The sequence below is a fragment of the Lactuca virosa genome, chromosome 1 (assembly GCF_052849685.1).
Source record: "Lactuca virosa cultivar CGN04683 chromosome 1, Lactuca_virosa_CGN04683_v6, whole genome shotgun sequence".
NCBI lineage: Eukaryota > Viridiplantae > Streptophyta > Magnoliopsida > Asterales > Asteraceae > Lactuca > Lactuca virosa.
In genome coordinates, this window is record NC_136426.1 from 183,564,836 (window position 1) to 183,709,014 (window position 144,179).

Consider the following 144,179-nt stretch of genomic DNA (forward strand, 5'->3'; position numbering starts at 1 on the left):
TCTGCTAGTTCTTCAACTCACCAAATCAAACATACCAATGAAACCACCAAAACCCCACTTAACAAACCAAAAGTTTTTGAAAACAAACCAAAGAAACCAGTTCAACCTTACCTCATACCTCAAAAACAGGTTTCCAAACAAAAACCAAAACCTTTTCAAAAACCTTTTGAAAACCGCTTTCAAGAGATCACCTTTAACCATTCAAGGAACTTTCAAAAAATGACCAAATCAGAAAGTTTCAAAACATCATCTTCAAAAAGCCTTTCATAACCGCCAATCACATCCCAGATATGAAGAGAACTTTTCAAAAAAAAATTCACATCTAGGATATCATTCACCAAATCACAGATTTTATCAACCAACGAATTTTCATAAACAAATCACTTTTTGGGAAAATTTGATAAATAAAATCAAACCTCAACCATTCCATCCTTATAAACCAAACTCTTATAGCAATATGAAGTCAAATGCTACAAGAAGTTCGGTAAACAAAAAACCCAAAATAAAAACAACTAACAAACCAGGACCCATTCAGATTTGGGTACCTAAATCTTCTGTCTAAATTGCAGGTATCTAATGTTGGAGAACCCAAGGATGATACATGGTATATTGATAGTGGCTGCTCCAAGCATATGACAGGAAACCGAAACTACCTTCGTGACTTCAAACCAACCCAAGCCAATCAAGACGTTACCTTCGGCAACAACATGACGGCAAAAATCAAGGGTTATGGAAACATAACAAATGGTAACTTCACCATAAAGAAAGTTGCCTATGTCGATGACCTGAAACACAACCTCATCAGTGTTTCTCAACTGTGTGATAACAATCTTGAAGTCCTATTCACCAAACAAAGAAGCTTGATCATGGACGCCAAAACCAAAGAAATCATTGTTGATTCTTACCGTGCCGGAAATATGTATCCACTTGACATGGATCTTATCTATGGTAAACCCGATATATGTCTGCTATCAAAAGCCCCATCAGATAGCAGTTGGTTATGGCACCACCGCCTTTCCCATCTAAACTTTGGGTACATCAACAAACTGATCGGCGATGATCTTGTTAGAGGACTGCCACTTCTGAAGCTTGATAATGAAACTCTGTGTGCTGCATGTGAAAAGGGAAAACTTTCCAAATCCACTCACAAAAGCATCTCAGAATCTAGTGTATCCGAACCACTAGAATTGCTGCACATAGACCTTTGTGGCCCTGCCAAAACCCAAACCATACAAGGGAAGAAGTATATTCTTGTTGTCGTTGATGGTTTCTCGCGCTTTACTTGGGTCTTTTTCTTAAGACTAAAATCAGAAGCACCTGAAGAGATGATCAACTTCATCAAACAAGTCGAACTGAAGCTCAAACGACCTGTTCGAAGAATCCGAAGAGATAATGGTTTAGAGTTCAAAAACAAGACTCTAGATTCATTTCTCAAAGACAAAGGAATTGAACATAACTTCTCAGCCCCATACACTCCACAATAGAACGGCGTTGTCGAAAGAAGGAACAGAACTCTATGTGAAGCTGCAAGATCAATGCTTATCTTCGATGATCTGCCACAATACTTCTGGGCAGAAGCAATAGCCACAGCTTGCTACACTCAAAATCGTTCCTTAATCCATAAACATCTTCATAAAACACCATATGAAGTCATTAACAACCGAAAACCAAACATCAAATTTTTCCATATTTTTGGTTGTCGATGCTTCATAAAGAACAATAAAGATCACCTTTCAAAATTTGAATCAAGGTCGGACGAAGGAATTTTCCTTGGTTACTCATTTTCTTCAGCTGCTTATCGAGTACTGAACAAACGTACCAGAGTAATTGAAGAAAGTACCGATGTTCATTTCGATGAATTTTGTGTCAGGAAATTGGATCGTGAACATTTTGGTTCAAAAATGATCGATAATATTTTTCAAAATCCAATTCAACAAACACCTTCTCCTGACAGAGATATTGAAATCGATCTTGATTTACTTTTTGAACAACCCAAAACTGCTTACAATTCTGAACTTCTAACTACTTCTATTGATTCTAAAGGAACAACCACTGAAGGAACTCCACAAACAAACCGAAATGATGCAGATCAATTCGAGGGGGAACCACCTACACATACTTCTTCATTGGAACAAACACCAAATCCTCCTTTAAATACCCCATCCCCAAATATCCAAAACAATCCCGATGCATCATTTATGAGGAAACCTTCAAACCTATTCCAAGATGAAACTCCCAGAGAAGAACAATGGGATACTGAAATTCCAATTATTATAGCGGAAGAGAATCGCTTAATAAAATGGACCAGAAACCACCCAACTGACCAAATCATCGGAGATCCAAACTCAGGCATCCAAACTAGAGCCGCAACTTCTAATGATTGTTTATTTGGAGCCTTCTTATCCATGACTGAACCCAAAACCATACATTCTGCTCTCAAAGATCCAGACTGGGTAAAAGCTATGCAAGAAGAGCTAGAAGAATTTGAAAGAGATGACGTATGGAATCTTGTCCCTACCCCACCCGATGTTTCTGTTATAGGTTCAAGATGGGTATTCAGAAACAAAACTGACGATCAAGGAATCGTTTGTCGAAACAAGGCACGTCTCGTAGTCAAAGGATATTCACAACAAGAAGGAATCGACTACGATGAAACATATGCTCCAGTTGCTAGAATTGAAGCAATTCGCATCTTTCTTGCATATGCTGCACATAAGAACTTCAAAGTATTCCAAATGGATGTTAAATGTGCATTCCTACATGGAGAGTTAGATCGCGATGTATACATCCAACAACCACCAGGTTTCGAAGATCCCAAATTTCCTGATCACAGCTTCAAATTGCAGAAAGCTGTCTATGGCTTGAAACAAGCACCCCGAGCCTGGTATGCCCCATTGACAACCTTTCTCGAAGAATCAGGTTTTAAAAGAGGTTCAATCGATCAAACCCTCTTTCGTAAAATCTATAATAAACATCTTTTAATCGTACAAATATATGTTGATGACATTATTTTCGGTTCTACTGATGAATCTTTGAGTATTAAGTTTGCAGATCTAATGAAGAGCAAATTTGAAATGAGCATGATTGGGGAGATGACTACTTTTCTCGGACTTCAAATCAAACAGTCAATTGATGGCATTTTCATCAACCAAGAAAATTATGTCAAAAACCTACTCACTCGCTTTTCAATGGCTTTTGGATACAAAATCGATGCAGACTTAAATGGCAAACCTGTTGATCAGAAAAGATATCGTGGAATGATCGGATCACTCTTATACCTCACTGCCAGCAGACCTGACATCATGTTTTCTACATGTGTCTGTGCCAGATACCAAGCAAATCCTATGGAATCCCATGTAGTCGCTGTGAAACGCATCTTCAAATACCTAAAAGGCACTCCCAAACTTGGCCTTTGGTATCCAGCTAAATCTGATTTTCAGCTGAACGCTTTCACCGACTCAGACTATGGAGGATGCAAGTTAGATAGAAAGAGTACATCTGGTAGCTGTCAATTCCTAGGAGGTAGACTAGTGAGTTGGACTTCAAAGAAACAGACTTGTGTATCCACATCAACAGCAGAAGCTGAATACGTCGCTGCCGCCAGCTGTTGTTCGCAAGTCATATGGATGCAAACTCAACTGCGAGACTATGGCTTCAAAATTTCACAAATTCCCATATTTTGTGACTCAACTAGTGCAATTGCCATTTCTCACAATCCCGTTCACCATTCCATGACAAAGCACATCGAAATTCGATATCATTTCATCAAAGACAACATTCAAAAGGGTCATATCGAATTGTACTTCATCAACACCGAAGATCAAATTGCCGATGTCTTCACTAAGGCTCTCGATGAAACAAAGTTTCAATACTTCCTAGGCCGTCTAGGAATGTTAAATCCAGATAACATCTATCCTTAAACTTTTACTTTTTGTTTGTACAAAAGTGTGTTTACTTTCATTCAAAAGGAAAATTCAAAAACAATTGAAAACTGCTTTCCTTTCAAAAATACCAAAAACATTCAAATAACCAATATTTCCAAAAACATTCAGAAAAACAAATCTTCAAAAAAAAATTTAATAAAAGACTTGCCATAATAATCTTTTATAGAACCTTGTGATTAATCTTCTCTTGACTTAATTTTCAGATGCTTATGCTCGATGAAGATTTTAAGTCATATTGATTCTCAATTGGAGTGAAGGTTCAAATATCCTACTTTTCATAATGTATATAACTTTATTTCCTTCGATTTTATTTCATTATTGACGATTTTAAACAATCAAGGGACATAAGGTTAGGAGGTTCAGATGAAAACAAAAACCCATGTGAGAATTTGTGCCTCGTCGATCTAAATCATTGTGGAAATCATTTCTTGTGAGCTTAGGTGTGTCACTATTGCTTATAAGGTATACCCAATTATACCTTGTCACGGTCTCATTTTTGCTTAGATATCAAAATGACCAGGGACGATACATTCATTTCTTACATACTAGACAAACTGTCTTTTATGCTACCTATCCCTACCTAGATAAAAGCCAACCAAAAATGAAGACTTGCGATCCCATGATCCATCAAGCAAACAACGACATATCCTTACAAGAAAACCAAAGGAGAAACAAATATCTATCAACATCTAATCCTCAAAGACAAATCAACAAGAAAACAAATGGATTCAATAAAGATATACCAAACAAAACAAAAAAAATATATTCTATATTTGGTATTTTCAAACAAACTTTCAACCAAATGGTTATTTCAAAACAAAAATCATAAAATCCCGCGATTTGTTTTAACCATTTTTCACAAAAGAAGATATCTCAATCACTCAAGTCAAATACTCTTAAAAAGGTCTCAAATGTAGCAAATTCTCAATGCTAAAACAAAATATCTTTTTACAATAAATCGATATTGATCAACAAACATGATACTATCAAAGAAGAAGCTGCAACAACAATGAATTTCCTGGGATACTGTAACCTTCATCACTGAAGAATCTTAGTTGCAAACTGCACTATGAAAATTGCTAAACCCCTCTACATGTATTTCCCGACGGAGAGAGAGTGAACTTTAATGGCATGAATGAAGAAACCCGCTGAGTAATGCCGAAAACAGTCTTATGTGATTGATTATCTAATAATGAGACTAAGTGACTTACAGGAAAAGCATTGCTGAACACCTCCAATATGAGTGTGAGTCGTCAGAGAGAGATATCACTCATTTTTAGTGATCATTAACTTGTTCTGCTGCCAGAACAACCAAACACCCAAGTGAAGTGTGAGCTATATCTATGAGCGTTCATCTGAATCGACCTGTTAGACCACTTGTCGTTAGAAATAATGCTATAAAATCTTAAGGAAATTTCTTTAGATACATATATGACTACCCTTTGATAACCGAACCCGAGACTTTGATTCGGAAACAAATTTCTGAAAATCTTTTACATAAGATATGTTAAACCAAGTCACAAACTTTCAAAACGATTACAATGGTTTTATATATATCTTCTTATTGACAAAACTTTTATCCCAAATCTTCAAGATTAAAACTGTTAATGTGATTATATCGATCCTTATTTCATCAATGATCACATAGGGGGAAATTATTGAAAAATGTTTTTATATGTGATCATCACTGAAATAAGACGAATTGATTTTATATTATCTAACAAATATTATCAGTTATTTCAGGTTGCGTGGATTCGTGCTTTATTATGAAATAGAAAAATATGCAAAAGACGAAATACGCAAAGACGGAAAAATAGACGCAATATTTGGTCGTTTGAAGACAAAACAAATCAAGACTAAAATTGTCAAGAATTTAAAAACCTCAAGGCTCAAAAATGGAAATTCAATTCACAATTGGATATATATATATATATATATATATATATATATATATATATATATATATATATATATATATATATAATGGAAAGAAATGAACAAAGCAAAAAGAACCCAACACCATGTGTGCTACCAACTATTACATCCACCAACAAATTCTTTTTCATTTACAAACACGAGTGGAAGATTTCTTTTGATTAATTTTGCATATATATATATATATATATATATATATATATATATATATATATATATATATATATATATATATATATATATATATATATATATATATAGATACATACGTGAGTTTGTCATAGTGAGAGTTTAAGTGTTTTGTGTGTTTCTTTGTAATATCTCCTGCACTCCTTCATCTCAAAACAACCTACAAACAACCTCAAAATAATCTCCAAACACCCTCCAAATACCATCCTTAAACCTCCTCCAAAAAAAACCCTTTCAAATCACCACAACCATCATCACCTTGCTGTTTTTCGACATCAAAATTTGCAAGTTAAGAAAAAAATCACCGAGCACAACTCAACAAGATAATACGGGAGAGATTTTCACCGCACATTATTCAGGACCTTACCTACATCCAGGAATTTTCCTCGATTTGTTTGACCACTGCAAACCCCAGAGAGACGCGGGAGAGAATTGGCTATCCAGAGAGATTTACTACGAAAATCTATATTCATAACCACCCAAAGCTCTTTCAACATCACCCTCTTTGTTACCTTATACCACCAAAACTACAACATTATTCTACCTTCTACCACCCTCCAAATACCCACTTCAACCTCATCAAATCACCTTAAAAAAACCCATACCCACATACAAGAAACATTACCCGTGTATTTTGTATCGTTTTGTAAATAATTCATTGTTACATAAAAATAACTTATTGTTACTTACCGGATTGAACTTTGAACAAATAGAGACACAGTCTATTAAGATCCAGTCCAACCCTAAGCCTGTTAGTCATTTATTTGACTAACAACTTGACAAAACAGTCGTTCCACAAGTCTCGTTCTAACACCACCTACTATATATATATATATATTTATATATTTTATTAACGCTTTATGTCATTTAAATACTGTCATTTATTTCATTTATAGCTTTCAGTCATTTATAGCTTTCCAGTATTTATTTATTCCGCACTTCTTATCTTTCCGCATCTAATCTCATTAAATATATATATCTGTCACCCAGTAACTGGTAACCGAGCCTTTTATTCGTGGTAATCAGATTGTTATATATTTCTAACAATTTATCTTTATCTTTTAATTAACCAATTAATTAGATTAATTAAATTATCTATGGGATTAAATAATTATTTAAATTAAACACTTAATAAAATAATTCAAATTTTATCCTAATCCAAACCCAAACCCTTCAAATTTTTTAAAATTAGGGTTGGGTTTACCAGGTTTTAATTATTCAAATTTTAACGCTTTTAAAATAATAATTATGGAAATAAGATAAATCCCTAAACGAGCTCCCCCATTTTAAAAAATTGGATTATGGAGGCTAGGATTTCAAGAACTCTAGCAAAATTTAAAATCATGGCCTTTAGGATTTAATTTCTATAAACTCTACTTTTTATCTATTCACTGTTATGCACAATCAAATAGAAAACTATGACGTTGATACCATTAATGGGTTTTATAGGTTATAATTAAAACTTGTGGCAGAAAAAACTAAACCCTTAAGTTCACATGCAACCTATTTGGATCTAAGTTTTCTCTACTGATAACAATGATCTATGAACATCAAGAAGCCTAATGAAACCCTAATATAATCGAAAATTAAGAGGGGATATGGTTTACATACCTTTTGATTATTATTGCAAATAATTAACCAAATCCTTCTTTAGAAAGCTCTTAAAAAGCAAGCAACAGATATCTAATGCCTATGATGGTTTGTACCCAAACCCTAAAAAATAAGAAGACTTAAAGAGAGATGAGAGGGAATATGATTTTAGGCTATTCTTTTGGTAAAAGTGGTGGCTGAAAATGAGGAGCCAATGGGCTATATTTATAGGTGATATAAGGTGCCTTGGAAACCTAATTTGAATACCATATTATTATTTCAAATTTAGTAATTATCCAAATCCTTAACTATCTTTAAGGATTAATCTAGAATCCTTAAAAACACTCATGGAAACCTTCCATAACCCATGGAAGGTTCTAGAACCTCTCTTGTCCAACTACTGAACAATTACAGCTTATGTCCCTACACTTTTAGTTAATCCAATTAATCCCAAAATTAATTACAATTAATTTCAGATTAATTATTAATTAAATAATACTATTTCTAATTAATATATTAATCTTATAATATATTAAACAAACATTTATTGCTATTTATTAATCATATAATAAACCAATAAATCAACCACTCTCTCTAAAAGTCATTATGTCAATTACTAGTTTTGAGGGAAACCCAAAAGGACTTTGCTTTTAATTCAAGTACATACCAATATGGTTATTGCCTTAGACACATAATACAATAGTCTCCCACTTGGATGAGCCTATATCTATAATTTCAAGTATAACTTCTAAATCAAACACCAAACTTTGTTTTCCAAATCAACTGCCAGACTCTGATTTGATCATACATCGATCCTAAGATAAGTGATCAAATATTCCTGCGTTCTTCAAGAAATCGCATGGACATGAGACATGGATTACGATCAATCTCTTGTCTAAAATTTTGTTTCCCGATTTCCTGATTTGTGATGACCTCATAAGACTAATAATTGAACACTTCAATTCAGTCCTGGCTGGGCCGAACACTAAAATATCAACACCAAATCACCAAGAGGCCCAAAGATATCGCTTTTCCTGTTAGGGAAAAAGTAATGAATAAACTTCAACTTATATGCTTGTCTCTTTTACTCACCAAATCATGCATGACATTATGTTTTATAACATCACGTTACTGATGCGTTTTCGTAACACCAATGCATAACCGACTTGTAAGTTACAACTGATATATCTCCATTCTAAGAATATAAGATATTATTGTCTCAAAATTACTTATGATAGAATCCATAAAGTAATTCTCTGAGTATGGGTTTATCCAATACTACAAATCTAATTTTATAACTCCTATAGAAAATCTACAATTCAATTCATGACAGTCTTGATTCACTACTGTAAGTCCCCAAAATGCTTGAGTATCAATCAGATCCGTTTGATGGTGCGGAATCCCAATCAAACGGATAATGCCAGATCACAATAAGAAGAGAAGGAGAAGAAGAAGATGATGAATCTTGTATTATTCGATAATTAGAATGTAGATCCAAATACAAGATTCACACACTAACACACACTAAAGCTCCTTTCTCTCTCTTTTGTCCGTACACTCCTCTACCCATTACATCTATTTATATGGACCTCCAGCCGTACACGTGTGTACAGCCGCACACCCTGTGTACGGCCGTACACAGGGTGTGCGGCTGTACACACGTGTACGGTCGTACACAGCCACAAAATTACGGAAAAGTACATTTTCTTAGAAAAGCAAAGTATAAACCATATTTTGACCCAACAATCTCCCCCTTGGTTTATAGATTTCTTTTCTAGTTGACCCAACAAGCTCCCCCTAAAAAGTAGCTGGCACTTCTTGTCAATCTTCATTGGGAGCTTGGCTTCAGCTATTATCTTCAAATTCTTCACAACGTCAAGATGATCTTGATGAATCTTCAATGAATGACTTCATCTGGAGAAGTTGGGCTTTTCTTCAAGATTTGACATTGAACGCACATTGGGTGAGGAAGCTTCATGTACTGATTCTTGAAAGATAGCGCTTTCAGCTTGAGAATCTTCAGAGAGAACTAACAGAGAGAAATAATCTTCTGGATCACTTCAGCAGGTATAAAGATAGCAGCTGACTGATTGAGGAGGTTTCAATGCAATCCGTCACATAATCTTCAATGATAGCTTCACCATGCTTCTGGGGTTGAAAGATTGAATGTTTGAAAGAATAATCTTCATTTCTTGCTCCTTCGAATGAGAATTCTTCGATGCTCACGGATGAAGCCTTGGCTCATAAATTTTCGATGCAAACTCCATGAGTCTCATCTACACCTGAATTCACCTTTCAAGACAAAACAAAACTAAAAGAAAACCTAGCACACAATATTTTTGGATTTTTCATATTTTCTGAAAAAGAAATAAAACAGAAATAACTCTATTTTGGATTTTTTTTTAATTTTCTGATTTTTGTTTGGTTTTTTTTTAAAATTTTTAATTCTTCCCTGATATTTAAATTAGAAGAAAACTATGAACAAATTTAACAAAAATAAAAATGATATCTAACTTTAAGAGTGATTTGGGATCAAAGTTTTTAGACAGCCTTTATCCGTTTATCAGTACCTCTCCCTTCATGAATAGATCTGGTCAATCGTCGGTATTGTGGTCCGCTTAAACACGAGAGATTGTGACAAAATTAGGACATACTATAAGTGACAAGACAATGTGATCCTAAGTTCCTAGATAATATTCCTTAAGGACCATTCAGCTGACGACGACCAAAGATATTGTTGTCCACCTAAATTGAGCAGCGAGATCTACAGACAACCTAGTGATTGTTCAATTTTAAATGTACTAGAACATGTTTCCCGCTTCCTGACATACCCCAATAATCAGGAACTTCCAAAGTACTCCTTACTTTAGGTGAGCAGACAATTATTATGAGAGAAGGCAGATTTAGAATGCATATGCTGTACACCCAGGTCGGATCTTTCGATCACGCAGAGGGTGAAACATATGACTAACCAGATTTAGAGGGATTGAGAAGCAGAATGATGCATATGTTGTGTACCAGGTCGGATGTATTTCAATCACGCAAAGGAGACAGCATATGACTAACAGACAGGAAGAATTGCATAGATAGAAGATGCAGAGAAATAGAATTGCATATGTTGCAGTCCAGGTCGGATGTATTTCAATTACGCAGAGGAGGCAACATATGACTAACAGAAAGAAAGCAAGAAAATAATTTCCTACAGACCTACTTTATCGGAATTCCCCAGTCGCCCCATCAATACCGGAATTAAGGACAAAGTCCGTACATCGAGGAAGAGTTAAACCACGGTTCTAGATACAAATTATTTTATTGTGACCGGTGGATTATCATGTATATCTCCCTGCTCAACCTATCTGAGCGTCATATTGTCAGGCTAAATGGATCTATCTAGGTCAAGATTTTTCAAGTCTCTAGATTCCTTAAGTTCATTAATGCCTAGTCAAGTCCATTTTAATCTTTCGTGCCTACCAACGCATCGAACACAGAGCCTAGACAATTCAGATTCAGTCCCTTACACAGATTCAGATTGCCTGTTATCACATGATTATATCACTTCCCATCACATCACTTCTCAGTAATATTTTTGAATTTTTTTTTGTTTTTCTAATGTTTTTGGATTTTCTGATTTTCTAATGTTTTTGGATTTTTTTTTAATTTTCTAATTTTTGTTTATTTCTCCCCCTAAATTTGTGCATGGGTGAGAATGAAATTAAAATGCGCAAATTTAAACTAACCTAAATAAAATTAATCCTCAAAGCGAATCATTTTCAAAAAGTTAACCAGCACATCGAATCGAGCTTTGTTAAACGGCTTTGTGAACAAATCCGCCACATTATTAGTAGTGGGAACCTGTTCTAGCCGAATAAGCGAGCGCTCATAACAATCTCTGATAAAATGAACTTTGATGTCGATGTGCTTGGTTTTTGAGTGCTGGACCGGATTTTTAGCAATTTGGATCGCAGCCTCATTATCACAGAAGATAGGGGTTTCTAGAAAATTCAAACCGTAATCCAACAGCTGATGTTGGATCCATATAACTTGAGAACAACAGGCAGACGCAGCCACGTATTCTGCTTCTCCTGTTGAGGTCGAGACAGTATTCTGCTTTTTGCACTGCCAGGACACCAGCCTATCTCCTAGAAATTGACATCCGCCTGAAGTCGATTTCCTGTCAAGCTCGCAGCCTCCGTAATTGCTGTCTGCAAAAGCATAAAGATCAACTTCGGAATTTTTTGGAAACCAAAGACCCAGTTTTGGGCTGCCTTTGAGGTACCGAAAAATCCTTTTAACAACAATAAGATGAGACAATTTAGGATTAGCCTGGTAGCGCGCGCATTGACAGACCGCAAACATAATGTCTGGGCGACTTGCGGTCAGATACATCAGCGATCCGATCATCGATCTGTAGTACGTTTGATCTACGGATTCACCTTCAAGATCAGGAGTCAGCAGTGGTCTCTCCGCCATGGGCGTCAAGGCAGGTTTAGCGTCTCTGAACCCGAACTTCTCGAGCATATCGTCCACATATTTGGCTTGATGAATCAAGATTCCGGCTGAAGATTGTTTGACCTGAAGCCCCAAAAACGTGGTCATCTCCCCCAAAGAACTCATCTCGAATCGCTTTTTCATAACGTCCTCGAACTCCTTGCATAGCTGAGGACTCGTCGACCTGAAAATGATATTGTCCATATATATTTGGACAAGAATTTGATCTGGACCGACATGCTTGATGAATAGGGTCTGATCGATAGTGTTGCGGGAATAGCCATGGTTGAGCAAGTGCTGTGTGAGGGTAGCATACCAGGCTCTGGGAGCTTGATGCAGCCCATACAAAGCCTTGTCTAACTTGTAGACATGGTTAGGAAGTTTTGAGTTAACAAACCCAGGAGGTTGGTCAACATAAATCTCCTCCTTCACCTTGTCGTACAAGAAAGCCGTCTTGACGTCCATTTGGTAGACGGTGAAGTTCATGTAGGAAGCATAGGCGAGGAAGATATGAATAGCCTCCAAGCGCGCCACCGGAGCATAGACTTCTGTATAATCAAGACCCTCAATTTGCTCTGATACCAATTGTAAGTCCCCAAAATGCTTGAGTATCAATCAGATCCGTTTAATGGTGCGGAATCCCAATCAAACGGATGATGCCAGATCACAATAAGAAGAGAAGGAGAAGAAGAAGATGATGAATCTTGTATTATTTGATAATTAGAATGTAGATCCAAATACAAGATTCACACACATTAACACACACTAAAGCTCCTTTCTCTCTCTTCTGGCCGTACACTCCTCTACCCATTACATCTATTTATATGGACCTCCAGCCGTACACGTGTGTACAGCCGCACACCCTGTGTACGGCCGTACACAGGGTGTGTGGCCGTACACACGTGTACGGCCGTACACAGCCACAAAATTACGGAAAAGTACATTTTCTTATAAAATCAAAGTATAAACCATATTTTGACCCAACAACTACTTACTTTCTAAAGTATGAACAACTATGGAGTTTCAAATAATCAAACCATTCAGTAAGTAAAACTTGCAAAGCGAAACACAAGAATAAACAATTGAAAAAGGCAGTAACCATACTCATAAATAATCTCTACTATTTAATCAACAAAATCAATTACATTTATTTTGCTACAAGTTTCAAACTACCAAATAACTACTAAAACTAATATCATCTCTTAAGCCTATGCTCCTAGGATGTTGGTTATGCTTAACCCAAATAAGAGCCTTCGTGAAAGGATCTGCAGGATTATCTTCTGAGGATACTCTCTTCACTAGGAGATGACCTTCTTGAAACCTATGTCTGATGTAATGGTATTTTCTATCGATATGCTTGGATCTACCTTTATCCTTGATTTCTTTGGTCAAAGCAACCACACCTTTATTATCACATAATAGTTCCAATAGCTCTTGAGTGGTCGAAACTATACAAAGATCACCAGTGAAGTTCTTCAACCAAGCCGCTTCCCTTTATGCCGCACTCGCTGCGATATACTCTGATTCACAAGTAGAAGAAGCCATTTTTTCCTGTTTGGAACTCTTCCAAGTAACCCCTCCAAGGATTAACAAAAACACCCAGTGTGACTAAGAAAATAAGTTGTCTCGATCTGTCTAAAAGTTGACGTCACTCTACCCAGTCACTCTCAATGTATCACTGCTACCAAGGACTATAAACATTTCCTTTTTCCTTCACAAATACTTAAGAATGTTCTTAGTGGAGTGCAATGAGCTCTGCTACGATTTCCCTGAAAGCGACTGGCAATGCTCAATGCATAAGACACATCAGGGCGAGTACATGTCATAGCATACATGATAGAACATATAACCAAAGCATATGGTACTCGACTCATGTAGTTTATCTCTTCATATGTACTAGGGCTTTGGGTATTACTCAACTTGACATTACACTAGATAGGCAGTTCCCCTTTCTTGGAATTTTCAATACTAAAACGTTTTAGTACCTTGTCCATGTATATACTCTAACTAAGACCAATAAGTGTTTTCTTTCTATCCTTCAGAATCCTTATCAGAAGAATACAGGTTGCTTCCGCTAGATCCTTCATGGCGAAACACTTCCCAAGCCAAGATTTCACTTCTTGCAAGGTCGGCATGTAGTTTCCCATAAGAAGTATGTCATCAACATGCAATAGTAGGAAATTTACTATGCTCCCACTATCTTTGACATACACACAGGACTCATCCTCGCTCCTAGAGAAACCAAATTTTCTGACTTTCTCATAGAAGCAAAGATTCCAGCTGCATGATTCTTGTTTCAAACCATAAATGGATTTCTGAAGCTTACACATATATTATGAAACTTTTCATGTACAAAACCCTCTGGCTAGCTCATGTAATCATACTCAGCCAACTTCCCATTGGGGAAAGCAGTTTTGACATCCATCTGCCATATTTGATAATCATGAAAGGCACCTATGTCAAGCATTATACTAATAGACTTTATCTTAACCACTGTTGAAAAGGTCTCATCATAGTTAACCCCGAAGGTTTGAGTAAAGCCCTTCGCAACCAGTCATGCTTTGAACGTGTGTACCATCTCATCAATGTCCGTCTTCTTCTTGAAGATCCATTTGCAACCTACTGTCTTTCAACATTGTTCATGATCAACCAAATTCCAAACTTGTTTGTCATATACGGACTGAATCTCACTATCCATTGCCTCTTTCCATTTGGCAGCCTTAGGGATCGCCTATCGCTTCCTTGTAGTTAGTTAGCTCATCTAATTTTACTAGTGTACCATTACTTATAAACACGTTACCATCTGACAATATATGGAAACCATAGAACGTAGGTGGCATGCTAACTCTACTGGATCGATGAAGAGGTAATAAATTGTCCCTGGGCTCAATAGGAGTCTCATTCTCTGGTTGAGAGCTAGTGTCTTCTAAGGTTCCTTTACTGCTTGATTGCCGAATCTCTTCAAGGTCAACAACACTCCCACTGTTTTCTTTGAGTATGTGTTCTCTCTCATGAAAGAATCCCCTTCGAGCTACAAAGACCACGTTCTCACTAGGTATGTAGAACAAGTATCCAAAAGACTTATGTGGGTAACCAATGAAAATACACCTCTTACTTCTAGGTTCTAGCTTTTCATATTTCTCTCGTATAATGAAAGCTTCACACCCCCAAACCTTGATGTGAGCTAGTGAGGGAACTTTCCCTATCCACATCTCGAGAGGATTTTGGTCAACCTTTTTACTAGGGACAAAATTAAGGATTTCGGCGGCTGTCTCTATCGAATACACCTAGAAAGAAATAGGAAGGGATGCTCGACTCATCATGGAACCAACCATGTCTGACAAGGTCCGATTACGCCTCTCATCCACACCATTAAGTTGTGGTGTCCTAGGAGGAGTCATTTATGCAACTACTCCATATTCCTTAATATAGTCGTTGAACTCGATATGAAGATATTCTCCGCCTCTGTCATATCGGAGCATCTTTGTTTTCCTACCCAATTGATTCTCCACCTCTTTCACAAGACTCAGTGAAAGGTGATTTTGTAATCTTACCCAAAAGACAAGACTCACATTCATCATTGAACCTTAAGTTAAATGATTCCAACACTCTAAGACAACAATCCCACAAGCATGCTTTGTGTACACCACTAGATGATTCAGTGTGAAATACATTATTGCCTAAGCTATCAACACAAATCACAGTTTCATACACACCATTACAAGGTAAATCTTTAAACATAATAACACCATTTTTATAAACTAAAATTGAACCATTTACATCATCAAATGAATATCGATAACCTTGTTCGAACAATGCTTTAAAATAAATAATGTTTCGCGTCATTTCTGAAGAATAGCAACAACTAATAAAATCTAATCTAACATCACCACCAAGCATAAGCCCATAAGTTCCAATCTTGGTAACAGGTGAAGATCACCTATTCCCCATGATTAGATTTATTCTTCCATGCTTCACCTCCTTACTTTCTCTTATCCCCTACAAATCAGAACAAATGTCAAAACCACATCATGAATCAGGGACCCAAGAATGAGTAAGTTGTGATTTATTGACTTGAATAATGTATATACTTGTTAACGACGACTTGACCTTGCCATCCTTGATGTCTTGCAAGTATTTACGATAGCTTCTTTTCTGGTTGCCCTTTTTGTTGCAATAGTAGCATGTGGCCTCCTTGGGATCAGATACAACCCAAATATCAACATTGGGCCTTGCCTTCAACCCACTACTAGACCCTCCAGCATGGGCCTTGCCATTTCAGGTTGATTAAGGATTACCTTTCCTCTTCTTTCTTCTGTTCTATCCAATGTCAAGGACATGAGAACTTTTCGCAGAAGGGGCTTGATTCTTCTTCATCCCCGACTCAGCAGTTTACAACAAGTTGTGGAGTTGGGACAATGTGGTCTCTGTGTTGTTCAAATGATAAGTTAAGATGAACTAATCATAACTGGCAGGTATAGAGTTTGGGACAATGTCTATGACCAACTTTGTCTCAAAAGACACATTAAACTTTTCCAAACACTCCACATATTTATGCATTCCTTTCACATGGGTGCACAAAAGTCTCCTTACTTTAACTTGCATGCCATCAATGCCTTGAGGACCTCATACATTTCTTGTCGCGCTTTTTTATGAAACTTTTCCACAAGATCCAAGCACATCTTGTATGGCCAGTAGTCCTCGTAGAACTTTTTCAACTCAGGTACTATGGTTGCAACCATGATGCAAGCGACCTTCATTTTGTCGTTATAGTGTTTCTGATAAGTGGCAAGCTCTTCAGGAGTAGCAGTTGACTCATCGATTTCAAGAAAAGGTTTTTCGAGGACATATCCTTTGCCCTCCTAATGAAGAGTCATATTGAAATTTCGCATCCAGTTCATGTATTTTGGACCAACTAGTTTCTTTTTCGAGAGGATTGATATTAGAGTAAAGTTGTTGTTCTTGGTTGAGGTTTCAGAAGCAGAAGCATCACCATTGGAAGTAGACATCTATAGGATAAGAAAATTTTAGTTAGTTGATATAAATTCCTTAATATTTTAAACCATAATATATATTCAATGCTAAGATCCAATATAACAAGTCACAAATAAGAATAGGGGTTTTGTAATCTTATTGTGAATTTATGAAGGTAGGTAAAACAATTCACGAATTTCAATCTATGAAATTCCTAGATCATTTGAGATTCATTGAAGCTTATCAATAACATGTTTAATCTTGGATTATGCTCTTCTATTCATTGGTTGGGATGCCGGGGATCACAAACAAGATGTGAATAACCATGCAAACACGCTTGGCAACCTCGATGCCATTTATCATCTCCAATTAATGTGTCGGTTAACCACACGCACTCCATTACCAATGATAATTTTCGATATGCCCATCATTTCTCTTTAAAGTCCCTATTAGTGTGTCAGTTTACCACACTCGCTCCATTAACGACATATCAAAATATGATGTGCATTTTCAAGGATTAACATACTTTTTACATTTTCTCCTAAAGTAACTAGAGTGAGATTTTTTAGAAGGATCTAGTACTTTTATGTCATTAAACTTTTAATAGTACATATAAGGTGTATTTTAAAACTTTTTAAAAAGGCTTCAAAAGATTTGGCTATACCATACAAAAAGGATTACCAACACAATTTGTTGTCCGTTTGCCTTCTCATTCATTGTACAATGATAACTAAGATTACCTAGTTGAAATGACAAAATACAAGGTTTAAATATTAATTATCTAAATTAGACCTTTTAATTAATTACTATTAAACCAGTTATTATTTATCTTTATCTTTTAATTAACCAATTAATTAAATTAATTAAATCTTCTAGGGATTAAATAATTATTTAAATTAAATAATTAATAACATAATTCATATTTAATCCTAATCCAAAACCAATCCCTTCTAATTTTTGAAAATTATGGTTGGGTTTATCAGGTTTTAATTATTCAAATTTTAAGGCTTTTAAAATAATAATTAAGGAAACAAGATAAAATTCTAAAGGAGCTCCCCCATTTTTCGAAAATAGGGTTTGGGAGGCTAGGGTTTCAAGAAACCCTAGCAAAATCGAAAATCATGGCCAGTAGGGTTTAATTTCTATAAAACCTAATTTTGATCTATTCACTATTATGCACAATCCAATAAAAAACTATGGCTCTAATACCATTGTTCGGTTTTATTGGTTATAATTAAAACAAGTGGTGGAAAAAACTTAACCCTTAAGTTCACAAGCAACTTATCTTGATATAAGTTTTATCTGTTCTTTTATTTTTTTAATAAAGTTTGCTGAGCTTTGGCTCTTTTAAAAAAATTATCTATTGATAACAACAATCTATGAACATCAAGAAACCTAATGAAACCCTACTATAATCGAAAATTACAAGGGATTAGTGTTTACATGCCTTTTGATTATTATTGCAAATAATCAACAAAATCCTTCTTCAAAAAGCTCTTAGAAAGCAAGCACCATAAATCTAATGTCTCTGATGGTTTGTACCCAAACCCTAGAAAATAAGAAGTCTTAAGTGTTGGATTAATGTCTAAGTCCATAACTATATTTGGTATGTACTTGACCTGACCCGGCATGGTCCATTTGGGTTGCACTTCACCGGCACAATTTATATGGATAGTCTTTTGAGAATAGTATATTTATGATTTATATTAATTAGAAGTTCTAATATATTAATATGGAATCATATTATTTAATTAGTATTGATCAAGAATTAATTTAGAATTAATTAAGTGATCAAAAAGAACTAATTAAATATGGACTCTTATATATATGGAATGGGCCAAGTTCATTTAGGTTGGGCTAAGCTTTCATGGATGGTCCATGGAGCTTTTAACCCATGGATCCTATGTAAATGAAAAGTCATGGGTATTAGGGTTTACATGGATGTAACCCTAATCCTCCATAATATATAAAGGGGTCCTTGGCTCACAAAATTGGCACAAGTGTGTGAAAATAAGAGTGGGCCGATTTTAGTATGCATACATATTCTCTCAAGTTCTTCCAAGGTGTTTTGGTGATTTGTGATTCCATTTGAGGCTTCCACACTATTGGGGCTAAGCTCTTAAAGCTTGAAGACATCAAGCTACATCAAAAGGTATGTCATCTAACTAGAACTTTGTAGTATAGGTGCTTCATAATATGCTAGTTAGGATGAAACCTTGGAATAGTTAATATTTGCATGTATAATAGAGAAAACATAGATCCAAGGTTTATAGGGTTGCATGTACACCATAGGAGTGTTAGAATGCTCAAAACCCAACATTAAGGAGAGATGAGAGGGAATATGATTTTCAGGCTATTCCTTTGGTAGAAGTAGTGGCCGAAAATGAGGAGCCAAGGAGCTCTATTTATAGTTGATACAAGGAGCCTTGGAAACCCTAATTTGAATATCATACTATTATTTCAAATTTGGTAACTATCCAACTCCTTAATTATCTTTAAGGATTAATCTAAAATCCTTAAAAAAATAAAAACTGTCCATAACACATGGAAGGTTCTGGAACTTCTCTTGTTCAACTATTGAACAATTAAAGCTTAAGTCCCTACACTTTTAATTAATCCAATTAACCCCAAATTTAATTGCATTTAGTTTCTGATCAATTTATAATTAATGAATACTATTTCTAATTAATATATTAATCTTATAATATATTAATAAATTATTTATTCCTATTTATTAATCATATAATAAACTAATAAATCAACCTCTCTCTACAAAAGGACTTTGCTTTTAATTCAAGTATATACCAATTTAGTTATTCGCTTACACACCTAAGCCAATAATAAAAATGTTGAATATGCAACCAAGGTTGCGTATATCATGATAGCCACTATGTCGCTAGAACTCCAAAAGTATCATGAGGATTACTAGCCATATGAAATGAACCAGGAACTTGGTAAATGTTTTACAAGAAAGCATGACAACAAATCATTGTAGTCGTCAAGTACTTAATGGCATATTAGCTAAAGGAAGGAGAATTTAAATATGCTCATGTGCACAAAATACAAAGACATGTCGAAAGATTCGAGAAGCTCAATGTGAATTTCGACAAAGAGTTAGTCGTTGATATGGTTCTTAATTATTTTCCTAGTTGTTATGATCAGTTTATCTTGACTTATCATATGAACAAAACTTAAATGACATTAATGCCACTCATCCCACTAGTGCTGCTACTACTCCTGTATTGGCTATTCATCAAGGCAAGGGGAAGAAAAGGAAGGTTGTCGCCCAGCGAAAAGGGAGCATTAGAAGAGAAGCTGCCTAAAATATCTCCAAGAGGTAAAAGAAGTAAAAGCCAAAGTGTTTGGTTCTTCATCAAATATATACATTATGGAAAACAATAACACGCAAATTTCTAATTTTTAGGTCTTTGATACAAGATGTGGTTTTCACATTTGTTCAGATATGCAAGGACTAAAGCAACATGAGTAACTCAAGCATGAAGAGTTAATCCTGATCATAGGAAATAGACGTACTACATCTGTTACAAGGATCGAGATTTATGAGCTTATGTTTGATAGTGGTGTTAGGAAAGATTTGATTAATTGTTGTTATTCGTTTGATATAACATGGAACATGATTTCATTTCATGCTTTATTTAGACAAGCATTTCATTATACATTTGATAATGTTAATGGTTTAATTTTAGTTTATATGAATGGTTTCTTTATTTTTAAATCTTATCCTTGTAATAAGGTGTATAAAACTATTATGTGTGTGTGTGTGAATAGTATGAGAAATGGTGTATTTAATATCGATTCTTCTAATATTTTAGACAAATCATGCTTATGGCACTGCCTTCTTGGGCATACAAACAAGAAGGGCATCACCCAACTCTAAAATCATTGAGTGTTGGAGTCACTTGACCTATAGTCGAATGATGAATGTGAATCTTGTTTATTAGGCAATATGACTAAGTCACCTTTCATAGGGACTCATGAAAGAGGGGAAGGATTGTTGGACATTATTAACACTGATGTGTGTAGACCCTTCAGATCCTCCAAAATAGAGGCTAACCGTTATTACGTGACATTTACTGATGATTTCAGTAGATATGGTTATGTTTATTTGATTAAGCACAAGTCAAAAAGATTTGAAAAGTTCAAGGAGTTGAAACACGAAGTACAAAATCAATTGGGAAAGAAGATAAAGACTCTCTGATTCGATAGGGCATGAGATATCTTAGTATCAAGTTCAATGAATATCTCAACAAATATCTCAAGGAATTTGGAATAGTTTCACAATTGACCCCTCCTCGGACACCACAATTTAATGGTGTGGATGAGCAGATAAATCGAACCATGGTGGCCATGGTTTATTCCATGATGAATCGAGCTTCACTTCCTATATCATTTTTGGGGTTTTCCTTAGAGACTGATGCCCATATCCTAAATCTTGTTCCTACCAAAAAGGTTTCCAAAACACCTCAGTAAATATGGAATGAAAAACCTCACTCACTCGCACATATCAAGGTCCGGGGTTGCGATGCTCTTGTTTGGTGTAAGACCTAAGAAAAATTGGAGCCTAGAGCTAAGAAGTGTACATTCATTAGTTACACATTAAAATCATTTGGATAATTTTTTTACATACCAAATGAAAATGCGGTATTTTTAACTCGAATGGGAGTCTTTCATGAGAAAGAGCTCCTATTCAAAGAGGATAGTTGCAGTATAATTGATCTTGAAAAAAAATCAAGAGTCAACTAACGAGGAAACTTTGGTCGACACTAGCATTCAACCTGATGAGGAAATTCCTATTGTACCTATTGACAATTCACTACCTCTTCATTGATGTAGTAGGGTTAGTATGCCACCCTATTTTTATGGATTTTAGATAACTGCGGATTAGGACGTGTTTATTAGTGATAAACATTAATAAATTTGGATGAACCAACTAGCTACAAGGAAGCGATGTCCAGTCCTAAGGCTACTCAGTGGAAAGAGGCAATGAATAGCAAGATTCAGTACATGTACGATAACCAAGTTTGGAATTTTCTTGATCATACACTTGATCTAAAGACAGTAGGTTGTAATGGATCTTCAAGAAAAAGACCGACATGTAATGGAATGAAGACACATTCAAGGCTAGGTTGGGGGCAAAGGGCTATACTCCAACCAAAGGGATTGACTGTGATGAGACTTTCTCACTAGTAGCTAAGATCAAATCAATTAGGATAGTGCTTGCCATAGTTGCCTTGTATGATTATAAGGTATAGAAAAATGAATGTTGAAACTCCTTTCCTTAACGAGAGGCTTACTGAGGACGTCTATATGACTCAAAAAGAAGGTTTTAAACATAACAAATATCCTAATAAGGTGTGCAAGCTTTAGACTCTATCTCTGGACTTCAACAATCATATCGTACTGGGATCATTGCTTCCATGAAAAGGTGAAAGAGTTTTGATTTTCTAGAAGTGAATATGACTCTTGCGTGTATGTCAAGGCTAGTGGGAGTGTTGTAACCTTTATAGTTTTGTATTTTGATGATGTACTCCTCATAGGAAATGATGTCCCAACTTGGCAAGAGGTGAAATATTAGCTTGGGAGATGTTTCATTATTGTAACAAACCGTTATTTCAAACCTATGTAATAATATAGGTCAATTTGTAGTCTTTTTAAAATAATAAAGAGAAATTTTAGCATACTGTGTACATTTACATAATTGACCCTCAAAAATAAAGTATTAAACAATCTCGATTGGGATGAACAAAGTGGTAGAGATTGTAACAAGGTTTCCAAAAATATAAAGAACACTAAAATCCGAATTATAACAAAGAAGTTATGACCAATCGAAGATCCGCGACAAAACCGTCAAAACATTGTTCAGTGTAAAAAGTGACTTTTCAATAAAAGGCTTTTTAGACATAACAATCTAAATGAAAGTTGTAGAATATGTTAAACCGAGAACTTTCATAAAAAAACATCAAAATCTGACTTCGTATGAGGAAGTTATGATTTTTCTAAGTTTCAGTATAACAATATACAGCTAAAAACTCGAAATAAAGATCGAGTGATTTTTATCCAACACAACCTAAATGAGAATTGAAGCTCTTGTCAAAAGTAGTACAACGGTAAAAAGACAGACAAAAACGGACGTCGGATGAAGAAGTTATGAATTTTTAACGGATTTTCCTGTCCCAGTCTGTTAAAAATAATAATAATAGAAATAAAGTCAAAATTAGCCGACGAAGTCTAAACGAAAGTCATAGAGTACAATTTTACCTATGCGTGCACATAAAGAACGTCGAAAACGGAGCTCGTATGCGAAAGTTGTGAATTTCGCAAGTTTTGGGCACAAAAATCAAAAAATGTTGAAAACCGGGAAAAATCGCAAAGCTGAGAACCCACCACGTCCCCTCGCATGCGAGGCTGCCGCGTGTCTCCTCGTGTCAGCTTTTGATTGGACCGAAGCCGCGGTCCAGTGCGCATCCGACACACCCTTCGCACGGCGGCGCCTCCGAGCTCGGACCCGGGTCCTCTTCTGATTCGACCGAAGTCGCGGCCCACTGTGAGAACAAGATCTTACTTATGCGCAGGGACAAGGTTTGAGAACTCAAACCTTGAGTGAATGCTTAAGATCAATGTCTGCTTGCTAATGAATGTTCAAGTCAAGTCTGGAAAGACCAGTCAAGTCTTAGATAATGTTTTCAGCAAATGATCAAGCCATTTAATAAGCAATGAGAATAACTGATCAAAGTAAAGATAATAAATGGTGAACAAGAAGAATGTTTGAAGTAAACTTTAAGGAGAATAACAAAAGTGAGTGAAAGATCCGTAGTTGACTTGTATTGAATGCTCCTATTTATAGGAGAGAATATTACAACAAATTAACCAAAGAGATTACATAGGACCGGACAAAAGACATGACTCTGACATTCTGAATGTCCGAATACAACTATAGACTTAGTCCTATGAAACGTTACATCAATACAAGTATAAATACAATAAATGCATATAAGACAAAATAGCTTCATTCCGGATCAGCATCATTTCGGACATGAGGATCAGTTCCGGAATGTCTTCATTCTTCTTATCTTCTTACTTGGTCCGGACAGGTTCCGGACCACTCTTCACTTCGGAATGTACACGCTTCGGAATAAGGACTTAGGATTGATAGAGGTTCACTTTCAGGTTCCAACAATCCCCCCTAAGTGAACTTAGCAATCCAGCAATCTTAGTTCATTTCTTCCTTGATGAAGGTGTATGCTCTGAACAGCCATTCTCGCACCGCAATGTACCATGCCAACTTACTTACAAACTTTGCCTTAACCTGTTCCGGAGCATCAGACTTGGATGCCCGGGATATGAACTTCTTAAGAGCTTTGGTCGGAACTAGGTGTTTGTCAAGGACTCGAAAGAAGTCCTTCTTGTTTGTTCTTTTGGTGGTGTAAACAAACCCTAGAACCGGTTCTTCAATCGGACCATCTGCAATAGTTTCAGCTTCCGGAAGAACGAAGTCGATTTTGGCAACGAATTGTCCAGTTCCATAGAGGTGTGCAAGCTCGTAATCACATCAGCAGAATTCAGCAACATAATCTTTTAGAAAGGTCAAAGTTGCGTGGTCAGCTCCCAAACTGATGTCATCCTTTTGATTTTCTCAGAAGTAAGCAGCTAGGGTGAGGATGTCATTAGGATTCATTAAAGGAAAATCGGCATCAGTAACGGTCCGGGGAGTTGGCTTTTTCCGGAGAAGGTGAAAACGGAAAAGAGGACAGTTCAGTTCAAATTTTACCAAAAATTTTCTTCCGAAGCCCTGAACTTTGGTAATCCTCTTCCTTGTCCACACTTCCTTGAAGGGTTGAGCGTTCTTTGCGTAGAAAGTTTTAAGCCTTTCTCGCTCTGTCCGGATAATCACTTCCGGATTGTCAGTTGGGTAAGAGGAGCAAATTTGGTGTAGAATTTGTTGTATGGAGAGAGAGAGAGGAAGATCCAGCTGATCGGAGTCTTTGGAGGGAAGTTCGTAATAGAGGCACATAACAATTTCCTGAGCCTGAAGAATGCATTCACGGCAGAGAGGGGAGATGCCACGCATCGGATCAGGATTGTCCTTTAGAGCTTGGATCCGGATGCTGTCCTCTAATGCCTGATGGATTTCCTCCTGAGACCATCCAAGTTTGTGCTTGAGAGGAGGTCCGGAGTGAAAGGCTTGTTGTTCGGCAGTCATTGGTTTCTTCCCTTTGTCTGTTTGGAGTGCATCTATAACCAGCTTCATATTCTCATCAATCGTAAATTCCGGAGAGGGAGTAGGAAGTGGTTCTTCCGGAATTTCATCAGGGATCTGGAGGGGAGAGCCCTAGACGATTAGAGAAATTATTGGTTTCGGAATGGGAGGCTGCATTGAAGGAGTGGCTCGGAAGGCTTGAGCGGTCATGGCGGATTTTGCCTTAGCCATTTTAACAGCCATTTGAAAAGCGTTCGGAAGAGAGGATGGCTAAGAGACTGCGGACCATATCCTCTTCTGTTCTTCTGTCATTTCCTTTGGAATGGTCAACTTAGGAGCTTGAAGACCAATAATTCCTTTAGGAGCTTCATCCGGAGCATATTCAAATTCATCTTCACTTCCTTCTCCTTCAGTGATCCCTAACATTCCGGAGACGATTTGAACATCTTCTTCGGAATCTAGGTCTTCATCCCGGAGTATAAATTCTTATGCGGGTTTCCAGGGTTTGCGTGGGCCTTCTCCCCCTCTTGCATCGATGGATTTTGGAACCGGTGCAAGCAGTAAAGTCTCTTTGAGATCATCGAATTTGGAGAAGACTTTCTGAAGGCCTGTGGAGAGTTGAAGAGTGAGAGTATCGTAGGCTTCGGCCGTGGGGGCTTGATCAGAAAGGTGCTTGAACATGTTGCTGAGGATGGCAATCATCTCATCAAACTTCTGGTTCGGAACATCAACAATATTCCAAGTTGATCGAAGAAGTTTGATGAGGACTTGTTGAATGATCATGTTCATTTCATCCTTCTTCCGGATCTCCTTCTCCAGCCTTTGAATCTGCTTCTCATGATGAACGTGGGTCTGCTTGATTAGGTCGTTAGTGGCAGATACCAGATCATCATGGACCTTGAGCATGGAGGTGATGGTGTTGAGATAATTATCCACCAAAATGTCGTACTTGGTGTCAACTTCCTCTATTGTATGCTTGAGCCGGAGGGAGATCAACTGATCCAATTGAGCTTCGCGTTCCGCAACAGATGGTCCGGACTGCTGGGATAGTGACTGGAGAATGGCATCAAGTTTGGAATCAAGTCCGGAGACTTTTTGATCCAGTTTCGTGTTGAGCTCTGTTACGGATGATGCCATGGATGACACTTTCTTCGTGGTGTCTGAGACGTTGGTTCGTATCTCGAGGAGAGAAAAGGGGTCAACATAGTCACCAACAGATGATTCTGAATCGGAATCTTAGTGTTGCGGAGGAGGTTGGTGAGGGGAAGGATTTGTGGAAGGACCCGGTTTGGTTGCATCATCATCTTCTTGCAATTTTGAGTTTGAACCTTCGTCCGGAGTGGTTGAGGAGGAGGATCCGAAGTCATAGGCAGACTTGGATACAGAGGCCTTTGATTGAAAATTGGATGAAGTCACGAGATTGGTGTCTAGAACGGTCTTTGCTTCATCATCCAGCATGACTTCTTCGGAAACCTCTTCATCAGGATCGGTATGGAAGATGATTTGATGAGTTGTAATGGGGGGTAGTTCCGTAGTGAGCTCATTTACAGCAGCATCGTAAGAAGGAAGGACATATGGCATGTTGCTTTGAATGGCCCTGTTCCTCATGGAGATATGAGTTGACTCCACTTGAGCTCTGGTGAGATCTGGATGCTTGGATGCTGCCCTGTTAACAAAGTCTTACCATTGGGGATCATTAACACCTGGTCATCCTGTACGCCTTCCGGGTATCAGACCAGTTGGGGCATCCGGAGGAGGAGGGACTGCTCCAGCTCCGGAAAGCTTGGGGTCCTAAACAGTGGTTCCGGAGTGTGTGTGTGTAGAAGAAATAATGAGATCATCAAAAGAGACTCGTGGGTGTGTTCCAGGGGGCTGCAAGGAACTATGATCAACACCGGCATCACCTTTTTGGGAAGGAGAGGGTGGATTATGTGGAGACTCCTCGTGAGTGTGTGCAAGTGATTTTTAAACATCGAGGGGTATCTCGGATGAGTGGATAGGTGGGGTGTGTGGACGGCCAGAATCAGCCGGAATGTCATGGGTGCCTTCCTGTTGAGAGGAGGCACTAACTTTGGCTTTCTTTTTGGTCTTTGGCTCTGCGGGAGATGCCTTTCACTTGGCTGGCTTCTTAATCTTAGGTCCGGACGTAGTAGGTTTGGCCTCTTTCGAGATGGGTTCAATAGAGACAGGGGCAGGTTGTGTTAGGTCGAACACAACCGAAGTCTCTAAGTGTTGTTTCAAATAAGGGGACTCGGAAGGAATGAGGGCCAACATGTGGTCCGGAAGACGTCTAACCGGACCAAAAGAGGATTGGTCCGGAATCCTATAAGCCTTAACACGTTTAAATGAGACACATACCTCCGGAGGGATGGTGTTAACCGGAAGTGGTTCCGAAAGATCCTTGAAGATCTGTTGAAGAGTCAGTGCCCAGAACCTAGGGCTCGAAATTTCATTGTTCTTTCTCTTGGTGGAAAACTTGCAGAAGTCTTTCCATAGGACTTCCGGAAGATCCGCGACATTGTCACGTCCGGAGTAGATAATGAAGATGACGTTGAGCCAATCCTTGCTTAAGGTATCCATTCCTCCATGCTTTCCGGATATCCCTCTGAGGATGAAGTGCATGAGAACAGTCCATAGTCCGGACACAGCGGACTTCTTGAAATATTTAGCCCTGTAGTCTTGGGTGTACCCGATGTAATTTAGGAACGTCTGAAACTCTTCAGTTGTTGGTTCAACGACTTTGAAACCCCTTGGGTTTGCTTTGACACCAATCGTCTTGAGAAAGGTCGATTTGTAGATGGGAACGATTCTGTCACCGATAATTGTTGTTTCTAGAGCACCATCGACGAATCTGATACTGGTGAAAGCGCGATGAAGGTGATGAAGTGGTAGTGGAGGTTCAGGGATTTTGGTGAGGGGAATGGAGATGGGGTGATTTGCTATGAACTCGATCATCACTCTTATCGATTCATCATAATCCAGTAGGTTTAGGGAAAACAATTGGGTAGTGTCTCTCAGAAAGGGTTATTGATCAGCAGAAGATGAGGAACCTTTTGAACCTTTGGAGGATTTCTTCTTTGCTATCGATTTCTTTGGGATTGGGGAAGTTTGAGTGGAGTTCTGTGGAGACGCCATTGTTGCAGGAAGATGAGAGCTTGAAGAACAGCAAGAACACAGAGAGAAATCGAGGGTTTGGAGGTATTGAGCGCGTAAAGAGGTAAATGAGGGGTTTGAAAGATATTTATAGGTAGGGTGTTGGGTCGGGTCGGTGAAAGTAATGATGAGGATCCGAATGAGAAAATGGGTCGCATTTAATGATGGACGAATTTTGGGATGTTGATTTGACAAGGAAGGTGAAAGGTAAAGTGATTTGTGGCTAAAAATGGAAGTCTCAACTGGCGATTCGATGGCTATTTTCATGAGGGCGTGCAATCGTGTCACGCAATTCAAGGAGGATTGGATAAGGATCTTCCTAGAAAGTAACCGTTGAGAAAAACGTTTCACCTTATTGCCCTTTGGTATTCCAGATGAGTTGTTCCGGACAGAGTACGATCCGGAGGATAAAGTATTGTGTTCCGGAACAAACTTGTTTTGAAAAGAGGTCCGGAAAGCGAAGATAATCCGGAGTGAGTTTTGATTCTGGAGCAGAGATTCAGTTTGTGTGGAAATTCCGGAGCAGAAACTCAGTTTGTTTTGAAAAATTCCGGAAAGGTGAATTTAAAGAAATTCCGGAGTGAATTTGAAAATGGTTCCGGAACAAGATTGTGACAGCCTTTCGGAGAGATGGTTAAGGTTTCCGGAGGAAAATTTGGAAAACATTCCTGGTTGAAATTTGAGAAACCTTCCGGAGAGAAATTGTGAAAGCATTCCGGAGTGAGATTTTAAAGAGTTCCAGATTAAGTTGTGAAAAACATTCCGGGATGAAAATTTAGAGACCTTCCGGAGTGATTTCTGAAATTCCGGACACATTTTGAAATTCCGAAGAACATTTTGAAATTCCGGAGCGCACTTGGAAATTTCCGGAGAGCATTTTGAAAATTCCGGAGTGCTATTGACAATGTGGACTTAAAATGGCAAACAATCAGGGTGAACTGTAAAGCTTAAAATACAAAACTCAAGAGATGGTCAGAAATAAAGACAAGTAAAATGATCCTATGTATTCAGAGAGAAAGTAGTTCCGAGATGAAAAAGTTTAGTTTGGAACTAATTTTCTTTCGAATACGTCTATCAAAGAGAACAAGTCTCTTGAAAGAACTAAGGATATGGTATCATCATACCCATCTTGTTTAGAAACCCATTGAATTTGGTTTCGTCTAATGCCTTGGTAAAGACATCAGCAATCTCATCATCAGATGGAACAAAAATGAGTTGAATGTTACCATTTAGTACATGATCTTTTATGAAATGGTACCTTATATCAATGTGCTTAGTCATTGAGTGCTGAATTAGATTGTGGGAAATCGCAATGGAACTTTCAGAGTCACAGTAGATAGGAATGTGTTGAAAACGGTAACCATAATCCAAGAGTTGAGATTTCATCCACAGAACCTGAGATGTACAGCTGGCAGCAGCAATGTATTCTGCTTCAGCTGTAGAGAGTGCAATGGAGTTCTGTTTCTTGGAAGACCAACTGACCAACCGACCACCTAAGAATTGACAGCCACCAGAAGTGCTTTTTCTATCAAGTTGAAGACCACCATAGTTTGAATCCGAATAAGCTTGAAGTAGGAAGCTCTCATTCGCTGGGTACCAAAGTCCAAGACTTTTTGTGCCTTTAAGATATCAGAAGATTTGTTTCACAGCCAAGAGATGAGACATCTTTGGGTTGACTTGAAATCTGGCACATAGACATGTAGAGAACATAATATCCGGACGACTTGCTGTGAGATAGAGCAGGGATCCAATCATTCTGCGGTATTTCTTTACATCAACAGGAACACCCGAAGGGTCGGCAAAGATCTTGTGTCTGAAGCCCATTGGTACCTTTGCAGAGGCACAGGTGTCCATGGAGTATTTCTTGAGGAGTTCCGAAATGTACTTCTCTTGGTGAATGAAAATTCCTCGGTTAGTCTGTTTGACTTGGAGGCCAAGAAAGAAGATTAACTCCCGATTCATGCTCATTTGGAATAGATTGACCATCAGTTTAGCAAAGTCAGCAACCATAGATGAATCCGTAGATCCAAAAATGATGTCGTCCACATAAATTTGTACCAGCATGAGATGCTTTCCATTGGATCTTCGGAATAGAGTGGGATCGAGAATTCCTCTTTGAAAACCGGAGCGTTTGAGAAAATCAGTAAGTGTCTCGTACCATGCTCGAGGAGATTTCTTGAGTCTATAGACAGCCTTCCGGAGTTTATAACAGTAGTTCGGAAAGGAGAGATTAATAAATCTGGGGGGGGGCTGTTGAAGGTATACTTCAATGTCAAGTTCACCGTTAAGAAAGGCACTCTTAACATCCATTTGGTAAACTTTGAAGCCTTTATGAGCAGCATAAGCAAGAAATATTATGGTGGCTTCAAGTCGTGCAACAGGAGCAAAGGTCCCATCGTAGTCGAGCCCTTCGATCTGAGTGAATCCTTTAGCCACCATCCTTGCTTTATTTCTAATGATCACTCCTGCGTCATCAAGTTTGTTGCGAAACACCCATCTTGTACCGGCAATGGGATGATTCTGAGGGGGAGGCACGAGAGTCCAAACTTCATTTCGGTCAAATTCTGCTAGTTCGTCTTGCATGGATGTGATCCAATCAGCATGCTCCAATGCTTCCTTGATGGATTTGGGTTCAACCATGGATATGAATGCTGAGAAATGACACTCATTTTGAATATTAGAGGATTAACGAGTCTGTACACCAGCATTGGGGTTTCCGATTACTTGGTTCGGAGGATGATCCTTCGTCCAAACATGTAATCGTGGGAGTTCTTGGGCGGTCGACGAACCGATATCAACAGTGGAATTGATTTGCTCCCCCTAAATGGTTTGAATGTTGGGATGATGCTCCCCCTGAACTTCTGAACCAGAGAGGTTGACATCATCATCAGAAGGGAACTCAAAGAACTTTTCATTTTCATCATTGTTGAGAGGATTGGAGTCATCGAAATCAGCAGCTGCATCTTGGAAGCCATCCACATTTGATTCAAGAGAGGGATTAGCATTCTCCCCCTCAACCTGAGAAGGTTGAAATGGATCAGAATCAAATGGAGATAGGCTTGGGATCGGACTGGAGACAGTTTGAGAGACAGGAGCTTCCGAAGAGGGAATTGGAATGTGAGATGCTCTTGATCGAGATTCCGAATCAAGAGCATTTTCGGAAGGACCAAAGAGAGTTTCAAAGTCAACTTCAAGAATTGTTTGAGGCTTCGGACATCCTGGCGGAGGAGCATCGGACTCCATAATGTGAGTTGTAATGTGAGTAGGGCCAAAATTCTGGACGAAGTTGTCATCGAAGGTAATGTCAAAGCTTTCTTCCAGAACACGAGTTCTCCGGTTAACAACTCTGTAAGTTTTCGATTTTGAAGAGTACCCAAGGAAAATGGCTTCATCAGCTTTAGATTGGAACTTGGTAAGCTGATCACGGTTGTTCTTGATGAAGCATCTGCATCCGAAGACATGTAAAAATGAGATTGTTGGCTTCCGACCATTTATTGCTTCGTACGGTCTCATGTTGAGGCGTCGATAGATGATACTCCGATTTTGAGTGAAGCAAGCAGTAGACACAGCTTCAGCCCAAAGGTAGAGAGGTAGATTTGCGAAATTCAGCATTGATTGAGCTGTTGGGTTATGAGCATTCTAACACTCCTAACTGTACATGCAACTCTAAATACCTTGGATCTATGTTTTCTCTATTATACATACAATTATGAACATCCAAGGTATTATCCTAATCTAGCATACAAAACAATAAATATAACAAGATAGAATACATACCTCTTTGATGTAGAATGTCTTCATGAAGCTTGAGTGCCTAGTGCCCCAAGTGTGACACCTCAAATGGTTCACACAACACCAAATACACTTGGAATAACTTGAGAGAAACTTGAACACTCCTTGAAATCGTCTAGCCCTCACACTCACACATTAGTGCACGATTTCTTGAGCCATGGGATTCTTTTATATGGTGGCTATTAGGGTTACACCATGTAACTCATAACTTTACCCATTCCTTATGCTCCATGGATTTTAACCTCCATGGAGTATCCATGGGTCACCCCATGGACTTAGTCCAACATAAGGAATCTTGGATCACAAGCCCACATATATAAGAATGAATGATTTACACAATCAACCCATATATTTAATTAGTCTCCTTTTGATCACTTAATTAATTCCAAATTAATTCTTGATCAATACTAATTAAATAACCTTATTAATATATATTAGAACTTATAATATATTAACCAACCTTAAGTGTTATTTCTCTCATTATAGTCTATCCAAATGCATGATGCCATGCAACACAAATGGACTATGTCGGGTCGGGTCAAGTCTTACCAATTATAGTTATGGACTTAGACATTAATCCAACAGTCTCCCACTTGGATAAGTCTAAAACTATTATTGCGTATGACTTCAGGAACCGATCAGCAATCGTAGCTCTCAAAAGCTTCTGTCGAACTCTGACCTTGTCGATGAACTCTGACCTTTGTTAATGACTTGTCCATTAGATAAGGGATCATATATTCCTCCATTCTAGATATCATATGGACTGAGACATGGATTATCAATCATTCTCTCTGTCCATTTGTTGTTTCCCGATTTCCGATTCATGATGACTGACTGATTGAACAAATCAAATCAGTCCTGGCTTGGCCAAGCACTCACATGTATCATCTTTAAATCATCGAGGGGCCCACAGATATCGCTTTTATCCCGAAGGTAAAAGGAATGGATAAACTTCGAATCATATGGCTTGTTCTACTACTTGTTGAATCATACACAATGGCACGTTTTATAACATCGAGTTACCAATGCGTTTTCGTGCAATCAATGTATAACCAACTCATAGTAACAACTCATATCTCTAGGTTTTAAGAATATAAGATATTATCGTCTCATGATCACTCATGATAAAATCCATGAAGTGATTCAAATGAGCGTGGGTTGAATCCAATACTCAGAACTTATGAGCACTCATGAGTGTTGTAGCACCACTTTGTCCACCAACTTGGACCTCTACAAACCAACCCATGACAGTCTTGATTCATATCTACTTCCAACATATGACCGATTGTGGATGGTTTGAATAACTTAATCATTCAGGAAGAGCGACTTAGTTATTCTGGAAGTCAAAACATGCAAAGTGAAACACAAGAATAAATGAATCAAATATGGTATCAAACCCTATGAATATAAATAAACACTTTTATTTATCACCATACTGATTACTCATTATTCATTGTTTCAGTTTTATCAACTTTCTACTTGAATTTAAAACAATAGTTGTCCCATGATCCAAGCATGTACACTATGTTTTCTAAACACTAGTCATGCCATACACCAAGTATGCATACTATGTTTGTCTATGATCTTTACTTTGTAAAATAGATCAATTGAACATCACTCCAATGATCCTCTTTTCACAGTCCCAAATCCTTACTCCAAATGCAAGAATTCCAAATTCATGCCATTTACTGAAATCTGTTAGATTCTAAACTTATATGCATTGATCCTCTTAATGATAATGTACAAAGTCAGAAAGACTTGACAACAATCATTACAGAGCATTCCAAAGGAGATCAGCTCCTTGGAAACATCCTTCTTTCATTAAGTTTCCTAATCTTACACAGATTGAATAATTTCTAACTTTGAAACATTTCCATATTCTATTTTGACTATCACTTCTGAACAAGAGTTGCCTCCTTACAGATTATGTCAATATGGTCCTTCCAGAATTAACATTATACTTCCAACTGTCCTTGAGCAACCAATTTTTGGTAAACCTTAGATTGTCCTCGACAATTGCTTAATCATTTTAGTCATATCCAATTCTAGACCTTTTCCCTTCATAATGCCCCAGACATTTGGAAAATTTTAGAAGGGATGAATATAGCACATGTAATCGATCCTATATCCGAAGCATATGGGACACGATTCATGATGTCTCACATAAAGACTAAACCAGTCTTTTGCTATAATATTTCCATTTCAATTTGCCAAGTTCTCAAAATTCAGATTATAAAACGGGATGCCGTAATCATAATCGAATTTTAGAACGCAAATAATGGACCCATATATAGAATTTCCTTATGTTGAGACATTCCAACATGAAACTCATATATATATATATATATATATATATATATATATATATATATATATATATATATATATATATATATATATATATATATATATATATATATATCCTTGATTAAATACGATTAAAAATGAAGTATAATTTCCTCTCCCTTAATTATAGCAAAACAACTTTTTCAACCCCTGCAACCTCACGAATTGAAACTTTTGTTTTCTATAATTAACATTGCTAACTTGCAACCTTTGTCATAATTATCATGCTCCCACTAACATGATGATTATTAGCATAACACTTATGCTCCCACTAGCTTTGACATGTACTCAGAAATCAGCTGACTTTCTTACCAAAGTTCAGATTTCTGATACTAGATTGTTTTGATAAAACTTTATCAAAATCATACACCTCTCTTAGATAGCTCACATGTGTGTCTAAACAATTTTAGAACTATGAAAAGGGATGCCGTAATCATAGTCTCAATTGTTTAGACCTTTGCCACTTCTCACAAGTCCATGTTAGTGTGCCGGTAAACCACACACGCTCCACTAACGACTTTGAGAATGCAAATATCACAATTGCTATCTAGCTAAAATCTACTTAGTGAAAGTGTTTCCTCACCATCATTTTCATGAATCGGAGAGAAACCTTATGACCCTTAGATTTTATGGTGTATGTGTTCTTATCCATGTGAATCGTCAAAACCATAGTCACAAGACAAGGATAATGACAAAGCCAAACTCATATGGACTGAACTTATGCAATCTTAACTTCTTGCCACCTGGCAGTACAGGGCCTGCCATTGCTTCCAAGTTGTTATGCAACCAATTGAGAACTTTCAGAACTCCTATGCAAAGCCAACTTTAACTGGAATGGGCACAGAATATGTCAACACGATAGGTTATAAACCTCAAGTCGTGTGCTAGTGAAGGACTTTAGGTTTTATTCTTGATTAAGTCTTGAAACTTTCAAGAGCTTTAAGACTCCCACTGTCTTCTTGACATATAAGACTCCCTTGGTCAAATATTCAAGAGATAGTGCGGATTCTTTATCAAGACTAACACTTTACACAATTGGCCTTAGTTGGTCTTTGTTTAATCCAAAACATCACAACTTACCAACTTCAAATGTACAAGAGTAGGACACTTTTACTCTTACATTTGACAAGTGTTATAAACCTTTCTTTAAGATATGCCACTCAAATTATAGTCTTGGAGTATGACTCTAAGACTTGTTTTGAAACGAAGTATGACTCATCTTCTTGATTTAACCATTTTAACAATTCATGACTCCTCTTCTTAGTCATAAGAATGCACTAAGATGTCCTTAGAAGACCAATTGTGATATGGTATCTTAATCATTAAGATGATCATAAACATGATACTAAAGTACTCTCCCATCTTTTCAGATTTGAGAAACTTCTATCTTTCTGCCATACTTTGATTCTTCTTATTCGTTCTGTCTCATATTGAAACTTCTCCAATGCTACAGACTTATACTTAAACTTATAAGTATAACCATATTTACTGAACTTAAGTAAATCATGACGAATAGTCTTCTTAATCTTTTGTGGTGGACTTGACCAGTGCACAAGAATGTGTACTCGATCCCTTAGTCCTTTCCTTATTCACATAAGGAATTAGTCTTAATTTTCCAAGCTGAAAGTTCTCATTCATCATACTATACAACTTGCATGATTCCAAGTTTCGGTCCAATTGAACCTTGGGTGATGAGAATCTTTCCTTATTTGGTAATATTGGACACTACCACAACCGAAAGAATCAAATCCATTTTTCCAATATTGCTATCAATGGAATCTTATAAGCAACAACTTTTCACAAATGCCATTGTAAGGATACTTAAAATAAATAAAATCAAAACCTTTTTCTTTTATTTTAAAACTTTGCGGAAAAACTTATCCTTACAATCCATATGAAAACCTTGTTGTTATCTATTCCTAAGCAATATAAATATCATAACTCTTAAGTAATAGCCCAAAATTCTGATCACCGAACCATGCGATTGAAATCCATCTTCGCGATCAGAATCAGCATGTACTTAATAGAGTTAGACAATGGACTTTACCTGAAGTAGAGCCAAACTTATTGACTTTAACATCCTTAGGTAAATTTGGCAGCTTCGTAACCAATGCCCCTTCCTTTGGCAATAGTTACCTATGGACCCTTGATAATGGGACTATCTCAGACTTCGCCTCTCTCTTTACCATTGGGTCATCCGAGTTGACTATGGCCAATCCCTTTCCATTGGGAAGAGAGATCTTTACTGGATATCCAATGTCATCATTGTCAATGTCCATAGCGTTTTAGGAAGTTGATCTTAGCAAATAGATAAGATCATTAAGGGTCTTGTCTTAGTCTGTTTCATAGGATTCCCAAAAGAACTCACTATGTGACTTAGAAAGTAGTTGAGCCACCAACTTTCTCAAGACTTTGACACCCAACTCTCCCGGCTTGTCAATATGTGACTACATCTCCAAGATGTGATCACACCTAGACCTTGCCTTGCCAATAGGGCTTGAGTGACCTTAAACTTTTTAGGAACTTGTGGGTTAGGGAGAATAATTGGAGGAGGTGAAAGAAGTATGATATCCATGGGACATCATCTTCATTTAGGAAAGCTTGTTTGGAGAGATTTGGGAAGATCATAAATGTCTAGACCGGACATCTTTTTGGGAGATATTCAAGATAGTTGATTTAAAGTCCTTAATATGACACCCAATATGAAATATTAAGGCTAGGACCCAACAAACTATTTTATAACTTAGAAGAGGGATGCCGTAATCCAAGCTATAAAATATTTGAAGGTAGGTGAATGACGATTCACTAATTTCCACCATGAAAAACGAAATAATTTATTAGGTTTTAATTGGATTTGAAAGTCCTAGATCTTTGAGATTCATTGAACTGTTCAAAGGCATGTTTCAATCTCGAGTGTGCCCTTCAGGTTTTGTGACTGGGATGCCGAGGATCACAAAACAAGGTGTGAATAACCATGCAAATATACTTGGTACCCTTAATATTTACCCCTTAATCAGTGTGCCGGTTAACCACACACGCTCCACCGATACTATGATAAATATTAAGTTACCCTTTGCCTACCTTGTTAAGTCCAGGTTAGTGTGCCGGTTAACCACACACGCTCCACTAACGACTTAAGCAAAGTGCAAAGTGTAATTTCATGGGTTAGCACCAAATTCACATTTTCCTAAGTAACTAAGATTGGGTATTAATAAGAGTTTAGTTACTTAGTATTTATCCTTAATACTTTTAATGAAAGGAGAATTATAGTTCTTGTCCTACCCGTTCGGCTAACGACCCTCCACCAGTCAAGGAAGCGGTGGGTGAGAGTGGACACCCATTAAACTGCCATTTTATAGGCATTAACCTTATACCCCCCTTATAGACCGGCTTCGTGAATGAGGGCTACTAACGGTAAGACTGACTTTACTCTTATACATATATATATATATATATATATATATATATATATATATATATATATATATATATATATATATATATAAATATTATTAACTTATAATATTATAAAGTATAAGGGTTGAATTTTAACTTTTAAAATTCTAAGGGCTAACTTGGAATTAAAGTATTCATAAGTGAAAACTTTTCAAATTCCAAAACTTTAGGGCAAGTTTTGAAACTATTCAAAACTAATTAATTCCATAACTTATGAGTTTAAAGTAGTTTTAATTAAAAAAAACTCTTCAAGTTCCATAACTTGAGGACAAGTTATGGAAGACTTTAAACTAATTAATAAAAAAAATAACCTTTTTTTATTGTAACTTATGGAACTAATTAAGGTTACACTTTTTTTTTAATTTAATGAAGAGACTCTTGAACCTCCATAACTTGAGGACAAGTTATGGAGTCATAAAACCATTTAATTAGAACTAGACTCTTCATTTTGTAACCTTTGCCAACTTTTATGAGTTTTATGATTCTTAAATGTGACTTTTCATATAACTTGAAGACAAGTTACAAAAACACACTTTGGAATAAACTCTTAGATTAAAATGGATTGAAAACAACTATTTCACACAACTTTTCTATTAATCTAAGAACCTCATAAGAACAAGATAATTCAAATCATCAATCTTCAAGAAATTAGCATGAACATACAAACTAATACAAATCTTGAAATTATGACAATTATCTTAGAAATTGGATTAGCATGAACATTTCTACATCAAAAACAAGTTTATAAGTCCAAAAACATCAATGTTCCTAGTCCAATTCCAGCCAAAACAATCGAATATATGCATCCAACTCGATTTTTCAGCTACTTTTGCAAGTATAACAAGAAAACAAGCCTAGGCTCTGATACCACTGTTGGGTTATGAGCATTCTAACACTCCTAAGTGTACATGCAACCCTAAATACCTTGGATCTATGTTTTCTCTACTATACATACAATTATGAACATCCAAGGTATTATCCTAATCTAGCATACAAAATAATAAATATAACAAGATAGAATACATACCTCTTTGATGTAGAATGTCTTCATGAAGCTTGAGTGCCTAGTGCCCCAAGTGTGACACCTCAAATGGTTCACACAACACCAAATACACTTGGAATAACTTGAGAGAAACTTGAACACTCCTTGAAATCATCTAGCCCTCACACTCACACATTAGTGCCCGATTTCTTGAGCCATGGGATTCTTTTATATGGTGGCTATTAGGGTTACACCATGTAACTCATAACTTTACCCATTCCTTATGCTCCATGGATTTTAACCTCCATGGAGTATCCATGGGTCACCCCATGGACTTAGTCCAACATAAGGAATCTTGGATCACAAGCCCATATATATAAGAATGAATGATTTACACAATCAACCCATATATTTAATTGGTCTCCTTTTGATCACTTAATTAATTCCAAATTAATTCTTGATCAATACTAATTAAATAACCTTATTAATATATATTAGAACTTATAATATATTAACCAACCTTAAGTGTTATTTCTCTCGTTATAGTCTATCCAAATGCATGATGCCATGTAACCCAAATGGACCATGCCGGGTCGGGTCAAGTCTTACCAATTATAGTTATGGACTTAGACATTAATGCAACATGAGCAGCTTCAACGAGAGTTCTATTGTGTCTTTTGACTGCATCGTTTTGTTGTGGAGTATACGGAGCTGAGAAGTTGTGGTCGATTCCTTTGTCTGTGAGAAATTTCTTAATGGTGGAATTGGTGAATTCCGATCCATTATCACTTCACAGGGAGTTTTGTAAGAACTTCTATTCCTTTGATGAAATTTATGAGCTCCAAGGCTATTTCGGATTTTAGCCTTAGGAAGAAGACCCAAATGAACCTTGTAAAATCATCAACAATCACAAGAATGTATTTCTTATGATGAAGACTTTCTATAGTGGATGGTGTACAGAGATCAATGTGTAGAAGCTCCAATGGTTCCGAAATGGACTTTTCGATGATAATCAGATGACCCTTCTTCGATTGCTTACCACACTCACAAGCAGCACACAAATGATGATTTTCGAATTTGAGAAGTGGTAAACCTCTCACCATTTCGCCGGATACAAGATCATTCATGTACCGAAAGTTTAGATGAGCGAGCCTCCAGTTCCATAACCAACTGACGTCAGGAACAACTTTTGAGAGAAGGCCAAGTTGTGGTTTGCCAATAATCATGTTGATGTCGAGCGGGTACATGTTCTTGTTGCGAAGCGACTTGATTAGACACTCTTTCTGCTCTTCGGTCATTACATAGCTATACTTTTTGCAAAATTTCACACGTCGATTTGAATCAGTGAGCTGAGCAACACTTATCAAATTATTTTTTTAGATTAGCTACATAAGCCAAATGGGAAATAGAGAAGTTTCCGTTGGTGAGAGTTCCATAACCACGAATTTGAGAGTTGGAATTGTTGTCGTACGTCACGTAACCAACATTTGGAGAAAGCTTTAAATTTTGCCGAAAATCTTTCTGCCCCGTCATGTGCATGGAGCAAGCACTATCAATATACTATATTGTTTCTTGCTCCGAAGCACAAAGTGCCTGCAAAATTAGTGAGTAATGGAGTTTTTAGGCTCCGAATTAGACTTTGGGACATAGACACGGGCTTTGAACTTTGATTGTGACTTAGGAACAACTTTGTGTTTCTGGGTGATATTCTTGGAATTCTTTGGAAACAGACAGAATGCTAATATCTTTTCATCTATCCAGTAGTCATATTCAATGACTTGAGGGTTCCGAACTGGCTTCTTCGGACCTTTGACGTCCAGAGGGTTGGTAACATTTGTTCCCTCCGGAATTGTTGTTTCAGCAATGGGAGTTTTGACTTTCCACACATGATTTTTCTTGGAAGATTTTGAAGATGTTTTCTTTTCATTTGTGGATTTTCTTTATGACACATTGATTTTTGAGAGATTTGGTTTAAAAATTGTGCCATCAGATTTTGCAATAAAACAGATGAAACAGTCCGAGGTTCTGGTGAAGTATTTCGGACGGTTTTCGCAGTTTCATGAGCTTGAGACTGAGTAGAGCTGATGACTCTCTTTGGTTCTACACGATCAAGAGGTTCGGAAGGTCTTTTGAGAATCTTAGTGGGAACAAAGGAGTTTTGACTATGAGTGGATGCATGAGAGTTCCGGGATGAACTTGGTTTGGAGTTCGCAAGGAACCTGGAATTTTGTCTAGTCTTAACTTCCTTTTTAAGTGTATTTCGAGCTTCTACTTTGGGATCAACAATATCCTTCCTATTCAGCATTGGTTTTCTCTTAGGATAAGATGAGGATTTTGAGGTTTGTCCTACGGATGGATTTTTAAACTCAGGAGTAATGGGAACAAATTTAGGTTTTGAGATGACTAAGGAATCCGATTCGCATGAATCAGAGGACACACAACTTGAGACGTCAACTTTGTCATCTAAGGATGCCCATACAAACTTAGATGCAATAGATTCAGTTGTCTTTGGAATGATTTCTTCAATCACACAATTGTCCACATGATTACTTTTAGGAACATGATCTACACAATTTGTAAGACTGTGATGAAAATCCGTGGTCCGATTCAGGTCCAGGTTTGTCAGAGGCGGAAGAGGCGTGGAATTAGGACACTTAACAACTATTGGTTTGAACTCGGGAATAAGGGACTCAAAACGGTCTGTAGTCTCAGGAAGTGGAGACAAGGGAGAAACAGGGGTGTCCGAATGTTTGATATTCGGAACCTCGCCCATGAATGTCAAATTTTGCAATTCCTTCAAGGGACTAACAATTGGTTTCGGAAACTCGCTTCCGAGACCAGGTGCTTTAGACCATGGATGACGAAAATTATGAGTCATACGAATGTCCGCTTCAAGCATATCTATAGAGTTATGCAAAGCATCTATTGTTGCATTGAGACGTTTGTTATCAGCAATTAAAACATTTCATTCAGAATAGGTGATTTCACATTTATCTTTCAAAATGATACATTCATCGTTTGACATTACAAGCTCATGCTCTAAAGACTCGATTTTCAATTTCTTATCCTGAAAACGTAACCTAAGACGATTCAGTTCACAGTTCTTCTTCTCACTGGCTTCTATGGCAGACTCATAAGCTTTATAAATGGTGCTCATATATGTTTGGATTTGGGTCAGATAAGGTTCACAAAGAGATAAATCAAAATTATTATCAGAGATCATAGATTTTACCTGTTGAACGATGCTTCGACCGGGTGGGTCATTGGTGGCCATGTAGCAGTGGTGAGGTTCAGCAGCATCATCTTCATCTTCGGACCCAGAAGACCAATATCTTTCATCACATTCAACCGTTTGTCTTGCCATCAGACACATTTTTCTTCCAGTTACCATGTCATCATCATCTCCGGATGACCAATACCCTTCAACATCTCTTGAAACTGTTGTTACAAAGGCTTTTTCGCTTTCAGCCATCTCTTCTGCTTTTCGGACGTAGTAAGCAGAATCCTTTATTTTTGGTTTCTGCTGAGCTTCAGCCAGGAAATCTTTAACAAAATGATTTACATATCCACACTTATGACACATAATTTTTTGTGACATCCCCAAATTCACGGCTAGAAAAGACCGGTTTACTTTATGCTTTTGAAATAATTTCAGAGTAATTATTTGATTAAAAGTGTTTGCGGAATTTGTTCCCAGAAAAAAAAAACATAATAAATATGTTATCAAATCATTTTCGAAGAAATGTATTTTATTCACTTAAACCATTGGGATGTCATTGTCAATACAAAAACATAAGCATAAACAAAGCTTACATTCATTTACACTAGTGATTTACTTCTCTTTTAATCTCTCAGTGTAAAGCAACTTCGTATCGATACCTGTGATACAAATAAACTGAGTGGGTCAGGCTTGGGAGCCTGGTGAGCATATAGGGTTTTCAACCCACAATAAATAATAAACTTATTAAGTTCTCAATCAATAAATTTATTAATTTCATCAACCAAAATAACCCTAATTACCCATTCTCATTATCCTCTCTTTACGTCCCTAAAACAACTATCACAAAGGACCTAGCCTAAGGATTATCACTAAGGGTGACAACATTGCTTTGGGGGTTCCTAAGCAAGTTATGTCAAATAAAACAAACATCGGGGTGACAACATTGCTTTCCCTCGGCAAGTTATGTCAAACAAGACATCCTAACTTAAAACAACCAACAAGGTGACAACATTGCTTTCCTTCAGCAATTTATGTCAAACAGGCACGAAGTCACATCGTCGCCATGTGCTAGTCCATAGCTCTTATTCATCGACGGTATTTCCCACGGGAGTTCCACCCCCCCCCCCCCCCCCCCGCAATACATGTCAATGGGTTTTCTATACAGCTGATGAACATACTAAGGGGTTTTCCCCAGCCTTACTTGCCCTAAAGGCACTCATGAGGGGAATAGAGTAGAGTGAATGAACACTTAAGTCCATTAACACCTACAGGTTACGAGCCTGCTAGTGTTCCACAAACCATCAAAACAGTCCATGGTTGTCATCCATACTCTGCTGAATGACGGGGGTTTTAGAGTACAGCGAATGAACACTTAAGTCCATTAACACCTACAGGTTACGAGCCTGCTAGTGTTCCACAGACCGTCAAAACAGTCAATGGTTGTCATCCATACTCTGCTGAATAACGGGGGTCTTAGAGTACAGCGAATGAACACTCAAGTCCATTAACACCTACAGGTTGCGAGCCTTCTAGTGTTCCGCAGACCGTCTAGAACAGTCCATGGTTGTCATCCCTACTCTGCTGAATGACGGCGGTCAACGTTGGGTAAGGGGTTTTCTCATATTGCACCACTCACGCCAACATCTGGGTAAAATCTTTTCCCATATTTCACCACTCACTCTCAACTCATGATCTATATCACTAACTCATGAAGCTTGTCCAATCACTTCATAAAATAACAAAGACTCCAAAGTTCTTCCAAATAAAAGTATAGGGAAAATACTGATAAAGTACTCCCGTACGCTCCCCTACCCCGACACGTAATAGTGTCAAAAGGAAGAACTAATGGATGAACACATAGTTCAAAAATACCTAATGAACATATAGTTCAAACATACGTACCGATTACAAGTCTACTAACGTTCCACTGGGCTATCTAAAATAGTCTGTGGCCGTGTCTATACTCTGCTAGATGACTAGATCATCTTAAACATCGATACCTCTCATCACTTTTATTTCATCACACATCATCTAATTCATCTACCCATGTTTTACCCAACATATATGTAGATAAAAATATATATACAGTTTAAAACTTGTATAAAATATTAATTCAACAGTCACTTCAAATAAACAATTGATATATTTACACATAGCACGTATTTTAAGGTAAATACTTCATATCTATGTGTAAGGTGAAAGTGACTATACACTCACTTGATTTAACGATAACCGGGCAGCACTTCGTTGCCTAGAACGATCGTTTCTAATAAAACCGGGAGTTTTATTGAGAATCCGGGCTCTGCGAGGGTCGGGCTTCGAAACCAAAAAAAATAAATTTTTCGGACCTTCGGGCACTCCGGGATGTGTTCCGGGCGTTGGAAATGATCTCGGGGCATCGGGGGAGGTCAAAATGCTTAAAATATTGAAAAAGGGGTGAAAATGCCCATTTTCCAAAAGTAGCCGGAAGATCTCGCAAGCCCTCTATTTATAGGGTGAGATCCGAAGTCGGCCGAGAGAAAGGAGTCAACACTGAGGACACGAGGCAGCAGGAGGCTCGGACACGTGGTCGGATCCGGAGGCGGACACGTCTCGCATGCGAGGGCTCGCCACCGAGGCACACGCGTCGGATCCTTATTGGATCGCTTCGGTCTCGTCAGCAGATCGGAACAAGAGCGGCACGCAGCTTGCTTCGGTTGGGCCTTCCTTCGGTCGAATAAGAAGCGAGCACGTGGCTACTGTTCATGCGAGGTGACTCATCAATTTCGGACACGTGGCACTCTTTAAGCGAAGGTGACGTGGCAAAAACGTGACTATGCGAATTTTCTCGGTTTTCGCGCCAAAACTTCTAAAATCCATAACTTTCGCATACGAGCTCCGTTTTTGACGTTCTTTATATGAACGCGTAGGTAAAATTACGCTCTACAACTTTCGTTTTGACTTCGTCGGCTAATTTTGACTTTAATTTTTATATTATTATTTTTAACACACCGGGACAGGAAATCCGTTAAAAATTCATAACTTCTTCATCCGACGTCCGTTTTCGTCAGCCTTTTTACCGTTGTGCTACTAATGACGAAACCTTCGATTCTCGTTTAGGTCGTGTCGGCTAAAAATTACTCGATCTAAAATTCTAGTTTTTAGCTGTCTACTGCTAAGCTGAAACTTCGAAAAATCATAACTTCCTCATACGAAGTCAGATTTAGGCGTTCTTTTTATACTTACTCTCGGTTTAACGAACACTACGAGTTTCGTTTAGATCACTAAGGCCATAAAGTAGTTTATCGAAAACTCACTTTTTACGACATTCGGCCCCGTGCCGGTTTGTCGCGAAACTTCGACAGGTCATAACTTCTTCGTTACAACTCGGATTTCGGCATTCTTTATATATCCGTAATCCTTGTCACGCCCACTACAAGTTTCTTAATAGATATCGGCTTTATCTAATATTTAATTTTGACGCTCATTTTTATTCTTAATTATTTAAACCCTAATAATTAAGCATAAAACACATAATTTTCATATATTCACATAATTCCTTTTCATTTCTTCTAAATGAGTTACAAAGGTTAACCTAGACCATTATGTCAATATTAATGCCTAGCCTAGAAACACGGGCGTTACAACTCTCTCCCCCTTAGAATGATTCCGTCCCCGGAATCACACATCAGCAAACAAATACGGGTAGCGACTCCTCATGTCACTCTCCATTTTTTCCCAGGTGAGATTTGGCCCATTCGTATGTTTCCAACGCACAAGCACTAAATCGACCATTTTCACATCACAACTTCTTAGTCTTACGGTCAACGATTGCCTCAGGTTCTTTAATCAACCTCTTGTTTTCATCCAACCTTAACTCAGAAATGAGAATTATGTCGGGCACATCTCCTGTAAATTTTCTCAAATAACACACATAAAAGGTGTTATGAATACCCTCCAGTTCTTCCGGTAATTCTAGCTTGTAAGCTTGATTCCCGATTCTCTGAAGAACATTAAATGGTCCAATAAACCTTGGACTCAATTTTCCCTTCTTACCAAATCTTATAAGTCCCTTCCACGGCAAGACTTTAAGTAAAACCGAATTTCCAACTTCGAATGATATCGGTTGTCTTTTCTTGTCAGCATAGCTCTTTTGAGCAGCTAACCTCCTTTCCCTAATCACTTTAAACTTTTCAGCAGTCTGATGGACTATTTCAAGTCCCATAAACTGCTTTTCCCCAGCTTCCAGTCAACATGACGGCGTTCGACACTTTTCTCCATACAAAGTGTGATAAGGTGCCATCTAGATGTTCGAGTGGAAACTATCATTATAGGAAAATTCTACTAGAGGTAAGTGTTTACCCCAGTTACCTTGGAATTCTATGGTACATGCTCTCAGCATATCCTCCAATGTTTGAATTGTTCGTTCGTTCTTACCATCGGTTTGTGGATGGTAAGTTGTATTCAAACACAACTTGGTACCCAATTCTGCTTATAGACTCCTCCAAAACCTTGAGGTAAAACGGCTGTCACGATCGGATACAATCGTTAACGGAACACCGTGAAGCCTCACAATTTCCTTCACGTAAGAATTCGCAAGTTTATCCATAGACCATTTCTCGTTGGCTGCTATGAAATGCGCATTCTTAGTGAAGCGATCAACGACCACCCAAATCATGTCGTGACCGTTCCTTGTTCTGGGCAGTTTAGTCACAAAATCCATAGTGATACCTTCCCATTTACCCATCGGTACAGGTAAAGGATCTAAACTCCCATATGGTTTCTGATGTTGTGCCTTAACCCTAGCACAAGTTACACACTCAGCCACATACTTAGCAACATTGAGCTTCACCATCGGCCACCAGTAATAGGGTTTTAGATCCCTATACATTTTCGCACTGCCGGGATGAATCGAGTACATAGTTTTGTAAGCTTCTTCCATCAGAAGACCTCTTACTCCTCCCATCTTTAAGGCGAATACTACCACTACCAACTCCAGATCACGAGTGGGGTAGTTCTTTTCATGCTCCTTCAATTGCCTCAATGCATATGCTATCACTTTATCCCTTTGGGTCAGAACACAACCTAACCCAACTTCTTTAACAACGAAAGCGATACTTCTATTGATCACTTTGATCATCCTTTACTTCGATTTCACTTAAGTCAAATACTACATCAAACTTGGTTCTCTGAACCACGTAACAAACTCATCGTAGTCGGACTCAATTCGATATGACCACTAGGGTCGGAATAACAATCATCTTCTTAGTCATTACCGAAACGATGGTAGCGACAGACTAGAATAAGACGGAATCAATTACGAGTTCCTTGGTAACCTTATGACTTTCCCTGATCCAAGTGTGAGTCCTGTGCTTTCAGTAGTATAGATCTCTACTACTATTCACACCTACTCATACTCGTCCCAAGTACTGTCTCGCAGTCCCCAAATCCTAAAATCACAAAACAATTTAACACATACGAATGTGTCCAATTAATCATAGAATTTTTTTTTCCTAGACCCTACTAGGACTTCTTCCATGCGTATCTTCAGTCATCAATTCTACTTCAACTTGGTTGGTGATGGAAATTCGAAATGATGGGACAACTTCAGGAATTACACCAATCGTTCCATCATCCTGCCAATCGAAGGTGTACTTCAGACGTACCATACTCCTCTAAACGTTTCATTATTTTATCAAACATATTCTAAGACAAGATACCACTCTTACGATATCTTCTGATATATATCATTCACTATCATAAGCTTTTCATTTCCTCCATCTACTCAATTTTGTACGAGTCTTCACCATAACGTTTTGTACACCCAAGCAGACGTTCGGTGTACCAGGCGAGAATTTAAGATAGGAAAGCTTTATTTACAATAAACGTATAAATCTCCTTATCACTTCGAAACGTTTACATGTTAGTTCTAATCTCGTAATCATACGCTTAGAATCCTACACACATAAGGTTTCCAGATCCGGTCGGCAACAGACCATAGATCCGAACAAATAATAGCATCATTATAGCTATAACACAAAACATTTAGCACATAAAAGCATTTTAGGCATCCTTCCTAAAATAAACTAGTGCTCGTGTCAATTTAGGTGTACTACCTAAAATATAATAGACACACTCAACTCACAATCATCGCTTATCATTCTAAGTTTAAGTCTAGAAATCCTACAATTTCTTAGTTCGCTTAAACTAATGCTCTGATACCAACTGTGACATCCCCAAATTCACGGCCAGAAAAGACCAGTTTACTTTATGCTTTTGAAATAATTTCAGAGTAATCAGCGGAATTTGTTCCCAGAAAAAAAAACATAATAAATATGTTATCAAATCATTTCCGAAGAAAAGCATTTTATTCACTTAAACCATTGGGATGTCATTGTCAATACAAAAACATAAGCATAAACAAAACTTACATTCATTTACACTAGTGATCTACTTCTCTTTTAATCTCTCAGTGTAAAGCAACTTCGTATCGATACCTGTGATACAAATAAACTGAGTGGGTCAGGCTTGGGAGCCTGGTGAGCATATAGGGTTTTCAACCCACAATAAATAATAAACTTATTAAGTTCTCAATCAATAAATTTATTAATTTCATCAACCAAAATAACCCTAATTACCCATTCCCATTATCCTCACTTTACGTCCCTAAAACAACTATCACAAGGGACCTAGCCTAGGGATTATCACTAAGGGTGACAACATTGCTTTGGGGGTTCCTGAGCAAGTTATGTCAAATAAAACAAACATCGGGGTGACAACATTGCTTTCCCTCAGCAAGTTATATCAAACAAGACATCCTAACATAAAACAACCAACAAGGTGACAACATTGCTTTCCTTCAGCAATTTATGTCAATTAGGCACGAAGTCACATCGTCGCCATGTGCTAGTCCATAGCTCTTATTCATCGACGGTATTTCCCACGGGAGTTCCACCCCCCCCCCCCCCGCAATACATGTCAATGGGTTTTCTATACAGCTGATGAACATACTAAGGGGTTTTCCCCAGCCTTACTTGCCCTAAAGGCACTCATGAGGGGAATAGAGTAGAGTGAATGAACACTTAAGTCCATTAACACCTACAGGTTACGAGCCTGCTAGTGTTCCACAAACCATCAAAACAGTCCATGGTTGTCATCCATACTCTGCTGAATGACGGGGGTTTTAGAGTACAGCGAATGAACACTTAAGTCCATTAACACCTACAGGTTACGAGCATGCTAGTGTTCCACAGACCGTCAAAACAGTCCATGGTTGTCATCCATACTCTGCTGAATGACGGGGGTCTTAGAGTACAGCGAATGAACACTCAAGTCCATTAACACCTATAGGTTGCGAGCCTGCTAGTGTTCCGCAGACCGTCTAGAACAGTCCATGGTTGTCATCCCTACTCTGCTGAATGACAGGGGTCAACGTTGGGTAAGGGCTTTTCTCATATTGCACCACTCACGCCAACATCTGGGTAAAATCTTTTCCCATATTTCACCACTCACTCTCAACTCATGATCTATATCACTAACTCATGAAGCTTGTCCAATCACTTCATAAAATAACAAAGACTCCAAAGTTCTTCCAAATAAAAGTATAGGGAAAATACTGATAAAGTACTCCCGTACGCTCCCCTACCCCGACACGTAATAGTGTCAAAAGGAAGAACTAATGGATGAACACATAGTTCAAAAATACCTAATGAACATATAGTTCAAACATACGTACCGATTACAAGTCTACTAACGTTCCACTGGGCTATCTAAAATAGTCTGTGGCCGTTGTCTATACTCTGCTAGATGACTAGATCATCTTAAACATCGATACCTCTCATCACTTTTATTTCATCACACATCATCTAATTCATCTACCCATGTTTTGCCCAACATATATGTAGATAAAAATATATATACAGTTTAAAACTTGTATAAAATATCAATTCAACAGTCACTTCAAATAAACAATTAATATATTTACACATAGCACGTATTTTAAGGTAAATACTTCATATCTATGTGTAAGGTGAAAGTGACTATACACTCACTTGATTTAACGATAACCGGGCAGCACTTCGTTGCCTAGAACGATCGTTTCTAATAAAACCGGGAATTTTATTGAGAAATCGGGCTCTGCGAGGAAATGATCTCGGGGCATCGGGGGAGGTCAAAATGCTTAAAATATTGAAAAAGGGGTGAAAAATGCCCATTTTCCAAAAGTAGCCGGAAGATCTCGCAAGCCTTCTAGTTATAGGGTGAGATCCGAAGTCGGCCGAGAGAAAGGAGTCAGCACTGAGGACACGAGGCAGCAGGAGGCTCGGACATGTGGTCGGATCCGGAGGCGGACACGTCTCGCATGCGAGGGCTCGCCACCGAAGCACACGCGTCGGATCCTTATTGGATCGCTTCGGTCTCGTCAGCGGATCGGAACAAGAGCGACACGCGGCTTGCTTTGGTTGGGCCTCCCTTCGGTCGAATCAGAAGCGAGCACGTGGCTACTGTTCATGCGAGGTGACTCATCAATTTCGGACACGTGGCACTCTTTCAGCGAAGGTGACGTGGCAAAAACGTGACTATGCGAATTTTCTCGGTTTTCGCGCCAAAACTTCTAAAATCCATAACTTTCGCATACGAGCTCCGTTTTTGACGTTCTTTATATGAACGCGTAGGTAAAATTACGTTCTAAAACTTTCGTTTAGACTTCGTCGGCTAATTTTGAATTTAATTTTTATATTATTACTTTTAAAACACCGGGACAGGAAATCTGTTAAAAATTCATAACTTCTTCATCCGATGTCCGTTTTCGTCAGACTTTTTACCGTTGTGCTACTAATGACGAGACCTTCGATTCTCGTTTAGGTCGTGTCGGCTAAAAATCACTCGATCTAAAATTCGAGTTTTTAGCTGTCTACTGCTAAGCTGAAACTTCGAAAAATCATAACTTCCTCATATGAAGTCAGATTTGGGCGTTCTTTTTATACTTACTCTCGGTTTAACGAACACTACGAGTTTTGTTTAGATCACTAAGGCCATAAAGTAGTTTATCGAAAACTCACTTTTTACGACATTCGGCCCCGTGCCGGTTTGTCGCGAAACTTCGACAGGTCATAACTTCTTCATTACAACTCGGGTTTCGGCATTCTTTATATATCCGTAATCCTTGTCACGCCCACTACAAGTTTCTTAATAGATATCGGCTTTATCTAATATTTAATTTTGACGCTCATTTTTATTCTTAAGTATTTAAACCCTAATAATTAAGCATAAAACACATAATTTTCATATATTCACATAATTCCTTTTCATTTCTTCTAAATGAGTTACAAAGGTTAACCTAGACCATTATGTCAATATTAATGCCTAGCCTAGAAACACGGGCGTTACATTTTTGGTTTGTCCGGTTTGGAACTCTGAGAGGGTTCAGGAGCAGTGTTTGGTTTAGAGATGTTTGGTTTGTAAGCTGGAGGATTTTGGGAAGTTGGTTTAGGTTCCGGAGCTGAGTGAGGTTGAGGATTGTTATGGTGAGGAACATTGAATCGGTTTTGGTATGGTTTGTAAGAGGAATTTAGCGGACGTTTGTACTTCATTGAGAGTAGGGCGAACACCTGTTGGAAACGGAGTTCAGAGTTCATGGCTTCGAATTCATCAACAGAACAAGTTTGTGTGGGTAAGGTAGGTGCGGATGTTTGAACCAATGGAAAAATGGGTGTGAAGGGATCCGAAGTAGATGAGTTTGGAATGGTTGATTCAAAGGAACTGGAAAGGGAAAGAGGACCTCCGGAGAGTTCCCTCATGTTTTGAGCAACATTTGACTCATGTCCTTGAAGTTCATCAAAAAGTTGATAGAGCTTCAACTTTTTCAAGGAACCATTGCTTTGGAGACAAGATTTCACATTTCCCCATCGTTTGCCGACACTGTTTATAAATTTGAGATTGTACTCCAAAGGAGTTCGGACAATCCCATGAGCAGTCATGTTGTTGACAACGATTCGGTAACGGCTGGAAGCTGAGGCCACAGATTCACCTGGAGTGGTAGTGAAGGTGTCGAAATCGTTGACAACTGAGGTGAGGCGCTTGTCCTTCATGTTTTCGGAACCTTCAATTAGGTCCTGAAGAGTGTCCCAAATCTCTTTGGCACATTTTCAATACTTGATGTGCTCACAGAGTGAAGGAGGAACACCAAACACCATTTCAGATAAAGCAACTTGATCAGCATGAAGCTTTTCGATATCATCTGCAGTCAGAGGAGCAGGACGAGTTTCATCTTCTCTCATGAGCTGTGCAGCTGCATCTCTTACAATTGTTCTTACAGGAACATGTGGACCTTCAGTGACGGATCTCCATATTTCTTCACCTTTTTCTTTGGCGATTAGAAATCTTTCCATTCTAACTTTCCAGTGATCATATTCTTCCACAACTAGTAATGGGGCACGAGTAGGGCCACCCACACTATTTGCGATTTGCATTGAAATCATTTGCTGAGAATTATAAGCAGCCATTGAAGTTAAGATATCTTCAAGCTAAAGTGGTATATAGAAGAACTTTTATCCTTGACACAGAAATGGTTGAAATACCAAGGTAATTTCAAACCAACTATAATCAGATCTTTATGGATTCAAAGGACAACCACTCAAGCTCTGATACCAATTGTGAGAACAAGATCTTACTTATACGCAGGGACAAGGTTTAAGAACTCAAACCTTGAGTGAATGCTTAAGATCAATGTCTGCTTTCTAATGAATGTTCAAGTCAAGTCTGGAAAGACCAGTCAAGTCTTAGATAATGTTTTCAGCAAATGATCAAGTCATTTAATAAGCAATGAGAATAACTGATCAAAGTAAAGATAATAAATGGTGAACAAGAAGAATGTTTGAAGTAAACTTTAATGAGAATAACAAAAGTGAGTGAAAGATCCGTAGTTGACTTGTATTGAATGCTCCTATTTATAGGAGACAATATTACAACGAGTTAACCAAAGAGATTACATAGGACCGGACAAAAGACATGACTCTGACATTCTGAATGTCCAAAAACAACTATAGACTTAGTCCTATGAAACGTTACATCAATACAAGTATAAATACAATAAATGCATATAAGACAAAATAGCTTAATTCCGGATCAGCATCATTCCGGACATGAGGATCAGTTCCGGAATGTCTTCATTCCTCTTATCTTCTTACTTGGTCCGGACAGGTTCCGGACCACTCTTCACTACGGAATGTACACGATTCGGAATAAGGACTTAGGATTGCTAGAGGTTCACTTTCAGGTTCCAACACCCACTCCTGTTCCGACGCGCCTCGCCAGCTGTCCGAGGCGAAGCCTCCCCCTCGCCACCTGTTCGAGACACACGTCTCCTTCCCCTTGCTTCGAATCCGAGGCTTCGGCCTATAAATAGCTTGCGAGACCTCTCAGTTCCAAGACCATTTTTACACCAAATTTCACACACTTTCACCTCTTTCACTCCCACAACCTCACCTACAACCCCCAAATCCCCGGTATCAAATCTAAAACCCTAAGCAAGCCTCGAAGCCCCGAGATTCTCGAGAAAAACAACTTTCTCCAGTCGAAACTCTGCCCGAATAAAGCCGGGTTTTCTTCAAATAAACTCCTTTCCAAAAAATGAAACGCTATCCAAATCATCACCTATCAAGTGAGTTCATACCCCCCGTATTTTCATAATTTTTACTGTTTTAGGGGGGAGGGGGAATACAAGTCTAACACAAGAATTTTTGTGTTACAAATAAATGATTTCAAATCGTGATAAAATGACATTAAGTCATCAAAAATACTCAAAATATTAAACTCTTTTATAAACTTATATTTTTCCCCAAAATTCATATATATATATATATATATATATATATATATATATATATATATATATATATATATATATATATATATATATATATAAGATTTAAAAAGCTTAGGACTAATAACTCATTCTGGGTCCTTTTCCTTGTTTGGATGTGGGCTTATAGTATCGGTTATTTGTACGAATGTCGTTTAAATTTTACTTATATATAGTTGTATATGTATATAAATATAAAAGTTATTTCATCAATTTGAATACCCTTTGTAACATGTTGAGAAAAGGGGTTTCATTCAAAAACAGTTAAATACCAATTCAGAAAGTACATATAAATTATAATAGCTATAATTTATGATACATAGAACAATAATTCATGATTCAAGTATACTAGAATATACCGTTTTACAAGAAACAAAGGTTTGGTTCAAAACAAATCAAGGGATATACAATTTTCAAATACATTTTAAGAATACTAATTCATTAATATACAATCAATCATTATTTCAGGATGATTGGGTTTTCATAACTAATATACATATAACGTTTATATGCTTTTTATGAGTCATTCAATTCAGGTTGTTTAATTCATTTAAACAACATAGTTAAAGTCCTGATATTATAACCAGAGTCTCCAGTCAGGGGATCGAAACAAGTTGTGTGTAGATCTATATTGGGATTGACAACCCCGCACTCAGGCTGCTAGCTACAGTCAGGCATACACGCCAATGAGTGACAATTGTTATCAACAGTATAAACGCCTACAAAGCTTTTGTTTCAGGCCATCTAGTCTCAGTATGGTTATAATAACTCATTAAAAGGATATTAACAATACGTTAGTGTATAATCAACTAAACGTAAGTACATCTTCAAAGTACCAGTTTACAAAATACAAGCTACAATAGTACATTACAGTTTTCAATAACAGCTGGTGGAACCAGGCACACTCTCAGTTACAAGTTTTACAAATACAGAACATTGGTTTACAAATAGAACGGTTTTATGGGAATAAAACTACTTTTCACATACAGCAGAAAATATAGGATTTTCTAGAACAGTTTACAAATTCAAGATATAGAAACATCCTTTTAAACATAAATACTTATGCACTCACTCAACTTTATGTTGATACTCTCTTTTCAAATTACTTGTATTCTTAGGGAAACAATAAACAGGTACTCCTCGAGCTTTTTGAGAAGATGGAGCTATTTTGAGTCATATCTTCTTCTTTTGTATAACTATTTTGGTTTCAATATACAATGATTGAACACATGTAAATACTTATACTTTTTAAATACAATGGTTGTTTGTACTATGATTACTATGATGCATGTGTTGTGATACTACAAATGAAGTCCTCTACCCCCGGACGTTTCCACCGTCTGGTTTGGGGGTGTGACAGATTGGTATCAGAGCATTGTTTATAGTGAACTCTGACTACAAGTATACTTTTTAAAACTTTTAAGTACTTTTACAAGAAGTATACTAACACTCATACCTACAAGTACAGTATCACAATCATAAGAACTTAAAAGTATTTAAATGTTGAACATTATAGTCAAACTTGGGCAGTTATGTTATCATATCTGGGATTAGTATAGCCTGATCAACTATATTGATTTGAGATATGACCAACATGTGTTTGGGAGTGATAGTAGTGTTGAAACATGTCTAAAACTTACCGACCATACATATTCAGAAGAACTATAGAACAAAACACAAAGATTAAAATACTATGGGAGTATTTTACTATCCTTACTTCTAATACAGACAATATGGTTGAACACAATTTACCTGGGGACCCCAACAATCAACAAAATGCGGGTTGGAATTCAGATTCAGATGAAGAACCTTTTGAAGACAGTGAATCAAGTGGTACCGACACAGAACCATAAGTCTGCAATCCTGGGGAACGTCCCCTGAGACAAGGTGAAGCAGAACCTATACCAGAATGGGGTCAGTATATAAACCACTGGAGTCGGCAAGATGGCCAACGCCCTCCTTACGGGATGGCAAGAGTTTTCTATAATGTCTCTAGAGGAGGAACAGCCGATAGAGCTCTTCCGGTTATAGTAAATCGAATAGTCCGTCAAGCCGATCAAGCAAGGATTTCGATCAATCGAATCCTATAAGTAAATACAGTTGCGCAGGTTAACACTGCAGATATCCTTCATCTTGATGAAATGCAGGACGACACCCAGCATCATACAGAAGCCCTTCAAAGGCAACTCAATGTTGCTCAATCTGAGATAAGAGAATTAAGAGAGCATCAAGCTGCACAAGAAAGGCGCTGGAAAGCACAAGATGAAGCAGGACCCATCAACCGTCGTAGCAACTGCCGCAAGTAGTGTTTACACTACTTCTACTTTCTATTTAATATATCGAATGTATATACTACTTTTCACGATATGTACAAAACCGTGTATCAATAAAATAATAAGCATTTTACTTAAACAAGAGTTATTACAATTTTCATAAACATCTTATTTCAAAGTTTTGGTTTACAGATATGTTCCAGTGTTATTTTTCATGTTTTTCAATACGAGCGTGAAAATTTTATTTTCGGTAGGTCGGTCTGATGTCGACACTTTCTCAGTATTGTGGTATATTATAGACCTGCTATAAGGTCAAGTTTTCCAGATTACATATACTTAATATTGTTGGGCTATGAGCATTCTAACACTCCTAAGTGTACATGCAACCCTAAATACCTTGGATCTATGTTTTCTCTATTATACATACAATTATGAACATCCAAGGTATTATCCTAATCTAGCATACAAAACAATAAATATAACAAGATAGAATACATACCTCTTTGATGTAGAATGTCTTCATGAAGCTTGAGTGCCTAGTGCCCCAAGTGTGACACCTCAAATGGTTCACACAACACCAAATACACTTGGAATAACTTGAGAGAAACTTGAACACTCCTTGAAATCGTCTAGCCCTCACACTCACACATTAGTGCCCGATTTCTTGAGCCATGGGATTCTTTTATATGGTGGCTATTAGGGTTACACCATGTAACTCATAACTTTACCCATTCCTTATGCTCCATGGATTTTAACCTCCATGGAGTATCCATGGGTCACCCCATGGACTTAGTCCAACATAAGGAATCTTGGATCACAAGCCCACATATATAAGAATGAATGATTTACACAATCAACCCATATATTTAATTAGTCTCCTTTTGATCACTTAATTAATTCCAAATTAATTCTTGATCAATACTAATTAAATAACCTTATTAATATATATTAGAACTTATAATATATTAACCAACCTTAAGTGTTATTTCTCTCATTATAGTCTATCCAAATGCATGATGCCATGCAACACAAATGGACCATGTCGGGTCGGGTCAAGTCTTACCAATTATAGTTATGGACTTAGACATTAATCCAACAGTCTCCCACTTGGATAAGTCTAAAACTATTATTGCGTATAACTTCAGGAACCGATCAGCAATCGTAGCTCTCAAAAGCTTATGTCGAACTCTGACCTTGTCGATGAACTCTGACCTTTGTCAATGACTTGTCCATTAGATAAGGGATCATATATTCCTCCATTCTAGATATCATATGGACTGAGACATGGATTATCAATCATTCTCTCTATCCATTTGTTGTTTCCCGATTTCCGATTCATGATGACTGACTGATTGAACAAATCAAATCAGTCCTGGCTTGGCCAAGCACTCACATGTATCATCTTTAAATCATCGAGGGGCCCACATATATCGCTTTTATCCCGAAGGTAAAAGGAATGGATAAACTTCGACTCATATGGCTTGTTCTACTACTTGTTGAATCATACACAAAGGCATGTTTTATAACATCGAGTTACCAATGCGTTTTCGTGCAATCAATGTATAACCAACTCATAGTAACAACTCATATCTCTAGGTTTGAAGAATATAAGATATTATCGTCTCATGATCACTCGTGATAAAATCCATGAAGTGATTCAAATGACCGCGGGTTGAATCCAATACTCAGAACTTATGAGCACTCATGAGTGTTGTAGCACCACTTTGTCCACCAACTTGGACCTCTACAAACCAACCCATGACAGTCTTGATTCATATCTACTTCCAACATATGACCGACTATGGATGGTTTGAATAACATAATCATTCAGGAAGAGCGACTTAGTTATTCTGGAAGTCAAAACATGCAAGTGAAACACAAGAATAAATGAATCAAATATGGTATCAAACCCTATGAATATAAATAAACACTTTTATTTATCACCATACTGATTACTCATTATTCATTGTTTCGGTTTTATCAACTTTATACTTGAATTTAAAACAATAGTTGTCCCATGCTCCAAGCATGTACACTATGTTTTCTAAACACTAGTCATGTCATACACCAAGTATGCATACTATGTTTGTCTATGATCTTTACTTTGTAAAATAGATCAATTGAACATCACTCCAATGATCCTCTTTTCACAGTCCCAAATCCTTACTGCAAATGCAAGAATTCCAAATTCATGCCATTTACTGAAATCTGTTAGATTCTAAACTTATATGCATTGATCCTCTTAATGATTATGCACAAAGTTAGAAAGACTTGACAACAATCATTACAGAGCATTCCAAAGGAGATCAGCTCCTTGGAAACATCCTTCTTTCATTAAGTTTCCTAATCTTACACAGATTGAATAATTTCTAACTTTGAAACATTTCCATATTCCATTTTGACTATCACTTCTGAACAAGAGTTGCCTCCTTACAGATTATGTCAATATGGTCCTTCCAGAATTAACATTATACTTCCAACTGTCCTTGAGCAACCAATCTTTGGTAAACCTTAGATTGTCCTCGACAATTGCTTAATCATTTTAGTCATATCCAATTCTACACCTTTTCCCTTCATAATGCCCCAGGCATTTGGAAAATTTTAGAAGGGATGAATATAGCACATGTAATCGATCCTATATCCGAAGCATATGGGACACGATTCATGATGTCTTACATAAAGACTAAACCAGTCTTTTGCTATAATATTTCCATTTCAATTTGCCAAGTTCTCAAAATTCAGATTATGAAAAGGGATGCCGTAATCATAATCGAATTTTAGAACGCAAATAATGGACCCATATATAGAATTTCCTTATGTTGAGACATTCCAACATGAAACTCATATATATATATATATATATATATATATATATATATATATATATATATATATATATATCCTTGATTAAATACGATTAAAATCTCAATCTAAGCTTTTAGAATTGAAATGAAGTATAATTTCCTCTCCCTTAACTATAGCAAAACAACTTTTTCAAGCCCTGCAACCTCACGAATTGAAACTTTTGTTTTCTATAATTAACATTGCTAATTATAGCAAAACAACTTTATCAAAATCATACACCTCTCTTAGATAGCTCACATGTGTGTCTAAACAATTTTAGAACTATGAAAAGGGATGTCGTAATCATAGTCTCAATTGTTTAGACCTTTGCCACTTCTCACAAGTCCATGTTAGTGTGCCGGTAAACCACACACGCTCCACTAACGACTTTGAGAATGCAAATATCACAATTGCTATCTAGCTAAAATCTACTTAGTGAAAGTGTTTCCTCACCATCATTTTCATGAATCGGAGAGAAACCTTATGACCCTTAGATTTTATGGTGTATGTGTTCTTATCCATGTGAATCGTCAAAACCATAGTCACAAGACAAGGATAATGACAAAGCCAAACTCATATGGACTGAACTTATGCAATCTTAACTTCTTGCCACCTGGCAGTACAGGGCCTGCCATTGCTTCCAAGTTGTTATGCAACCAATTGAGAACTTTCAGAACTCCTATGCAAAGCCAACTTTAACTGGAATGGGCACAGAATATGTCAACACGATAGGTTATAAACCTCAAGTCGTGTGCTAGTGAAGGACTTTAGGTTTTATTCTTGATTAAGTCTTGAAACTTTCAAGAGCTTTAAGACTCCCACTGTCTTCTTGACATATAAGACTCCCTTGGTCAAATATTCAAGAGATAGTGCGGATTCTTTATCAAGACTAACACTTTACACAATTGGCCTTAGTTGGTCTTTGTTTAATCCAAAACATCACAACTTACCAACTTCAAATGTACAAGAGTAGGACACTTTTACTCTTACATTTGACAAGTGTTATAAACCTTTCTTTAAGATATGCCACTCAACTTATAGTCTTGGAGTATGACTCTAAGACTTGTTTTGAAACGAAGTATGACTCATCTTCTTGATTTAACCATTTCAACAATTCATGACTCCTCTTCTTAGTCATAAGAATGCACTAAGATGTCCTTAGAAGACCAATTGTGATATGGTATCTTAATCATTAAGATGATCATAAACATGATACTAAAGTACTCTCCCATCTTTTCAGATTTGAGAAACTTTTATCTTTCTGCCATACTTTGATTCTTCTTATTCGTTCTGTCTCACATTGAAACTTCTCCAATGCTACAGACTTATACTTAAACTTATAAGTATAACCATATTTACTGAACTTAAGTAAATCATGACGAATAGTCTTCTTGATCTTTTGTGGTGGACTTGACCAGTGCACAAGAATGTGTACTCGATCCCTTAGTCCTTTCCTTATTCACATAAGGAATTAGTCTTAATTTTCCAAGCTGAAAGTTCTCATTCATCATACTATACAACTTGCATGATTCCAAGTTTCGGTCCAATTGAACCTTGGGTGATGAGAATCTTTCCTTATTTGGTAATATTAGACACTACCACAACCGAAATAATCAAATCCATTTTTCCAATATTGCTATCAATGGAATCTTATAAGCAACAACTTTTCACAAATGTCATTGTAAGGATACTAAAAATAAATAAAATCAAAACCTTTTTCTTTTATTTTAAAACTTTGCAGAAAAACTTATCCTTACAATCCATATGAAAACCTTGTTGTTATCTATTCCTAAGCAATATAAATATCATAACTCTTAAGTAACAGCCCAAAATTCTGATCACCGAACCATGCGATTGAAATCCATCTTCGCGATCAGAATCAGCATGTACTTAATAGAGTTAGACATTGGACTTTACCTGAAGTAGAGCCAAACTTATTGACTTTACCATCCTTAGGTAAATTTGGCAGCTTCGTAACCAATGCCCCTTCCTTTGGCAATAGTTACCTATGGACCCTTGATAATGGGACTATCTCAGACTTCGCCTCTCTCTTTACCATTGGGTCAACCGACTTGACTATGGCCGATCCCTTTCCATTGGGAAGAGAGAGCTTTACTGGATATCCAATGTCATCATTGTCAATGTCCATAGCGTTTTAGGAAGTTGATCTCAGCAAATAGATAAGATCATTAAGGGTCTTGTCTTAGTCTGTTTCATAGGATTCCCAAAAGAACTCACTATGTGACTTAGAAAGTAGTTGAGCCACCAACTTTCTCAAGACTTTGACACCCAACTCTCCCGGCTTGTCAATATGTGACTACATCTCCAAGATGTGATCACACCTAGACCTTGCCTTGCCAATAGGGCTTGAGTGACCTTAAACTTTTTAGGAACTTGTGGGTTAGGAGAATAATTGGAGGAGGTGAAAGAAGTATGATATCCATGGGACATCATCTTCATTTAGGAAAGCTTGTTTCAAGAGATTTGGGAAGATCATAAATGTCTAGACCAGACATCTTTTTGGGAGATATTCAAGATAGTTGATTTAAAGTCTTTAATATGACACCCAATATGAAATATTAAGGCTAGGACCCAACAAACTATTTTATAACTTAGAAGAGGGATGTCGTAATCCAAGCTATAAAATATTTGAAGGTAGGTGAGTGACGATTCACCAATTTCCACCATGAAAAACGAAATAATTTATTAGGTTTTAATTGGATTTGAAAGTCCTAGATCTTTGAAATTCATTGAACTGTTCAAAGGCATGTTTCAATCTCGAGTGTGCCCTTCAGGTTTTGTGACTGGGATGCCGAGGATCACAAAACAAGGTGTGAATAACCATGCAAATATACTTGGTACCCTTAATATTTACCCCTTAATCAGTGTGCCGGTTAACCACACACGCTCCACCGATACTATGATAAATATTAAGTTACCCTTTGCCTACCTTGTTAAGTCCAGGTTAGTGTGTCGGTTAACCACACACGCTCCACTAACGACTTAAGCAAAGTGCAAAGTGTAATTTCATGGGTTAGCACCAAATTCACATTTTCCTAAGTAACTAAGATTGGGTATTAATAAGAGTTTAGTTACTTAGTATTTATCATTAATACTTTTAATGAAAGGAGAATTATAGTCCTTGTCCTACCCGTTCGGCTAACGGCCCTCCACCAGTCAAGGAAGCGGTGGGTGAGAGTGGACACCCATTAAACTGCCATTTTATAAGCAGTAACCTTATACCCCCCTTATAGACCGGCTTCGTGAATGAGGCCTACTAACGGTAAGACTGACTTTACTCTTATACATATATATAAATATTATTAACTTATAATATTATAAAGTATAAGGGTTGAATTTTAACTTTTAAAATTCTAAGGGCTAACTTGGAATTAAAGTATTCATAAGTGAAAACTTTTCAAATTCCAAAACTTGAGGGCAAGTTTTGAAACTATTCAAAACTAATTAATTCCATAACTTATGAGTTTAAAGTAGTTTTAATTAAAAAAAAACTCTTCAAGTTTCATAACTTGAGGACAAGTTATGGAAGACTTTAAACTAATTAATAAAAAAAATAACTTTTTTTTATTGTAACTTATGGAACTAATTAAGGTTACACTTTTTTTTTAATTTAATGAAGAGACTCTTGAACCTCCATAACTTGAGGACAAGTTATGGAGTCATAAAACCATTTAATTAGAACTAGACTCTTCCTTTTGTAACCTTTGCCAACTTTTATGAGTTTTATGATTCTTAAATGTGACTTTTCATATAACTTGAGGACAAGTTACAAAAACACACTTTGGAATCAACTCTTAGATTAAAATGGATTGAAAACAAGTATTTCACACAACTTTTCTATTAATCTAAGAACCTCATAAGAACAAGATAATTCAAATCATCAATCTTCAAGAAATTAGCATGAACATACAAACTAATACAAATCTTGAAATTATGAGAATTATCTTAAAAATTGGATTAGCATGAACATTACCACATCAAAAACAAGTTTACAAAAACATCTTAGGGTAATGTTCCTAGTCCAATTCCAGCCAAAACAATCGAATATATGCATCCAACTCGATTTTTCAGCTACTTTTGCAAGTATAACAAGAAAAAAAACCAGGCTCTGACACCACTGTTGGGTTATGAGCTTTCTAACACTCCTAAGTGTACATGCAACCCTAAATACCTTGGATCTATGTTTTCTCTATTATACATACAATTATGAACATCCAAGGTATTATCCTAATCTAGCATACAAAACAATAAATATAACAAGATAGAATACATACCTCTTTGATGTAGAATGTCTTCATGAAGCTTGAGTGCCTAGTGCCCCAAGTGTGACACCTCAAATGGTTCACACAACACCAAATATACTTGTAATAACTTGAGAGAAACTTGAACACTCCTTGAAATCGTTTATCCCTCACACTCACATATTAGTGCCCGATTTCTTGAGCCATGGTATTCTTTTATATGGTGGCTATTAGGGTTACACCATGTAACTCATAACTTTACCCATTCCTTATGCTCCATGGATTTTAACCTCCATGGAGTATCCATGGGTCACCCCATGGACTTAGTCCAACATAAGGAATCTTGGATCACAAGCCCACATATATAAGAATGAATGATTTACACAATCAACCCATATATTTAATTAGTCTCCTTTTGATCACTTAATTAATTCCAAATTAACTCTTGATCAATACTAATTAAATAACCTTATTAATATATATTAGAACTTATAATATATTAACCAACCTTAAGTGTTATTTCTCTCATTATAGTCTATCCAAATGCATGATGCCATGCAACCCAAATGGACCATGCCGGGTCGGGTCAAGTCTTACCAATTATAGTTATGGACTTAGACATTAATCCAACAAATATACCAATACAATTGACATATATTTTCATACTCTTTGGAAAATAACCATTCAAATTCATATTATCCTGTTGCAAGTTGTACTTGCAGTGGACTTCTATTTCCAATCCTTTACAAGATTCATATTGAATTAAGTGTTTAGTTCAGAGATATCAAATTCATATTCATTCTTGATATCTTACCATCTTTTTATCTTTTAACTTTTATAGAAAAAGATGCCTCCAATTAGAAATCCAAGACGTGACAATGTTAATGAAGCACCGACGCCACCTCCACCACCACCTCCTCAATTCGACGCTGCTATTTTTCAAGCAGCGGTCACGGTGGCTGTAGCGGCTGCCATGTCTCATATCAATACTCCAGGTGCTAGTGGGTCGAGAGCTGGTGCACATCCTTCTAACCATGGCGAGAGTCATGAGCACTCGCGAGAGTGCACTTATAAAGACTTCTCGAACGCCAAACCCATGACCTTTAATGGAACTGGAGGAGTGATGGTTTTAAGGCAATGGATTGAGAAGACAGAAGCAATTTTTGAAATTTGCTCCTGTCCGGAGGGTAGAAAAGTTAAATTTGCTGCTTGTACTTTTTCAGATAGGGCCCTAACATGGTGGAACGGCCATGTTAAGTCACTGAGTTTGGTAGTGGCTAATACTATAAGTTGGGAGAACTTAAAAACCATGTTGATGCGGGAATACTGTCTGCGAGGGGAAATTCAAAAGCTTGAGCAAGAGCTCTGGGGTCTTACCATGGTTGGTGCAGACATAACAACTTACATGAATCGGTTTTGTGACTTGGCGATTCTGTGTCCAGAAATGGTTGCTCTGGAGAGAAAAAAGATTGAAAGGTATATTTGGGGACTGTCGCCCCATATACAGGCAAGTGTAATTGCTTCTAGTCCTATTACCTTTGACAGTGCCAAGGAGCTGGCACAGTCACTTATTGACCACGGAAATTGTCAAAACTCTGTGGTTACTGCCCCAGAACAACCTAAGGAGAACAACAACAACAGCAAGAAGAAGGGTTGGAACAAGAGGACGGGCAAATCTCCTATGGAACCTTCAAAGAAACAACAATTAGTGGCAGTCCATGCCGCTACTGTACCTGCTACCATACCTACTACTGTACCTGTTGTTGTCCCTAATAACCCTGCACCAACTAAGCCCTATGCTGGTAACCTGCCTAAATGCAACAAGTGCAATTTTTACCACAACGGAAATTTCCGAGAAATGCAGTGTCGTAACTGCCACAGAAAAGGGCATACTGCCCGATTCTGTAGAACACCACCCCAACCGATTAACCAAGTACCTTCCGTTGGAGTAGGTCAAGCATGCTACCAATGCGGTGATGTGGGGCATTTCAAGAAAGATTGTCCAAAAGCTGTAAATGTCGGTGGAGTTGGGAGGATTCTAGCACTGGGTCACGAAGAAGCGGTGGCAGACCCTGCGGTGGTCACGGGTACGTTTCTTCTTAACAATACTTATGCATGCATTCTATTTGATTGTGGTGCTGAGAGGAGCTTCGTGAGCCATAATTTTAAACATCTATTAAATCAAAACTCCCAACCACTAAATGAAACTTTCACAGTCGAAATGGCTAATGGGAAATCCGAATCCACCAACGATATATACATAGGATGTACCCTTACCTTGAATGACTTGTCTTTCCCAATAGACCTTATGCCGGTCTCTATCAAAAGTTTTGACGTCATAATTGTTGGGTTTTTGAGCATTCTAACACTTCCTAAGTGTACATGCAACCCTATTAAACCTTGGATCTATGTTTGTCTAAGATACATGCAAAATATTATTTTCCAAGGTTTATAACCTATCTAGCATGGCATGGGGTACTTTTAAACATAAAAGAACTAGATGAGTTACATACCTTTTGTTGATTGTTGATTCCTTGGAGTTTGAGAGCCAAGCACCAATAATGTGAATGCCTCAAATGAAAATCACAAATCACCACAAACTTGGAAAATATATGAGAGAGTATACTAACTCTTGATTTTGGCCACCACACTTACACACACATTAGTGTCTTTTTCATGCAACATAAGCTTGTTTATATAGTGTGCATGGTTAGGGTGAAATCCTAATAACCCATGTCTTTTCCTCTTCCAAGGATCCATGGGTTAAAAGCTCCATGGATCATCCATGGACTTCCATATAAGCTTAGCCCATTAACAAATAAGTATTAGCCCACACCATATAAATATAATAGCCCATGATTTAATTAGTCTTCCTTTTAATCGCTAAATTAATTCATAATTAATTCAAGACTAAAAAGTAATTAAATAACATGACTTTATATTAATATATTATAACTTATAATATATTAATAAATCGTAAGTATACAATTCTCATAAAATTATCCATAAATAGTTTGGGTGAAGTGCAACCCAAATGGACCATGCCGGGTCGGGTCAAGTATATACCAAATAAGTTATGGACTTAGACACCTTATCCAACAGTCTCCCACTTGGATAAGTCTAATAACTGTATTTGCGTATGTTACTTCAGGAACCAACCAGCAATCGTAGCTCTCGAAAACTCTGTTGAACTATGAAGCACCATTTTAGATAAGTGATCATATAATCCTCTGCTCTCATGATATCAGCCGGACAAATACATGGAACAACGTCGTACTTATTGTCCAGCAGTTTGTTTCCCGATTTTGCGATTTGTTTGACAAAGAACTAAATTGAACACATCAATTAGGTTCTGACCGGGCCCGGTACATAGGTCAAAACAAAATCATCGAGGGGCCCAGATATCGCTTCTAATCCTCCAAGGACTAGAAGGAACAGATAAACTTCGACTCATATACTTGTTTCTACTACTTGTTGAATTATACACAAAGGCACGTTTTATAACATCAAGTTACTGATGCGTTTACTTGCAATCAATGCACAACCAACTCATAGGTAACAACTCATATCTCTAGGTTTGAAGACTTATATGATATTACCGTCTCACGATCACTCGAGATAAATTCCATGAAGTGATGCAAGTGAGCGTGGGTTGAATCCAATACTCATAACTTATGAGCACTCATGAGTGTTGTAGCCATGTCCAACATCTTAGACCTCTACAACCAACTCATGACAGTCTTGATTCATATCTACTTCCAACATATGACCGACTGTGGATGGTTTGAATAACTTAATCATTCGGAAAGAATAACCTAGTTATTATGGAAGTCAAAACATGCAAAGTGAAACACAATAATAATCGAATCCAATATGGTCTCAGAACCCTTTTGAATATAAATAAAACCACCTTTTATTTATCACCATATTGATTACACATTATTCATTGTATAATGTTTCAAATAATCAACTTAATACTTGAACAAAAACAACAGTCGTCCCATGCTCCTAGCACGTACACTTTGTTTTTCTAAACAATAGTTATGCCATACTCCAAGTATGCACACTATGTTTGTCTATGATCTTTACTTTGTGAAATAGATCAATTGAACATGATTCCAATGATGCTCATTTCACAATCCCAAATCCTTATTGTAAATGTAAGAATTCCTAATTCCTACCATTTACCAAAAAAACTGTTAGATTTTAAACTTATATGCACTGATCCTCTCGTAATGATTATGCACAAGGTCACCAAAACCTTGTCATCAGTCATTACAGAGGATTCCAAAGGAGATCAACTCTATGGAAACGAAGTATCATATTCAAAGTACATTGCTTTGAACATCCTTCTTGCATAAAAGTTTTCTAATCTTACACAGATTGAACAACTTCCACCTATGGAGACATTTCCATAGTCCCATTTCGACTATCACTTCCGAACAAGAGTCACCTCTTTTCAGAATATGTCAATATGGTCCTTTCCAACAATTTACATCATACTTCCAACTGTCCCTGAGCAACCAATCTTTGGTGAACCTTAGATTGTCCTCGACAATTGCTTAATCGTTTTAGTCATATCCGGTTCTATTCCTTTTTCCCTCTTAATACTCTAAGCATTTTGAAAAATTTAGAACGGATGAATATTATAGCACATGTGACCGATCCTATACCCGAAGCATATGGGACACGATTCATGATGTCTCACATAAAGACCTGATACTAGATCAGTCTTTTGCTACAATATTTTTTATTTGCCATGTTTTCAAAAATCGACTATGAAGAGGGATGCCGTAATCATAATCGAATTTGAGAACGCAATATATATAGAATTTCCTTATGTTGAACCATTCCAACATAAAATTCATATATATATCCTTGACTAAAGATGATTAAAAACTCAATCTAAGCTTTTAGAATTGAAATGAAGTATAATTTCCTCTCCCTTAATTATAGCAAAACAACTTTTTCAACCCCTACAACATTACGAATTGAAACTTTTGTTTTTCTATAATTAACATTGCTAACTTGCAACACTAAACATAATAATCATGTTCCCACTAACATGATGATTATCAGCATAACACTTATGCTCCCACTAGCTCTGACATATTTCCAAAAATCAGCTGGACTTCTGAAATTTAGATTCGTACACCCTTTCTTAGATTGCTCACATGTGTGTCTAAACAATTTCCAGAACTATGAAAAGGGATGCCGTAATCATAGTCTTAATTGTTTAGACCTTTGCCATTTCTCACAAGTCCATGTTAGTGTGCCGGTTAACCACACACGCTCCACTAACGACTTTGAGAATGCAAACATCACAATTGCTATCTACTTAAAATCTTCTTAGTGAAAGCATTTCCTCACCATCATTTTCATGAATCGGAGAGAAACCTTATGACACTTAGATTTTATGGTGTATGAGTTCCTATCCATGTGAATTTGTCAAAACCACAATCACAAGACAAGGTTAGTAACAAATTCAGCCTTACATGGATTGAACTTGTTCAATCTTAATTTCTTGTCATCTGGTAGCACAAGGCCCACCAATGCTTCCAAGCTGTTATGCACACAGTTTAGAACTAACAGAACTCATATGCATAGTCAACTTAATAGGAACAGACACAGAAACAAGAATTATGTCAACTTAATAGGTTGCAAACCTTAAGTCGTGTGCTACTGATAAAACTCAGGTTTTACTCTTGATATCTTGAAATCCTTTCAGGATCTTAAAGACTCCCACTGTCCTCTTGACATATAAGTTTCCCTAGTCAAGAACCATTCCTTGACAAAACAAATATTCAAGGGATAGTGCAGATTCTTATCAAGATAAACACTTCACACAATTGGTCTTAGTTGGTCTTTGTCTTATCCAAGACATCACAACTTACCAATTTCAAATGTACGGGAGTAGAAAACATTTTACACTACATTTGATAAGTGTTTTAAACCTTACTTTATGTCACTCAATGTTACAATCTTGGATTATGACTCTAAGAGTTGTTTTGGAACGAAGTATGATCCATCTTCTTGATTTTAACCATTCCAACAATTCATGACCCCTCATCTTAGTCATAACAATGCACTAAGATGTCCTTAGAGTATGAATTTGTGATATGGTTTCATAATCATTAAGATGATCATAAAAACATGTATGATCCATCTTCTTGATTTTAACCATTCCAACAATTCATGACCCCTCATCTTAGTCATAACAATGCACTAAGATGTCCTTAGAGTATGAATTTGTGATATGGTTTCATAATCATTAAGATGATCATAAAAACATGATACTAAAGTACTCTCCCATCTTTTCAGATTTGAGAAACTTTTATCTTTCTGCCAAATTTGATTCTTCTCATCCGTTCTGCCATACATTGAAACTTTTCAAATGTTACAGAATTATACTTAACCTTATAAGTATAACCATATTTACTAATCTTTAGTAAATCATGACGAATTGATCTTTGTGGTGGACCTTGACCAGCACACACCCAGTGTACCTAATTCCTTAGTCCTTCAATTGACTCACATATGCATGTGATCAATGAATTAGTCTCAATTTTACAAAGATGAAAATTCTCATTCATCATACAATACAACTTGTATGATTCCAAGTTTCTGTCTAACTGAAGCTTGGGTGATGAGAACCTTTCCTCATTTGGTAAATTCAGACACTACCACATATGAGAGAATCAAACTCATATTTCCAATATTGCTAGAAACATACAAACATCAATTTCCATAAATACCATTGTAAGGGGATATAATATAAAATAAACTAAACAAAACTTTTATTTCTTTATAAAATGCGGAAAAATATTCCTTACAATGCATCTTCAAATGAAAACTATGATATTACATATTTCCTAGCAATCTATCATAACTTTTAAGTAGTAGCTCAAAAATCCGATCCTCGAACCATGCGATAGAAATACATCTTCGTGATCAGATTCAGCACACTCTTATTTTAACCTTCCTTTTGCTCGATCCTGCTAAACATCAAGATGCAACCTAGTCACATCATGTAATAAGAATCAACAATTAGGAATTTTAACAAAGTTAGATAGTGGACTTACCTGAAGCCGAGTCAAACATTTTGTCTCTACTTGCTTTCAAATATTTCAGGTATTCAGGGCAGCTTCGCTTCCAATGTCCCTTCTCATGATAATAAAAACATATAGACTCTTTGGGAATGGTACACGAGACAATCACAGACTTAGCCTTTCCCTTTACCTTTTGGTCAACCGGGTTGACCAAGGCCGATCCCCTTCCATTGGGACGAGAAAGCTTTTCTGGACTTCCAATGTTACCGTTGTCCATGTCCATGGAAGTTTGAGAATTAGACCTTCCATCAATATTTGCTTGACCATTGCGCCAAATCATTGCTGATTCAGCAGCAACAAGCAAATAAGAAAGATCTATTAGGGTTATGTCAGGATCTGTCATATGATAGTCTTTAATAAACTCACCATACGACTCAGGAAGTGACTGAAGAACCCAGTCAACAGCGAACTTCCTTGAAATAACAGTACCCAACATTCTCAACCTGTCAATGTGTGACTTCATTCCTAAGACATGAGTGCACACAGGTCTTCCATCTTTATGTTTCATTTCTAGTAGAGCTTGAGTGACCTTGAATCTTTCAAGTCTTCGGGTTTGTGGGTCAGGGAGAATAAATGGAGGAGGTGGAGGGAGTGAAGCATGATGTTGAGGGACATCATCTTCAAGAGGAAAGCTTGTTTCAAGCGATTTGGGAAGATCATAGTTGTCTGAACCAGACATCTACAATGGGAGAAAATCAAGTTAGTTGATTCAAGTCCTTAATATAACACCCAATATGAAATATTAAGGCTAGGACCCAACACAATATTTTATAACTTGGAAGAGCGATGCCGTAATCCAAGCTATAAAATATTTGAAGGTAGGAGAATGACGATTCACCAATTTCCACCATGAAAAACGAAATAATTTATTAGGTTTTAATTGGATTTGAAACTCCTAGATCTTTTGAGATTCATTGAACTTTTCAATGGCATGTTTCAATCTCGATTGTGCCCTCTCAAGTTTTGTGACTGGGATGCCGAGGATCACAAAACAAGGTGTGAATAACCATGCAAACTCACTTGGTACCCTTAATATTATCACCTAATCGATGTGCCGGTTAACCACACACGCTCCACCGATCTATGATAAACATTAAGTCACCCTTCGTGATCCTTACTAGTCCAAGTTAGTGTGCCGGTTAACCACACACGCTCCACCAACGACTTGGTAAGGTACAAAGTGTGAATTTCATGGGTTAGCACCATATTCACATTTTCCTAAAGTAACTAAGATTGGGAATTAAAAATTTAGTTACTTTATAATAATCATTATACTTTTAATGAGGATTTAAAGTCATTGTCCTACCCGTTCGGCTAACGACCCTCCACCGATCAAGGAAGCGGTGGGTGAGAATGGACACCCATTAAGTTGCCATTTTATAGGCAACAACCTTATACCCCCCTTATAGACCGGCTTCGTGAATGAGGCCTACTAACGGTAAAACGACTTGATCTTATACATATATATAATAATTAACCATTAATGTTCTAAAGAGTATAAGGGTTGAATTTTAACTTTTAAAACTCTAAGGGTTTGGAATTAAAGTTTATTAAAGTGTGTGAAACTTTACAAATTCCAAAACTTAAGGGCAAGTTTTGTAACTATCCAAAACTTTTCATTTCATAACTTATGAATTAAAGGTTCATAAAAATGAAGACTCTTCATTTTATGTAACTTATGTGTTTTAAGTGTGTGTTTAAAAGAAGTGACCTTTGGATATCCATAACTTGAGGACAAATTATGGACTCCATTAAAACACATAAATGATCAAGAATTAATCCTAAAGAATTCAGCAAATAATTCCTATCATCTTCTAAATTCATAAGAACATGAACATGATCATCAAAGTTTCAAGAATTATATGAACACATACAAAGCATGAAATTTTGATATAAGCTATTGTAAATGGATTAGAACTACCATTACACCAACTAAAACAAGTTTTAATACACCAAAACAGTTTAGGGTAATGTTTCTAGTCCATTTCCAGCAGCAAAAGTCGAAAAACTGCATTATGAGGCTCCTACTCGCCGAGTGCACGAACCTACTCGGCGAGTAGGATGAGTTTACACATGAACTCGGCGAGTCCCCCCATGGACTCGGCGAGTTCATCAGTCAGATAGCAAAAAATCGACTTTTTATCACTATTTTGCATCAAGTATCAAACAAACAAGCCTAGGCTCTGATACCACTGTTGGGTTTTTGAGCATTCTAACACTTCCTAAGTGTACATGCAACCCTATTAAACCTTGGATCTATGTTTGTCTAAGATACATGCAAAATATTATTTTCCAAGGTTTATAACCTATCTAGCATGGCATGGGGTACTTTTAAACATAAAAGAACTAGATGAGTTACATACCTTTTGTTGATTGTTGATTCCTTGGAGTTTGAGAGCCAAGCACCAATAATGTGAATGCCTCAAATGGAAATCACAAATCACCACAAACTTGGAAAATGTATGAGAGAGTATACTAACTCTTGATTTTGGCCACCACACTTACACACACATTAGTGTCTTTTTCATGCAACATAAGCTTGTTTATATAGTGTGCATGGTTAGGGTGAAACCCTAATAACTCATGTCTTTTCCTCTTCCAAGGATCCATGGGTTAAAAGCTCCATGGATCATCCATGGACTTCCATATAAGCTTAGCCCATTAACAAATGAGTATTAGCCCACACCATATAAATATAATAGCCCATGATTTAATTAGTCTTCCTTTTAATCACAAAATTAATTCATAATTAATTCAAGACTAAAAACTAATTAAATAACATGACTTTATATTAATATATTATAACTTATAATATATTAATAAATCGTAAGTATACAATTCTCATAAAATTATCCATAAATAGTTTGGGTGAAGTGCAACCCAAATGGACCATGCCGGGTCGGGTCAAGTATATACCAAATAAGTTATGGACTTAGACACCTTATACAACAATAATAGGTATGGATTGGTTGTGCCCAAACCATGCCGACATCCTATGCTATGAAAGAGCTATTCGCTTGAACTTGCCAACTAATGAAACTCTTATTATTTACGGAGACAAACCCAGAACGAACCTTCAGATCATTTCTTGCATCAAGGCACAGAAATACCTTCACAAGGAGTACTGTGCATTCTTAGCTCACGTGGTAGACAAAAAGCAAGAAGTGAAAGACATCGCAAGCATTCCTGAGGTCTGCAACTTTCCCGATATCTTTCCCCATGATTTTCCAAGAGTGCCTCCCGAATGACAAGTCGAATTCTGAATCGACTTAATCCCTGGAGCTACCCCTGTAGCCAAATCCCCCTATCATCTTGCACCTTCTGAGATGCAGGAATTATCTAGCCAGCTTAACGAACTCCTAAGCAAAGGTTTCATAAGACTAAGGTTCTCACCTTGGGGAGCACCGGTTTTGTTCGTAAAGAAGAAGGATGGATCATTCCGCATGTGCATAGACTACCGCGAGCTGAATAAACTTACCATCAAGAATCGATATCCTCAACCTCGCATTGACGAACTACTTCTCGAAAATAGACTTAAGATCTGGGTATCACCAGTTACGAATTTTAGAGGAAGACATTCCCAAAACCACGTTCAGAACTCGTTATGGTCATTACGAGTTTATAGTGATGCCATTCGGATTGACGAATGCACCTGCGGTGTTCATGGATCTAATGAATAGAGTGTGTCGTCCATTCCTGGACAAATTCGTCATAGTCTTCATTGACGACATTCTTATCTACTCAAGAAGCAAAGAGGAACATGGCCAACATCTTCGTCAAATATTACAAACCCTTAGAACAGAAAAACTCTATGCGAAGTTCTCAAAGTGAGAATTTTGGATCAGGAAGGTTGAATTCCTATGTCACGTGGTCAGTTTAGAAGGAATACACGTGGACCCTTCCAAAATCAAGGCAATTGAAAACTGGCCAGCACCGAAAACACCTATAAAAATCCGACAATTCTTAGGTCTTGCTGGCTATTATCGCAGATTCATCCAGAATTCCTCTCGAATAGCTAAGCCTCTTACCACCCTGATGCAAAAGGGTGTAACTTTTAGCTAGGGAGAAAAGCAAGAAACAGTGTTCCAAACGCTGAAGCGAGCTTTGTGTAGTGCACCGATCCTGTCTCTTCCAGAAGGGACAGAGGATTTCGTAGTGTACTGTGATGCTTCTAATCAAGGGCTTGGATGTGCTCTTATGCAAAGAGGTAAGGTTATATCCTACGCCTCAAGACAGCTTAAGACGCATGAGGTCAACTATACAACACATGACCTTGAGCTAGGAGCAGTGGTATTTGCTCTAAAGATCTGGAGACATTACTTATATGGCACGAAATACACAATATTCACGAACCATAAAAGTCTCCAGCACATCTTCGATCAGAAAGAGCTGAACATGAGACAAGGACGATGGGTGGAGCTACTTAACGATTATGAATGTGAAATTTTTTACCACCCTGGTAAAGCAAACGTAGTAGCTGATGCCCTTAGTAGAAAATAATACTTGGGACGTCGGGTAAAGTCGTTGACCATGACAATCCATTCACATCTGTCCACACAGATCAAAGAAGCTCAACTTGAAGCCTTGAAACCCGAAAACGTGGCAGGTGAAACTCTGAGAGGAATGGATAAGAAATTCGAAGTCGGGGATGATGGAGTCTATTATTTCATGAACCGGATCTGGATGCCAAAGTTCGGTGGTTACAGAGACATGGTTATGAATGAAGCACACAAAACCCGATACTCCATCCACCCAGGTTCATACAAGATGTATCTAGACCTTAAGAAACTATACTGGTGGCCTAACATGAAGGCCGAAATCGCTACCTTTGTGGGCAAGTGCCTTACTTGTGCCAAAGTCAAGGTAGAGTAACAGAAATCTTTAGGTTTATTACAACAACCTGAAACCCCTAAATGGAAGTTGGAGCGGATTACGATGGATTTCATAACTAAGTTACCCAAGACAACGGGTGGTTATGATACTATTTGGGTAATCGTCGATAGATTAACCAAATTCGCACACTTCTTGCCAATAAAAGAAACTGACAAGATGGAGAAGCTAACAATAACTTACCTCAAGAGATTGTTAGACTGCATGGTGTGCCAATATCTATTATTTTAGACCGAGATAGTAGATTCACCTCTCGTTTTTGGCAGTCGTTACAAAACTCTCTGGGAACTAGGCTGGACATGAGTACAGCCTACCATCCACAAACCGACGGACAAAGTGAGAGGATGATTCAAACATTAGAAGACATGTTACGAGCTTGCGTGATAGACTTTGGAAAGGCATGGGATATTCATTTACCCCTTGTTGAATTCTCTTATAACAACAGTTATCACACTAGCATAAAGGCTGCTCCATTCGAAGCCCTCTATGGCCGCAAGTGCAAATCCCCTATGTACTGGGCTGAAGTGGGTGCCACGCAGCTAGCTAGAGGTCAAACTCCTGACAGTTCTCTCACTGGTCCGGAAATTATTCGAGAAACTACAGAGAAGATCATACAAATTCGGGAGTGACTTAAAGCTTCCAGAGATAGACAGAAAAGCTACGCTGACAAAAGGAGAAAACCCTTGGAATTCCAGGTTGGTGACCGCGTCTTGTTAAAGGTCTCACCCTGGAAGGGCATGATACGCTTTGGAAAGCGTGACAAACTGAATCCAAGGTACATAGGACCATTCAAGATTCTTCGCAGAATCGGTCCTGTAGCTTACAAACTTCGACTACCCCAAGAACTAAGTAACATTCATCCTACCTTCAACGTTTCGAACTTGAAAAAGTGTCTATCCGACGAGACTCTTGTGATCCCACTCGAGGAAATCGAGTTAAACGACAACCTTAATTTTGTGGAAGAACCCGTAGAGATTCTAGACAGGGAAGTTAACAAAACCAAACAAAGTCGTATCCCGATAGTGAAGGTTCGCTGGAATGCAAAACGGGGACCTAAATTCACTTGGGAGCGGGAGGATCAAATGCAACAGAAATATCCACATCTTTTTCCCTAGTCTATCTGTAATGCTAATTCCGGGACGAAATTCTCTCTAACGGGGGGATAATGTAACAAACTGTTATTTCAAACCTATGTAATAATATAGGTCAATTTGTAGTCTTTTTAAAATAATAAAGAGAAATTTTAGCATACTGTGTACATTTACATAATTGACCCTCAAAAATAAAGTATTAAACAATCTCGATTAGGATGAACAAAGTGGTAGAGATTGTAACAAGGTTTCCAAAAATATAAGGAACACTAAAATCCGAGTTATAACGAAGAAGTTATGACCAATCGAAGATCCGCGACAAAACCGGCAAAACACTGTTCAGTGTAAAAAGTGAATTTTCAATAAAAGGCTTTTTAGCCATAACAATCTAAATGAAAGTTGTAGAATATGTTAAACCGAGAACTTTCATAAAAAGAACATCAAAATTTGACTTCGTATGAGGAAGTTATGATTTTTCTAAGTTTCAGTATAGCAGTATACAGCTAAAAACTCGAAATAAAGATCGAGTGATTTTTAGCCAACACAACCTAAACAAGAATTGAAGATCTCGTCAATAGTAGTACAACGGTAAAAAGACAGACAAAAACGGACGTCGGATGAAGAAGTTATGAATTTTTAACGGATTTTCCTGTCCCGGTCTATTAAAAATAATAATATTAAAAATAAAGTTAAAATTACCCAACGAAGTCTAAACGAAAGTCGTAGAGTACAATTTTACCTACGCGTGGATATAAAGAACGTCGAAAACGGAGCTCGTATGCGAAAGTTATGAATTTTGCAAGTTTTGGGCACAAAAATCGAAAAATGTTGAAAACTGGGAAAAATCGCAAGGATGAGAACCGGCCACATCCCCTCGCATGCGAGGCGGCTGCGTGTCGCCTCGTGTCAGCTTCTGATTGGACCGAAGTCGCGGTCTAGTGCGCATCCGACACACCCTTCGCACGGTGGCGCCTCCGAGCTCGGACCCGTGTCCTCTTCTGATTCGACCGAAGTCGCGGCCCACTCCTGTTCCGACGCGCCTCGCCAGCTGTCCGAGGCGAAGCCTCCCCCTCAGTACCTGTCCGAGACACGTGTCTCCTTCCCCTTGCTTCGGATCCGAGGCTTCGGCCTATAAATAGCCTGCGAGACCTCTTGGTTCCAAGACCATTTTTACACCAAATTTCACACACTTTCACCTCTTTCACTCCCACAACCTCACCTACAACCCCCAAAGCCCCGGTATCAAATCTCGAAGCCCCGAGATTCTCGAGAAAAACAACTTTCTCCAGTCGACACTCTGCCCGAATAAAGCCGATTTTTCTTCAAATAAACTCTTTTCCGGAAAACGAAACGCTATCCAAATCACCACCTATCAAGTGAGTTCATACCCCCGTATTTTCATAATTTTTACTGTGTTAAGGGGGGGGGGGGGGGAATACAAGTCTAACACAAGAATTTTTGTGTTACAAATAAATGATTTCAAATCGTGATAAAATGACATTAAGTCATCAAAAATACTCAAAATATTAAACTCTTTTATAAACTTATATTTTTCCCCAAAATTCATATTTATATATATGTATTTATATAAATAAGATTTAAAAGGCTTAGGACTGATAACTCATTCTGGGTCCTTTTCCTTGTTTGGATGTGGGGTTATAGTACCAGTTATTTGTCCGAATGTCGTTTAAATTTTACTTATATATAATTGTATATGTATATAAATATAAAAGCTATTTCATCAGTTTAAATACCCTTTGTAACATGTTGAGCAAAGGGGTTTCATTAAAAAAGAGTTAAATACCAATTCAGAAAGTACATATAAATTATAATAGGTATAATTTATGATATATAGAACAATAATTCATGATTCAAGTATACTAGAATATACCATTTTACAAGAAACAAAGGTTTAGTTCAAAACAAATCAAGGGATATACAATTTTCAAATACATGTTAAGAACACTAATTCATGAATATACAATCAATCATTATTTCAGGATGATTGGGTTTTCATAACTAATATACATGTAACGTTTATATGCTTTTTATGAGTCATTCAATTCAGATTGTTTAATTCATTTAAACAACATAGTTAAAGTCCTGATATTATAACCAGAGTCTCCAGTCAGGGGATCGAAACAAGTTGTGTGTAGATCTATATTGGGATTGACAACCCCGCACTCAGGTTGCTAGCTACAGTCAGGCATACACGCCAATGAGTGACAATTGTTATCAACAGTTTAAACACCTACAAAGCATTTGTTTCAGGCCATCTAGTCTCAGTATGGTTATAATAACTCATTAAAAGGATATTAACAATACGTTAGTGTATAATCAACTAAACGTAAGTACATCTTCAAAGTACCAGTTTACAAAATACAAGCTACAATAGTACATTACAGTTTTCAATAACAGCTGGTGGAACCAGGCACACTCTCAGTTACAAGTTTTACAAATACAGAACATTGGTTTACAAATAGAACGGTTTTATGGGAATAAAACTACTTTTCATATACAGCAGAAAATATAGGATTTTCTGGAACAGTTTACATATTCAAGATATAGAAACATCCTTTTAAACATAAATACTTATGCACTCACTCAACTTTATGTTGATACTCTCTTTTCAAATTACTTGTATTCTCAGGGAAACAATAAACAGGTACTTCCCGAGCTTTTTGAGAAGATGGAGCTATTTTGAGTCATATCTTCTTCTTTTGTATAACTATTTTGGTTTCAATATACAATGATTGAACACATGTAAATACTTATATTTTTTAAATACAATGGTTGTTTGTACTTTGATTACTATGATGCATGTGTTGTGATACTACATATGAAGTCCTCCACCCTCATACGTTTCCGCCGTCTGGTTTGGGGGTGTGATAATTATGAAAGATCTTGGAGAGGCGACATATATTCTTAGAATAAGGATTTATAGAAATTTAATGAAATGTCTAATAGGACTTAGATAGAGTACATACTTGGATAAAATATTGAAGCATTTCAACGTGGAAAATTTCAATAAAGGGGATTTATGGAAAACCAAAGATTCTTAGTTTTTGGTGGCAAAGACGAGTTAAGAGTGAATGGTTATAGTGATGACAACTTTGAAACTGATATAGATAACTTTTTTTCATAATCCAACTGGGTAATTCTATTGAATGGTGGAACGGTGACTTGGAAAAGTTCTAAGCATAGGATGGTGGCTGATTCCACTTGTGAGTCAGAGTACATCGTAGCAACTGACGCATCAAAGGAAGTAACTTGGTTAAAGAATTCCATTGGTGATCTCAGAGTTGTTACATCAATCCAAGAACCCATGGTTATTTTCTATGACAATGCAGGTGCAGTTCCTTTAAGAAAAGAACCAAAGGATCATAGGAGGTTAAGGCACATTCTATGGAAATACCATTATGTCTGACATAGAGTTATTGATGTCGACCTCGTGGTGAATCAATTATCATCATAGAATAATCTTGTTAACCATTTTACATAGGCATTATGAAAGAACAAGAACTACGGGCATGCTAAGAGAATTGTATTAAGAGATGATATTAGTTTTTGTAGTTAGTTGATAGTTGAAACAATGTCACAAAATAAATTTTAATTGTATTTGGTGATAAATAATAGAGATTTATTTATGCATTTGTTAACTACCATCTTTAATTATTTATTATTGTGTTTCATTTTGCATGTTTACTTCCCGAGTATTAAATTACTAAAAATGACACAATCGCTCATACTTTTGGGAGTAAGTAGTGATTTAAGACTATCATTAAGTATTGGTAGACTGTCCTTTATGATTGGCATAGAGATTGCTGCAACTACTCATGAGTACTTAAATATGGATTTTAGTTATTAGATAAAACCACACATAAATATTACTTCATGGATTCAATCACAAGTAATTCTAGGATGATAATATCATATATTCTTCAACCAGAGATACATAAGTTATAATTTTCAACTTTGTTGTGCATTAGTATTACATAAATGTGCCTGTAATTGGATGTTATAAAATGTAGTTCCATGTATGGTATGATAATTATAGGTTATAATTATAGAGTAAAAGTTTATTCATTCCTTTTGACATTAAAGGAAAAACAATATTTTTGGCCCCTCGGTGATTTGATGTTGACATTATAGAGCTAGACCCATCTTGGACTAAATTGATGTGTTCAATTCGTAGTCTAATAAGGTCATCTTAAATCAGTAATAAGGAAATAGAATCTTGTACTATGATATTAATATGTATCGATGTCTCATGTCCGTACGATATCTTATAAAGTGAAGGAATATTTGATCACTTATCTAAGGGCTAACATCGTATATGATTCAGAGTTTGGCAGTGGCTTTGGAAAGCACACTTTGCTAGTTATTCGAGGTCTATTCTTGCAATTGTAGTTTATGACTTATCCAAGTGGGAGACTGTTGGATTAGGTGTCTAAGGTCATAACTAAATTGGTATAACTTTATCAACAAAAATCAAAGTCCTTTTTGGGTTGTCCTCGATAACTAGAAATAACTTATGAGAGTGAGGAAATGGTTTGATAATTTATTATAAGATTAATAAATTAATCAGAAATAATTTAGATTTAACCAGAATTAATTGGAAATTAATTTTGGATTAATTAGAATTATTTAAAGGTGCAAGGTTGAATTGTAATTATTCATAATTGAGAAATATAGGAAATTCTAGAATCATCCTAGAGGTGGACGGTTTCTAGGAGCTCTAGAATGGTTCTAGAAGCCTCCTCGTAAATGAGAAGGATAACTACCTTGAATAGATTAAATCAGAATATTTAATTAGTCAAATTGAGGTTTGTCCAAGAGATCCAGCAACTACTAATAGGCAACCCTTAGCTTAGCAAAAACCAACTCCTAGCATTCACAAGGCAGAATTCAGATTTTGCTCTCTTCCCTCCTCTCTCTCCTTTTCGTTCCTAGTGTTCTAGAGTTTTTGGGTGTGATCCATTAGAGGCATCCACATTATCGGTGCCTGCTTTCCAGGGATAGATTGAAGATTCAAGAGTAACTATATTTGATTATAGCAAAGGAATGTGTTCTAATCTAATTTATTAATGAAAAAAAAGTAGATTAGATCTTTGGTTCATAGTATGTTGCTATATTGTGAAAATGCCATAGATATATTGGTTATATATGCCCATAAATTGCTTTATGAATTCCACTTCTTATATTTACATGTTTTATAACCTACAAAAGCCATCACTATCATGTTAAGGAAGAAACTTCTATCAATATCAACTAAATATCATACGGATACTAACTACATGAAACTAGAATTAAATACTCCTTTGACGGAGATAATCCTGCACTAAAATGGTTAGACTCAAACGAGAGCTATGCAATAGGGATAAATTGTGACAACTGTCAAAATTGGAGACAATTCTAGATTTAAATAAACTTAGTTGCATGTGTAGGCATGACACATTCCATACTTAGTAAGTAGAAGCTAACTTATAACCTACTTGAAACATGGAAAGAATAAGAAACAAGGGATAGTATGCTTAGATTTCATATTGATACGTGAATTCTATATCTACTTTAACTGTGACAACTATCCAAATTCGGGTCATTCCTTGACTTGAACATCTTGTATATTCATGTAGACACATCATGCACTTTGACCTAGCAGTAAAAATTAGGTCAGAGTCATAAGAACTTAAGTCAAAGTTGAAAACTAGGACTAGTATACGTGATTCTTCAATTTCACTTGGATCACAAAACGACTACATAAAATGCCAATAATCTGATTTCAATCAAACTATGTAACTTGCTACAAAATATAAGTACTTTATGTTGATAAATTTGATTATTTAAAATATTTTAGTCAATTCATTATGGTGTTAACAAAATTTAGTTGGTTTAAAATAATCCAAGACATTCTATATCCACTGTGATATTCTAAAATGCCCAAACGTTATAACAAGTGTCAAAATTTTATAAAATAAATGCAAGTTTTATAAAATTTAAGCTTTCCCAAAAATTTTATATTATATATATAACATCTTTAATTATTTACATATGCTATGAGAACTAAATTATATTATGGAACAATGATGTATTAACATTAGCTTATTTATAAGCATAAGAGCCAAAATGTCATAAAAATTCAAGACATGATTTTATATTTTATAAACCTAACCCCCAAACCTTATAAATTATAAAAAAAATGCTGGAAAATAATCCCTCTATCCTAAAAATCTCGTTCTTATCTCTACCCCCAAGTCACCTCTTCTTTAAGCCTAATACTCATTCCCTCACTTCACCTCCCTACTTCTCTTTCTAAAAACTTCTGTCTTCCTTTTCTTTAGAAATGACAAAATTAGAAGCCAAATCCGTGGGACAGAATTAACCATTCCATTCTTTATAGGTTTAGATACATTCCTATATTTTGGTGGAGAAAAACCCCAAAGAGATGACGAGAGATATTGGGTATCCAGAGAGACAAAATCTCTCTTTTCTCTCTTTTCTTCTCTCTAAAACCCCCATTCTTTCCCTCTAAGAATCAGCCCCAAAACCCACAAATTTGTAGCTAAATATTCTTAATTTTACTAAAAAAATATTCATCATTTTGAAGTGTTCATCAAGCTAAACACTAAGATCCTTCATTCTCTATCATTTTCTTTCATGTTTTCATGATTTTTCTTGTATGTCTTCTCCTTGTACACTCTTCTATGATCAATTCATGAGCATGCTTTCATAGTCATGGTTTTTATGATGATGGTGGTAGGATTTCACCCAAAAACAACATGCATTTTGCAAGTGGTGAAATCCAAGGACCAAAACCTATGTTAATCCCAAAAATTTGAATTTTTAGAAGTCTTAAGGTTCATCAACCACATGCATTTGATTTTTTCTTTTAAAAACATAAGTTTGAAAAAAAAAATAAGTCCATGCATGGTCTTCAAAACATGATACATGTGATGAACATCAAGCTTAAAGGCTTGATGATCAAAGTATATTGTTAAAAATGTTTATAAAGGATTTATACACAAACAAATACCTAAAATCCTTTTCTGCTTAAATCTGACTTTTTCGAGAATCCAAACTACAAAATAAGATGATCTGGAAATTTTAAGAAAATAATTCATTTTTCTCGAATTATTGTAATTTTTTCAAGAAAATAGAACAATAACTCACATAAAATAATTTATGGGGTCTATAAATCTTAAATAAATTTGTGGATGACACATATAGCAAATAAACATCTCCCTTGAAGTTTCATCAATTTTTGTTACTGTTTTCTATGATTTTTAATTTTCTTTGTGTTTAACACAAATAAATCATAAACCAAGTTATGGGAAATAAAAATTTCATTTAATATTCTTCAAAGTCTCTTGACTCTGTGTAAAACTCAGATAAATATTTTTAGAAGTTTTCATAACATATTATTATTTTTCCATGGTTTTTGTTTATTTAGTGGACTAAATCAGGAAAAAATAGTTACTCATATCCAAAACTCATACAAATTTTCCAAGATATCAATAATTACAGTAGGATCTCAAATAAAAATGAGTTTTACAGTTGACAAAGTTCATTGATCATTTTCTCTATCTTCAACATACTATAAATAAATTACCCAGAACATTTGAGGATTTTTTTCAACACTTTTATATTTATTTCCAATTTCCTGAGATTAAACATCCATAAATCCAAAAATCGGACTCCACCATTTGTAAATCACTTTTTATATTTTTCCCAGCTTGTATACATTGTATTATAGTTGTAAAAAACGATTAATAATTTTTCTTAACTATTTACTATTTTTCCATGAATTTGTGTGGATTCAAGTGATTGCAAATGGGAAAATTGTTATACGTATCTAAAATTCATGAAACATTTACTGGATGTTTTAAACTACAATTGCAACACAAATAAAAAGTTTTATGATTTTTAATTACTATTTTCTATTTAATTAGAATTTCTTGGTGTAAAACATAATTAAATTACAAAAGCCAAGTTTTATTGATCAAAAGTGGCATTTAATATTTTTTTCCCAATTTAGGGATTCTGTGAATAAGTTGTACAAAAATTCTAAGAATTTATCATGATCATTTACTATTTTCCATGATTTTGTAGTTATTCAAGGAGTTAAATTTGGTGAAAAATATTTTGGCATATCTAAAATTCATGAAAAATAACAAGAAGGTTATTAATTACAGTAAACACATAAATATAAAGTTTGGAGATTTTTAGATCAGATTTGATTGGGATTTTGAATGTCTAATCTTTTGAACACCTTCTAAAATGTTGAGTTGTAACAATTCAAAATCGGAAATTTTCCACTTAAATTGTTATTTAACAAATTGATTCATGGAATTCTGAATTTTTTAGAAAAATAACGTAACTTATTCAAAACCAAATTTTTGACACATTATTGGCATAATTATATTGTATAAGATAAGCATACTAGTATTAGATTTCGATTAGAGACTCATTAGAGTATACCATTATTGTAGGACATCAGTAGTGGTATGATCGGAACTTAGTTCAAGGCATCGTTAATATCATCACGAAATAAGTTGTGAGTATTCAACACCCCGATTTTCAGTTTTACATTTTTGAATGGAAAAGCATGTCCAAAATTTATTTAGTGTTCGTTGTATTTAATTTGACTTGTATCAAACTTGGTTGCTATATTTTTTCGTGTATGTGTATGCTATTTTGATTTATGAGGCCTATATCGCACTATGTCCTTGGAATGTTTCACTGATTTCATTAACTCTTTTGAGCCGATGGTCATTATGGATAGCGCTATTAGGAGGTAGACAACTCCTCACTCGCACGGTTTGCGGAGTGCATTTTACCATATTTCTCTCTACGTTAGCGATAGACATAGTATTCAAGAAGGCACTCGGTCATTAGGCTTGGGTTGTCAACTCACGGTTTCTTCATTATGCACATACACACTTTGTTTCTCATGTTAGCATTGAACTTTTGTTCTCATGATGTTAACGGGCTTTATTTCTAATGATAGAAACGAACTTTTTTATGAACTTTTTTACTTATTTTAGCAACGAACTTTGTTTCTCATGTTAGCAACGAACTTTGTATCTCATGTTAGCATCGAACTTTGTTTCTGATGATGGTAATAGACTTCATTTCTCATGATATAAACGAACATGGTCATGCAAACTTGTTTGCTCATTTTAGCAACAAACTACTATTTATGCAAACATGTTTACTCATTTTAGCAATGAACTACTATTTATGCAGACTTGTATACTCATTTTATCAATGAAATTTCATTTGTGGAAACTTTTATTAATACTTTGATGCTCATTATTTGAACTATGTTATGCTATAAACCTATGAACTCACCTAATATTTCGGTAGTTGACCGCTCGTTTTACATACTTTTTCAGGGATCGTCTAGTAAGTGGCACATCGAGACACATCACTTGTAGGAGCATTCGAATGTGTGATTTTTCAAACACGTTGTGATTTCTTTTAAAAGTTGTTCAAACTCATTGTAAATTGTAATGCTTTTAATACTGTAGTTGGTGTTTTCTTTTAACTTTTTCTCTGAGACCCTTTGTACTGTTGCACCTCGTGTTTCCGCTTTAGCAGGGTGTGACAGAGAATGGTATTAGAGCCAAAGGTTATAGAGAATACCGGTTTTCCATTGGAGAACCCCAACTATATCCAAAAAATTTCAAAATACCTTTTAAAAATAATGGACATACTACTTGTATAACTAAGTCGAGTATGCATTATTGATCTTTAATTAAGTATAGTCTGGCGAACTATGCTTAATTAAGGAAAACTAATGTGAGACTGGAAATTGTTATAGTAGAATTATGTTCAAAACAATTTTCAACTTAAACTTTTGAAAAACAAAATTTTTCAGTGTGCGTATAGGCATTGCATATTATAGGCATTCATCTACGTACACTTAGAAACTAAGTGCACTTATATCACAATGTCTTTATTTAGAAACTCAATGTAACCAATATTGGTTTTAACCTTGTTATTTCAATTTCATTTCATAACTATTTCAATAGCCAGATGTGCTTTTTAAGGGCATACAAACCATTTTAAAATTTACTACCATTTTGATACATTTTTGTAAAACATAAAAACATTTTCTTTTATAAAAGTGTTTAAACTCTATGCTACAAAACTTAAACATATGACATTGATGTTCATATTATGTGTAGAAGTTTCATCGGATCTTTCAAACCACGTTTGTTTTTACTCTTTTTACCAACTTGTCATTTAGGCATTATACTTTACTTGAATGTGTTTTCTTGAAATCTAGCATGATATTTTACAACAATATTTAGACCTTACATCGCAATGATGAAAAGGAATAAGGAGAGGGGATCTCCTTGCCTAACTCCTTTTGATATAGATAATTCTTTTGTGGGTGAACCGTTGACTAACACACAGGCACGTGAGGATGAGAGACATCCCAATATCTGATGTCTCCATTTGATACCAAAGTTCATTTGAATCATAACGGAGTCCAAGTATTGCCAATTGACTGAATAAAGGCCTTTTCAAAATACACCTTAAATACATACATCTTCTTTTTACTCTTGATTGGCCCATGAATAAATCTCATTCTATGGATTTCAACGCATTGTAGATGGCATGTGTTTGAACATGAAAAAAATACATTATTATACATTTGTGGAAAAAAAATCGGTTTTACGGAGAAAATGTTTTTATACATAAGCAAGAAAAGAAAAAATATGCGCAAGAATATATTTTAATTAAAAAAATGAGTTTTAAAACATTTGAGGAAAAAATTAATTTTTATAAAAATTACGTTTTATGTTCTTAATAAAATTATTTAAGAGGAAAACATTATTATGAAATTTCTTGACTTAGTTGGAAATGCTCATTGTCTTTAATGGAAGAGGTCATGAGTTTGAACCTTTCTCTTACGTGTTTCTTTAATAACTAAGAAGCTTCCTTTGACAATCTAATTTGTCAACGCCTTAGTTAAAGATAGAAGTCTCTTTCTCTCAAATTACAACGCATAAAACCCCATATGTAATAAATTAGTCTTAAAAGTATTATCTTGTCAACAGCCATAAAAAACTAACCACAAGAACCAAAATTATATTTTACTCTTTGAAATATATGACCACATATATACTTGGTAATTTATATCGAAATTTTTTTATGTACAACGTATTGTATATTCATTAGTTGTGAAACTCGTATATTATACGAGTTGATTAAAACAAAATGTTAAATACAAACAATTAAATAGCATTTTATTTGAATTTGAAATCTGAAATAAGTGAAAATTATGAGAAAAAAACATACCAAAAAATAATAAATTAAAAATATGTATTTAGTTGTCAGACTCGTATATAAGGGTGTGTATGAGACGGTTTGGATCAGTTATTAGTCAAAATCGAACCATAACCATTATGATTGGTTAATGCATTTTGGTAGTCATTAGGTATGGTTAATATTAGTTATGGTTAATGGTTTTTGTCGATTAACGATTTTGGTTAATGGTTAATATTGGTTAACCATAATGTTCAACATAATATAAATGGAGAAAGTATATTGGCATAAGAAATGAAAAAAGAATACAAAAAAGTCATATGCGCCAATGTTTGTAACCTAGCTTATAGTAACAGAATAAAATGTGTACCTTTGATACTCAGAGCGAGATAACAAATAGTCACATTCAAAATAAAATACATTCAATAAAAATATAAAACATTAAACAAAATTGACATTAATAATTTCATATATTGATAATTGATATTGGCATTAAAATAAAGCCAAACATTCATACACGTTCAATACAATTAAATCAAAAAATATAAAATAAAATAGCCAAACATTCATATTATGTTATTTGGATAAAAAATAAGTCAATCACTCATATACATTCAATGTGATTAAGTCAAAAATAGTAAATAAAAAAGCCAAATTTAAAAAAAAAAAAATACATTCTTAATATAACACAAAGTCAAAAAGAATAAAAAACTTAACTTACCTAGAAGTCTTGATTGTAAAGTGAAAAAATCATTCGAACAAGACTATAAAGTCAAAATAATCTTCAATTGGGACTAACGGTGTGAGAAACCTCCAATTAGGATTATGAGTGTGAAGATTAAACTAATTGTGAATAATGTTTACAAATTGTAGAATTAGCCGATTAGGAATTACAACATTAATCAATAATCTAACTCAAATGCAAGATTGGAAAATTGTGTGTATCTGTGTGACCAGCATTTGATGGTTTTCTGATTGCTCGTTCGTCTCCTGATAAGTGAGGATTAATGAATTATATTTTGAAATTTTAATAGGTCTTAAATAAGTTTGACTATATTATTCTATATATAATCTATAATTTTTATATATTGAAATATAAAGTTAGCGGTTCGGTTAATAATGGTTCGTTTAACCTATAAAACCATAACCGAACCGTTAGTTATCGGTTAACAAAAATTGGAAACCGAACCAACAATTTTTAAAATGGTTCGATTATTATGGTTCGGTTATATCGATTAATTTGGTTTTGGTTCGATTTTCGGTTATAATTAATAAAATATTAATTATAATGGTTTAAACTGTAAATTTATTTGAAATTGAAATTGAAAATTAAAATTTGAAATTTGAAATTAATAGTAATTATGATAGGTTTAATTTAAGGAAACTAAATTAATGATATATTGAAAAATAAAAAATGAAGTAATCACAAATGAAAAATAAATATATCTCAAAATTAAAATAAAATGACATTTAGTTAATTGAACGAGAAAATGACATGTGTGAGAATCATTCTTATTTATTAGGATAGCTTGTTTAAATTATATTTTTGATGAATTATATAGTTAAACATATTCCAAGAAAATATAATCGGTAATTTATATTAAATTGTTGTGGATTCATGCATCGTTATGTTAAAGTCAATTTCGAATTGAATGGTCAAATTTCGTGGGTAGTTGGTATACATTTAATTTCGACTTAATTTCGAGTTTAACGACAATTGCAATAGCCTAATGGTTGTGATATGAACCAAGAAAATATATTTATTACACAGAAAGACAGGAGCTACGGATGTGGAGGGTGGTTTTAATATTGTCTTTGTTTGGGAAGAAACAAAATGGAAGGACAAATGATTGCTTTTTTCTAGGGCATAAATCATATTTAAATATAAAAAACTTTACCATTGCTTATGATATAATGTAATTGTACCTATCTCAATTTAAAGTCTAACATAAGAGTTTCTTTTTGTTTATTATCTTCATTTATTATCTTGTTATTTTTTTAATAATAATTAAAGGTCTAACTTCATATTTAAAAAAAAAAAAAAAAAAAAAAAAAAAAAAAAAAAAAACTATTACTATTGCCCCTAGGATCCTGTAAGGGCCATTGTCCTTCCTATCGGACAAAGATTAAACTTTTTTTTATATAAGCATGCGTCCGGTTTCACCTAACCTGTCTAAAATTAAGATTTGAATTCCATTTGTAACCTATAAATTTCATTATTAAAATTACACGGTAACACTAAAATCAACATTAATCCTTCCCGATTTTAGTGTAACTATGAATTCAAACAATCAAGAATAAGAATGTCCAAGGTGCTCAAAGAATTATCTCTTCAACCCATTTATAAACGTGAAGAAAACATACATAAAATTTTAAATAAATCCATTGCTTACAAAAAAACATGACATTATTATTAACTTGTGTGTCCTAATCCATTATTGATCATACAAAAGGCAAGATTTGGCTTCTTGAAATGTAGGTACACTTCACGATCATATAGGTAATTCATTTTACTTATGTATATCCTTACATTTTATCAAAGAAATAGTTAATAATACGCATTCAACCTTCTCACTACATGTCCGACCATACTAACCTGGGATAATATATGGTGTGAAAAATTTTGTATGTTTAAGAGTCATATTAAAATAATGTTGCTAATTAACATATGATCCTAAAGGGTCACACAATCAACTTGATATAATTGGTTATTTATTAAAAATTGATTTTGATAAATATTCATAAACTCTTATAATTAATTAAAAATTAGTTTTTACTTGAAAATAATAATTTTCAATTGTAAGTTACATTATATTTCATATGGTATTAAATAAATATGTCATGCACAACCTTTTGGACTTGTTAGATCCTTTTATCTTTTACCAAAATGTATACATTTGTAATCTTACAAACTAGATTGTTAAAATTGCATACTACTCTTTCCTTCTCCTAGGTTAAAACAGTAGCTAGTCAAATGAGAGGGATGATGGCTTATTCATTTGCTTAATGAAAAGAAATCAATGTAAGAATGCATTCATGAACAAAATAATGAGATAGGGACATGGTTGCTTAAAGTGCTAAGTCCTTATGGTTATTATCTTTACTTCATGCATATAAAGACGAGGCTTTCATTTTGGTCATTAATCTTGCATCCTAATTGTATCTCTCCCTTCTCTTTCTCTCTAATTCTTTTAAGCAAAGTCCTAGAGTTTAGAACACTTGCAACTTGTTTTCTTGAAGATATAACTTGATTTTTATGCTCAAGCTTAAGAGTTCATCATAAAGACTATTATCTTTACATCAAATTGAGTTCTTGTTGGTGTTTCAAAGGTTCAACATTCTCCATCTACTTCCAAGCCTCCCCTAGAGGACTCAAGTGCAACAAAGGTTGTTGTTTTTCATCTCTTCTATGGTTGGTATTTTATCTTTCCATTTATTGCAATATTATCCTTGGTGGGTTATAATAAGCTTATGTTTTTTCGAAAATTCAAGTCTTCTGTTTGCTATTATTTTGAGTTTTTGAAACTATTTTTTAAATAAAACCCAACATAGTCTGTGTTCCACTCCATTAGTTTGAGCTTTCTTAATTTAATTTAATCTTTAAAGTCATATTATAAGGGAACTAGATGTCTCACTAGTAAGGAGTTAAATAAATTTTATGTAGCATCCCGACTCCTAGGTATAAGAATTTTATCTAAAAATGACATTTTGACTTGTAACTCGTCGAGTTGATGGCCTCAACTCGACGTGTAGGAAGTTCTCTACTCGACGAGTTGAGAGGCAAAACTCGACGAGTAGGAGCTGGAAAAACCTAATCGCGTTTACCCTCCATTTTTGTGTGTTAAGAAGCTTGGAAGTTGGATCTTGTGAAGAGAGCTTGAAGTCTAAGGAGCTTGGAGCAAGGAGAAGCTTGTGGATCTGATTTCTACTTCATCTTAGCATCATCTTGAAAGTAACAAGTCGTTACCTTGACTTCTCTCTAGCTAGATCTCTTCATGCAAAGGTTTAGGGCCATTTCAAGTTTGTTATGGAGTTATTTCTAGTTTTGGGCATGATCTGAAGTTGTAACTTCAGATCTGGACTCCTCTAGCCCCTTATAGTCACAAAGTTCTAGTCTTTGGAAAGCTATGGCCTTCTCCTTACCTAAAACTTCTTCTTTAGCTTAGTTTTGGCCCTTAAGACCTTGCATGCATGTAAAGTTTGCAACTTTACGTGGTAACTAGGCCCTAGGAGGCTAGATCTACAATTTGGAGCTTTAGAGTAGCTTAAAATCGTCTGGACAAGAAATGGACAACATGAACTCGATGAGTTGGATAAGCCAACTCGACGAGTTGAGACGGGTTTTCTCGTTTTCTGGATTCTGCATGAACTCGACGAGTAGATAGGGTTTTTCTCGACCTTCTGGACGTTGCAAGGACTCGACGAGTTGGATAGCTAACTCAACGAGTCGACTCGGATTTCAGCGACTCTCTGAGTTCTGAAGGAACTCGACGAGTCTGTAGGTTGTACACGACGAGTTGGGTCAACATTGCCTGTTGATCTTGACCGTTGACTTTGACTTTGACCAACGGTTGACCAGTTTGACTTATGAGGGCATTTTTGTAATTTGGGTATATATGGAAATGGACCATTGGTGGTTATAGGTGTTGGTGTTTGGAGTAGTGTTTCAGGAGTTGATCTTTTGCAGTTCAGTTCGACAGGGAGAAGTGAGTTACCTTCCAGTAGAAGTGGGTCTAAGGCACCAAGGCCGACCCACTAGTAAGAGTTTGTTGTTTTATAATTGTATGTGTGATAATTGTCTGGTATGCCACTATATGTTATGCTTATGTGCTAGTATGCCATGATATGCTATGTGTTTATGTGATAGTGGTAAGGGGTGAAATCGTCCCCAGTTACCGGTTGAAAGATACCGAAGGGGTAGGCTAGCACCCAGATATGCTAGGCAATATATGATTCATGTATATGCTAGGGTTTCATGCAGTAGTAGTAGGGGTGAAATAGTCCTTGGTTACCGGTTGAAAGAGACCGAAGGGGTAGGCCAGCACCCATATATGCTACGCAGTTACCGGTTGAAAGATACCGAAGGGGTAGGCCAACACCCAGATATGTTAGGCAGTTATCGGTTGAAAGAGACCGAAGGGGAGGCCAGCACCCAGATATGATAGGCAGTACGTTATTGTATGGTATATGGTATGATGGGGGAACTCACTAAGCTTCGTGCTTACGGTTTACAGTTTTGGTTTTAGGTACATCTTCTTCGAGGGGAAAGGAGTCGGCATGACTGCAGTGCATCACACCACCGTATTCCGCATTATGATTGTTCTTGGGATTGTACTCTAACATTATTATGACCTGTTTTGAGACATATGACTTACTGGTTTTATTATATATGATATCCTGATGATGTTTTCCATAATCTGTTTTATGAATTACTAAACTAAAAATGAAAGAGATCGAAGGGGAGGCCAGCACCCAGATATGCTAGCCAGTACATTATTGTATGGTATATGGTATGATGGGGGAACTCACTAAGCTTTGTGCTTACGGTTTACAATTTTGGTTTCAGGTACATCTTCCTCGAGGGGAAAGGAGTCGGCATGACTGCAGTGTATCACACCACCATTTTCCGCATTATGATTGTTCTTGGTATTGTACCTTAACATTATTATGACCTGTTTTGAGACACATGACTTACTAGTTTTATTGTATATGATATCCTGATGATATTTTCCATAATTTGTTTTATGAATTACTAAACTAAAAATGAAATTTTTGGTCTTGGATTTTGGGATGGTACATGTTGGTATCAGAGCCTTGGTTTGAGGGATTCGGGCACACTCTCGGGTGTGTCTGGACTCAAACTGAGGACTTGGTACGAAAATTTTCAAAAGAAAAATCATTTTATAAAAAGAATTTGAAAAGAGAAAAGAACTTTGAAAAGAACAAGGTGTGTGATGCGTGCAATCAGCTGAGTTTTCCCCAAGATACCCATACATCTTTATGTTATGATATGATGTGATTATGAGAATTGCATGCTAGATTAGGACTGAGGATCTAGGAAGGATGCCTTATATGCATACTGTATATGTATGAGAACTGTATGCTAGATTAGGGCTGAGGATCTAGGGAGATGCCTTACGTGCCTTCTGTATGTGCTTGGTGAGCTATATGATGGTACTAGTCACGTATATGATAGCCTGATTAGGATATGCTTGGGTTGGGTTACTCAATGCCCGAATTCTGCTTGCTTTGTGCTTCTAGGAGTTCTAGTTATCTTTATCTAACTAGTAAACGAATATGTTAAGTTACATATTGCAAGGACTAAATAATTTCAGAAGGTTAGGTCTAGCCATATTTCACAGCTCTTGTTTGAGTCCAACCGTTGTAGGGTAGGACCTCTCATTCGAAGAATTATCTAGTCTTAGTGATATGTAATGGTATTCGCGAGCTAGTTAGGTAAATGTAGCAGGGTTTTCTTATGCAGCTGATGGCGGAAAGTAGGTCAGAGAGTTACCCTATGGTAAGCCTAGGATGAGATTAGTGCAACTAGCAGTAGTAGAGAAGGGGACTTGGTGAAGTCAATGCAATCCTTGAGGAAAGTACGGATAGATGTGGAAGGTAGTATGGGCCTGTACTACTGAAAGCAGAGGATCCGTACTCGAGTCAAGGAAGGCTGAGATAGAACCAGGGAACATGTAGAGAGTGTGAGACCTCTCGAGATTATTTATGACCCTGACAATTATGTGTTTTGTTTCAGAATGGTGGTGCCACGTCACGGAGCAGGAGGATCTGGTTTAGGTTCAGGTTCGGGTGCGGGTACTGAGCCGGTTGATGACGGACTACGCGAGTTCATCGCGTCTGAGATTACGAGAGGCATATTTGAGGCGACCCCGATGATTTTCGGGTCGATCAAGGAAGGGATCATTGAGCTGATGGAGGATCGCCTTAGGGCATTTCGGAGTGACATGGCACCTCGCTAGTCAGGGACGCGCACACTGTCCTTCAAGGAATTCAGGGGATGTGGTGCGCTAGACTTTCATGGGGTGAAGGACCCCATTGTGGCCAGGAGATGGATCGTAGACATTGAGTATGGGCAGTTGACGAGCTTCTGCCCTGATGGGTCTAAGGTCCGGTACGCTGCAGGGTGTTTGAGGGACAGAGCTAGAGACTGGTGGGAGGCAGTCAGTGACTCGTTGGGAGCCCCAGCTATTGAGGCAATGACCTGGTCAGACTTTGTGACCAGGTTTAGGGCTGAGTTTGTGCCAAATGTGGAGCTTCATGTTGGGTTTTATGTACTATAACACTCCTATGGTGCACATACAACCCTAATAGCTTTGGATCTAAGTTCTCTCTAGTTCTACATGCAACAAAAATTTCCAAAGCATGAACCCTACAACTAGCATACAATTTGATATATGAATCATAAAAGTAAGTTAGAAGATTACCTCTTTGTTGTAGCTTATAAAAATTGGTCTTTCAAGAGCCTAGCACCTCAAGTGTGATGCCTCAAATGTATTATAAACAAACCACGAATAAGAGGAGGAACTTGAGAGGGAGGTTTGGAGACACAAAAATCGTCCAAGGCTTCTTAGAATCACTAGTGCATGATTTTTAGCTTAGGGGTTACATTTATATAGTGTAGAATCCAAGAGTTAAACCCTGATCCACTTCCTTGGGCCTTAATCCAATAATCCATATGATAAGCCCTTTGGACTAACTCTTCATGGAGTCTTACATGAACTTAGTCCATTACTAATCAATATGGATCATTAGCCCAAACTATATATATCACTGATTTACACAATCAGTCTCCGTTAATTAATTAGTCTCTTTTGATCACTAAATTAATTCCAAATTAATTTTTGATCAATACTGATTAAATAATATGATTTCTCAATTAATATATTATACTTATAATATATTAATTAAGCACATTAACCTCTTTTTCAAATATCTATCCTATCAAATTGTTCCAGAGTGTTACAACCCAAATGGACCATGCTTGTATCGGGTCAAGTACATACCAATTATAGTTATGGGCTTAGACACCTAATCCAACAGTCTCCCACTTGGATAAGTCTAATAACTATAATTGCAAGTACGACTCCAAAATCCGATTAGCAATCGTAGCTCTCAAAAAGACCGTTGTCGAACTCTGATCTTATTAGTAACGCGTCCATAAGATAAGGGATCATATATTCCTCCATTCTAGATATCGTATGAACTGAGACATAGATTCTAATCATTCTCTTTGTTCATGTGTTGTTTCCCGATTTCCGATTTATGACGACCGACTAATTGAACAAATCAAATCAATCCAGGCTTGGCCAAGCACTTAGAGTTGTCATCACTAAATCATCGAGGGGCCCACATACATCACTTTCATCCCTCATTGGGTAAAAGGAATGGATAAACTTCGACTCATATGCTTGCTCTACTTACTCATCAAGTCACACACAACAATGCATTTTATAACACCAAGTTACTGGTGGATTTTTGCATCATCAATGTGCAACTAACTTGTAACCTACAAATCATATATATCCATTTCAAGAATATAAGATATTATCGTCTCATGATCCATCGTGATAAAAATCCATGAAGTGATTCAAATGAGCGTGGGTTTAATCCAATACTCAAAACTTATTACAGGAGTACGCATGAATACTGCAGAAAACTTGTGCTATGTCTAAACACCTTTAGACAATCTACTAACCCATTCATGACAGTCTAGCTTCAATACCTACTTCCAAAGTATGATCGACTATGGATAGTTTGAATAATCTAGTTATTCGGGAAGTCAAAACATGCGAAGTGAAACACAAGAATAATCGAATCCAATATGGTCTCAAAAATTTTGAATATAAATAAAACACCTTTTATTTAATCACCATATTGATTACACATTATTCATTGTATAATGTTTCGATTTATCAACTTAATACTTGAATTATAACAATAGTTATCCCACGCTCCAAGCATGCACACTATGTTTACCTATGGTCCTAACTTTGTGAAATAGATCAATTGAATACATCTTCAATAACACTCATTTCTCAATTCCAAATCTTTATCCCCAGTGTAAGAATACCTAGTTATTGCCACTATTAGAATGTGTTAGGTTCTAACCCTTATGCAATGATCCTTTTGTAATGTCAATGCACCAACGTCACAGAGACTTGGACAATGAAATTACAAAGTATTCCACTGGATATTGTTAGAAGACAATTCCATAGATACGAAGTTCCATATTCAAAGTACATTCCTTTGAACATCCTTCTTGCATAAAAGTTTCTAACCTACACATAGATTCTTAATATCCAACTCCCATTATTGAATCATTTCCATAATTAGCATATGACAATCCATTCTTAATAGAATTCTGTCTATTCAAAATCATGTCAATATGGTCCATCCATTACTATGCTTCCAAATTGTCCATAAGCAATCGATCTATGGTGAACCTTGGATTGTTCTTAGCAATTGTTTAACAACTTTAGTCATATACTGTTCCAGTCCATTTTCCCTCTTGATGCCCTAGGCATTTGGAAAATTCAGAACACATAAATATTATAGCATATCTAATCGACCCTATACCCATAGCATATGGGATACGATTCATAATGTCTTACATAAAGACATGATCCTTGACCAGTCTGTTGCTATAATATTTCCACATATAGAATTTCCTTATGTCGAATCATTTCAACATAACATTCATATATATCCTTGACTAAGTTTTATTAAAATCTCAATCTAAGCTTTTAGATTTGAAATGAAGTATGAGTCCCTCTCCCTTAATTATAGTAAAACAACTTTTTAAACTCTACGACTTTGCGAATTGAAACTTTTGTTTTCTATAATTAACATTGCTAACTCACAATACTTAATGTAATAATTGTGCTCCCACTAGCATAATAATTACATTCTTATTAGCATAACACTTATGCTCCCACTAGCTTTGACATGTACCCAGAAATAAGCTAGACTTCTAGAAATCAATACTTATTGACTTTCCTCACCAAAGTTCAGATTTCTGATACGAGATGCTTCGATAAGACTTTATCTAGGCTTATCAAAATCATACACCTTTCCTTAGATAGCTCACATGTGTGTCTAAATAATTTTAGAACTCACAATAATAAGTCTCAAATGTTTAGACCTTTTTGTCATTTCTCACAATTCGAACTATGAAGAGGGATGTCGTAATAATAATTGAATTTGAGAATGCAAATATCACAATTACTAACTCTTTAAAATCTACTTAGTGAAAGCGTTTCCTCACAATAATTTTCATGAATTGGAGAGAAACCTTATGACACTTAGATTTTATGGTGTATGTGTTCTTATCCATATGAATTTGTCATAACCATAATCACAAGACAAGGTTAGTGACAAATCCAAACTCATATGGACTGAACTTGTTTAATCTTAATTTCTTACCACCTGGAAGCACAAGGGCCTACCATTGCGTCCAAGTTGTTATGCAAACAATTGAGCACTCATAGAACTCACATGCATAGTCAACTTTAACTGGAATGACACAGAAACAAGAATATGTCAAAACGATAGGTTACAAACCTCAAGTCGTGTGCTAGTGATTAACAACAGGTTTACTCTTGATTAGTTCTTGAAACTATTCAAGATCCTTAAGACTCTCACTGACCTCTTGACATATAAGACTCTATTTGTCAAGAAACATTACTTGACAAACAAATATTCAAGAGTTAGTGCGGTTTCTTTTCAAGACAAGCACTTCTGACAATTGGTCTTAGTTGGTCTTTGTTTTATCCAAAACATCACAACTTACCAATTTCAAATGTACAAGAGTAGAAAACATTTTACTCTACATTTGATAAGTGTTATAAACCTTTCTTAGATTATGTCACTCAAGGCTCGATCTCAAAGTGTTACTCTAAGACTCAATTTTGGAACGAAGTATGATTCACCTTTTGATTTAACCATTTCAACAATTCACGATTTCTCTTCTTAGCCATACAAATGAACTAAGATGTCCTTAGAGAATCAATTGTGATATGGTTTCATAATCACTAAGATAATCATAAAACACGATGCTCAAGTACTCTCCTTTCCTTTTAGATTGGAGAAACTTTTATCTTTCTGCTTAATTTGATTCTTCTTATTCGTTCTGCTATACATTAAACTTTTTCAACGATTCAGAATTATACTTAATCTTGTAAGTATAACCATATTTACTAAACTTTTAGCAAATCATGACGAATAGCCTTATCGTTCTTTTTGGTGGACCTGATCAGTTCACATCAATGTGTACTAGATCCCTTAGTCCTTCACTTGACTCACATATACATGTGAACAAGGAATTAGTCTTAATTTCCCAAAGACGAAGGCTCTCATTCATCACACAACACAAGTTGCATGATTCCAAATTTCTTTCCAAATGAAACTTGGGTGATGAGAATCTTTCCTTATTTGGTAAATTTTGACACTACCACAAACGAAAGAATCAAATCTATTTTCCAATATTGGTATCAATGGAAACATATAAACAACAATTTTCACAAATGCCATTGCAAGGAAACTTAAAATAAGATAAAATCAAAATTTTTTCTTTTATTTATAAAATTGTGGAAAAACTTTTCCTTACAATGCAATTACAAATGAAACTATGTTATTATCTATTCCTAAGTAATCTATCATAACTCTTAAGCAGCAGCTCAAAATTCTAATCATCGAACCATGCGATCGAAATCCATCTCTTTGCGATCAGAATCAACTTACTCTTCCTTTAAGCTTCCTTTGTTTTCTTCGATCCTATAAAACATCAAAATGTAATTACATTACATCATGTATTAAGAATCTCCAAATAGGAACTTAATAGGGTTAGATAGTAGACTTACCTGAAGTAGAGTCAAATATTTTGACTTTACCATCCTTGCGATCTTTCAGGTAAATATGGCAGCTTAGCAACCAATGCCCCTTCTCTTGGCAATAGAAACATACGGACTCTTTGGGAATGGTACACGAGACTATCTCAGCCTTAGCATTTCTCTCTACCATTTGGTCAATTGACTTGACCATGGCCGATCCCTTTCCATTGGGAAGAGAAGACTTTTCTGGACTTCCAATGTTGCCATTGTCAATGTCCATGGAAGTTTTGGAGGTAGATCTTCCAATCAAATTTGCTTTACCAGTACGCCAAAACATTGTTGATTCAGCAGCAACAAGCAAATAGGTTAGATCAATAAGGGTCATGTCATGATCTGTCATATAGTAGTCCTTAATGAACCCACTATATGACTTAGGGAGTGACTGAACAACCAAGTCAACAGCCAGCTTCCTTGAGACATCGACTCCTAACATTCCCAACCTTTCAATGTGTGACTTCATCTCCAAGACATGTGCACACACAGACCTTCCATCTTGGTGTTTGCTTGCCAATAGGGCTTGAGTGACCTTGAACTTTTCAAGTCTTTGAAGTTGTGGGTCAGTGAGAGCAATTGGAGGAGGTGGAGGAAGTGAAGTATGATTTTCATTTCCACAATCCAAATGTGGAACATCATCTTCATAGGGAAAGCTTTTTCTAAAAGATTCAGGAAGACCATAGTTGTCTGAATTAGACATCTACAAGGGGAGAAATTCAAGTGAGTTGATTTAATCCTTAATATAACACCCAAAATGAAATATTAAGGCTAGGACCCAACACAATATTTTACAATTCGTAAGAGGGATGCCGTAATCCAATTACAAAATATTTGAAGGTAGGTAAGTGACGATTTACCATTCCACCATGAAAAACGAAAATGGATATTAGGTTTTAAATGGATTGAAATTCCTAGATCTTTTGAGATTCATTGAACTTTTCAATGGCATGTTTAATCTCGATTATGCCCTCTCAAGTTTGTGATTGGGATGCCGAGGATCACAAACAAGGTGTGCATAACCATGCAAACATGCTTGGTACTCTCAATGTTACAAATCACCTAATCAATGTGCCGGTTAACCACACACACTCCATTGATCCATGATTAACATCAAGCTACACTTTGCCACCCTTGTTAGTCCCAAATTAGTGTGTCGGTTAACCACACACGCTCCACTAACGACTTAGCAAGGTGCAAAGTGCAATTTCATGGAATAGCACCATTTTCACATTTTTCCTAAAGTAACTAAGATTGAGAATTTATAAAAGTTTAGTTACTTTATATTTCATTATACTTTTAATGAGGATTTAAATGTCCTATCAAACCCGTTCGGCTAACGACCCTCCACTGGTCAAGGGTGCGGTGGGTAAGAGTGGATACCCAATGTCGGTCATATTATAGACCGCTTCCTTAAACACCCCTTATAGACCAACCTCGTGAATGAGGCCTACTAACGGTAACACTGACTTTTTTAACTTATACATATATAATATATTAGACTTTTAATTTTATATAGTATAAGGGTGTATTTTAAACATTTAAAATACTAGGTGGTTTAATCTATTAATTAAACTAGACTTTTATTTTAATTAAACTCAAACCATATAATTATGGATTTATTGATACTCTTTTAATTAATTATTAACAAAACCATAATTAAAACTTTTAATTCTCAATTTAAGTTATGAAGTCAAAAGGTTTAGTATTTAATATTTCTCAATTAAAACTTTTTTTAATCAAATTTTAAATTCCAAAACTTGAGGGCAAGTTTTGTAACTCTTTAAAACTTTTGGGCTTCATAGTTTAAGGAGTTAATTTGTTTTATAAAGATGAGACTTTCAAGTTTCATACTTATGGAACTCTTTAAAAACATTAAGATCAATTTTACTAATATTTATTTGTAACTCCTTAAAAAACTTTTGAGTTCCAAATTTGATGACAAATATTGTAACTCCAAAAAAAAACTTTTAGAATTCCAAAAACATTTAAATCAAATTTTAAACTTATAAAATAACCATTTTTATCTTTTACAAATTTGATCATAATACAACTTTTGTAGTAAGATAATTTCAAATTAAATTACACTAATAATTAGTTTATCGTATAATCTAGTAATTATTTTATAATTTGACAATTTATCTTTTAGTTGGATGAGGATAATCATTACCATATCAGAAAGAACAGATTTTATGATACAAAAACAGTTTAAGGTAATGATCCAAATCCAATTCTGGCCAAAAATCCCGAAAAACTGTCAACATATGATCCAACTCATCGATTCGGTTAATGGACTCGACGAGTTCATCACTTATAAACATGGACTCGACGAGTTTATGTATGGACTCGTCGAGTCCTCCTGTCAAAATGCCGTTTTTCGACTTTTCCAACTTTGAACAACTAGCTATGCATCTAGATAACAGAAAACTACCCATGGCTCTGTTACCACTGTTGGGTTTTATGTACTATAACACTCCTATGGTGCACATACAACCCTAATAGCTTTGGATATAAGTTTTCTCTAGTTATACATGCAACAAAAATTCCAAAGCATGAAGCCTACAACTAGCATACAATTTGATACATGAATCATAAAAGTCAGTTAGAAGATTACCTCTTTGTTGTAGCTTGTAGAAAGTAGCCTTTCAAGAGCCTAGCACCTCAAGTGTGATGCCTCAAATGTGTTATAACAAACCAAGAATAAGAGGAGGAACTTGAGAGAGAGGTTTTGGACACACAAAAATCGTGCAAGGCTTCTTAGAATCACTAGTGCATGATTTTTAGCTTAGGGGTTACATTAATATAGTGTAGAATCCAAGAGTTAAACCCTAATCCACTTCCTTGGGCCTTAATCCAATAATCCATATGATAAGCCATTTGGACTAACTCTTCGTGGAGTCTTACATGAACTTAGACCATTACTAATCAATATGGATCATTAACCCAAACTATATATATCACTGATTTACACAATCAGTCCCCGTTAATTTAATAGTCTCTTTTGATCACTAAATTAATTCCAAATTAATTTTTTATCAATACTAATTAAATAATATGATTTCTCAATTAATATATTATACTTATAATATATTAATAAAGGACATTAACCTCTTTCTCAAATATCCATCGTATCAAATTGTTCCAGAGTGTTACAACCCAAATGGACCATGCTTGTATCGAGTCAAGAACATACCAATTATAGTTATGGGCTTAGACACCTAATCCAACACTTCAGCAGTTGGCCAGGGAGTTTCTTGATATGGGACAGACTACTGAGTCGGTGGCGGAGATTACCGCCAAGTTCAGGGAGAGGGCCTTATTGGTGCCTCAGTATGCGGGTGATCAGGAGATGAGGAAGACTCGGTACCATGACATGTTGAGGGCTGACATTTAGAAACATGTCATCAATTCAGCATGTCCGACTTTGGAGGATATGATAGCTAGGGAGAGGGAGGGGGAGATTGACTTAGAGCACCTCAGGAAGAGGAAGGTAGAGACTGGGCAGACTACTGGGTTTCTGGGAAGAAACCCAAGGGATTCGACTCGAGGTCGAAGGGCCACTAGGGTCGGAGCCGCTGTGGGAAATACGGCAAGACACATGATGAAGCTTGCAGATTAGGGGGATCAGGTTGCTATAAGTGCGGCAAGCTTGGGCATTATGGCAAGGATTGTACTGCTCCTACCCCCACACTTCAGACATCAGAACTGATTTGCTTTCATTGCAATCAGAAGGACCATAAAAAGGCCAACTGCCCTAGACTAACATCAGGAGCGCCAGTGGCTGCGCCAACTCCAGCGACCCTGCGGATTACAGATGGCCAATAGGGCAAGACATAGGCTCCAGAGGTGAGGAGCCGAGCCTTCCCGTTAATCGCCGAGGAGGCGCGTGCCACACCGGATGTGGTGGCGGGTATGTTTTCTTCTCCCTAACTCTTATTACTTGTCGATTATGATATTTATATATTATGTTTTATGGATTTGTTTAGGATCGTTCCATGTGAACGGCATCTCAGTACAGGTATTATTTGACTCGGGGGCTACCCGGTCGTTTTTCTCTCTTGCACTTAGCAAGAGGTTCCCTGAGTCTTCAGGTATGTTGGACTGTCCTATAGAGGTAGAGATTGCTGACGACCAATCTGTCCGGGCATCATAGGTTTTCAGAGATTGTGTCTTGAGGTTGTACGACGAGCGGTATGTCGTGGATTTAGTCCCCAATCCTTTGAAGGGGAACAAGGTTATCATAGGCATGGATTGGCTGATCCCTAATGGGGCGGCGATCGGCTGCGAGCAGCAGTTGGTGCGAGTCAGGACCCCAAGTGGGGGAGAGATGGTGATTTAAGGCGAAAGGCCGCAACATGGACCAACTTTGTGCTCTGAAGCGAGGGCTAGGCGCTACCTTCAGCAGGGTTGTGCAAGGTATGTCGCCTACGTTGTGGATACCCGGGAGGTGGGAAAGGCGACCGTGAGTGATGTGCCTGTGGTGCGAGAGTACCCGGAAGTATTTCCAGAGGAGTTGCCTGGAATACCTCCGGAGAGACAGGTGGAGTTTAGGATCGACCTAGACCCTGGTGCGGCTCTGATAGCCAAGGAACCATATCGGTTGGCTCCTCCCGAGATACAGGAGTTGTCTACACAGTTGCAGGAGCTGTTAGAAAAGGGATTCATTAGGTCAAGCAGTTCGCCTTGGGGAGACCTGATACTGTTTGTGAAGAAGAAGGACGGGTCGCATCGGATGTGTATAGATTACCGGGAGCTGAACAAGGTAACGGTGAAGAACCGTTACCCACTCCCGAGGATTTATGATCTCTTCGATCAGCTACAGGGGGCATATTGGTTTTCCAAGAGAGACTTACGTTCAGGCTACCACCAGATGCGAGTCAAAGATGAGTATATCCAGAAGACTGCTTTCCGGACTCACTATAGCCACTACGAGTTTGTGGTGATGCCCTTTGGGCTCACCAATTCCCCTGCCGCGTTCATGGATCTCATGAACCGCGTATGCAGACCGATGCTGGATCGATCTGTGATAGTCTTTACTGATGACAACTTGGTTTACTCCAAGACACAGGAGCAACACGAGGAGCACTTACGGGAGGTGTTGGATACCTTGAGGAGGGAGAGCTTGTATGCCAAATTCTCCAAGTGTGAGTTTTAGTTGCGCGAGGTGCAGTTTCTGGGGCACCTTGTCAACCAGAATGCTATTTTGGTCGACCCGGCCAAAGTGGAGGCCGTGATGAGATGGGAGGTTCCGAAGTCTCCATCTGAGATTCGAAGTTTCCTCGAGTTAGCATGCTATTACCGGAGATTCATACAGAACTTCTCCAAGATAGCAGTACCCTTGACCCAGCTGACGAAGAAAGTCGTTGTATTCCGCTGCGGGCCTGAACAGCAGACAACATTCGAGACCTTGAGGCGTAGGTTGTGCAAGGCTCCGATCTTAGCCCTACCAGAGGACGTTGAGGATTTTGTAGTGTACTGCGATGCTTCCATCTCAGGGTTGGGCGCATTGTTGATGCAGAGAGAGCACGTCATCGCCTATGCGTCGAGGCAGCTGAAGCCTCATGAGGCAAACTACCCGCCACATGACTTGGAGTTGGGGGCGGTTGTTTTCACCGTCAAGATTTGGCGACACTACCTCTATGGGGTCCGTTGTACCATTTACACGGACCACAAGAGCTTGAGGTACCTCATGGATCAGCCGAATCTGAACATGAGGCTACACTGATGGTTAGATGTGGTGAAGGATTACGACGGTGAGATCCTCTACCACCCGGGGAAGGCCAATGTTGTGGCCGATGCACTTATCTGTAAGGCATTCGCAGCCCCGATCAGAGACATCTGTTTGAGGATGACAGTAGTTACTCCACTTCTGGAGAAGATTCGAGAGGCCCAACAGGAGTCTATGAAGGAGGAACACCGGAAGAGTGAGCGCATAGTGGACCAGATTTCCTCCTTCGAATATGATAGTCGCGGACTGTTGACACTCCACCGCAAAGTGTGGGTTCCATATGCAGGTGATGTACGCCAGATCCTGATGGAGGAGGCGCACAAGTCTCGATTTTCCATCCATCCCGGGGCGACGAAGATGTACAGAGATCTTCGTCCTGATTATTGGTGGCCCTGCATGAAGCGGGATGTGGCCTGGTTTGTCGAAAGGTGTCTGACCTGTAGGAAGGTCAAGGTCGAGCACCAAAGACCGCACGGCAAGACGCAGTTGTTGGATATCCCTGTGTGGAAATGGGAGGATATTACTATGGACTTCATCACGAACCTTCCCAGGACCGCACGAGGAGTGGATTCGATTTGGTTCATCTTGGATCGGTTGACCAAGAGTGCCCATTTCATCCCGATCCAGGAGAGCATTTTGGCCGAGAAGCTGGCCGACATCTACATCAAAGAGATAGTAGCTCGACACGGAGTGCCAGTATCCATGATTTCTGACCGACATGTACGGTTTATTTCCAGATTCTGGAAGAGATTTCATGATGAGTTGGGTACCCATCTGCACTTCAGCACAACTTTTCACTCGTAGATGGATGGTCAGAGCGAGCGGACCATCTAGACTTTGGAGGATATGTTGCAGGCGTGTGTCTTGGACTTTGGTGGTAGCTGGGATACCTACCTTCCATTGGCAAAATTTTCCTACAATAATAACTACCATGCGAGCATCGACCGTCCTCCCTTCGAGATGTTATATGGGAGGAAGTGCAGAACCCCAATATGGTGGGGTGAGGTCGGACAGAGAGTCATGGGGAGTACCTAAGTGGTACTCAAGACGATGGAGCGGATCCAGCACGCTCCATACTGCTCAGAGTCGGCAGAAGAGTTATGTCGACAAGCGCCGATCAGATTTGGAGTTTCAGGTGGGCGACATGGTCATCCTGAAGGTGTCACCTTGGAAAGGTGTCATCCGATTCAGGAAGCGAGGCAAGCTAGGCCCCAGATACATCGGACCGTTCAGGGTATTTGCCCGGGTGGGCCGGGTGGCGTATTGACTGGATCTGCTAGCCGAGCTTAGTCAGATCCACAACACCTTTCATGTCTCCCAGCTGTGGAAGTGCTTGGTAGAAGACTCCGCAGCGGTGCCTATGGAGGATATTCAGGTGGATGACAGCCTGAATTACATCGAATGTCTGGTAGCCATACTCGAAAGGTAGATGAAGGCTTTAAGGAACAAGAAAGTAGAGTTGGTGAAGGTGCAGTGGCAGCATCGTAAGGGATCAGAGTGGACATGGGAGCCGGAGGACGAGATGAGGGAGCACTACCCCGAGCTATTCCCAGGCGCAACAGACTTCGAGGACGAAGTCTAGTTCAAGTGGGGGAGAATTGTAACATCCCGACTCCTAGGTATAAGAATTTTATCTAAAAAGGACATTTTGACTTGGAACTCGTCGAGTTGATGGCCTCAACTCGACGTGTAGGAAATTCTCTACTCGACGAGTTGAGAGGCAAAACTCGACGAGTAGGAGCTGGAAAATGAAGTCCTAATTTCCAGGGTTTTGCACCCTATTTAAAGGGTCCTTAGCCTCCCTCTGCCTCTCTTACCATCGACCTTGAGCTCAGAAAACCCTAGTCGCATTTACCCTCCATTTTTGTGTGTTAAGAAGCTTGGAAGCTGGATCTTGTGAAGAGAGCTAGAAGTCTAAGGAGCTTGGAGCAAGGAGAAGCATGTGGATCTGATATCTACTTCATCTTAGCATCATCTTGAAGGTAACAAGTCATTACCTTGACTTCTCTCTAGCAAGATCTCTTCATGCAAAGGTTTATGGCCATTTCTAGTTTGTTGTGGAATTATTTCAGGTTTTGGGCATGATCTGAAGTTGTAACTTCAGATATGGACTCCTCTAGCCCCTTATAGTCACAAAGTTCTAGTCTTTGGAAAGCTATGGCCTTCTCCTTACCTAAAACTTCTTCTTTAGCTTAGTTATGGCCCTTAATACCTTGCATGCACATAAAGTTTGCAACTTTACGCGGTAACTAGGCCCTAGGAGGCTAGATCTACAATTTGGAGCTTTGGAGTAGCTTAAAATCGTTTGGACAAGAAACAGACTGCATGAACTCGACGAGTTGGATAAGCCAACTCGACGAGTTGAGACGGGTTTTCCCTTTTTCTGGATTCTCCATGAACTCAACAAGTTAACAAGATAACTCAACGAGTAGATACAATTTTTCTCGACCTTCTGGACGTTGCATGGACTCGACGAGTTGGATAGCCAACTCGGCGAGTCGACTCGGATTTTTGCGACTCTCTGAGTTCTGAAGGAACTCGATGAGTCTGTAGGTTGTACTCGACGAGTTGGGTCAACATTGACTGTTGACCTTGACCGTTGACTTTGACTTTAACCAAGGGTTGACCAATTTCACTTATGAGGGCATTTTGGTAATTTAGGTATTTATAGAATTGGACCATTGGTGGTTATAGGTGTTGGTGTTTAGATCAGTGTTTCAGGAGTTGATCTTTTGCAATTCAGTTCGACAGGGAGAGGTGACTTACCTTCCAGTAGAAGTGGGTCTAAGGCACCAAGGCCGGCCCACTAGTAGGAGTTTGTTGTTAGATGATTGTCTGTGTGATAATTGTATGGTATGCCAATATATATTATGCTTATGTGCTAGTATGCCATGATATGCTATGTGTTTATGTGATAGTGGTAGGGGTGAAATAGTCCCCAGTTACCGGTTGAAAGATACCGAAGGGGTAGGCCAGCACCCAGATATGCTAGGCAATATGTGATTCATGTATATGCTAGGGTTTCATGCGGTAGTAGTAGGGGTGAAATAGTTCCCGATTATCGGTTTTAAGAGACCAAAGGGGTAGACCAACACCCAGATATGCTAGGCAGTTACCGGTTGAAAGATACCGAAGGGGTAGGCCAGCCCCTAGATATGTTAGGCAGTTACCGGTTGAAAGAGATCAAAGGGGAGGCCAGCACCCAAATATGTTAGGCAGTACGTTATTGTATGGTATGTGGTATGATGGGGGAACTCACTAAGCTTCGTGCTTACAGTTTACAGTTTTGGTTTCAGGTACATCTTCCTCGAGGGGAAAGGAGTCGGCATGACTGCAACGCATCACACCACCGTTTTCTGTATTATGATTGTTCTTGGGATTGTACTCCGACATTATTATGACCTGTTTTGAGACACATGACTTACTGGTTTTATTATATATGATATCCTGATAATGTATATATAGGTCCAATCAGCTTTTTCCACAATGAAATCTCATAAACTAAATCCCTTAGCCATTCCGCCTCTTTACTGGTTGTGGAAAATACAAAAATTATGGTTCCACTATCGAGTTTGCTATGCAAGTTTTCTTTTTTAGATGCCCATGAAATAACACCTCCCTCAAGGAAGAATCCACAACCAACTATTAAAGAATGATTTTCAAGATGGTTTATGTACTTGCATCAGAATATTCATCAAAAGCCAAAGGATATCCCATATAACATATTTCATACTCCATGTTCCCTTCAGGTACTTGAACACTCTCTGAATTGTTTCCCAATGCTAAGTACTAAGATTCTTAGTATAAAGACTCAAGCCCCTACCACATAAGTAATGTCAAGGTTGGTGCTTGTCATGACATACATCAAGCAACCTATCGGTTGAGAGTATTCCAAAATGTGATATTTTCTTGCCATTATTTAAGATTAACTGTGATGAGTTTTCCAGGTTATAAAAAAATACATGTAAGCAGAAAAACACTTAAACCCTTAGGTTCACATGTAACCTAGAAAGGATCTATGCTTTCTCTATTGATAACAATAAACTATGAACGTCAAGAACCCTAAGGGAAACTTATTATAATAGAAATGTACAAAGAATTAGGGTTATACCTTTGATTTGTTGTAGTAAACAAATAACTTTAATCCCTTGTGTTTGTTGGTCTTGGAAAACTAGCACCAAAAGGATGATGCCTCTAATGGCTCACACCCTAAACCAGAAACCCTAGAAAGAGGAGGAGAGAGGAGATATGAGGGAAATTTCATTTCTATGCCTTTAGGTAATGTGGTGAATGATAATTGCAAGTGAATGAGTCCTATTTATAGTTTAGGTAACATGTAGGAAAAACAAGATTTGAATTGATTAAATAATATATTTAATCCTAATTCAAATTCTTTCCTTTTATGCAACTAGGAGCCTTCCACAAACCCTCCAAAACCGTCCATACCATGGAAGGTTCTAGAATTGCTTCTTTTGTTCAACTACTGAACAATTATAATTCACCCCTTACACCTTTAATTAATTCCAATTAATCGTGAATTAAATCCAGATTAATTTTTATTATTAATAATCAATTCTTGTTGATTTCACATTAATTTATTAATCATATAAATTAACATATCAATTATTTAACAATTGATCTCATATTAATTTATTAATCACATAATAAACTAACAAATTAAATATATATTTCCATTAATATATTAATCATATAATATATCAACAAATTATTTTCCCATAATTTGCAATTAGTTTATTAATCATTTAATAATCTAATAAATTATACTTCTCTCTCCTAATATCATTTCTACCTATTTCTCCTTATGAGTGCAACCCAAAAAGGACTTTGTTTTTAACTATAAGAGTATACAAATTTAGTTATGAGCGTAGACACCTTAATCCAAGAGTCTCCCACTTGGATAAGTCTATAACTACAATTGTAAGTATAACCTTGAACTAAACAGCAAAGAGTGATTTCCAAAGCCATTTCCAAACTCCGATTCAAATCAAACATTGGTCCAAAGATATGTTATCAGCTATTCCTTCGTTCTACAAGATATCGTATAAACCGACTCATGGATTAAATGGTCAACCACATGTTCATTTGTTTGTTACCCGATTTCCTAATTTGTGATCAAATTTAGACTACAAAAATGAACACCTCAGTTTAGTCCTGACCAGGCCTGGTTATTATAGATCAACTGAAATCATCGAGGGTCCTATGGATATCACTTATCCTGTTAGGGAAAAAGGAACGAATTACTTTTAATCTATAATTATACAATTTACATATCAAATCACACATGATAGATGTGAAATGTGTTGTGGATTTGGTTGAGCTCCTAAGACAGATCCAACCGGTATACAACCTTGCCTACCCAAGCAATAATCCTGAAGGGACCAGTATACCTAGGGCCTAACTTGCCCTGATTCCTGAACCAGATGACATATTTCCAAGATGACACATTCAGGAGCACAAAATCTCCGACCTCTCAAGGTCTATTTGTTTCTGGTCGGTATAACTCATCTGGTGACTCTGTGCGGTTTGCAGTCGATCGTGCACCTGCTGTATAAACTTAATAGTCTTTAGTACTACCTCCGTACTCCCTATGACCCGATGTCTGACCTAACCCCAACAAACTGGGGTCCAAAACTTACTCATGTATAGCATTTCGAAAGGTGGTCGATCAATATTGGCATAATAATTGTTGTTGTAGGAGAATTTAGCCAAAGGTAGATATGTATCTCAACTCCCACCGAAATCTAGCACACACACCCTGAGCATATCCTCGAGCATATGAAAAGTCCGCTCACTCTGTCCATCGGTCTGGGGGTGGTATGCAGTGCTAAATTACATTTGAGTACACAATTCCTCATGAAATTTCCTACAAAATCTAGTAATGAAGCGAACATCTTGGTCATAAACCACCAAAACTAGCACCCCGTACAGAACCACCACCTGATGTAGATGTCAACTAACTTCTTGGCAGAGACGCTCTCAGAAATAGGTACGAGATGAGCACTCTTGGTCAACCTATCAATGATGACCTAGATAGAATTAACCTCATGTGTCGTGTTCGGAAATTTCATGATAAAATCTATGGTGATCTCCTCCCATTTCCACATGGGAATGGGTAACGGTTGCATCTTGTCATGGGGTCTCTGATGTTTGGCCTTGATCTTCCGGTAGGTCAAGAACCGCTAAACCAACCAATATATATCCCTCTTCATATAGGGACACAAATAATTTAACCTCAGATCCCTATACTTCTTTCTGGTCCCCAGATGGATCGAAAACTTCAATTTATGAGCCTCCTGCAATAGTGTCTGCCGCATGCCACCACCAGCCGAGGCCTAAATCCAACTACATAAAGTAAGTAACCAATAATTATCCCTTGCCCATGATCCTCTCTTCCATTGAATTTTACCTCTTCATACCTTATACTTGCTCCTTCTTGATCAACTCTAATAGTGACGACGTTCGCCTTCCTCAGGGAATACAAAATCCTACAGTCATAATCCTTCACCACATCCAACCACCTCTGTTGTCTTATATTCAGATTTGGCTGATCCATTAGGTATCTCAAGCTCTTGTGGTCAGTGCAAATAGTTCACCTAACCCCATATAAGTAATGCATCCAAATCTTGAGGGCGAAAACCACAACCCCTAACTCCAAATCGTGCGTCGGGTAATTCGCCTCATGAGGCTTTAACTGCCTTGAAGTGTAAGCAATCATGTGACCGTTCTGCATGAGTAATGCTCCCGATACTAACATCGACGCATCACAAAAAACCATAATCTATGTCTCAGCATCTTGAAGAGTGAGAATTGGAGCCTTGCATAATCTATGTCTCGGCATCTCGAAATCTACCTGCTGATTAAGCCCCCATCAGAAAGTAACATTCTTCTTCGTCAAGCGGGTCAATGGTATAAAAATCTTGGTGAAATCACAGATAAATCTCCAATAATAAACCGTGAGAACAAGCAAACTCTGAATCTTAGATGTTGTTCTCAGGACCTCCCACCACATCACCACCTCATTCTTGTCTAGATCGGCCAATATACCTTTATGGTTGACGATGTGACCTAAAAACTACACCTCACGCAATTTGAACTCATATTTTGAGAAATTGGCATAAAGTCACTATCTCCTCATGGTCTCCAATACCTCCCGTAAGTTCTCCTCACACTTTTCTTTGGTCTTGGAGTAGACCAGAATATCATCAATTAACACAATCACCGCTAGATCCAACATCGATTTGCAAACCCGGTTCATGATATCCATGAATGTTGCTTGTGTGTTGGTGAGCCCGAGTAGCTTCACCAAAAACTCGTAATGACCATAGCGAGTCCTGAAGGTCGTATTTTGCACATCCTCATCCCGAACCCTCATCTCATGATAACCTAATAAAAAAATCTATCTTAGAGAACAAAGATGCACCCTGAAGCTGTTGGAATAAGTCATCTATACTCATGAGTGGATAATGGTTCTTCACCATTAACTTATTTTACTCTCGGTAGTCAATGCACATCGTGTGTGAACCGAACTTCTATTTCATGAACGAGATTAGTGCTCCCCATGGCGAACTAATCAGTCTGATAGATCCCTTGTCTAGCAGCTCCTGAAGCTGCGTAGACAACTCTGGATGTGCTAAACAATATGGTTCCTTGGCTATCAAAGCCGCACCGGGAACCAAATCTATCCCGAATTCTACCTACCTTTCGGGATGCACACTTGATAAATCCTTAGGAACCACATAAGAAAAATCCCAAACGATGGGCACATCACTCATGGTTGTCATGCCCCCAACTTGAGTATCCACCACATAGGCCAAAAATCAAGTCCATACTTGATGAAGATATCTCCTAGCTCTCACAACTGAACAGAGAGCTGACCCATCCTGAGCACCAACGTCATGGATAACCAGTTCTCCCATACTTAGGGTTCTTACTCTCACTAAGTATATAGCTCACAATCTATCATAGCCCCGTTGGGGCCCAACCAATCCAAAAACATAATAAACTTCAACACTCACAAAGGAATCGAAACCAAATCGATAGAATATCTCTCAGTGAACATATTCAGAACACAACCTCGATGAACCCACAAAGTACTAAATGAATGATCATCAACGATCTCCACCTCTAGAGGGTAATCTAGAGTCCCTGGAGCGTTTCTAAACTTCTTGCTAAGCACAAGAGACACAAAAGATCGGGTAACACCCGAACCGAACAGAACATGCACAACCATACAAATAACTAAACATGTCGTCGTAACCACATCTGGTGCTGCTCGCACCTCTTTAGCTATCAAATGGAACACCCTGCTCTTCACCACAGGTGTCTCTGACTTGCCTTGGCGGCCATCGGTGACCCTCAAGGTGGTTGGTGCAGGCGCCGTCACCACTTCTCCTATCAATCTTGAGTAATCGACCTTTTTTTGGCCTGTCTGATTGCAATGGAAGCAAATCAGTGCTCTGCAAGGGAAATCCCTACTCAAATGTCAAGTATGGCAACATCTAAAACAACCCAAATCCACTGCTCAACATGCCCCGCCGTGCTGCTTGCCACACTTGCCACAATGGCCCCGGACTTGCTGGCTCCTAGGATGCGAATCAGGAATCTTGGCCCACTACTTTCTGTACCTGCTCCGGCTTGTGCTTCGCCTGAAGCTCAGGGATTCCATGTTGTTTATAGCTTACCCATATTGGTCAGCATACCTTCACCGACCAACGTGCTTTGTGTTTTTCAGTTAAATGAAGATCATAGAACTCAAAATCATTTCCAACTCAACCGAAAGTACAGAAAAATTAGAATATGTCAATTAAACACAACATGTTATAAACATCACGTTGTGTGCTAGTGATAACTAAAAGGATCATTGTCGGTTGACTCTTGAAACTCTCAATATCAATACGAATCCCACTGACTTCTTGACATCTAAGTTTCTCTCTCAAGGAACATTCCTTGACGAGCTAACACAAATATAAAAAATTTCGTGTGGATACCCAAAAAGAGAACACTTCACAGAATAGGACTCAGGTGATATTTTGTTTCTCGATCAACGAAAACATCAAAACTTCAATTTTAACTGTGCTAGAGTAAGGAAAGCATTATTTACACCACATATTAGGAGGTGTTATCATCCTTCTTATTCTGAAACGAGTTTCATGATACAATTTATAATTACTAGATCATGATTCTAAAACTTTCTTGGAACAAAGTATGACTCATATATGATCAAACCATATCTAAGAATGTTCGATTCCTCTTCTTAGTCATATAATTGCACTAAGATGTTATTTGAGGATTAATTGTGATAAAATTATGTAGAGGTCGAATTATGTTGTGAGGTGTCAAAGTGTCTTATGTCTTGATTAGTGTCGAAGTTTGTAATGTAGTATTCGTTGTATGTATTTTACAAGGGCACCTTTATATGTCGAAGCGTATCAGTCTTAGCCCTTATGTACTTTTTTCTTACTTCTGTCATTCCTATAAATAGGGATAGGTATAAGGGTTAAAGTAAATTTTGCAACTTCGTGTTCTTTACTCTACCTTACTCTTGTATCTTTCAGAAGCATCAATTGAGCCAAACATATTATATTTACATATTGTGTTCTAGATTCATTTGACACTCTGATTTTATCTCGTTTACTCGATTCATACGAATTACATTTGGTATCAAAGCAGGATTTTCTCAATTGATTTATGATTTTCTTTTTTTTTCAAACGTTTTTGAGTCGCTGTTTTAAATTCAAAATATTCTGCACTTTTGATCTAGAAAATCTTTTCTATTCAATTGTTTTGATTCCTTTATGTTATTCATTTGATAAATCGAGAGTTCATTGATTGATTTCTGAAAGATTCATTCCTTAAATTCTTCTTTCTGAAGCTTTTCATCATTTGTGTCCGTACAACAATGGTGAATTTTAACATGAACATAATGACATCTTACTCTCATCTTCTCAGTTCTTCAACCAAAATTCCAATGTTGATTCCTGAATTTTATGAGCAATAGGCAGATAGGATGGAAGACTATCTAAATGGAATTGATGAAGATCTGTGGAGCTGTATTACTGGTGGAGAACGTCCTAATGAAATAGTACGTCAAATTGGAACTGCTAGTTCTGATCTAAGTGTTGCATCACAAGCAGAAAGAATAAAAGAAAATAACAAAAGATGCTTGCGTGAACTTCGCGGTGCTCTTCCACCGATGGTTTACAACTATGTTCGTGGTTGCAAGACAGCTAAGGAGATATGGGGTACTTTGAAGGAAAAGTATCAGGGAAGTGAGAAGAAAATAAAAAGTTATGTGAAGCAATGTTTGCTTGAGTTAGGAGAATTCGAACAGAAGAAAAATGAGACGATTAAAATGTATTATGATCGTCTGAATGAATTAATTTTCAAGTGCAGTCGTTATGGCGTTAATCGTTCAACTATGGAGTACAATCTTACTTTCTTGATGGGACTTCGGAAGGAATGGAGGAACATTAGTTTGATGACCAAGACGCAGCAAAGCTTCAACAACTAGTCTCTAAGTAATCTTTATAATGTTCTGAAAGCCCATGAAAGCGAGATTAACGAAATCACTGAAGAAGGAAAACTTAGTTTGGGTGGTCCATTGGCTTTGGTTTTGAAAGTGACTAGGAAAGAGACTGAAGTCGAATCGGCTAATGTTGATAATTCTAATGATGAAGGTTTTTTTATGAACTCAGATGATGGAGTAGTGGCGTATTACTCAAATAACAAAGTCAAGAGGTTTTTCAAAAAGCCATTTAATCCTAAGTTCAGAGGAAGTGATTTCAAAGGAAACCCATATGGGAAGAATGTCAAAGATGATTCGCATGATGAGAAGAAAGAGAGTAAGGCTACTGTTGAAAAGTTTGAGAAGAATTTAAAAGGAGATTCTAGTTTCGATTGTCACTACTGCAATGGTGCTAACCATTTGGCAATCGATTGTATGTTGAGGAAAAGAGAGGAGAAGAAGGAAAGAGTGAAGGATGAGGCCTACTATGTCGAAAGGCTAGAGGAAGTGACAGCAAGGACGAAGGGTTTGTCTCTAGTTGCGAAGGGAAGTGTTGATGGAGATGGCACTTATCAAATCTGGTCTTCAAGATCAGATGATGACGAACTGAGGAACCTAACACATGGAGCCATGTATGCGAAGTATGATGAGGAAAGTGAGGATGAGGAGTAGCTGACTGGGAGATGTTTCGTTTCAACAAGCTCATAAAAGTCTCCAATGACTTCGAAGGTACATTCTCTTCTTGAATCCTTTAATATTCCTTCTAGTTCATGTGATTATGTTATATCTGATTTTGATGAGACTATTATGTATGTTAATGACTTGCTTATTTCTATTAGTAGTGTTGCTGAAAAATCAAAATCTATACTGTTAGAATCACAGAAAAGGTTGGATTCGAAGAGAAGTATAATAAATAATCTAGAATTGTAGTTAAAGAATGTTATTTCTGATAGAGATAATTTGCGTTTGGATAATTGAAATTTGTTAAAACAACATAACATCTACTATAATTCGGCCAAAAGACTATATGCTAAATTGACTGACTTACATTATTCTTCTGACATAAGTAAGGAACCTCATCAGAAACTTTTGCCCTTTTTGACATTCGAAAGGGAGAAAATAGATTCGACTTCCTATGACTGTGAGAAAAAGTTTTATGAGTTTGAAAAGGTCCCGAATGACTCGTATGCATATGGAATTGTTAGAATAGATGAATGTTTGGATGCGAATGATGTAGTTCATATTGTGAATGAGACCTTGACCAAAACCGAACAAATCAAAATTTTGAAAAATAATGAGTATTCGACATCTGATTCTCAACACAATTTTGTTGATATCGAGGACGAATCTGACAATATCAGTGAAATTGAGGAGGAAGGAGTTGTTCATTGTTCTCAATTGTCTGTCATTAATGTCAGTTCTATGGCTAAGGGTAAAGAAATTTGTAATGATTCATTGGAAAAGGTTAACACTGACCAACCCTCATCTTCAAAAGTTTATGACTATGACCGTGTGATTGTCGAAGATAGTCAAACTGATAGTGATAATGATGAAGAAGATATTCCTGTCGAAACAACGATTCCCAGGGTTGTTGTCGATCAAGTGTATGAGGAAACAAAGAAATTTGAAACAATGATGAAAGAAAAGGGTCCTCATTATCTTGAATCGAACTCAGTTGTATATCCAAATTTCAAGTGTACGGAAGATGTGGTGTCACACCCCCAAACCAGAACGACAAAAACGTCTGGGGCGGATGACTTCATGTATAGTATCATAACAAACGAGTATAATAGTGATCAAAGTAAATACAACCATCATCGATATAATTTAAAAAGTTACATTGTTGCTTGAGTTACATGTTTCAAAATAAATTACATAATGATGGCAAAATGAGTTTCGAACTAACGCCTTAGCGTCCCGTCCTCAAAAGCTGAATGATACCTGTTTAATGATTTCCTGAGAATACAAGTAGTTTTGAAATAGTGTCAACAATTAAGTTGGTGAGTTCATAAGAGTTTTTGTTTTGGAAAAATATGTCGTTTTTCCTTGTAAAATGATAGAGTTTAGTTTCCAGAAAATCCAATATTTTCTTGTAAAATGTATTGTAGTCTTAGATACTCTAAGACCGGAAGTATATGAACATTCTTGTACTTGAACGTAGTATGTTACAGTTTTAATTTGAATAAAACCATTTGTATTCATGTTCCCTGAGGTGCTAGTTGTATTGTACTAGTAAGTGGTATAACGTAGTTTTATTATTTAAATAAAACTGGTTGAAAATAATGTAATTCTTGTGGTGTAACAGAGTGTACTTCTAGAAATCCCATAGCTTCCTTCTATAATCCCTTAGTGTAAACAAGTTATATAAAATCAAGGTTTAATAAACCGTTGAATTTAATGGGTCTGCCCTAAGCCCACAACCAAACAAGGAACAACGCACAACCAAACAAGGAACATGACCTAAAGCGGACTCACCAATTCTAAGTCGATAGCGTCTTAATTTTATATAACCCTAACGTATACACTTAGCAATCATAGACAAAATGTAGTCTTAGCTACCCTAAGACCGATATGTATGAATTCTGTACTTGAAAATAGTATACTGTAATTTAATATAAATAGAACTCCTTTATGTGATTGTTAACCCTGTAAACCAAATGTGTTTTTAATACCCCATGTGAGTTATTATAACCATGCTAATGACGCAGTCGGCCTTTTACGACGTTCTTCAGGCGTCAGAAAGTTATGACATTTGTCACCCCAGACCTGCCTGTCTAACTGTAGCTAACAGTATAGGTGCAGGATTGTCAGTCCCGTATAGATCTATACACAAGTATCACGCTCTCCCTACAGGATTCTGGTTACAATTACAGGACTTAAGTTATGTACTTAAAAGTGCGGTGAAGCCGAATGTCTTACAAAATTTGTATTAACTAGTTTACGTAAAGTGTAATGAAAAACCCTTTCTGTTGTAAATGTAAGTATTACCCTTTCATAGCGGTTATATAGTATAAAAATAATTATATTTTTATATAATCATTTCTTTATCCGAAAGGGTAAAATAGCGTAAATGTTCCTCAAACTATACCTATTATAGTTTATAATGTATGTTTCGTTGAAATGAAAAATCTTTCTGTTTTGACAACTTTTGTATGTAGACGTTTATAAATTTGGTAGTAATGTTGTTTCGCAGATTTTATTTTCACGTAAAATATACATAAAATGTAAGAAACATAAGTAACGGTTTGTATATTAACACAAGTCTCTTGTGTTTTACTTGTATTCCCCCTAAAACATAGAAAAATCTTTGAATAATGTAGGGTATGAACTCACCTCGACTGTGATTGCGGTTAGATAACCAGATAAAAACGGTGATCTTCGAGTCTAGAATACGTGAAGGGTGTCGTATCCTAATTGTTTAAACACATAATATTGTGTGAATATATGAAACTAGTAATACAAGTGCTAAATAAACACTAGATTAATGAAGAATACTTTGAAGAAAAAGGCTTATGGGGATCTTTGAACTTGAATATTGAAGGAAATGGGTTTGAGTTTTGAGAGAATGCAGGAGGAATTTTGTAAACTATGAAATGAGTTTGGATGGTCCCCAAAATCGTGTGTGTGTGTATATATATATATATATATATATATATATATATATATATATATATATATATATATATATATATATATATATATATATGAAGGAAGGATAAGATGAGGTGATGAGAAATGAAAGTGAGTTGATGTTTACATTGTTATGTGCACTTATCACCTTGGGAAGGCATTTTCAACCAATCAAGTGGCTAAATATCTAGATATTTAAGGGGTTTCGACCAAAACAAGGGTGATTTCGGTCCACACCCACCACAACCACTTTGTGATTTCGGCCTTGGCAGCAAACACAAAAGAGATTTGGGTCCTAGCTTTGACTTTTCGATCTAGGCATTTGAGATTTCGGTCCTAGGGGTAAACTCAAATGAGATTTCGGCCCCCATGAAACCGCAAACCCCTTTAATTCAAGATTCCCAAAACCGAAAACTATATGTTGCTAGATTCCTAAAACCGAAAACTCAATGCAGTGTATTATTTTATGGTTTTATACTTAACCTTTTGACTTGTGTCGACTTATTTTAATTTATATCAACATGGTTTTCAATATATATTTACATATAACTTATATAAACATGCCCTCTTGGATTTCAAAGTTCTATTGCCACAAGGTTACTGTAACATCCCAAAGATCAAGCCCAAAAATTTCATTTTTCATTAGTTAGCTCGTAAAACATTCATTAAAAAATATTATATAAACACGTCACTTCATAAAACCAAGTATCATGTTTGAAACCCACAACATAAACAAATATCAGATCATAGTATAATCCCAGAAACATCGTGCGGAAAATCAGATGTGTGTGTGATGTCATGCTACGCCGCCGGCTCCTTCCCCTTAGACGAAGAGGTACCTGAAACCAAAAACTGAAACTGTAAGCACAAAGCTTAGTGAGTTCCCCCATCATACCACATACCACACAAGTCCTCGGTATCTTTCAACCGGTAATCATTCATCGGTATCTTTCAACCGGTAATCATCATCGGTATCTTTCAACCGGTAACTATTCATCGGTATCTATCAACCGGTAACTGGGGACTATTCCACCCCTACCACTAGCATACAATCAACAAAGTACAAGCATACAGTCAGGCATATCCGGGTACTGACCTACCCCTTGGTCCTAAGGACCACTATCAAGGAAACTATCCCTATCATGCACGCAACATATCATACATATATAACTCATAACCAACACATAACAAGACCAAGATAATTATCACAGAGACAATCATCTTCTAGATACTCCTCATTGGTGGGCCGACATTGTGGCCTTAGACCCACCCCTACTGGAAGGTAACTCACCTCGTACAAGTAGCTGCTGATAATCTGTGCGGGAAACCTCCGTCCGCTGCTGCTCCGGAAATCCTCCGGCTACAAACCCCACAAACACTCAGTTAGAAACTGATCTCTATGCTCAGGGTAAAATGACCATTTTACCCCCAACCAAGTCAAGTCAAAGTCAAAGTCAACTTCCAGTTGACCCGACTCACCGAGTTGGGCCGTCAACTCGCCGAGTCCCTCACTCTCTACTCATCCTCATCTGTGACCCTACTCGTCGTGTTGGGCCGTCAACTCGACGATTTCTTCTCTCATTCGAACGCCCCATGAAAACTCATCCGACTCGCCGAGTTGATGAACAACTCGTCGAGTTGGCCTTTATCTGATGAACCAGATCTGTCCTCAACTCGCCGAGTTGATGAACAACTCGCCGAGTTCTAAGGAGATTGCCTTGGACTCGCCGAGTTCTAAGGAGATTGCCTTGGACTCGCCGAGTCCAAGAATGCACTCGCCGAGTCCAGTCTTGACCAATTCCATACAGTTGATTTAAAATTAGATCTAACACACCAAAACCATAGATCTGGCCTCCTAATGTTCATTTCATACGTAAAGTTCCAAACTTGATGCACATGCATGGGGTTTTTAGCTCAAAAGTCCACATAAAGTGTCCTACATTGTGCATGGGGCTTTCATGGCCCTAAAGTTGGCACCTTTATGCCATGAAACCCCTCTTAAGGTCCAGATCTGAAGTCAAAACCCACCCCACACTCCTAATATCGAAATATGACTTAGCAATCCAAAGAAATCCCAAGTTGAAGATGAATAAACACATAGATGAGTCAAGACAGGGGCATTATACCTTGAAGTTGCTGAAAATGAAGTAAACTCCCCGGATCTATTGTTCCCAACTCAAGTTCCAAGCTCCTTTCTTCCTTCCAAGCTTTACTATCACACAAGAACACCAAAAATGGCCTCAACAAAGCACAAACGGCTAGGGTTTCGATGAGAAGTGTTTGGGACCATAAAAGGGGAATGGAGGCTGCATAAGGTTGTTTAAATAGGGTGCAAACCCCTGGATTAGGGTTTTTGTCCAGACAGCAGCTACTCGCCGAGTCCGGGATCCGACTCGGCGAGTCCATGACTTAAATTACGCGCCTCATCCCGCTTCTACTCGGAGAGTTGGTCCTTCAACTCGCCGAGTCCAGGACCAAAATGCAAAATAATTAAAGATTAAATAAAAGAATACGTACCAAGAACCAGGTGCTACAAATCTCCCCCACTTATTTTAGACTTCGTCCTCGAAGTCTGCTGCTGGATCCTGGAACAGCTCTGGGTAATGCTCCATCATCTCATCCATCAGCTCCCATGTCCATTCCGAGCCCTTCTGGTGCTGCCATTGCACCTTTACCAGCTCAACCCTCTTGTTCCTCAGATCCTTCGACTTCCGGTCGAGGATCGCTACAGGCCGCTCGATGAAACTCAGGCTGGCATCAACCTGAATGTCCTCCAAGGGTACCAATGTTGAGTCGTCCACCAGGCACTTCCGCAGCTGGGAGACGTGGAAAGTGTTGTGGATCTGACTGAGTTCGGCTGGCAGATCCAGCCGGTATGCCACCTTGCCCACCCGGGCTACAACCCTAAATGGTCCAATATACCTGGGACCCAACTTGCCCCATTTCCTGAATCGGATGACGCCCTTCCAAGCCGCCACTTTCAGGAGAACCATATCCCCTACCCGGAACTCCAGGTCTGATCGATGCTTATCAGCATAACTTTTCTACCTACTCCGGACCTGCTGAATCTTCTCTGTCGTCTTGAGCACTACTTTGGTGCTCCCCATGACCCTCTGGCCAACCTCGCCCCAGCATATCGGGGTCCTGCACCTCCTCCCATACAACATCTCGAAGGGAGGACGGTCGATACTCGCATGATAGCTATTATTATACGAGAACTCCGCCAATGGAAGGTAGGTATCCCAGCTACCTCCGAAGTCTAAAACACATGCCCGCAGCATGTCCTCCAGAGTCTGGATCGTCCGCTCGCTCTGACCATCCGTCTGCGGGTGAAAGGCGGTGCTGAAATGCAGACGAGTACCCAACTCGTCGTGGAATTTCTTCCAAAACCTGGAAGTGAACCGCACATCCCTATCCGAAATCACCGAAACTGGCACTCCGTGCCGTGCCACCACCTCCTTGATATAGATATCGGCCAATTTCTCGGCCGAGATGCTTTCCTGAATCGGGATAAAGTGGGCGGTCTTGATCAATCGATCGACGATGACCCAGATCGAATCCACTCCCCGCGCGGTCCTGGGAAGCTTGGTGATAAAATCCATCGTGATGTCTTCCCATTTCCACAGCGGAATATCTAATGGCTGCATCTTGCCGTGTGGTCTCTGATGCTCGGCCTTGACCTTCCTGCAGGTCAAGCACCGTTCCACGTACCATGCCACATCCCGCTTCATGCAGGGCCACCAATAGTCCAGACGAAGATCCCTATACATCTTCGTCGCCCCGGGATGAATGGAGAACCGGGATTTGTGCGCCTCCTCCATCAGGACCTGGCGTACGCCTCCATGATAAGGGACCCACACCCTACGGTGAAGAGTCAATAACCCTCTGCTATCATAGTCGAAGGAGGAAACCTGCCCCACAATCCGCTCACTCTTTCGATGTTCCTCCTTCATAGCCTCCTGCTGAGCCTCCCGGATCCGCTCCAGAAGCGGAGCCACCACTGTCATCCTCAGACAGATATCCTTGATCGGCGCTGCCTTGTGGCTAAGCGCATCGGCCACAACATTGGCCTTCCCCGGATGATAGAGGATCTCACAATCATAATCCTTTACCACATCAAGCCACTGACGCTGTCTCATATTCAGATTTGGTTGATCCATGAGATACCTTAAACTCTTGTGGTCCGTGTAAATCGTACAACGAACCCCATAGAGGTAATGACGCCAAATCTTGAGGGCGAATACAACAGCCCCCAACTCCAAATCATGCGTCGGGTAATTCGCCTCGTGAGGCTTCAACTGCCTCGATGCGTAGGCGATGACATGCCCTCTCTGCATCAATACCGCGCCCAAACCTGCAATGGATGCATCGCAGTACACAACAAAATCTTCTATGCCCTCTGGCAGGGCTAAGATTGGCGCCTCGCACAATCTCTGTCTCAGTGCCTCAAACACGGCCTGTTGCTCATGTCCCCAACGATACACCACCGACTTCTTAGTCAGTCGGGTGAGCGGAACTTCTATCTTGGAGAAGTCCTGAATGAATCTCCGATAGTAGCCTGCCAATCCCAGAAAGCTCCGAATCTCAGATGGAGACCTCGGAACCTCCCAACTCATCACGGCCTCCACTTTGGCCAGATCTACCGAAATCCCGTTCTGGTTGACAAGGTGCCCAAGAAACTGCACCTCGCGCAACCAGAACTCACACTTGGAGAACTTAGCATACAAGTTCTCCCTCCTCAACGTCTCCAGAACCTCCCGCAGATGCTCCTCATGCTGCTATCGCGTCTTGGAGTAAACCAAGATATCATCAATAAATACTATCACAGACCGGTCTACACACGCGGTTCATGAGGTCCATGAACGCGGCAGGAGCATTAGTGAGCCCGAAAGGCATCACCACGAACTCATAGTGGCCGTAACGCGTCCGAAACGCAGTTTTCTGCACATCCTCCTCTCTGACCCTCATCTGATGATACCCTGAACGCAAATCAATCTTGGAGAACCAAGATGCTCCCTGTAGCTGGTCAAAGAGGTCATCAATCCTCGGGAGTGGGTAACGGTTCTTCACCGTTACCTTATTCAGCTCCCGATAATCTATACACATCCGATGCGACCCGTCCTTCTTCTTCACAAACAGAATCGGGGCTCCCCAGGGTGAACTGCTCGGCCGAATGAAACCCTTGTCTAACAGTTCTTGTAGCTGTGTAGACAACTCCTGCATCTCAGGAGGAGCCAACCGATACGGTGCCTTGGCTATCGGAGCCGCACCAGGGACTAGGTCGATCCTGAACTCCACCTGTCGCTCCGGAGGTATCCCAGGCAACTCCTCGGGGAATACGTCTGCAAACTCCCGTACCACGGGCACATCGCCCACCGTCGCCCTACCCACCTCCCGGGTATCCGTGACATAGGCGACATACCCTGCGCAACCCAACTGCAGATAACGTCTAGCTCTTGCTGCTGAACATAAAGCTGGTCCTTGCTGCGGCCTCTCCCCCACTTGGGGTCCTGACCCGCACCAACTGTTGCGCGCAGTCGATCACTACCCCATTGAGGCTTAGCCAATCCATACCAATAATAACCTTGTTCCCTTGCAAAGGTATGGGAACCAGATCCAGGTAGCGCTCCTCGAATAATCTCAGCACATAATCTCGGAATACCGTCGATGCTCACACCGATCGGTCGTCTGCGATCTCTACCTCTAGAGGGCAATCCAACATGCCCGAAGACTCGGAAAATCTCTTGCTGAGCGCAAGAGAAACAAATGATCGGGTAGCGCCCGAATCAAACAACACCTGAACTGGGATGCCGTTCACATGGAACGATCCTAAACAGAGCACATATCAACAACATAAACATCATAAAAATAATTTAGAGGGAAAGAATCATACCCGTCACCACATCAGGTGCAGCGCGTGCCTCCTCGGCTGTCAGCTGAAATGCTTGGCTCCGCACCACTGGAGCCTCTGCCTTGACCTTCCGGCCATCTGTAACCCACGCCGTCCCTGAGGCTGGCGCCACTGCTGGCGCTGTTGTCAATCTCGGGCAATTGGCCCTTTTGTGGCCCCTCTGATTGTAATGGAAGCAAATCAGGTCTGTCGTCTGTACCGCGGGGGCGGGGACAGTACAATCCCTGCCAAAATGCCCGACCTTGCCGCAATTATAGCAGCCCGAACCCGGCCCAGTGCGACAAGCTCCCTCGTGTGACCGACCGCATTTCCCACAGTGGTCCCGTCCAGACTTGCCCTTCGGCCTACCATCAGATCCCTTGGGCTTCTTCCCCGAAGCCCCAGTCATCAATCCCTCCACTGCCTTCCTCTTCTGGATGTGCTCCAGATCAATCTCCCTCTCCCTAGCCCTGGCAATCATGGAATCCAAGGTAGGGCAAGCTGAAAAACTAACATGCTCCCGAATGTCATCTCGTAGCATGTCGTGGTAGCGGGTCCTCCTCATATCCTCATCTCCCGCATACTGGGGCACCAGCAATGCCCTCTCCCGGAACTTGGTGGTGATCTCCGCCACAGTCTCCGTAGTCTGCCTCATATCCAAGAACTCCCTGGCCAGCCGCTGGAGCTCCACAGCTGGCGCAAACTCTGCCCTGAACCTGGTCACAAAGTCTGACCATGTCATAGCCTCAACAGCCGAGGCTCCCAATGAGTCACCAACAGACTCCCACCAATCTCTAGCCCTGTCTCGCAAGCATCCTGTTGCATATCTCACCTTTGACCCCTCCGGGCAGAAGCTCGTCAGCTGCGTAGACTCAATGTCTGCGATCCATCTCCTAGCAGCAATGGGGTCTTTCACCCCATGGAAATCTGATGCACCACTCCCTCGAAAGACCTTGAAGGACAGTGTGCGCGTACCTACCTGGCTAGACGCCATATCACTCCTGAATGCTCGGAGGTGATCCTCCATCAGCTCAACAATCCCTTCCTTGATCGACCCGAAGATGATAGGGGTCGACTCAAGGATGCCTCTCGTGATCTCAGATGCGATGAACTCGCGCAGCCCATCATCGACCTGCTCGGATGCTACACCCGAGCCCAATCCCGATCCTGATCTGGAACCTCCTGCTCCATGTCGTGTGGTCACCATGCTGAAAATACACACATAAATGTCAGGATCATATATATCCCCGAGAGATCTAACACACTCTCCAAGGTTCCTGGTTCCGTCTAGGCCCTCCTTGATTCGAGCACGGGTCCTCTGCTTTCAGTAGTACGGGCCCATACTACCTTCCACATCTACATGTACTTTCCTCAAGGATTGCTTCAACTTCACCAAATCCCTTTTACCGATACCCTTTCCACTGACCTCATCCTAGGCTTCCCTAGGGCACTCTCCGACCTACCCTCCGCCATCAGCTGCACTAGGAGTCCCTACTACCTCCCCCTAAATAACTTGCAGATACCGTTACATATCCACTCCTTAGTTAGTTGGAAATAGTCAGGACTCCCATAGCACAAAGCAAGCAGCATTCGTGCATCGAGTAACCAAATCAGGCATAACCTATACATGTCATCCTACTGCTGACTAAACAGTCCTAACATACAGCTCATACAACAGGCATATAAGACATCCTCCTAGATCCTTAGCCCTAACTAGCATGCAATTATCAGAATCATATATCAGGCACACAAGGCATCTTTCTAGATCCTTAGTCTTATTCTAGCATGCAGTTTCCTGAATCAAAATCATATAGCATAACATAACAAGTATGGGTATCTTGGGGAAAACTTACTTGAGCCCGGCCGGTCGCATGCATCACACACCTTGTCTTTCTTAAAATCATTCCGTTTAGATTTTTAGAAAACCATTTTATTGCAAAAATATCTTAGCCCCTCAGTTTGAGTCCAGACACCCCCGAGGGTGTGTCCGAATCCCTCAAACCAGGGCTCTGATACCAACTTGTAACATCCCAAAGATCAAGCCCAAAAATTTCATTTTTCATTAGTTAGCTCGTAAAACATTCATTAGAAAATATTATATAAACATGTCACTTCATAAAACCAAGTATCATGTTTGAAACCCACAACATAAACAAATATCATATCAGAGTATAATCCCAGAAACATCGTGCGGAAAATCAGATGTGTGTGTGATGCCATGCTACACCGCCGGCTCCTTCCCCTTAGACGAAGAGGTACCTGAAACCAAAAACTGAAACCGTAAGCACAAAGCTTAGTGAGTTCCCCCATCATACCACATACCACACAAGTCCTCGGTATCTTTCAACCGGTAATTATTCATCGGTATCTTTCAACCGGTAATCATCATCGGTATCTTTCAACCGATAACTATTCATCGGTATCTTTCAACCGGTAACTGGGGACTATTCCACCCCTACCACTAGCATACAATCAACAAAGTACAAGCATACAGTCAGGCATATCCGGGTACTGACCTACCCCTTGGTCCTAAGGACCACTATCAGGGAAACTATCCCTATCATGCACGCAACATATCATACAGATATAACTCATAACCAACACATAACAAGACCAAGATAATTATCATAGAGACAATCATCTTCTAGATACTCCTCATTGGTGCGCCGGCATTGTGGCCTTAGACCCACCCCTACTGGAAGGTAACTCACCTCGTACAAGTAGCTGCTGATAATCTGTGCGAGAAACCTACGTCCGCTGCTGCTCCGGAAATCCTCCGGCTACAAACCCCACAAACACTCAGTTAGAAACTGATCTCTATGCTCAGGGTAAAATGACCATTTTACCCCCAACCAAGTCAATTCAAATTCAAAGTCAACTTCCAGTTGACCCGACTCTCCGAGTTAGGCCGTCAACTCGCCGAGTCCCTCACTCTCTACTCGTCCTCATCCGTGACCCTACTCGTCGAGTTGGGCCGTCAACTCGACGAGTTCTTCTCTCATTCGAACGCCCCATGAAAACTCATCCGACTCGCCGAGTTGATGAACAACTCGTCGAGTTGGCCTTTATCTGATGAACCAGATCTGTCCTCAACTCGCCGAGTTCTAAGGAGATTGCCTTGGACTCGCCGAGTCCAAGAATGCACTCGCCGAGTCCAGTCTTGACCAATTCCATATAGTTGATTTAAATGAGATCTAACACACCAAAACCATAGATCTGGCCTCCTAATGTTCATTTCATACGTAAAGTTCCAAACTTGATGCATATGCATGGGGTTTTTAGCTCAAAAGTCCACATAAAGTGTCTTACATTGTGCATGGGGCTTTCATGGCCCTAAAGTTGGCACCTTTATGCCATGAAACCCCTCTTAAGGTCCAGATCTGAATTCAAAACCCACCCCACACTCCCAATATCAAAATATGACTTAGCAATCCAAAGAAATCCCAAGTTGAAGATGAATAAACACATAGATGAGTCAAGACAGGGGCATTATACCTTGAAGTTGCTGAAAATGAAGTAAACTCCCCGGATCTACTGTTCCCAACTCAAGTTCCAAGCTCCTTTCTTCCTTCCAAGCTTTACTATCACACAAGAACACCAAAAATGGCCTCAACAAAGCACAAACGGCTAGGGTTTCGATGAGAAGTGTTTGGGAGCATAAAAGGGGAATGGAGGATGCATAAGGTTGTTTAAATAGGGTGCAAACCCCTGGATTAGGGTTTTTGTCCAGACAGCAGCTACTCGCCGAATCCGGGATCCGACTTGGCGAGTCCATGACTTAAATTCCGCGCCTCATCCCGTTTCTACTCGGCGAGTTGGTCCTTCAACTCGCCGAGTCCAGGACCAAAATGCAAAATAATTAAAGATTAAATAAAAGAATACGTACCAAGAACCAGGTGCTACAGTTACGATGTGGTTTCACTTATACATAATACATCTTTTGAGTTGGTTCGACTCCAAGTTTTCCAGTTGTCACATGTGGCGTTTCCAAATCAAATGTTTGTCACTTCAGGAAATGGAGACAAAGTGAATTTGGAAATCAACAAAATTGTAATTGAAGATAACAAAGGAGTTTCGAAAGAAGGGTTTTTCTCAAACCAAAGCACAATTGAAAATGCTCTTAACAAGAACTCATCCACTTTCCAAAGGCTAAAACCAAAACGGAATTGTGAAGATATATAAAAAACAGCGAATGATGCTAAACAATCAAATGAATCAGTTTTTCAAAATCAAAAGACAAAAGCTCAAATTTTCAAAGAACAAATTCAAAAAGTTTCAAAAGAAGATGGTATTTCAATGTCTAAAGCAAGGAAAAAGGTTTATTGGCAAAATATTGAGTCTCGTAAGAAACAAAAGTTTCTTTCAACAAAATAGTTTGAATAGAAAATGGATAAACAAGTTAAGACTTTTTCACAAAATAAGTCTTTTGCTTAGAACAAACCCGCTCAAAAACAAAAAGATTCTTCAAAAAGTTAATTAAAAGTTCAAAGACCAATTCAAAAACCGAATGTTCAAAATCCAAGAAATGAGGATTTTGTTTAAAACCAACAACTAAGGAATTTTGTTCGTAATTGTCAAAATGCAGGGTTTTCACAGCACAATTTTCAAAGAAATGGTTTTAAACAAAATGAACAAAGGAATTTTCTTCAAAAAAGATTTTTGAATGGAGAACAAATTGGTAATCGAACTTCTATTGGTTATCATAAGCTCTTCTAAAACCATTTTCATAATCACGCAAAACAATCCTTTCCAAAAATAGAATTCGAAAAATTGGACATAAAAAACAAGAGACATGGACCATATAAACCAAAACCACCTCACTTTCCAAATCCTGTTTCGAATCAAACAGTCAATGCTTCATTCGTAAAAGGGAAGTCTGCCACAAAGAATATCAATCATTCGCTCGAAGGAAAAGGAAAACTTTATCAATCTGGAAAGTTTTCTCAAGAAGAAATCCAGTTTTCTTATGAAAGCTACCTGAGTGAGTCTCAAACCGGTAGTTCTTCTTCAAAGGAGTCGAATCCCTTTTTTCAAAAGTGGAGAGCAGTTCCCAAATCAAAAGTTGACGTAAAATGAATTGTTGAGGATAAAAGGAAAGTCTATGTCGAACCTACACCAATGAATAATTTAATTTCGATTCCTAAGTCCATAGAAGTTGAATTGATCGATATTTTGAAATCTGAGGTTCAGAATTGGGTATTAGGATTATCATTTCATAATGCATTTCATTCTAATCACCAAGGAACCAAAAAGCCTTGGGGACCTAAATTCATTCATTGATTGCAGGCACTATGTGACCAGAAATACGATGAACATTGGTATATCGACAATGGCTGCTCTCATCACATGATAGGCCAGAAGGAAAATTTACGTGATTAACGAAGTTTGGAAAATGCTGGAGTAGCATATGTCGAAGGTCTTCAATACAACTTGATAAATGCTATGGGAATTTAACGAATGAAATGTTTATATTCAATCGAGTAGCATATGTCGAAGGTCTTCAATACAACTTGATAAATGTTTCGCAACTTGTTGTGGGCAGTGGTAATCAGGTTGTTTTCGATGAGGAAGGAAGTATCATTTTGAACAAAGAAACCAAAGAGATTTTACTCAAGTCTGAAAGGAAAGGAGATATGTTCACTTTCCATGTATGTTGTGACATCCCCTTTTTCACGGCCAGAAAAGACCGATTTTGTTTATGCTTGTTTGAAAATCAGAGTAACATTTTAAATAAAAGTGTTGCGGAATTTGTTCCCAAAATAAAATATGATAGAGATTTATCAAAAGCATTTCCAAGGAAATGTATTTTATTAAAAGACTCGGGATGTCATGTTCGATACAGATCAAAAGCATAAACAGTACAATATAAGCCTTACTACATTATTTCGTATTTACAGGCCTATATCCGTAATCCCTCATCCAAAACATCACATCTATGCTCGAGCGCCACTACCTGTAATACATGAAACTGAGTGGGTCAGGCTTGGGAGCCTGGTGGGCACATAGGGTTTTCAACCCACAATAAATAAGTTTATTAATTTCATCAATCAACAATAACCCGATTACCCGTTCCCGTTATCCTCACATTACGTCCCTAAAACACCTATCATAAGGGACCTAGACTAAGGATCAATATCGGGATGGACACTACTGCCAAGGGGTTTCCTCAGCAATAAATGTCCTAAAGGCAACCGTGAGGGGGATGGAGTACACCGGTGAACACATCGTTCACAAACACCTACAGGTTGCGAGCCTGCTAGCGTTCCACTGGACTGTCTAGAAGAGTCCGTGGTCGTCATCCATACTCCGCTAGATGACATAATCAATAACAACAACATCGAGGCCTCTCATCATTTTATCACACATTGTTTTATTACATCTACCCATGTTTTACCCCAACATTTTTGTAGATATAAAATACATATACAGTTTAAATTATTTAAAACATGTATAAAAATCTTTCATCAGCATAGGCAGCAAGTATTCAGATAATATGCACACATAGCACGTAATTAATATAAAATACTTCATATCTATGTGTAAGATGAAAGTAACTATGCACTCACCTGATTAGGTGGTGACTCGGTATTTGAACAGCACTTCGTTATCTCAAAACAATTTTTCCTTGACCAAAACCTAGTATTAATACCACTAGAGTTTAGTTTTAACGTTAACCGTGACTAATTAATAGTCTAGCTATTATTATTATTATATAAGCGTTAAATAACACTCAATATGTAAATAATAATAGCCCAAATAATTATTTTAAGGACCTAATAACATTACTATAATTATTTAAAAGTTATATTAAAAATTTCGTAGGCGTACCTTACTTACAGCGGGTTTTTCTCAAAACCGGGCTTCGCTGGAGCAGCGTTTCCGAGCCGAAAGGTTCTTTTCTCGGGACTCCGGGAGCCTCGGAACTTCCTTCGGGTGCTAGGGGGTTTACCTAGACTTTTAGGGGCTCAAGGGAGCTTAGAGAGAGAGTTTAGAGAGAGAAAGTGGAAGAGGAAAGGTGTAAGAAATGAGAGAACCCGGCACTTCTATTTATAGTGAGTTGGGGCATGTGGTGGCCTTCTGGTGGTGCCACTTGTCCAAATTCTGGTGGTGTCACATGTCCAATTTCTGGTGGTGCCATGTGTCCAATTTCTGGTGGTGCCACATGTCCAATTTCTGGTGGTGCCACGTCACCCAATATCGCGTATCGGCCTCCCGTCTTAGAAAAATCATAACTCTCGCATACGAGCTCCGTTTTTGACGTTATTTATATCCACGCGAAGGCGGGAACGTAATCTACAACTTTCGTTTAGACTCCGTTGGCTAATTTTGAATTTATTTTAAAAGTTATATTTTTAACAGGCCGGGACAGGATTGGTCCGTTAAAAATTCATAACTTCTTCATCCGACGTCCGTTTTCGTCTGTCTTTTTATTGTTACGCCACAATTAAAGAGCTCTTCGATTCTCGTTTAGGTCGTGTCGGCTAAAAACTCGCTTTATCATAAATTCACTATTCACGCTTCCCGGTATCGTGCCGGTTCCGTCGTGAAACTTCGTCGGGTCATAACTTCTTCGTTATAACTCGGATTTCGGCGTTCTTTATATCTCCGGAATCGTTGTTTTGACCACTACAACTTTATGTAAAGATATCGGGCTTATCTCATATTTTAATTTTGACGCTTATTTTTATTCTTTATTAATTATACATTTATAATTAAATAATAAGCACATAAATTCACAAAATACTCAAATATTTCATTTTTATTACATCAAAAGAGTTACAATAGTTGACCTAGACTATTACATCGTCTAAAAATGCTTAGCCCCGAAACCCGGGCGTTACAATTCTCTCCCCCTTAGGATTATTCCGTCCCGGAATCATGCGTCAGCAAACAGATGCGGATAGCGACTCATCATGTCATCCTCTGTTTCCCAAGTGAGATTCGGCCCATTCGAATGTTTCCATCGGACTAGCACTAAGTCGACCATCTTGCGTCGTAACTTCTTAATCTTACGGTCAACAATTGCCTCGGGCTCTTCGATTAGCCTCTTATTCTCATCCATTCTTAACTCCGAGATCGAAATTATGTCGGGAACTTCTCCCGTGAATTTCCTCAGATAACATACATGGAAGGTGTTATGAATACCATCGAGTTCTTCGGGCAATTCCAGCTTGTAAGCTTGGTTCCCAATCTTCTGAAGAACTTTGAACGGTCCAATAAACCTTGGACTCAGCTTTCCTCGTTTCCCGAATCGTATAAGTCCTTTCCACGGTGAGACTTTAAGCAAAACAGAATCCCCAACTTCGAAGGTCATCGGTCGTCTTTTCTTGTCAGCATAGCTCTTCTGACGATCCTGAGCTGCTAACATCCTTTCCTTTATCACCTTCAGTTTCTCAGCAGTCTCATGGATTATCTCGGGGCCCATAAACTGCTTTTCTCCAGCCTCAAGCCAACAAGAAGGCGTACGACACTTTTGTCCATACAAAGCTTGATAGGGTGCCATCTTGATGCTCGAGTGGAAACTGTTGTTGTAGGAAAATTCTACCAAAGGTAAGTGTTCATCCCAGTTACCTTGGAACTCGAGGGTACATGCTCTCAACATATCTTCAAGCGTTTGAATCGTTCTTTCACTCTGACCATCAGTCTGCGGATGGTAAGCTGTACTCAGACATAACTTCGTACCCAATTCCTCTTGTAGACTTCTCCAAAACCTTGACGTGAAACGACTATCACGATCCGATACAATTGTTAGAGGAACACCGTGAAGTCTCACAATTTCCTTCACGTAAGCATTTGCAAGCTTATCCATAGACCACCTTTCATTGGAAGCTATGAAGTGTGCACTCTTTGTGAAACGATCTACGACCACCCAAATCATGTCGTGACCGTTCTTCGTCCTGGGTAGTTTAGTCACAAAATCCATGGTGATGTCTTCCCATTTACCCATGGGTACAGGTAAGGGTTCTAAACTCCCATATGATTTCTGATGTTGGGCCTTAACTCTTGCACAAGTTACACACTCGGCCACATATTTCGCAACGTCGAGCTTCATCGTCGGCCACCAGTAGTAGGGTTTTAGGTCCCTATACATTTTAGTGCTACCGGGATGAATCGAGTACATGGTCTTGTGAGCTTCTTCCATCAGAATATCTCTTATTCCTCCAGTCTTAGGTACCCAAATCCGATCTTGGAATACCTTTAGTCCTTGACTGTTTGTACCGAACACTAATGTTTTTCCCAAACGTTCTTCTTTTCGGTCACTCTTCTCTGAAGCTTCTTCTTGAGCTTCCCTGATACTTTCCACAATGGTCGAGACAATACCTCCAGTCTTAGGTACCCAAATCCGATCTTGGAATATTTTCAAGGTTTCATTATCCAAGTGAAAGCAAAGAGAATTTAGCTCATAATTAAGGTTACAACATACATAGAAAACATATTGAGAATGTTAAACATGTCGATAAAACAAACCCGATGTAGTCCCTAATGCCACTGCAATCTTCAATTCCTTAGCTTTTTGACTCTTGAATCCTCAATTGTAGTTCAAAGGTTGGATGGAATTTGGTATAGTGGTGATATGGTAAGAAATTGTATGGAGAAATTTGTGTATCAAAGTGTATGATTCAATCTCCTCTCCTCCCTTTGTGGTGAAAAATGGTGGTATTTATAGTAAAAATTGGAAGAATTAAATACCAAAAAGAAATAAATTGAGATTGGATCTAATGAAAAAGAATTCAAAAGAAATAAAAAGATGGGAATAAAAGGTTGGAAAGTTTAAAGGTGGTGAATTATTGAGTATTGGTTGGAAAGGAATGGGTTTAAAATAGGAAAAAGTGGGGAAAAAATGGTTAAAAACGGAATGGAATCGGAATTGGCAAATCTGGAAGCCAAAACGACGTCGTATTGCCAATGAATAGTACCGGATCGAATTTGGGTCGGAAACCGGGTCAACACGCGGGTCGACATGCGGATCTTACGTGAGGGAAATCGAATCGGATCTTCGGGTCGGCCGGGTCGAAGTCGGATGCGGATCGGGTTCCGATGACGTCGTCGATGACGTCACCAGTGGAAAAAAGCGCGGATCCAACCCGGGTCGGAGCCGGGTATGGATCGGTAATATCGGATCATTCTGTGAGGTAAAATGGATCATGGGGCGGAACGGTTCTCGGATCGGGTATCGGATTCGGCTCTTCCGGATCTGGGTGGACGGATCAGGGCTTCGGGTTTTGGGCTCCGGGTTTGGGCTCCGATTTTGGGCTCCGGGTTTTTTTGTTTCTTTTCTATTTTTTTTTCTTTTTCCAATTTAAATTAAATTAAATTAATTTAATTAATATAAATTATTTAGAAATTAAATAATTAATTCCCAATAATTTATTTTAATTAAACCTCATTAATTAATTTAAATTCTTTTTTTTTATATTTTTTATTTTGTTTTCTCGTCTTTCCAACGCGGCTATTTTTTTGAATTCTTTGACTTTTTGATCTCGTTTTTCTTCGTGTAATTTCTTTCACTTCTTTTTGCGGATTTTTGCACATTTTCTTCTCCTTTTTCTTCAGAAATGATTTTTAGCTGTAAAATGGAATTTCAAACTTTATAAGTACCTTTTATCTTAAATCATACCAAAATATAGCTAAAAATACATAAATATCGTTCGAAATATATGTATAATTATTGCGATATCAGCAACCGTGAGGGGGATGGAGTACACCGGTGAACACATCGTTCACAAACACCTACAGGTTGCAAGCCTGCTAGCGTTCCACTGGACTGTCTAGAAGAGTCCGTGGTCGTCATCCATACTCCGCTAGATGACATAATCAATAACAACAACATCGAGGCCTCTCATCATTTTATCACACATTGTCTTATTACATCTACCCATGTTTTACCCCAACATTTTTGTAGATATAAAATACATATACATTTTAAATTATTTAAAACATGTATAAAAAATTTTCATCAGCATAGGCAGCAAGTATTCAGATAATATGCACACATAGCACATAATTAATATAAAATACTTCATATCTATGTGTAAGATGAAAGTAACTATGCACTCACCTGATTAGGTGGTGACTCGGTATTTGAACAGCACTTCGTTATCTCAAAACAATTTTTCCTTGACCAAAACCTAGTATTAATACCACTAGAGTTTAGTTTTAACGTTAACCGTGACTAATTAATAGTCTAGCTATTATTATTATTATATAAGCGTTAAATAACACTCAATATATAAATAATAATAGCCCAAATAATTATTTTAAGGACCTAATAACATTACTATAATTATTTAAAAGTTATATTAAAAATTTCGTAGGCGTACCTTACTTACAGCGGGTTTTTCTCAAAACCGGGCTTCGCTGGAGCAGCGTTTCCGAGCCGAAAGGTTCTTTTCTCGGGACTCCGGGAGCCTCGGAACTTCCTTCGGGTGCTAGGGGGTTTACCTAGACTTTTAGGGGCTCAAGGGAGCTTAGAGAGAGAGTTTAGAGAGAGAAAGTGGAAGAGGAAAGGTGTAAGAAATGAGAGAACCCGGCACTTCTATTTATAGTGAGTTGGGGCATGTGGTGGCCTTCTGGTGGTGCCACTTGTCCAAATTCTGGTGGTGTCACATGTCCAATTTCTGGTGGTGCCATGTGTCCAATTTCTGGTGGTGCCACATGTCCAATTTCTGGTGGTGCCACGTCACCCAATATCGCGTATCGGCCTCCCGTCTTAGAAAAATAATAACTCTCGCATACGAGCTCCGTTTTTGACGTTATTTATATCCACGCGAAGGCGGGAACGTAATCTACAACTTTCGTTTAGACTCCGTTGGCTAATTTTGAATTTATTTTAAAAGTTATATTTTTAACAGGCCGGGACAGGATTGGTCCGTTAAAAATTCATAACTTCTTCATCCGACGTCCGTTTTCGTCTGTCTTTTTATTGTTACGCCACAATTAAAGAGCTCTTCGATTCTCGTTTAGGTCGTGTCGGCTAAAAACTCGCTTTATCATAAATTCACTATTCACGCTTCCCGGTATCGTGCCGGTTCCGTCGTGAAACTTCGTCGGGTCATAACTTCTTCGTTATAACTCGGATTTCGGCGTTCTTTATATCTCCGGAATCGTTGTTTTGACCACTACAACTTTATGTAAAGATATCAGGCTTATCTCATATTTTAATTTTGACGCTTATTTTTATTCTTTATTAATTATACATTTATAATTAAATAATAAGCACATAAATTCACAAAATACTCAAATATTTCATTTTTATTACATCAAAAGAGTTACAATAGTTGACCTAGACTATTACATCGTCTAAAAATGCTTAGCCCCGAAACCCGGGCGTTACATATGTTATTTAAGCTTAGGGTGAGGTATTCTTATATTTTATTTTTGATTGCATTTAGGTTGTATATAGTTGCATTTTTCATTTAGGACATTTATAAAAAGAAAATTGCATAAAAAAAATTCAAAAATATTGCATATTTTTTGTCTTTCTTTTCTAATTTTCATACTTTTTAGTTGCATTCTAGTTTAAGTTCATGCAATTTTGTTATCTCTTGTCTTCTCATCCCTACAGGTACCATAGTGCCGAGTCATAAGTATTGAATCATAGATTGGTCCCGGGTCTTGATATGGAATTCCTTGTATCGGATAAATGGGACACGTTTTGAGCCTCAGAGACCACTTTGAAACTGCTTGTGTGGGGGTTAGATGCAGGTAGCTTGATTGGGTCTAGGTGCGGAGGGATGTGGTTTGTCAGGCCGATGTGTGCAAGCAAAGATTAACCCAGTAAGGTATTTTGAAGACATTGAAGACTCGCATCTGGGTTTTGGGGGGAATACCCCTTAGTACTCCCGAGTCTCGTCCGAGCCTTACCTAGTTAGATTCTCACCACCTTTTTAAGATAGGACATCATTTTTCTAGGGGTCTATAGTAGATAGTTAGATAGATTTTGTTTATTACACGTTGCATTGAGGTGCTTGATGAACTTTGAAGTGGGTCCCCCAATTCACATCTTTTGGGACCAAGTTTTTTTCGGTAACACCCATTTTTTAGTCATTCCCCACCCTTTTTAGTAGATCTTGACAAATTGTCAATGATCATTAGGTGTTCATGTTAGCCTCCATCTATTGTTCCATTTTCACTATTGGAGTCCTATGTTACATGGTGAAATTCCTTAGACCTTCCAATAAGAAAACACAAAAAATGAAGAAATTGGAAAAACAAAGACAATAAGAGACAATGAAGAAGATTAAAGAAAAGCAACAAAAACAAAGAAGAAAAATGAAGAAAAAGAGCAACACAATAAGAAGAACAAGAATCCAAGTTCAAGACTTCTCTCCATAAAAAAATAATAAATAAATAAATCAGAAAAAAATTAAAAAAAAAAGAGAAAAAAAAGAGAGAGAAATAAAAAGATAGAAGATCGAGCAACAATGAGACTGAAGACCAAATAACAGGAGTTCAAGATTGAAGATTTAAGCTGTTAGGTTTAGATTTAGGTTAAGTAGATTTTTCTTATTTTATTTTATTTTTTTGATTTTGGTGAGAAAAGGCAATGAAGATGAGACGGTAGACTGTAAAGGATAGTACAAGGCGGAAGCCCTTGAAGCCGGATGTTTTCCCGGAGGCCGTGCTGCAAAACCCTATTTCATTATTATACACTTTAGCCTGACAAATGTAGGAATCATCGTGTGTGAAGAGGCGCCTTTCCTTCATGCATTATGATTTGCATTGGTGATTTAAAGTGCCCCCACTGGGCGCATCCTCTGTTTCCTTTGTCTTACACACCGTTGCCACATCCAGCCGTGATCTATTCGCCCTTCAACTGGTTCGAGAATGTGGTTTATTGCTCTAAAGCGGGGAACATTTTGAAGATGCGTAGGGTCCATGCAAGACTGATTTTGACCATGTTGACTGATGTTGATCAAGTTCTACGGTATCTTTCTTTTTCTATTTTTAGTTTAGCTCATCCCGAGCTCATTTTAGTCTTGTTCTAACTTAAGGACAAGTTAGGTTTAAGCTTGGGGTGATTTTTTTTTTGACAATCAAGCATGAATCCTTCAAAACCCACAAATATCCAAGGGTTTTAGCCAAAGTTAACCAAAATAAAGAAACAAGCCACTCATGGCAACAAAATAACAATCACAAAAGTGTTTTTGCATCAAGAAACTACCAATTACTTACAAAGATGAGAGGAATGAGTATCAAGCTCCAAAAATCGCCTCCAATGGTCTCTAATGGTGAAAAATCGAAGTCTTTGCTGAAAGATCCAATCCCCAAGGTAAATGGTGAGCAAAATGAGCAAAATGCCCAAAAGTGTGCAGTTGCGCGGGTACCCGCACAAGTGTTGCTCGACTGAGACTCCACCCTCGCAAGTGTTGCTGGAATGCTATTGGCCCATTTTTCTGCACTACACCACTCAACTACTAAAGATTCCCTTGGTCCCCTCCACACCTCACATGATTCAAATTTGGCCAATCATCTTCAAACTTCAAATATGGATAGTCCAAGCCCAAAATAAGAATCCATGACCCATCTTCACAAGCCCACTTCATCCAAGTCTTCAACTTTTTAAGCCCAAATCTCATTTGATGGATCCGTAAAGCCCAATAATGTCGCGAAAGCCCACAAAGCCCGTCTCCAAGCTAATCCACAACCGCAACAAGCTCCAAAACCCTACAAAATACCTTATGCAAAATAGAAAGTACCCGATACGATCCATGATAAAGAAAATAAATAATATACAATGCAATACTAATAAAAATACCTAAAAAATCTAAAATAAACTAATAAAAAAAGGAAATAAAATAACTATCATATGTGCTAGTATGCTATGATATTGTGTGGTAGTGGTAGGGGCGAAATAGACCCCTGTATCCGGTCGGATAGACCGAAGGGGAGGCCAGCACCCAGATATGCTCGGCAGTATCCGGTCAGATAGACCGAAGGGGAGGCCAGCACCCAGATATGCTCGACAGTATCCGGTCGGACAGACCGAAGGGGTAGGTCGGGCACCTAGATATGCCTGACAGTATGTGGTTATGTGATATGATGGGGAACTCACTAAGCTTTGTGCTTATAGTTTGCAGTTTTGGTTTCAGGTACTTCTTTTTCGAGAGGAAAAGAGTCGGCATGATTGCAGCACATCACACTATGTTTTCCGCACATGAGATCTTTGAGATTACACTCTGATATTGTTTATAATGACATGTTTCGATTATTAATACATTGGTTTTGACATGGGATGATATTATGGTTGTTTTATACTATTAGTTTTACAATAACTTAATTAAAAATGAAATTTTTGGTCTTAAATTTTGGGATGTTACAGTATTATGTGTTTGACTCATCAGATCATAAGGTGTGACCTTACAATCTCCCCTTATGTGATGATGTCAAAACTAATCTTCAACAAATTCTTCAGCATTTGCTCCCCGTGAGAGTAAGATTGAAAGTTTAACTTTTTTCCTTCTTTTACTCCCACTGAGAAAATGAATCCATCTGAGAAACACTTTGAAAACTTGTCTATAGCTCCCCCTGATAAGTTGTATGAATCTCCCCCTCAAATAAAAAACAACTTAGTTTTGCTGACCTTTAGATGTATAACCTTCTTCTTTCAATAGTGTTTGTTATTCTATGAATGATCAAGTCACAACATAGCAAAACTGAACATTTCTCCCCTTTTTTGCTCCATATTTCTATTATCTTTGGGAGAAGAACCTACTTGATCTGCCAGAAAGTTGACTTTTGCAGAACATGCCAGTAATCGAACAAACAATCATTTCCTTTAGTATATCTTTAGCGAATGATTTCACCAATTGGTACATGTCGGCTCATCTTAAAATTCACCGTGACAACTGGAGCTACACACATGTCACTTAAATCAATAGCAAAATAATATTGTTAGTCTTTGTTGCTCCCCCTTCGCTGATGATCTGTATATGTGCATTCTCTCCTTTATATTTCAATCAAGCGAATAGAAAATATACACTTACACTACAAGAAAAAGTGCTAAATAACTATGGAAAGTTGCTACGGAATCAAAATCCGTAGCTATTATACTACGGAATTGATGGGTTTCAGGTAAAACAAATAAACTAGAAAACAATTCCTAAGTTCACATGCAACCTACTTTGGATCTATGTTTTAACTATTGAACATATAACTTTGAATTGCAAAACAAGAACCCTAGAGGAGAGAGGCTAATTTCGAAATTAACAAACTAGGGTTTAGGAGTTACATACCTTTCAATTGTTATAGCAAACAATTGATAATCCTCTTGATATTGATCTTGATCTTCTTGGAAGCTTAGCACCACAAATGTAATGCCTCTAATGGAATCACACCCAAGAACTAGCAAGAAGGAAACTTGGAGGAGAGAGGATGGAGAGAGTATGCAATTTCGGCCTTAGGGTTTCTTCCAAAGAAATCAGTGTCCTCAAATGTGAGCCAGGAGGCTCCTTAAATAGCTGAGGGATCTAGGGTTTAGGGAAAACCCTAGTTATCCTTTGCTTAGGGCCTAAGCAAGATCCAAAGGCCTTATTTGGACCCCTTGGACGAAATCTCTAGGGTTTCCCCTAAGAATTTCGTCCACCTCCTTCCAAGGGGGTTCTGGAACCTTCCACTCAACTATTAGTTAATTGCAAACTAGTCCCTGCACTTTATAATTAATTCTTTTAACCCCAAAATTAATTCTGATTAATTTCTGGCTAACTATTAATTAAACATAATGATTTCTAATTAATATATTAATCTTTTAACATATTAATAAATCATTTATATTAATTCATTAATCTTATAAATTAATATCTCTCCTTTCATAATTTCCTTGTCCAGTTGCTAGGTTGAGGGCAACCCAAAAGGATCGTGTTGCTATCAATTCAAGTACATACCAATTATAGTTATGGGATTAGACACCTAATCCAACAGTCTCCCACTTGGATAAGTCTGTAACTATAATTGCTAGTATGCCTTCTAAATTTGACCAGCAAATTGTAGCTTCCAAAAGCTGCTGCCGAACTCTGACCCAGTCAGTTACGTGTCCTAAGATAAGTGATCATATAATCCTTCGTTCTGCTAGATATCCCTAGACATAAGACATCGAATGTAATCAATCTCTTTGTCCAGAATCTATGTTTCCCGATTCCTGATTTGTGATGATGTAGGACTTCTAATTGAACACATCAATTTAGTCCTGGCTGGGCCCAGCACATAAGTCAACACCAAATCATCGAGGGGCCCACAAACATCGCTTTTCCGGTTAGGGCAAAAGGAACGAATAAACGTTGACTCATATGCTTGTATCTTTTACTCATCAAATTATACATGACAATACGTTTTATAACACCAAGTTACTGATGCGTTTTCGTTTCACCAATGCATGACCGACTTGTAAATCACAACTCATATATCTTCGTTTCAAAATTATAAGATATTATCGTCTCAGTATTACTCGTGATGAATTCCATGAAGTGATACTCTGAGCGAGGGTTTATCCAATACTCAAATCTCAATTTCTGAGTACTCATGAATGTTGCAGCAATTCTATTGCCATGTCTATCCTTTAGACAATCTACAATCCAGTTCATGACAGTCTTGATTCACTACTTACTTCCAAAAGTACGAGCGACTGTGGAGTTTGAATAATCTTATTATTCGGGAAGTAAAACATGCAAAAATGAAACACAATAATAAACAATTGACAAAAGGCAGAAACAAAACTTATAAATAATACTTTATTATTTAATCACCAAAAGTCAATTACATTTACTTTGTTACAAGTTTCAGAACAAAACTAATCTAACTACTAAAACTAATATCATCTTTCAGTCCTATGCTCTGAGCATGCTGAATATGCTTAGCCCTACTCAGACCCTTTGTGAGGGGATCTGGTGGGTTATCTTCAGATGACACCCTCTTTACTATAAGATGGCCTTCTTCTACTCTATGTCTGATGAAATCGTACTTTCTGTCGATATGTCTGGTTTTACCATGATCTCTCGGTTCCTTTGTCAAGGCAACCGCTCCTTCATTATCGCAGAACAGTTCCATAGGCTCCTGGATGGTTGGAACAACTCCGAGATCTCCGATGAAGTTCCTCAACCAAGCTGCTTCTTTCGACGCTTCACTCGCTGCTATGTACTCTGATTCACAAGTAGAATTAGCCACCGTATCTTGCTTGGAACTTTTCCAAGTAAATGCTCCTCCATTCAGTAAAAATACCCAGCCCGATTGAAAACGGAAGTTATCTCTATCCGTCTGAAAGTTGGCATCACTGTAACCATCTACTCTCAAAGTATCATTGCCACCAAGTACAAGGACCCAGTCCTTTGTCCTTCGCAAATACTTGAGTATATTCTTAACTGCTATCCAATGAGCTCTACCTGGGTTTCCCTGATAGCGACTAACCATGCTCAAAGCAAATGCCACATCAGGGCGAGTACATGTCATAGCGTACATGATCGTTCCGACAGCGGAAGCATAAGGTACACGACTCATGTCATCTATTTCAACATCTGTACTCGGGCATTGAGTCTTACTCAATTTGGTATTGCTCTGGATAGGTAGCTCTCCCTTCTTGGAATTTTCCATACTAAACCTCTTTAGTACCTTATCCAAGTATGTGCTCTGACTAAGTCCAATT